We start from the raw sequence: 124041 nt of genomic DNA on the forward strand, positions 1-124041 counted from the left end.
CCCAGATGGGATACATATATGAAACATGGAACATAAGAGGGGAAGAGAGAATGTTTAAATGTGTTTAAGAAGAAATGTCTGAGAAGTATGGTAAAGTTTACTAGGCTGGATAGAGTGAGAAATGAGGACATAAGGAGGAGAGTGGGGAAGGAAAAGGAATTGGGAGATAGGGTTGATGAAAGAGTATTGGGGTGGTTTGGACACATGGAAAGAATGAGTAAAGAAAGATTAGTAAAAGAAGTGTGGAAGGCAGAGGTAAATGGAGTGAAGATGAGTGGGGCAACCTAGGATGAGAATGATGAATTGGGTAAAAGGGGCATTGGGAAAGAGGGGGATGTCTGTTGAGGAAGGGAGGAGACTGGAGATAGGGGTGAGTGGAGAATGGATGTGTGTAAATTATGCTCTGGTGCATAGAAGGGGATTGTTGGGGCTAGGGAGTGTGTGTGAATGATATTGTAAATCAGCCTGAAGGGATTTTTTCCCCATCTTCTCTTTTTCTGCATGAGGGGATGGAGAGGGCATCACTGATTAAATGAAGTGGCCTTGCTGTGGGTGTGTTGTATCTTGCTGCTTTGCTTTTTACACAGGGCAATGGGCAAGATGTAGGATGACCCATCATCCAGGAGGAGCCAAGAAAAGAGGGAGGGAGGGGTGGTGAATGGCAGTGGAGCATTTGGGGATGAAATGGGTGGGATTGATATATGCCATTGACTTTGGCTACCTCCCTTGTAAGGGGAAAAGGCCATAGGTATTTGTATGTGTGTATACAATATAGAAAGAGATTCCTCAGTTCAATATAAAGTTAGAGTCCTGCTATTGTCTTTGCTGTATGGCTAGTTGTCAATTATATTTTCATTATTGTGTTCGCCCTCATGTGACACCACTTTGATATGTTTTACCTCATTGTGTTCCTCATCACTGTAATTTTCACTTTCTTGTGTGACCTGCTTTCACCTGCTTCTACCGTACATAGACTCCAGTCATGCTGCATGTTGCCCCCACACAAAGCCTCACTTTAGTCCTTCATGTACTGATGGATCTAGGCAATACATAGCTTGAATGGATGGCGAAAGAGGACAACAACTGTTTGGGTCAGTGAAACAGTGAAAGTAAATGTTAAGTTTTTAATCACTTGTATAGCACATTCCAGATTGTGCAATGGAACATCACATTCATAATGCAAATTGTTATGATAATAGATTCTAAGAATTATATTAATGGTTTAAAATATATGACTAGATGGAATAATTTGATAGCTTCCTAGATTTTAAGGATTAGACAACATTTAGAATGAAATAACCTCATATATTTTTAGAGTTCCTGATAATAATATGAAAAATGTATAGTGGGTTTCGTTAATAATAGAATTTACTAAATTTTCTTGTGACAAAAGATAATACCCAGATTTAGTTCTCCTCTCTCTCTCTCTCTCTCTCTCTCTCTATATATATATATATATATATATATATATATATATATAAATATATATATATATATATATATATGTATATATATATATATTTATGAAGGTGGAAAAAGAAGTTACGGGTCTAGTTCCGAGTTCCTGAGTTTATTCCTGACCGGTTTCGCTCCGAAGAAGCATAGAGCGAAACCGGTCAGGAATAAACTCAGGAACTCGGAACTAGACCCGTGACTTCTTTTTCCACCTTCATCAACTTGGCACAATGTACCAACATATATATGTATATATACATATATATATGTATATATATATATATATATATATATATATATATATATATATATTTATATATATATATATATATATGTAAAGTAATACAAAGATGTTTTGGAAAGTAATTAAGAGAGGAAGAGGAGGCAAATCAAGTAGATAAGAAAAGGTAAAAGGTGCAGAGATGATAATGGAAGAGAAAACAGTAAGAGGAAGATGGGCAGAGTATTTTAGGGAATTGCTAAATGTGAAGGAGGATAGGGAGGGTAGTGCTAAGAAAATGACAGTGAAGAGTGTGGACAATGGAGGAAAAATAAGAAAAGGTGAGGTGAAGTCAGTTGTAAAGATGATGAGAGCAGGTAAGGCACCTGGGCTGGATGGGTGTCATGCAGAATGTCTAAAAAAAAAAGGAGGTACAGTGATGGTGGACTGGCTGGTGAGGTTAATGTTTGTTCAAGAGTAGGTAGATTGCCTGTATAGTTCATCTTTATAAGGTAAAAGGGGAGAAGTGTGAGTGTAGTATTTTTAGGGGTATCAGTTTGTTGAGTGAAGTTGGGAAGGCTTATGGGAGGGTTTTGATTGAGAGGATTAGGAGAGGAACAGAGGGAGTAATTGATGAGGAACAGTGTAGGTTTAGGACAGGTAGCCATTTCATAGATCAGATTTTTGTGGTAAGGCAGATATGTGAGAAAGCTGTAGGAAAAGGCAAGGATGTTTTTTTTGGCTTTTATGGATCTGGAAATGGCTTATAACAGGGTAGACAGGAAGTCACTGTGGGAGGTATTGCAGATGTATGAGATAGGAGGAAAGCTGTTAAGAGCATTCAAGAGTTTTTTCAAGAGTAGTAGAGCTTGTGTTAGAATTGGAAATAGAGAGAGTGAGCATTTTGAGGTAAAGGTGGGACTTTGTCAGGGATGTATGTTGCCTTGGATGTTCAATTTATACATGGATGGGGTGGTGTGAGAGGTAAATGCAAGGGTAGTGGGTCATGGATTGGAAATGGTTAAAGGAAATGTAGAAAAGTGGGAGATAAACTAGATGTCAAACTGTGCATGTGGCAAGATCAGAGGAGGGATAGAGGAAGTTAGTGACAGATTTTGGGAAGGTGTGCGAAAGAAGGAAGTTGAAGATAGATATGGATAAAAGTAAGGTGATGAGATGTACAAGGGGAGAAAGTGGTAGCAAACTGAAAGTGAGTATCAAGTGAGAGAGGCTAGAGGAAGTGAATAGTTTTAGATACTTGGGTGCAAATGTGGTGGGAAAGGGAGGAGTGGGGTTGGAGGTAGAATGTAGATTGAGAAAATCAAGTAAATGCTTTGGTGGATTAAAAAGTATAATGAGAATAGACAATTGGGATTGGATGCTAAAACAAGATTGCATGAAGGAGTGGTTGTGCTGACAGCACTGTACAGGGCAGAAACATGGAACATAAGAGGAGGAGTTTAAATGTGTTTGAGATGAGATGCCTGAGAAGTATGAAAAGGGTTATCGTTCTATGAAAAGGGTTACTAGGCTGGATAGAATGAGAAACAAGGAGTTGAGGGGGAGGATGGGGTTGGAAAGGGAGTTGGGAGATAGGGTTGATGAAAGAGTATTGGGATGGGTTGGATACATGGGAAGAATGAGTGAAGAAAGATTAGTAAAAGAGGTGTGGAAAGCAGAGGTAGAAGGAGTAAACATGAGGGGGCAACCAAGGATGAGATGGATGGATGGGGTAAAAGGGGCATTGGGAAAGAGGGGATTGTCTGTTGAAGAAGGATGGGAGAAAGCAGAAGATGAATGTGAATGAAGAATTGTTGTGTATGGATGATGCTGTGATGCATGAGGGGTAGTGGGTGGGGGATGGGGATGAAGGAGTATGTGTGAAAAAATAATTTGACACAACTCAAAGGGATATCTCCCTGTCTTCTTTTTCTGCATGAATGGATTTTGGGGGGGGGTCCTTCGATTTAATGAAGCGGCCTTACTGTGGATATGCTGTGTCTTGCGACACTGCCTTTGACCCAGGGCAGTGGGCGAGATGCAGGGATGACCCATTATCCAGGAGGTGCCAAGATAAGAGAGAGGGAGTGGGGTGAATGGGGCTGGAGTCTGTGGGGATGGAGTAGGTGGGAGTGGATTTTAAACCTCTAATTTTTAGCTATCTCCCTTGTTAAGGGGAAAGAGCCTTTGGTGTATGTATGTGTGTGTGTATATATATATATATATATATATATATATATATATATATATATATATATATATATATATATATATATATTCTTTTCCTCTTCTCAAAGAAGAATGCAGATCACTATTCTGTTGTTCTTGTTAATAGCAGCATTACCACTTCTTTAATTCAGCCTCTTGGTAGAAGTGCTACTTATTAGTGACCAACACAATACAGTTGTATCTGTCTCTTTTTCTTTCTGTTTGTGGCAAAGATCGAGGTGAGGGCGGTTCAAATCCTGTCACCAGCGAAGTTGAACCAAGGGCGTGATTCATTAAATTACACACTACAAAGGCCTCTGTGAGGGGCACTGTCCTAGCCTCCTGATAGGGGGGAGTGTGTGATGTTAAACCATATCATCATCATTATCATGAAATATGTTTGTGTGTCCTGTATGTCTCTCTTGTTCTTATAGTTATATACATCTTTTAGCTGTACTCTTTCATTAATACATGAATTTGTAAAGGATTAGCCATGACATTATTCTGGAAAAGGCAGTAAAATAAAAACATGTCCATTAGGAAGCACATTACTTTTGCCAGTGTTGTTGGTGTTGCTTGTGAGAGCTTTGATTTTAAACAGCACTTCTTCACTGAATATAAGTCAGAGACTGAGCTCTGATTCCAATCACCCTAAGTTTGCCACATTGGTGGAGCTGGCCTGTTTTGTGCCTTGAGCTAATATTTTGTCAGACCCCCTCATGACCAAATGAAAATGCATTTTACACTGAATGAACTTTGTGATCTTAAAAACGTGACATTGTTTGAGTCATTGCAAATGCGTATTAGTAAGCAGATACAGTCAGGTAGCACATGTGGGTCAGTGGTGACACTGTGCTGTTCAAGCATTGATTTTGTTACTTTTTGCTTGGTTTCCTATTCTAAGTTAAAAGTTCATTGAGTTTCATGCTTAGTACCCAGGTTCATTTTTGTTTGAAAGCATATTGCTGTATAGCCTCTATTTCAGTATAGCTATGATTCAGTTACCTAGTAGTTCATTGAAATGAACAATTTCACTACAGTGGTACTTGACTAATTTTACGAAATTAGTTTTGAGACCTCCTTACTGATTATGCATGTCCTGCCATTTGCTTGATGAAATGAACGATGTCTTGCAAATGTTGCTAGTTTGAATTTTTGTGTGGGTGCCTTGTGCTACCCTGGCTGATTGTCTTCTTTGTCCATGCTGGTCCCTGCCACTGGTTTGCCTCTTGATATAAAAAGAATGAGTGATAAATTCTTTAATCAATTTAACAATGTCAATCAGTTGCTGCCTTGTGCTTCACGAAGTTGAAAGCTTGCAACCCCACAGTGGCTGGCAATGTTCCTTGGAACCTCCCACAGATCTATCCTGTCTCCTGCCCACTGCCTGGGTCAGAAGCAATGCAGCAAAACACAGATTATCCACAGTAGGACTATCTGCTTCATTTACAAGGTGATCCCCATCTTCAACCCTCATGCAAAAAATAGAGATGATGATGAAAAATCCCTTCCACCTGTATCAAATTATCACCCATACATAGCCATTCTCTACTCACACCTATCCCCTACCTTCTTCCTTCCCTGCTGAACAGATATTCCTCTTTTATTCAAAGCCCTTTTCACCCTATCAGTCCATCTCATTTTTGGCCTTCCCTACAAGTTCACTCAATCCATCTTTGCATTGCACTCCTGTTTTACTTATCTTTCCTCACTCTTTCTTTTGGTGTGCCCAAGCCATCCCAATAATCTTTCACCAGCCCTATCCAGATAGATACATACATGCACCAAGGGCCTTTTCCTCCTTACAAGGGAGGTAGCCGAAGTTAAAGGCATAAAACCACTCCCACCCATTTCATCCCCACATACTCCACTCCCATTCACCATCCTTCCCTTTCTCTTTTCTTGGCTCCAACCCCACTACCCTGGGTCAGAAGTAATGCAGTAAGACCCTCCCCCCCCCTCCATCCCTTCATACAGAAAAAGAGAATATGCGGAGAAATCCCTTCAGGCTGAATCAAATACAACTAAGTAAATATAGCTTGGTAAAATACAACATACTCCTTCATCCCTCCCATCCATACCCACCCCTTTCCATGCATCACAGCATCATCCATACACAGCCATTCTCCACTCACCCCATCCATCCATCTCATCCTCAGTCACCCCCCTGGCCTATATTCATATCCTCCACCCCCACCCCCCACATTCTACACCTCTTTCACTAATCTTTCATCACTCGTTCTTTCCATTTGTCCAAACCATCCCAATACTCTTTCATCAATGCTATCTCCCAACTTCCTTTTCAACCCCACTCCCCTCTTCACCTCCCTGCTTCTCACTCCATCCAGCCTTGTAACCCCTACCATACTTCTCAGGCATTTCATCTCAAACACATTTAAATTCTTCCTTTCTTATGTTCCATGTTTCTGCCCCATCCAGATAGTAACAAATTATCTTCTCTGAATGGCTTCATGGGCTGAACAGGTAGCTGTGACTAGTTTCCTTGGCCATTGTAGAAGCCCTACAAGAGAGAACTAGGGCAAATGATTGATTTATTTTAATGCTAATGGTGTACACAGCACAGTCTTTCTCAATGTACAGACAGAGGCACTTCATGATATGTGACAAAATGTAAATGTTAAAGAAAAAAATTAGGCCTTTAGTTTTTCTTGGTTTTTGGTAATATACCATCTTGTTATGAACAATATTCACATGCATTTGTTTTACCAATTCTATTTTCCTTGTCTCTTCATCTTCTTTGTATCATATAAATTCTTTAAAGTTCATGTTTACTCTTCTATTCTTGTTTCCCCATAATGACTTAAGTACTTAAGTTAGACTTAAACCCTCAAGGAAGACATCTGATGGTTAATATAAAATTACCTGAAATCTTTTAGTTATGACACAAGTATAACTTTTTTACTTTTTATTCTATTTGTTTTACATTGAGTGACAGTATATGTAAGCTATGATTTTTTTTTTAATTTTACTGATATGTTCAACATTGTTTCATGTATAATTGATAGTTTTATGTTTGTTTTTTTGAGTTGGATTTTGAGGAAAGTAGAAAAGAACTTAGTACAAATATATCCTCTTTTGATTTATGTTTGGTGTGTCTTCTTTGTTTGGCCACTCATGGAGACCTGTTTTGAAAGAATAAGGGCATGGTTTACAGAAGTGAGTCTCTTTTTACAGAGCATAGTTGTATGTTGGACCAGTGTAGAAAATTAGATACAGTTATGCCCTGTTACTTTTATGAGATTGATAACATGTAGATGAATAATATGTACCTGCATAATGATTTCCTGCTTTTTGTTTGTATAATCTCTTAACAAAAATGTGTGATTTATTTATGAAATACATCCATATGGCAGTAGTATTTGCAGTTCCATAGGTATAATACTACAGTAAATAGAACTGAACTGCTTTTCATCATAGGAGTGGTTAATTAAATATTTTTATAAGATTAGAAGCATGGCTACAATATACCTCATAATTTTGCTTAGTATAGGGCAATGAAGAGTTTATGATTTTTAATATCACATTGCACAGCAAAGCTAGACACCCTTAAAACTTAATATGTATTTCATGACTTGAAGTATTATTTATTGTGCAGGTATATATGAATATGAGTTTATATAAAAGTAATGATAAATGATATTTTATGAGAAATAGTTGATGCAAAAGTGTTTCAGTGACATTTCATGATTTAGAGTTTTACCTTACATTGTATGATTTCAGCTGGGGGTAAGAAGAGTGGTAGCAAATCCCAAGGCAAGTCCTCCAACAGACCACAGTCTTCCCTGGCTCGATCCAGTTCCATAGGAGTCCTTAATCATGTATGTATTTTATATTTGGAATCCCAGATTTTATCATTGAATAAAAATAGTCCTTGTACATAGCTCAGTGGTAGGGAAAGTGGATATGAATGGAGAAAGAGGGAGAGGGATGCCCCTTCTTACACAAGGTACTGAGATGGGTTTTAGTTGGGTATGAATTGAGAGGATGGAGATGGGGGTCGCCAAATTAATGAAATGGCTTTACTGTGGATGTGCTGTGTCTTGCGACACTGCCTCTGACCCAGGGCAGTGGAGAAGATACAGGGATGACCTATCATCTAGGAGGAGCCAAGAAAAGAGGGAGGGAGGGATGGTGAGAGGGAGTGGAGTGTGTGGGGATGAAATGGGTGTGAGTGGATTTATGGCTTTGGCTACCTCCCTTATAAGGGGGGGAAAAGCCCTGGGTATATGTGTACTTGAAGTGAGCATGTGCTTTGATTCACTTTACAGGGGAAAGGGTCTCTTTCTATATATGTGTGTTTGTGCAATTATGTGAACATGTGAGGATGTCAAGCAAAAATGCATATAGCTGATAAGGGGAGTTGGAGAAGAATGAAAACTGTTAAGGCAGTGACTCATAAGGGTGCACTACAGATGACTGGTACTAATGCTATGAAATTGATGAGATACTGCCTTCACACAATTTGAGCAGGAAGGAGTGAAAGGGCTGTATGTGTTGGGAACAGAACAGGGGGATGTTACAGGTGTAGCCACCCTATTTTTTGGGTAGTGGCTGATTTGGATGAATACATTGAATCCTTTAGAATGGGTGGGACTTATGTACATATGGGATATGAATGCAGAAGTGGGAGATAAGTACATGAGAAAGGTGACAGGTTCTTTTAAGGTTCCTGGGGTGGATGAGAATTGATATGCTACTAGAGTGGTGTTTGTTGGCAATGTTTCAGGTAGAAAGGATACTCTAAGTATACATGGCAGCTTGATAGTAGAGATGCAAGAAATTATGACTTGTGTGGTGGGTGGATCAAGATCTGATGAAATAGACAATAGATGTGATAATATTGAGAAGGACAGGAGGTAGTATATAGTATCATTATCTTTTACTGATGGAAATGATGAAGAGGAAAGAGCATAGGTGTAAATGAGAAGAAAAAATTAAGAAATTTTCGGAAACTGAGGAACAGTGAAGTAGTGAGGAAAGTCTGTAATTCACGTTTATTATTACAGTTATCTGCCACTTTGTATTCATGTGTGTACATATATTTTATTTTCATTATAATTCTTAGAAAATATGTATTTTAAAAGATATATTCATTGCCTCTAGATGGCTGAAGATGGAACAAGAAACAATTCTTCAGTAAGTGAACGCTCTCCCATGAGACCAACCATATCATCCATCAACAAAATGACCCCAAGAGCTCTCAAACGCAAGTCATCCCTCTCACAGGCGGTGTCTATTGGTGAGCAACCTTGCATTGTTTTTAACTTCTTTTAATGTAGTGACTTAAGAATTGGATTTAGTTCTAGTTGATGTCATTTGATTTTATGCAGTTGAAAAAGCCCCACATGTTGGAAGGGTGTGGGATGGGTGAGGGGCAGATGTATGCCTTAGCTGGGTCACCCCCTCATGAAAAGATAGTTCTCTCTGATGTTCATCTTGCAAGCCTGCCACTTTCTGGTACCCATCACTGCTCATTGGCCCCAAAGTGGAAGACACAGTCCAGAGGGATTATCCCTGGATCTGCTCTGTAGATGAATGTATTTACCTAGTTGTATTATACGGGAAGGTAGCTATGCTCGTGGTGACCCGTCTTTGTATCTCTCGGCATCAAATTTTTTCTTAAAATCTTGAATAGTGTTTGCACACACTGTTTCTTTGTCTAATTTGTTCCAAGTATCTATCACTCTGTGTGGGAAGCTGTTCCTTTTCAGATCTCTTCTGTAACTATCCTCTATTAGTTTCTTTTCATGTCCTCTTGTTTTACCATTATCCCATATTAACAAGTCATTCTTAACTAAGACTTCCATTCCGTTCATTATTCTATAGATAGTCAGCAAGTCTCCTCTTTCCCTTCTTTGTTCCAAAGTTGGTAATTCTAGTTTGGACAGTCTTTGCTCATATGTCAGTTCAGAATGAGTTGGTGCTAGTTTGGTTGTTTCTCTTTGTATTCTTTCTAATTTTTTTATATTCTTTTTAGTACTGGGTGTCCATAGTGTTGCTGCGTACTCAAGTTTTGGTCTTATTAGTGTAGTTAGAATTTTTTTTTTTCATTTTCTTGTCCAAATAAGCAAACGCCACTTTAATTGACCTCAATAAATTGTAGGTTTCTCCGAATATTTTATTAATATGCTTATCCGGTGTCAGGTCCTTGCTGATCATCACTCCGAGATCTTTCTCCGAGTTTACTTTTTTCACCTCTTCTTCACCAATTTTGTAATCTTTCAATATAGAAAGGGAGCTATGCTCGTGGTGACCCATCTTCATATCTTTCAGCATCAAGTTTTTTCTTAAAATCTTGAATAGTGTTTGCACACACTGTTTCTTTGCCTAATTTGTTCCAGGTATCTATCACTATGGGATTGTTTTTTTTTTTTTTTTTTTTTCTTCTTCTTCTTCTTCTTCCAGATCTCTTCTGTAATTATCTTTTTTGAGTTTCTTTTTGAGTGAATGAGTGAAGAAAGACTAGTAAAAGAGGTATGGAATGCAGATGTGGAGGGAGTGAACATGAAGGGACATCCTAGGATGAGGTGGATGGATGGGGTGAAGGTGGCTTTGGGGAAGAGGGGAATGTCTGTTGAGGAAGGACGGGAGAGGACAGAAGACAGGGGTGAATGGAAAATGGTTGTATATGGATGATGTTGTGATGCATGAGGTGGAATGGGTGGGGGGATGGGGGGTGAGGTAGTATGTGTGAGCAATTTTTGACGCAGCCCGAAGGGATTTCTCCCCGTCTTCTCCTTTTATGCATGGGGGGGACAGAGAGGGGGGGTCGCCGATTTAATGAAGCGGCTTTTCTGTGGATGTGCCGTGTCTTGCGACACTGCTTCTGACCCAGGGCAGTGGACAAGGTACAGAGATGACCCGTCATCCAGGAGGCTAAGATGAGAGGGAGGGTGGAGGGGTGTGGAGTGTATTTAGGGATGGAATGTGTGGGAATGATTGTATGCCTTTTCCTTTTTGGCGACCTCCCTTGTAAGGGGGAAAAAGCCTTGGTATATGTATGTATTTATGAGTTTCTTATTGTGTCCTCTTGTTTTTCCATTGTCCCATTTCAATAAATCAGTCTTATCTAAGATTTCCATTCCTTTCATAATTCTATAGATAGTAGGTCTCCTCTTTCCCTTATTTGTTCCAGAGCTCATAATTCTAATTTGGGCAGTCTTTGTTCATATGTTATTTTGGAAAGAGTTGGTGCCAGTTTTGTTGTTGGTCTTTGTATTCTTTCTAATTTTTTTTGTATTCTGTTTGGCACTGGGTGTCCATAATGTTGCTGTGTACTCGAGTTTTGGTCTTATTAGTGTAGTTTTTTTTTTTTTTTTCTGACTATTCTATTAATATGTTTGTCCGGTGTCATGTTTTTGCTGATCATCACTCCAAGGTCTTTTTCCTAGTTTACTTTTTTGACCTCACCAATTTTAAAATCTCTCGATATTCTGTTTTTACTTTTTCCAAATTCCATTATACTACATTTCCTGATACTGAATTTCACTTTCCACCTTTGAGCCCATTTCCAGATCTTGTCCAAGTCTTGTTGTAATGAGTTGCAGTCCTCCTCCAGTTTTACTTTCCTTAGCATTTTTGCGTTGTCTGCAAGAAGTTCATATAACACTCAACTTCTTCATCCATGTCATTTATGTATATGGCAAACATGATCGGGGCCAGTACTGATCCCTGCGGGACACCACTTATCATTTCTTCCCAGTTTGAGAATTTGTCTCTAATTACTACTCTCATTTTCCTCCCATTCAGGAAGTCTTTCATCCATTCCAATAATTTTCCTCTGATGCCACCTGTTGACTCCATTTTCCTTATTAGTTTATTGTGTGGTACCTTATCAAATGTCTTTTGTAGGTCCAGAAGGCACAGTCTGCCCAACCATCTCTCTCTTGTATTATATCTATTAATCTTGAGTAGAATCAGATCAAGTTTGTTGTACATGATCTTCCTTGTCTGAATCCAAATTGATTTGGATTCGGTATATTTTTTTTTCTTCCAAATGTTAACCCATCTATTTTTGAGGACCTTTTCACAAATTTTTGCTACTGTGCTTGTCAGGGAGATTGGTCTGTAATTTAATGGATCTTCCTTGTTTCCTCCCTTATAAATCTGTACAATGTTTGCATTCTTCCAGTCCTGTGGCACCTTTCCTTCTTGAAGTGAGAATTTGATTATATTGTATATTTTATCTGTTAATTCCTCCATGCACTCTTTCAGTATCCAATTTGCAATTCCATCTGGACCATGTGATTTTCTGATGTCAAGGGTTTTGATTTGGTCGCTAATTTCCTTCTGTGTTACAATTATTTCTTTCATTGAGAGGGATATCTCTTTATTTCCTCACAGTTAGGTGAGTTTTCTATTGTGAATACTGATTTGAAGTGGTTCATAATTTCAGCCATTTCCAGTTCTTCTGTATATTCGTATTTACCTTGGCATAGCTTTTCTATTTCTTGTTTATTCTTCAGTTTGCCATTTACATACCTGTAAAATAATTTGGGTTCTTCCCTGCATTTTTCCATAATTTTTTTTCGTAGTTTCTCATTTCATCTGTGTATTTTTACATAATAATTTCTTAGTTTGATGTACATTAGCCATTTGCTTGTTTTTTTTTGTCTTCCATTTCTTCCAAGCTTTGTCTCTTTTATCCTTAGCCTCACTACACCTTTTGTTACACCAGCTTTTTATGTATGTTCTTTCCTTTTTTGTTGTATGTATTTATTCACTCCCTCATTACAAATTTCTTTTAGTATATTCCATTTCTCTTCCATCCCTGTTTCTTCATTTAGGAATTTTTCCTAGTTGTTGGACATTAGTCTTCCTATTCTTTGTTTATCATTTCTGTTTTGATCCATTTGCTCTTTCAACTCAAATTCTATTAGTACATGGTCACTCTTTCCTATCAGTCTTTTGGAATAAATTTTGTCGACAATTTCAGGCTCTGTCGTAAGTATTAAATCCAGCCATGATGGTTCTTCACTACCTCTGTATCTGGTATTATCCTTTATCCACTGTGTCATTGTGTATTCAATGGTCATGTCGAGCAGGACATTGCCCCAGAGTTTCTCTCCACTCTTCACTGTCATTTCCTCCCAACATATTTCTTTTTAATTAAAGCCACCCATAATTACTATATTTCCTCTGTCCTTCAGTATATTAGTTAATTCCTATTTTGTATCTTCTAATATTTTGGAATGATCACTTTCTGTCCAGGACTGTGTTATAGGGGGCACATACACCACTACAAATTTTCTCCTCTTCATTTATTTGCTTTGAATTTGTATCGTAATTGATTCTACATTATTTTTTCCTCCAGTGATTTTTGTTACATTTAAATCTTTATTAGTCAAAATTAATACTCCGCCACCCTGTCTATCCTTTCTATTCTTTGTCCAACAGTTGTATAAACCTTGTCCCACAGTGTTGGGTGGTAGAGTACACTTTAATTTAGTTTCCACTATTCCTATTATGTCTGGTTTTTCAAAGGTCAGGTAATCATTTAATTCATTCATTCCTGAAGTTATTCCATCTATATTGGTATAAGCTATTTTTAATTTCCTTTCTCCTCGTCTTTTTCTGTCTGCTTTGTTTCCTTTTTCCTTATATACCATTTTCTCAGCCTCAGGTCCACCACTCTCCAAAAAAAAATAATTCTTTTCATTTTCAGTTCCTTTTTTTTTTCTTCTTCCTTCTTCACTCATTTCTTTTTTTATCCATATATTTTTGCATTGTTCACTATTTGCTAATTTCGTTGTTCTGGATAGTACTTCCTCTGCAATTGTTTGAGATCTAAGCTTAACTTTCAGTGGCCTGTATTGTTTTTCCATAGAGATCAAGGCTACCCATTCTATAGGTCTTGATTTCCCTATCTAAATCTTGCCCTTCCGCTTGTAATTCTTTCAGAATTTCCTTAGCGATCTCTTTCTCCTCCTTTTCCCTCTGATATCTAGAAACATCATGCTTCTATTTAATGTCATAGATTACAATGCATCTTTCTTTATCCAGTGTGTCCCTAAATAAGTTGCCTTTCTCTTTAATCACTTGGTTTGAGGTAAAGGTGGGACTTTGTCACGGGTGTGTTATGTCGCCTTGTATGTTCAATTTATACATGGATTGGGTGATACATACATACTTATACCAAAGGTTTTTTCGCCCTTACACAGGGGGTAGCCAAAAAGAAAAAGGCATAGAATCCACTCCCACCCATTACATTCCCTACATATTCCACTCCTCTCCACCCTCCTCCCTCCCTCATATCTTGGCACCTCCTGGATGATGGTCATCCCTGCATCCTGTCCACTGCCCTGGGTCAGAAGCAGTGTCGCAAGACACAGCACATCCACAGCAAGGCCGCTTCATTAATTCAGCAACCCCTACTCTCCATCCCCTTATGCAGAAAAGAAGACGGGGAGAAATCCCTTTGGGCTGCGTCAAATTTTTTCTCATACATACTTCCTCACCCCCCATCCCCCACCCACTCCCCCTCATACATCACAGCATCATCTATATACAACCCTTCTCCATTCACCCCTGTCTTCTGTCCTCTCCCATCCTTCCTCAACAGACATTCCTACATACACATACCAAAGGCGTTTTCACCCTTACACAGGGGGTAGCCAAAAAGAAAAATGCATAGAATCCACTCCCACTCATTCCATTCCCTACATATTCCACTCCCCTCCATCCTCCTCCCTCCCTCTTATCTTGGCACCTCCTGGATGATGGGTCATCCCTGCATCCTGTCCACTGCCCTGGGTCAGAAGCAGTGTCGCAAGACACAGCACATCCACAGCAAAGCCGCTTCATTAATTCGGCAACCCCTACTCTCCGTCCCCTCATGCAGAAAAGGAGATGGGGAGAAATCTCTTTGGGCTGCATCAAATTTTTTCTCATACATACTTCCTCACCCCCATCCCCCACCCACTCCCCCTCATGCATCACATCATCATCCATTCACCCGTCTTCTGTCCTCTCCCATCCTTCCTCAACAGACATTCTTCTCTTTTGTAATGCCCCTTTCACCCCATCCATCCATCTCATCCTAGGACGCTCCCTCATATTCACTCCTTCCACTGCTGCCTTTCACACCTCTTTTGCTAATCTTTCTTCACTCATTCTTTCCATGTGTACAAACAATCCTCTTTCATCAACCCTATCTCCCAGCTCCCTTTCCACCCCTGTTCTCCTCCTCACCTCCTCATTTCTCACTCTATCTAGCCTAGTAACCCCTATCATACTTCTCAGACATTTCATCTCAAACACATTCAAACTCCTTCTCTCTTCCTCTCTTATGTTCCATGTTTGTGCCCCGTACAGTGCTGTTGGCGCAATCACTCCTTCAACCTCCTCTTAGCATCCATTCCCAGATGTCTATTTCTCATTACACTTTTCAATCCACCAAGGCATTTACTTGCTTCTCTCAATATACATTCTATCTTCACCCCCACTCCTCCCTTTCCTGCCACATTCGCACCCAAGTATCTAAAACTATCCACTTCCTCCAGTCTCTCAGGGATGATTCATCATCCAGTAGGAGCCAAGAGGGAGGGAAGGGGGTGGATAGGAGTGGAGTATGTTGGGGATGGAATGGGTGGGAGTGGTTTTTATGCCTTTGTTTTTTGGCTACCTCCCTTGTAAGGGGGAAAAAGCCTTTGGTATTATATATATATATATATATATATATATATATATATATATGTATGTATGTATATATGTAACATGCAACAGTCTGTTTAGTGATCATCCCAGGTAATATTTGAAAATAACAACTACCAATAGTTTGGCAGAGTAAACAACATTTTAGGATAAAACTTTTCTTGAATGTACAATGTTTCACTCATTGCTGCCTTTTCAAGTACAGAGGAAAAATGTAAACTATACATGTGACCCCAAATACTTAAATCTCTCCACTTCCTCGAACCTCATCTCCAACCCAGTGCCACCTTCTCCAGTTGTATATCTCACTACCTTACTTTTTCTCACATTTACTTTCACCTTCCTTCTTTCAAATATCCTTCCAACCTCCGCCACAAACTGGTGCAATTTATCTTTCCGCTGAGCTACAAATATAACGTCATCTATAAACATCATATGTCAGTTTATTTTATGTAATTTTTATGAAATAATGTATATTAACATGGATAATTTGGTTATTTTTCAAGGTGATATCAGGCATATCCATGAAGACTCCAGTTCAGAGGACATGTCGCCTTCAGACCAAAGGAATTTAAGAAACAGAGGTTTGACATCAGATAGGTAAGTCTTAAGTGAAAGAGAGACCACAACAGAAATAATGGGTGGAATATTTCAGAAAGTTGCCGAATGTAGAGGAGGATAGGGAGGCTTTGATTGTAGTAATGGAGAATAACTGATGAGCAAGGAGAGGGATTAGGATTTTGCACCAGAGGAGGGAAAGTAACATTGAAAGAAATTAAAAGCTTGAAAGGCACCTGGAACTGATAGATGTCATGTGGCTTAGTAATAGTGGAGTGACTAGTGGGATTGTTTAATGTGTCTGGGGGAGCTATCCTGGTAGATATGATGCTTCGATGATTCAAGTGGAATGGAAATGAATGTGAATGGAGTAGATACTGAGGGAATAGTGTTGAAATCATTTAGTGTATGGTTGTGCTTGGTTGATAAGCCTGCCTTGGGATGGATCCCTACATACATATACCAAAGGCTTTTTCCCTCTACACAGGGGGTAGCCAAAAAGAAAAAGGCATAGAAACCACTCCCACCCATTCCATTTCCTATATATTCCACTCCCCTCTACCCTCCTCCCTCCCTCTTATCTTGGCACCTCCTGGATCCCTACACTCAAGAAAACAAAAAATTTTCTTTCATCAACCCTATCTCCCAGCTCCCTTTCCACCCCTGTTCTCCTCCTCACCTCCTCATTTCTCACTCTATCTAGCCTAGTAACCCCCATCATACTTCTCAGACATTTCATCTCAAACACATTCAAACTCCTTCTCTCTTCCTCTCTCATGTTCCATGTTTCTGCCCCGTACAATGCTGTTGGCACAATCACTCCTTCATATAACCTCCTCTTAGCATCCATTCCCAGATGTCTATTTCTCATTACACTTTTTAATCCACCAAGGCATTTACTCGCTTCTCTCAATCAACATTCTACCTCCACCCCCACTCCTCCCTTTCCTGCCACATTTGCACCCAAGTATCTAAAACTATCCACTTCCTCCAGTCTTTCACCCTTAATGTTCACCTCCATCCTGCTGTCACTCTCTCCCCTTGTACATCTCATCACCTTACTTTTATCCACATTTATCTTCAGCTTCCTTCTTTCACATACCTTCTCAAACTCTGTCACTAACTTCCTCAATCCCTCCTCTGATCCTGCTACAAGCGCAGTGTCGTCAGCAAACAACAACTGACTCACATCCCACTTTTCTCCAATTTCTTTAATCATCTCCAACCCCTGACCCACTACCCTTGCATTCACCTCTCGCACCACCCTATCCATGTAAAGATTGAACAGCCAGGGCGACATAACACATCCCTGACGAAGTCCCACCTTTACCTCAAACCATTCACTCTCTCCATTTCTAATCCTAACACAAGCTCTACTACTCTCGTAAAAACTCTTGACTGCTCTTAACAGACAAACATATAAACAAAATAGTTGGAGAAACCTTCAACCTATTAAGGTAATGACAGTGGCATTTGATTACTTGGATGAAGAAATCATTTTAAAAATATTAGTTACATTGATTAGACCAAAACTGGAATATGCAGCGACACTATGGACACCCAGTACTAAAAAGAATATAAGGAAACTAGAAAGAATACAGAGAGCAACGACAAAGTTGGCACCAGCTCTTTCCAAATTAACATACAGTAACGGACTAAAAGGGGGGTAACGAAGTCCGTTGATGTGAATAATCCGTTGATTTGGAGTGGTTTTCGGGTGACATTGTGATTGCACAGCCCTAAACAACAGCACCAAAACCACAGCAAAAACACCACAAACACAGCTAATTAATGTCCGTTAATGAGAGGTAATACTGTACGAACAAATATGATCAAAATTGGAACTACCAACACTGGAGCAGAGAAGAGAAAGAGGTGATCGACTATATTTAGAATCATGAAAAGAATGGAAATCCTTGATAGGAATGATTTACTAAAAAATGGCAATGGAAAAACAAGAGGTCATGAAAAGAAAATCAAAAAGGATAACTATAGAAGAGATCAGAAAAAGAATAGCTTCCCACACAGAGTGCTGGATATCAGGAATAACTTAGATAAAGAAATAGTGTGTGCAAATACTATTCAAGATTTTAAGAAAAAACTTGATGCTGAAAGATACAAAGACGGATTACCACGAGCATACCATAGCTCCCTTCCCATGTAATACAACTAGTTGAATAAGTGAATACATAACAAAACATTGAGAATAATAATGTGGTGCACTGAAACCACTCTAATAGAATATCAAAACACAGAAACCAGAGGCAATGCAAAATTATGTTCTGTGCAAGAGCTGTCAATCCTATCCATCCATCCCATTACGTGATACAAGCACAGCCTACCACCTGCACCATGCAAGATGTACATACATATACCAAAGGCTTTTTCCTCCTTACATGGGAGGTAGCTAAAAAACAAAGGCATAGAAACCACTCCCACCCATTCCATCTCCTACATACTCCACTTCTGCATACATACAAAAAATACATAATACTCAGATTACAAAAAGCACTATGACCGGCCACTAAGCTCCCTACCCCAGACTCATTCAGACATCTCTACAGAGAAATTCATCCCAAACAAGCAAGAACCACACTAGCACAACTGCATTCTGATTCACAATTCAGTTTTAAAACAGTAACAACACACAATTAGCCTGGCCACAGAAGCAAGTTGCCCCAGATGCAATCACCTCACAGAAGACACTGAACATCTTATTGTACATTGCCCCATTGTAGTCTAATACAGACAATAACACAATATTTCTACCTTGAGTGACTTTTAGGCCAGTCTGGCGGTTGTTGCTGGTTGCCTGAGAGCCATAGGTCTCCTGCAAGAGAGATCTGGGTAACAGATAGATTAATTGAATTGTTGCCACTGTTCTCCCTTGCAGGAGGCTCATGGCATCCATGAAACTGATCACAGCAACTGGTTCAACCTATAAGTCACTCAATGAAGGGAATTTTTGTTGCTAGTCAGCTAGCCAAGAGGTCTGTTAACTATATTTTGATATAGCATCACTACTTGCCGCAGAGGTTGAGGAGATGGCAGTTTGAACTGCCACCAGCAAATTGGACATATGGCAGGCTCACTAAATTCAATGCTACAGATTCCTTTGTAAGGGGCATTGTCCTAGCTTCCTGATAGTGGGAGTTTCATGATGTTAAACTGAATCATTGTAGAAAGCTGTTAGAAACAATGAGTGAGTAAAGACTAACAAAAAGAGTGTGGAAAGCAATAGTTGGAGGGAACTTGAGAGGAAGACCAAGAATGAGGTAGATGGATTGGGTGAGGGGTATTGGATATAAGAGGAATTGTGTTAAGCAAGGAAGAGAAAGTACAAAAGATTGGAGTGAATGGAGAATAGTTGTAAATGGATGAAGAAATTATTTGACCTAAAGGTATGTTCATTTAGTCTGTTTCGTAAATTTTTCATGTGGATAAGGGGAGGGGGGTTGCCACAAAGTGAAGCAGTTGGGTAATACCAGCTGTATAAGTCCCTACAGAAGGTAGGGAGGGGCTTAAAATAAACTGCTTAAATGAGAAAGAAAAGTACTATAAGAAGCTGAGGGAAGAGTGGGAGCGAGTGAAGGATAGAGTAGAACTGTGATTGGAGGAGGAATGGGGATGTTTCAAGAGGGGAGTCACAAGGTGTGCAAAGATAGTGGGTGGAACAAGGAGGATGGGAGGAAATAGAAGGAAGGGTAGCGAGTGGTGGGATGATGAAGCAAAGAAGTTTGTAGAAGAGAAGAAATGAGCATTCACAGATTGGTTGCAAAATAGGATGAGAGAATCATATGAGAGGTACAAAGAAAAGAAGAAGCAAAGTAAAGCATAAGGAGAGCAGATGTGAAATGGGGGAAGTGGATGACAGAAAATTTTGAAAGTAATAAAAAGATGTTTTGGAAAGAAATTAAGAGAGGAAGAGGAGGCGAATCAAGTAGAGAAGAAAAGGTAAAGGATGCAGATGGAGAGATGATAATGGAAGAGACAGCAGCAAGAGGAAGATGGGCAGAGTATTTTAGGGAGTCGCTAAATGTGAAGGATAGGGAAGGAAAGGTAGTTGCAATAGGAAGTGCCAAGAAAATGACAGTGATGAATGAGGAAAATGGAGGAGAAATGAAAAGATGAAAGTAGGTATTAAAATGATGAGAGCAGGTAAGGCACCTGGGTTGGACTGGCTGGTGAGGTTGTTTAATATTTGTCTAGAAGAGGGTAGAGTGCATAGGACTTGAGGAGTGCTTGTATAGTTCCGCTTTACAAGAGTAAAGGGGACAAGTGTGAATGTAGTTGAGAAAGCTTATGGGAGGGTTTTGATTGAGAGAATTAGGAGAGGAATAGTATGGGTTTAGGACAGGTGTTGTGTGGATCAGATTTTTGTGATAAAGTGAGAAAGTTTTAGGAAATGGTAAGGATGTTTTTTGGGCCTTAATGGATTTGGAAAAGGATAATGACAGGGTAGACAGGAAGGCACTGTGGCAGGTATTACAGATATACAGGGTGTTCGGGCTAAATTTGACACTTTTTCGGAAAGGAAAGAAAAATGTCATATCTCGGCCAAAAATTGATATATTCTCAAAATTCAAATTGCATCTCTTAGAGGATCCTTTGCCAAATACAGCTTACTCAAAGAAGCCACCCTGAGCCTCCACCACAGCCTTCAGGCAGGACCTGAACCTGCAGCACGCAGCCTTCATGGTGTCCTTCAAGAAACGCCTGAACCCCAGTTTGATCCTGGCAATCAACTCATCTTTGGTGTTGCAGATGGTGCAATTGGTGTCTTTTTCAACTTCACCCCACACATAATAGTTCATGGGGCAATCAGGTGAGCTGGGGGCCAGATGTTGGGACTGGTGAAGTAATAGGAGTTCTCAAACAGCCACTTCTGGGTTTTCCCAGAGGTGTGACACAGAGCTGAGTCTTGCTGCCACATGTATGGTCTTCCCACAGCCACCTTCTCCACCCAACACTTGACAGTAATGGACAGCAACTCAATATAGCCATCTGAAGTGAGTCTGGGTCCCTCTTCCAAGATGTGGGGTGGCATGATGTGGCCTTCACTGGAAACACACCCAAAGACCATCACAGTTTGAGGGAACTTGGTCTTCATGAAGTGCAGGACTTCATGCAGACTGTAGGCTAGCCACCTGTTGTTCTGTGTATTGTGCAACTGGTCCTGGCAGAAATTCTTGTCTGAGAAGAACCAGAGCATCCCTGGCTCAGCTGGGTATTTGATCTTGTTGAGGAGTTTCTTGGCTTTCATAAGACAGTTCTCTTGGGCCTTGGCAGTGAGTAGTTGGCCCTTGTACCTCTTGTATGAGGAGTAGCAAAGATCCTTGTTCAGCACTTTCTTCATAGTTGTCACTGACGCCCATCTCTCTCGCCAAGGTCAGCTTTGCCTTGCCTGAATCTTGCTGCACCTTTTTTTGCAGCTTCTTGATGAATTTCGTTGTGTGGACAGAGTCAGAACACCTGCTATGATCCTTCCTGCAAGCCACTGCTTCCACATCTCTGTCGTAATTCTCCAGCTCACATCTTGTGGCCTTCATGGTATTCAAGGAGCACTGAGCTGCAGCTAAGATATCAGAATTTTTTAATCCAGCACAAATCATCATGATGCAGGTCACTCTCTTCCAATATTTTGGTACTTTCCAGTCGTCCATGCTCTCTAGCTCTCATACCCACCAATAGTACACAGAATCAGCTATCTGTTGGACTCTACTGCTATTAAATCCTTCAGATGGTTCTGAAATGGCAGAAGATAAAATATCAAATTTATCCCAAACACCCTATATGAGATAGGAGGAAAGCTGTTAAGAACAGTTAAGAGATTTTACAAGAGTAGTAGAGCCTGTGTTAGAATTAGATATAGAGTGGTTTGAGGTAAAGTTGGGACTTCACCAGGTATGTTTCATGTTGCTATGGCTGTTCAATTTATACATGGATGGGGTGGTGCAAGAAGTAAATGCAAGGGTAATGGGCTTGGGATTGGAGATGGCTAAAGAAAATAGAGAAAAATGGGAGGTAAGCCAGTTGTTTGCTTACAACACTGCTTGTAGCAGGATCAGAGGAGGGATTAAGGAAGATATTGTTGGAGTTTGGGAAGGTGTGTGAAAGGAGATTGAAGATAAATGTGGGTAAAAGTAAGGTGATAAGATGCTTGGGGGTAAATGTGGCGGGAATGGGAGAAGTGATGGAGGTAGAATGTAGGTTGAGAGAAGCAAGTAAATGCCTTTGGAGATTAAAAAGTGTAATAAGAAATAGACATTTGGGATTGGATGCTAAGAGGAGATTGTATGGAGGGGTGATTGTGCCAACAGCACTATGTGTGGCAGAAACATTAGGTAGGAAGAGAGGAATAGTTTAAATGTGTTTGAGATGAAATGTCAGAGAAATATGATTGGGGTTACTAAGCAGGATAGAGTCAGAAACAAGGAGGTGAAGAGGAAAGCAGGGGTGGAAATGGAGTTGGGAGATAGGGCTGTTGAAAGAGTATTGGGATGGTTTGGACACATGGGAAAAATGAGTGAATTAATTATTATTAAAAGAAGTGTGGAAGGCAGAGGTGGAGGAAGTGAACATGAGGGGGCGACCAAGGAAAAGATGGATGGATGGGGTAAAAGGGGCATTGGGAAAAAAGGGAATGTTTGTTGAGGAGGGAAGGGAGAAGACAGAAGATAGGGGTGAGTGGAGAACGGTTGTTTATGGATGATGCTGTGATGCATGGAAGGGAGTGGGTGGGGGGTGGGGGGTGAGTGAGCATGTGAATGATATTTTGATGCAGCCTGAAGGGATTTCTCAACTGCTCTTTTACTGCATGAGGGGACAGAGAGGGGGAGTTACTGATTAAGTGAAACAGCCATGCTGTGGATGTGCTGTCTTGCTACATTGGTTCTGACCCAGGACAGTGGGCAAAATGCAGGGATGAACCATCATCCAGGAGGAGCCAAGAAAAGAGGGAGGGAGGGATGGTGAATGGGATTGGAGTATGTTGGGATGAAATGGGTGGGAGTGGATTTATGGCTTTGACTACCTCCCTTGTATGGGAGAAAAAGCCATTGGTATATGTTTGTATGTAGTTTTATCATAATTGATTACTTTTATGGTGATAGTAATTACATTGCTTGAACTTTTTAACAGGCGTAGTAACCTAACTGGGCGAGCAGCAAGTGAACGAGACTTAACTCGAAGCAATAGCATGAACAGCAAAACACGTGGTGACAATTCTCGCAGCAGAATGTCTCCTGCTGCTGCCATGCGAAGACAGCAGTTATTGGCACATTCTGACATGAGCCGCCCATCATCAGCTGCATCAACTGTTGACTTTAGTCCTGAGGAATACCCACAGTGCAATGACTTAGCACAGCTGGACTTTGACAATGTCCCTTGTAAGTGTTGTAACTTTTAAGAGTAGTGTAATGCACACAGTCAAAAATTGTCATGAACTAGGCCTCTTGTTTGTTCTTTACACTTGACAGGCTTTCAGAATAACTGTTCATTAAGTGTTAATATATGCAATGAATTAATGGCAGATGACTTATTTTTTACAGTGAATGTAGGTTTGGTTGAGAGTGTATGTGAGTGGGTAGTTGAGGGATGTGAAAGGTTGGGTCAGTTGTGGTGGCGTGCGTGCAGTGAAGGGGATGACCCCAACCATAGTGAAGACCATCACAGAGCTCTAAGGTCACTGCTCCTTGGCGCAGCAGCAAGAGCAACTCATGCACTCACTCCGCTCACAGCACCCAACCTTGGCCCTCCTCCTCCTCCCACCACCACCACTGCAGCACCTCTACAAGCAACCACCCCTTCCATGCCAGACAGCAAAGATCCACGGGTTGTGGCAATGATGCAGCAGTATAGTGATATGCTCTTCAACATGGTCCAACAAAAGATGGCACAACAGCAGCCACCTGGACCATCATAGCTCTGTTAGTTTTCACAAGCATGGCTTTTTAAGTTTGATTGTATCACCCATGTATAGAGCCAACATTTACTGGGACTTACTCAGATTAGGTTCAGTCATTCGCATTGTATAGTGTCAACATGCTATGGCGCACATACATCTCATACTTGGTCGTCTCATGAGCATGGTTGGGAACCCTTACTGGTTTAGGGTTCCTGTAGTCAAGAGGTGTCCATGTTTGTACACAGTATAGAAAGGTGTATTTTTATATACCTGTTATACCCCCCTGATGGTGTAGACATTATTGTGCTCTCAATATTATTCTTATTATCTGCTTTCAAGAGGAATATCCTATTTTCTTCTTGTAAGGAGAAATGTTACTTCACCAAAAAATGATCAGGTTTTTTTTGAGAGGAAGATAGGTGATATAAATGACCAGGTTTCATTGATTCAGAAAATGTAGATGTTCATGTAGTTCTTCATTTACATTCCCTCATTGTTTTCAGTTCTCAATACATCTCCCATAATTTAATTGACCATGGTCTACATTTTGCCATCAAGGTTAACATGTAGTCACTAAGTTTTTGTTCAATTTATGCACAAGAACATTCCTGAAGTCTGTGAAGATCTCAAGTCTGTGGAGATCTTGCATCTAGAAAGATCTTGTTATTTGGAACTGAATTTGTTAAAAATAGTACATATTTTTGCTTCTTGTATAGTTGTGGATGACTGTTTTCTGTATACAAACTTGAATTAGTTTGTCCTCTTTAGCACAACTGTGAGTATGTCATTCTTATGTACAGGTGTCAGTAAGTCATTCTTCCTGTATGCATATATGGATAAGTCATCTTGAATATAGACATGGATGAGTCAGCCATCCTGTATAATGATGGAGAATTGGTCTTCCTGGATGTAGATGTGGTTGAAAATGCCTCACTTGAAACAGCTCTAGATTGTTCAGTTCACTCCCATGTTCAGGAATGGAGTTAGTCTCCCCCCATCAGTGGGTGGCGCAAGTCATCATCCATCAATAAAATGCAGATTTTGCCTCTATGGATGCAGCTGTGACTTATCCATTGTTCCTGTATGCAGATATAGATGATTCGGCCAACCTATATGCAGTTGTAGATTATTTTTTCTCCATATACATAAGTCTGGAAGATCTTATTTTCCTGTGAGTCTGATGTGGATGAGTCAATCTTCCTGCCAAAGTCATTTTAGGTAAATCTAATTTTATGAATGATGTCATTGTTAAGATTGCACCATGCATCCATATGGTTGGAACCTGGCTGCATGTGAGCTGGGGCATATACAGTGAATCTCAGCAGGATTGCAATTCTAGGAAATTTAGGGTAATGCCTATTCAGTGACAAGCAGAAAGGGAGTTTTCATTCTCACAAAATAATAGATACATGGTATATTGTAGCATGTTACATTGACTTCCCCTGTTGATATTTATTGGCACTGCCTCAAATGCAACTTGACTTGATGATGTTATTAGTTGCAAGTGAAAGCAATGATATAAACAGCCCACAGGACCCAACTCCTGTCTGCCTCCCAAGCAAGCAATCCTGGATTTGTCTGCCATAAAGAAATGCATTGATGAGATGATATTACAGTGATTAATGATAATGATGATCTGGAAAGAAATCTTGATTTAGATAAAAGGCACAGCCATATAATGTTGATTTTTTTAGAGTGGTTTGGATAAGTTTTAAGATAATCCTCTAACAAATGGGTCATTTTTTGTACCCGTACATAACATCTTAGTATAACATTTTGCAAACAATGTAGTCCATTTAGTAATCTAATGCTTAAAAGACACTAATGCAATTCTTACTTGCCAAAGTACTTTTGATAAATGTAAATGGTAAATGATAAAGGAAGTGAAAGGTTGCTATGGTGAAGCAGAGAAAAGGTTCTGTGCCGGTTGGTCACTTGCTGAAGCTTTGCACCTCTGATACCAAATACTGTGTCGCCTTACCAACACTGCTTTTTCATCCCTGCTGCCATCCCTTCCAGTTTTGCACTCACTGCTTTCTTTTGGGATTAGGCTGATTGGTGATGTTGGCATCATCTCAGTCAATTATAATGGCATACTTGTATGTATTTGTTTCATACCTGCAATGCAACATTTAGACACACACAAACACACACATGCACCTCTGTACCTGTGCACTTCAATCTTACCATATTGGGAGACATAATGTGCCATTTACCCTTTCCATCCACATTGTAGTCATTTCATTCATTTTCCATCAGGTCAAACTCTTCATAATATTGATCTTATCCCACCTAGTGTGCCATAAATCTGCTTCCCTCCATCCTTTCATCTCATTTTCTGCCCTGTCCATATGTTCTTATTTACATTCATTGTATAACTTTTACACTGACCATATTCAAATCCAGTAAGCACTGATGACTTTTGCCTACACTGGAAGCCTGAACACATTGGGTGATGGCAATGAATTCAGTTGCAGATAAGCATTTCACTTTTTTCAGAGTTGAGATGGATCAGATCTGCTTAGCAGGAAGCGAGTTCATAAATTCCTTGCTTCAAAAAGTCCTCTGTAAGAAGACACCATCCTAGCTCTCTCTCAGAAGGGAATTTGTGATGTTAAACTGAATCAAGTGTACATACATATACCAAAAGGCCTTTTCCCCCTTAGAAGAGGAGTGGTCATGCCATACACCACCCTACACCTATCCTACACCTTATGGTGAATCCATTTGTTGTCCCTCCCATCATACACCTACCATTCTTCATAAACACTTTATCTCAAACACATATTGGCTCTTAATTTCTGCCAACTTCATATTTCACATCTCAGTTCCACACAGAGCTATGGACACAAGCACTCCCCCATATTATCCACACCTTCATCAGTGGGTAATGAAATTAGCCAGAAACTTGAAGGTACAAGACTTGCCTTCCCATTATCACACACAAGTTGATTTAATGTAATGCACTTCCCTTTTCAGAGTGGGCTAAGATGGTGGATCTTTATGGGGGATATTTTGAAACGGGGAATTGCAATTGTATGCCCTTACTATGAACTCATTTACTGCCAGGCAGGACTTGAACTGCCTCTGCTCATGACCTCTGCCACAGGTAGCTCTAACTTGTGCATAAGGTGAAGGGAGGAGTTCACACCAGGAAATGCTCGGCTGAAACTAAACCTGTTACTTTTGCCATATGTGTTTGGACTGCTAGAGAAAAAACAGTTGCTGGTAGCTGTTGGGCTTGTTATGAATTATATTCTTATAATATGCACATTCATACTAGTGCTCTTCTGTTCTAGTTCAATTTCCACATGCAGTCATAGGATCTTCCACCATGTGCCGTTAACCCCTTTATTATGGTTACATAGATGGGTTCCAGCCAAGACCAGATGATTGTATTGAGGAGTGAAGTCAACAAAAGGGGGTCATGATTGACCTAGATTCCCTATGATCCCTGTGATCCTTAATTCAGACCTCAGCTGAATAAAATGATTTGGTCTTGGTATAAAAAAAAAATCTTTAAAGTAGGTCAGTGTATTGAAGGTGTTGACAAATATCAGCCTCACCTCTTTTAAACTACTATCCTTTCTTGCCAGATGTTTTGTAACACTGTCCCTCTTGAACCTCTGTTAACACCCAAATCATCTCCATCTTTCTAAAATTGATTTGTACTATGGGTGTTGGGTAGGTGTGGCATGGGTGGAGGGTGGGTGCATGCCTTGGCTGGCTCTCTTCCTTATAAGGGGAAGAAACTTTTTGGTGCATAGATAGGTTTGTACTAGCTGTTCTTCACTCGCTCTCCCAATTCTTATTTCACCATTTTTACCATGTATCTATACAGTATCAATTACCAGTAAAATATTATATTGGCCTCTCTTTTTACTGTCTTGGTCCATAGTTATTCTTCAATCAATCTCTTATGAGTTAGTCTTTCTTCTTTTCTCCACCCTAATGCCCATGTTTCACACCCAAAGAACAGTCATGACTACTGTTCCACTTCCCCATTTTCTCACAACTTTCTATGCATCTACCACTTTTAAGTTTGTTTCATCTTTGTTTCATTTCATACTGTTCCACTTCCCCATTTTCTCACAACTTTCTATGCATCTACCACTTTTAAGTTTGTTTCATCTTTGTTTCATTTCATTACCCACTGACACACCCACTGTTAAGTAATTAGACAGTTTGGCCAACTCTTGAAACCCTTGATCATGTGTCATATCCTTACTTCACTCCCCATTGTATATGCCACTTCTTTATGATTTTCTATGCCATGAGTCTGTACATATCCACAGACACCAGATGATTTGATTTACATTTGCAGCCTCCTCTGCTGTTGTTCTTTTATATCCTCATTATCTTTACAACCATCCCTCTGAACTCCAGGTACACGTTGAACAACCATGAAAACATCACACATTTTTTGTTGGTCCCATTTGCCCACTGAGCCAACCCATTTCTTCTCAGCATTCCAACCTATAAATCTCGAGTTTCCTGCAAACTTCCACCCCTACATTGGTGACACTTGCAATAAAGCTTTTCTGAACTTGACATCCAGAAATTGAGAACTACAAATACTGTAAATTCTGTATGCATTGTATATAGTTTATGTTGCACAATAGCATGGTTGCTCATATAGCCAGTGTGGTCTATATTGCACCAAATTCTTCACTCTTGGTGATATGTTTCACCCTGGTTCAGAATGCCAGATGAAGCCATGAAGACAGCACCAGTTTGAACATTTCCAGCTGCCTCATCTATGGTTAGAAGGTGATTCACACATTCATTCCTATATAGAAGGCAGCTGTTCTCACAGTGTGAGGGAACATACATGTATGTGTAATGATTGAGGTCCCCTATCATGGCAAGATGATTTCTTTCTTCACTTTATTACACTTAAAATACATCCACTGTAAAAATGTAGAAAAAAGAATTAGTTGATTAATGTATACATTTTTATGACAATTGATATGCAGCAGTAGTAAGTAAATTCACGTGGAGAACCAGTGGTTGCTGAATCTGCCCTAGACATCAGATATTGCACTTTTGAATAATTGGTCTTTATTTACTATGTCCTTGAAGACCCTTCCTCAGAACCCTTAGGTTAATTAGTCAATATGAAATGCTTAGAAATTATTGTCTATGGCCTCAGTTTGGGTAGTCTTTGCATAGATCAAAAGGAAAATGGAAAGATGGATTTCTTTTCCCATATAGTGGTGACATGGAAAGATTTCAAAGAGCTTCCTTCTAACAACAACATTGTGAATCAGAATGTAAACCAGACACCATAGAAAGAATATGATGCACCTTGCACTTCACTGGTGGAATGACCAACCAATCTGGCATGTAGGAGATAGTATCCAGTATTTATACAGATCAGTAGTGTATCTCCTTTGAAAAAATGGGGCAAATCTTCAAGTGCACTCAGAGGAAAGGAGTGGAACTCTTTTTTATTACATGCATAAACACATGCATTCAGATATTTATGTACACACAGACACACACATTTGTGTATATATATATATATATATATATATATATATATGTGTGTGTGTATTCACTTGGTCTTTGGATCACGTGTTGGACTCGTGTGTGTGTGTGTGTGTGTGTGTGTGTGTATATATATATATATATATATATATATATATATATATATGTACATGGTGTATATTTGTGTATATATATATATATATATATGAACTCTGAAACCCACTTTTAGAGGAATAAAGGAATACTGTTCAATGGTGATATGTGTAGTATTACCATAATCAATGGCCCTCTTTCCCAGAAGCATATGGATATATATATATATATATATATATATATATATATATAGACATATATATACATATATATATATGTATATATATATATATATATATATATATATATACACAGTATATATATATATTGTGTGTGTGTACTTACCTTACCTAGTTGTATCTTACGGGAAAGGGAGCTATGCTCATGGTGTCGCATTTGTATCTCACAGTGTCTTGTTTGCTCTTAAATTTGTGTATGGTTTTTGCACACACTATTGTTCCATTCAGTTTGTTCCAAGTGTCCACCACTCTGTGAGGAGAACTGTCGGAACAATGTTTTTCTTTAGATCTCTTCTATAACTATCCTTTTTGAATTTCTTTCCATGTCCTCTTGTGTTTCTCTTATCCCAATTTAACAAGTCCTCTCTATCAAGTATTTCTGTGCCTTTCATGATTCTATAGATGGTCAGTATGTTACCTCTCTTTGCTCTATAGTCAGTAACTGCAATTTAGCCACTCTTTTCATATGACAAGTTTGTGGTTGTTGTCTGGATTTATTTTAATTTTCTTTGTATTCTTTTTGGTACTGGGTGACCATAATGTCACTGTATACTCCAGTCTAGGCCTTATTAGTGAGATTCGTTTTTTTTTTTTTTTTTTTTTTTTTTTTTTTAAGAATTTCTTCATCCAAATAGATAAATGCCACTTTTTATTGATCTTAACAGGTTATAGGATTCTCTGACAATTTTGTTTATTTGTTTATCAGAGGACAAGTTGTTTGAGATAATTGCAAAAACCATACAAGAATTTAAGAACAAACTATATGCATAAAGATGCAAAGACTATGAGCATAGCTCCCTTCCCATATAATACAACTAGGTAAATACACACACAAATTGGATGAAACAATAGTCTGCAAACATCATACATAAATTTAAAAGCAAACTAGATACTGCGAGATACAAAGATGGGACACCACGAGTGTAGCTCCCCTTCCCATAAGATATGACTAGGTAAACACACACACACACACACACACACACACACACACACACACACACACACACACACACACACACACACACACACACACACACACACACACACACACACACACACACACACACATATATATATATACATACATACATACATACATCAATGTATTGTCTATATTTAGGCCAAAACCAATATAGATTTTAAACTTGTAATGTTATTTTCTGTAGGATAACTGCCAACATTCCAGACCTTTGGTTGGTTACATCAGTCTTTCTTTATACATTCATTATTGTAGTGCCATCATATCACAATCATTATAGTGGGTTCATTTTGTGAAGTGTCTATTACTTTAGCAATGAGTACTGCTGGTTGTGCAGTGGAAACAACTAGGACAGTGGTGATGTGGTAAGCAGCGATGTAACTCAAAAGCCCTGTCATGATGATAGTGCACCAAGGTGGGGCTCAAGAATCAACCATTTATCCACCTGGCAACCCCCTCACTCTGTATTTCAAGTCTGTTCTTGCAGTACAGGTAGTTAAAAAATTCCATGAATGCTCACTGTAAAGATAGTCTGCACAAATGAAACCTAGGTACTGTTTTTTTTTTATGATATATATATATATATATATATATATATATATATATATATATATATATATATATATATATATATATATATATATATATATATATATATATATATGATGAAAAGAAGTGTCATTTCAGGAGCAGATAGTGAGCAAGTGAGGGGGCAGGAGGTGAGGCAGATGGTAACAACATGGCTAGCTTGTGGGTGTTTGGTCCCTCAAACACTGCACTAAGCAAATGCCAGCAGTAAGGATGTTCTAGTTTAGTTGATGCATTGGCCAATAAGTTATTTTAAATCGGTTTGAATGTTGCCATTATAGAGTAGTGCCAAATGTATGTGGGGAATTTGGTTCAAGTCTCCACAACTTCCATGTATAGTTGTAATATAGTGTATCATAATCATTGCTAATCATCCCAGACGTCATTCCAGCAGAGGTGTGAAGAGTAGTCCATAGCTCGGGCATGAGTGATGTCATGAGAAGCCATAATCAGAAGAACAAAACTTATGATGAAAAACTGAAGTAGTAATGCATGTGAAGTGACTGAGGATATGTGAGTTGTAGTTATGAAATGTTGAAACTAAAGTGAGGATACCCTTGTGACATTGTCTCTTCCCTGAGATGGACCACAGCTTTGTCTCTCCCCCTGCAACTTTCACCCAGCATCCTTCAACTTGGCCTCATGGGCCAAAGTATAGCCTTCCAATACAAAGTTTGTAAGTATTTGAGGTGTGAAAGCTCAAAGCTTCCTCCAGGTGTCACCTTTAGGCTTCCTAATGATCTTGTAGTGATGGGAAAGACGGAGGAGTTATTATTGTTATATATTTTTATTTTCTAATTTTTGAGCTGTATCGTGTTGTATTTGTTTTCTGAACTATAAGAAGGTGCCTTGTGAATTGAAGTTGCTGTGTAACAAGGAAACAGAAAAAGAAATAGTGAACATTAAGGAGAGGGCTAAAGAAAGAAGAAAAAAAGGCAAGGAGAACTGAAGAGGAGACAAGGAAGTTTTACTGCTCATATAATAATTCGGGTAATTTTGCACAGTACTGATATATCACCTTTAAACCATCAAAATTCATACATTTATTTTTCTTCTTAAATGATGTCTTCAGTTCATTCTAATAAAAATAATGTCTGCCACTGTAAATCCACTTTTATTTACTTCCATTGATTTTGAAAAATGGGTGCAAATTTGTGATCATCAATTGTTTTTGCAATAAATGTGTATATACAATATATAAGATTGTATGACAGTCCTTTCCCAAGAAGTCATGTTTCCACTTGCACTATTGAATCTCTTCACAAGAGATCTCCCCACACCAAATCCAGAGCGTAAAACCAAGTGCTCATCTCTGCTAATGATGCAGTGATAATATCCCAGCACAGCAACTACAGAATAGCTGCTAAGAATACGTAGACATACTTTGACAGACTGGAACAGTGGCCAAGACAAAATAGAATGGAAGCCTCCCCTCAGAAATTACCAGTGATATTGTTCACCCTAGACAGTTATGAATAAAAAATATCCAACAGTAAAACTGAATGGCCATCTCCCATTGAACAAGAGCCTGTCTTGTGTCTCACTTTTGACCCATATTCAATCAACACCTCAAGAACCTAACGGTGAAACTCAATAAGAAAAGCATAATAAGATTATTAGCAAGTACACGTTTTGGTCAGTAGAGTTAAACTAATCACAGTTTACAAATAGTTCTTAAGAACCACATTTGACTGGCTTAACAGAATGGTTCCCTACAGTCAAGAGAAGAAGCAGACACCCTACATACTGCTAAAAACAAGCATTAAGAATAATAGGATGCACTAAAACCACTCCATAGAACATCTACAAACTAAAACTGAAATCATCCTTATAGAATAGCACATGGAAATGATAGGTTTACAGTTCTATGGAAGACCCCTCAGCCCAATCTTTATTTGTATGTCTATTTGGAGAGTGTTGGTACCATCTTTGTCATTGCTCTTTGAATTCTAAGAACATAAAGACAGAAAGAATTCAAAGAGCAATGACAAAGATGGCACCAACACTCTCCAAATTGGCATACGAACAAAGATTGGACAATCTCGAACTACCAACCCTGGAACAAAGAAGAGAAAGAGATCTACTAACCGTCTACAGAATTATGAAAGGGATGGAAGTCCTTGATAGAGATGATCTACTAAAGTGGGATAGGAGAAAAACAAGAGAACATGTAAATAAATTTGAAAAGGATAGTTACAGAAGAGATCTGAAAAAGAATAGCTTCCCACATAGAGTGATAGATATCTGGAACAAACTGAATGAAGAAACGGTGCAAAAACTATACAAGAATTTAAGATCAAACTGGATGCTGAAAGAAACGAAAACGGGTCACTACAAGCATAGCTCTCTTTCTGTAAAATACAACTAGGTAAATACATAACACAAGCCCAACCAACTGACCATAATGAGAAATCACACCATCATCATGCCTCTGAAATATCTACAATCTTCCACCACTACCACTATGGAACACATCAATATGAAAACACATTAACAACCATTGTGGGACATGGTCTATATAACATATGGGCAAAAAACAGAAACGAAAAGAAAGGAGGAGGTGTCATGATACTAACCAAAAAAGGATTAAATGTAACCAAGGTTATTGAAGGAAAAGGAAACACAGAAATAATCATGATTAAAATTGATTATAAAAAGACAAAAATCAGAAAGTTTGCAGTAGTGTATGTAACACCAAAGACCCATGCATGGTCAGAGGGTGATCATTCCAACTTATTGGAAGAAACAATGGAGGTGCTTAATGAATTACTAAAAGGTGGAAACTTAGTAATCATGGGCGATTGTAACGCAAAAGAAATAATTTGGGAAGAAATGACTGTCAGAGGAGGAGAGGAACTTTGGAGCAACACCATACTGGATATGACAATCGAGTACACACTAACACAATGGGTTAAGGAAAACACTAGATATAGAAATAATGAAGAACCATCAAAACTAGATCTAATATTAACTTGTTCCGAAGAATACAAACTCTTCGGTACTCCTTACACTAGGATACTCTCGTGTAGCGCGAATATTTCTACTGCGAAATTAAAATCCTCACTCTGTGGGTCTGGGCAACGCTTATCCTCAGTAAGGGGCCCCTTGCCCTCCACCACAAGTCTCGCACACTATATCCATTTCTCTTTGCAGTAGTGACCGCGTTAACATCTCTCTACTATACATGTTTAGTTTTTATCGGTTTCCCCCTTAATGGGCCGATTCTCAGTCAAACTCCATTATTAGCGCGGCAGCAAACCGTTAATTACTCAGCGGTTCTATGTTTACGTCGGTGCCGAAAATCAAGCAATCCGCTTCGATTGTCGCCAGCTCACTCTAAGGACGCTAAGGAGTTCGTCGTCCTTCAATTTCATCGGGGTTTTCCCTACGCCATCCTGTGTCCTGGAATTATTAAGTGCTTCTCCATTTCCTGTATTATTCCCTTAACCGCCACCGGGTATCCTACCCTTCACTGTAAGTATGGAATCTGGTTCCAGTATTGTTGTGGTTTCGCCGAAGGGAGATAAGGGGAAAGGTGCGCAAGCATAGAAAATGGCTTCCCTCTTCACCCCCCAAAAACAAGAGAAGGCGGCCTACGGCTTCAGAGGAGACGAGCAATTCTCTCCCTCCTCCACGGCGTAGTAGACAGGAAGCCAAGTTGTCCTTTATTCCTTTAACCAGGACGGTTAGCGTAGACGGACATGCGCCTCAGGCCACCTCTAGCTACCGTTCCTGTACGAGATTTTTCCCGGATGAGGTCGCTTGCGGCTTGCCCTCGACCCATCCCAGAAACTCGACAGTCGCCAGGAAGGTGGTACAACGTCCACTTCGAGTCATTCTCAGGCCAAGTTGTCCTCTTCCTTCAACCAGGACGGTTAGCGTAGACGGACATGCGCCTCAGGCCACCGCTAGCTACCGTTCCTGTATGACATTTTTCCCGGATGTGGTCGCTTGCGGCTGCCCCCGAAACTCGACGCCGGCACGGACAAAGGGGGGGGGGGCAAAGAGCCCCTTAGTCTCTTCTACTCAGGAATCCCGCAGTACGCACAACACCCACCGTAGGAAGAGCCGGGTGATCAACGGTGACCTTTCCATGCCCTTTGCTCACAGGGACAGAGATCAGGGACGAGGTTGCAGACGCGGTGTTTCTCGCTGACCGGACAGGCGCCAGCTACGACGGCGACGACGTCCACAGTACGAGGGCAGGGAAGATGGCTTCCCCCCTCACCCGACACAAAGAGAAGGCATGCTACGTCGGCGGAGGACGCGGGCAGTTGTCTCCCCCCTCCTAAGCGTAGTAAACGGAAAGGTTGTACAATAGCCGCCCCGAGTCAGTCTCAGGCCAATTGTCTCCTGTTCCTTCCCACAGGGTGGTTAGCTTCGACGGGCACGCGCCTCTGGCCCCCGCGAACCCCCCCGGGTACGAGATTTTTCCCGGATGCGTCCGCCGGCCCCGCGACGCTGCCGGCGGCTCCGCCCCCCCACGGACAAAGGAGCCGAGTTCGGAGATTCGGAGCGCGTCGGCCTCTTCTCCTCCTCGGGTGGCCCCCACATCCACCTTCCACCCGTCGTCAGACGAGCCGGGTCATCGCCGGAACCCTTTCTATGCCCGGTGGGCAGGAAGCCCGAGATGTGCCCACGCGCGCGTTCGTCGTGGGTGACTCAGCTTCGTCCAGAGGAGGCAGTCTCCCCTTGGCGTCTCCCGGACCATCCGCACCCAGGCGGGACTCATCAAGCGGACATTCCCCGGACCTCCTCCCCACTCTCTGTTCACTCGTCACTACGTTGAAGGAACAGATGGAGGCCCAACGGGAATTTTTCCGCGCTTCTCAAGCGCGGTTCGTGCACCGCACGGAAGCTCGTGAGGAGTCACCGCCCCCAAGGGCCCCCCTCGACCATCTTCCACTTGCTCGGCCCCCCTCTGTACCCATCAGTGACAGGGATGGTAGCGTGAGGTTACTCGCTGCCCGTGCCGACCCCTCATACGCCGATGACGATGTCCACAGCTCCGTAGGGGGGGGGGGCACGCTCCCTTTCCCCTCCCGTTTCCCAGTCGGAATCCTCGATGGTGGACCCACCTTCCTTCTCGGACGTCCTCGCGTGGGTTCGGAGGGAGAATCGACTAGGCCCCCCGAAAGAAGAGGAAGCCACATTCGAGTCTGACATCTTCATGACGGCCAACTCTCAGAAAGCCCAGCCTCCTCCCCTCCACCTTCCATGGAGTACGCAGACGGCGAGAGCCATGGCCCAGGCCTCCGACGCTCTCGCAACAAGGACGACCGAGAAGATTTGTTGGCTTCCGGTCCCATTGGAACACCAGAAGCGCTTCTACACCCCATCGGGGTCAACCCTCAGAGCAGCCTCGATCCCGTCGAGGTTACCAGAGCTGGTTAGGCGGACGCCGAGTCGCTGCGCAGACGAAACGTCCTCCTCTCTGGCAGGGAAGTCAGCGACCACCTTCAATCACTGGCTCTGTCCCTGGCGGTGAACTCCTGGCTAGAACGCCTCCTTGCCTCGGCGTGGGAGTTCTTACCCGCACTACAACCCCAGGAAGAATGCGACCTCCAGGCTTTTTGGCAAGCGCGAGCAGAGCCCTGAAGCATCAGGTTTCCTGTCTCTCAACGTCCTGGGCCAACTTCGAGTCCCGCAGGAGAGACACCATCCTCGGGGACCCCAGTGACCCCCTCCTCAGGGAGATTTATGCTCACCCACACGCTGATTCCCCCGGATATGGTGGACTCCGAGATCCTAGACGCAAACATTATAGAGGCTCCGGACTCCCCCACAGGACTCCTAGGAATTCGCCAGCCCCTCCGCACAAGATAGGGGGTTGCCTCTCCCTCTACTGGAGAGCATGGGAAGAGGCCGGGGCGGAAGACTGGACCTACTAAGTCATTAAGACGGGCTATTGTCTTCCCTTTTCCACTGTCCCAAACCTCTCCCTCTATCCCATCCAAGTCAGCAGCTTCCACCCGGACTCGGCTCGCGGGCGGGCCCTAGCGGAGGAATCCTCCGTTCTGCTCCAGACAGGAACTTTAGAGGAAGTCTCGACTCCGGACCCAGGGTTCTTCTCAAGGCTATTCCTAGTAGAAAAGACAACAGGGGTGTGGAGACCAGTCATCTATTTGTCTCCACTCAACAAGTTCCTTTCCCTGACGAAGTTCCGAATGGCCACCCCAGAGTCCGTAAGGGCGTCTATCAGGGAAGGGAACTTCATGGTGTCGCTGGACCTCCAAGATGCATTCCGCCCAGCTATGCCAAGAACACCTGAGAATGGTCCTAACCTTTGTCCTGAAATTGGGCACAGTAGTCAACCCGGAAAAGTCAGATTTCTTACCAGAACAGAGAGTCACGTACCTGGGTATGGTCCTGGACTCCTCCCTAATGGAATCCTTCCCAGTAGGAAAGGGGATCCCGAATCTCGCTTCTCTAGTTGCACAGGCACTATCGACCAGGTTCCTGACGGCTACACAATGCCAAATCCTCCTGGGCCATATGGCCTCCATAGAGAAATTAATCCCCAGGAGTAGACAAAGAATGCGACCGCTACAGTGGCTCCTCAAGTCTCAGTGGGCCCCGCAAGAGGGAGAACCCCTACAACACATCTCCCTCACCGAAGAAGTCAAGGATTCTCTTCTCTGGTGGAAGGCCCATGCAACCTTCTCATGGGGATGCCCCTCGGCCCATCTCCCCCCGAAGTCCTCCTGTTCTCCGATGCCTCCAAGGAGGGCTGGGGAGCCCACCTCAACGACGATCACATCAGCGGTTCCTGGTCCACAGTCGAGCGGACAGCCCATATCAATTGGCTTGAGTTGAAAGCAGTACTCCTGGCTCTCCGTCACTTCAAGGATCAAGTCTCAGGAAAAGTAGTGGGCATAATGTCGGACAATTCCTCGGTAGTAGCCTACCTGAACGAGCAAGGGGGGCACAGTCTCCCAGTAACTATGCCTTCTGATGATGGACATCCTCAACCTAGCCAAGAATCTCCAGGTGTCACTCAAAGCCCGCTACATCCCGGGGAAGAGGAATGTCTGGGCGGACCACCTCGGCAGGAAGAATCAGATAATCAACACAGAATGGTCCCTCTATCGAGAGGTAGCGAACTTCATCCTCAGCAAATGGGGCTCCCCTCTAGTGGACCTTTTTGCAATGAGATGGAATCACCAACTCCCAATATATTTCAGCCCTTTCCTGGATCCTCTGACAGCAGGAGAAGACGCTCTTCTGCAAAGTTGGGACAACCTGGACTCCTACGCTTTCCCACCATTTCCCTTGCTCCAGAAGGTACTCCTGAGAGCAAGACACGCATCCTACCTTCGGATGACTTTGATCGCTCCTTGGTGGCCCGAAGCCCCATGGTTTCCGGACGCCCTCGAGCTAGCAGTAGAAGAGCCTCTGGCCCTTCAGGGAAGACCAGATCTTCTGTATCCACCCATCAACGGGCCTTGGCACAAGAACCCTTCAGCACTCAATCTTCACACGTTCAGACTATGGTCCAGATCCTCCTAAAGAAGGGTTTTCCCAGAGAAATGGTTGAGGACATGTCCGCTCCTATTCGCTCTTCCTCAGCTAACCTTTATCAAGGGAAATGCGCCTTTGCAAAATGGTGCCACTCCAGGAAGTTAGTCCCAGTTCGAGCCACCATTCCTGAGATCGCCTCCTTCCACTTCCTCAGGAAGTCCAAGAAGATCTCCCTCTTGGCAGTACAAAGCTATAGGGCAGCTCTAAATCAGGTGTTTTCTCTGAAGGGCATGGTCCTAGCCCTTTCACAGGAAATTTCCATGCTCTTCAGGCACTTCAAAGATCATGCCCCCCCCCCCCCCCCAGGGAAATCAGTTCTCCTCCGCGGGATGTGGCATTAGTCCTGAACTCTCTGAGGGGTCCCCCTTACGAACCTCTCCGAGAGGCACATCTGAAGGACCTCTCCTAGAGGACAGTTTTTTCTGCTAGCCCTGGCATCTTCCAAGAGAGTAGGGGAGTTACATGCCATCTCTTATAGAGTCGCCCATTCCAAAGGATGGAAAGAGGTCTCCTTCACTTTCATGCCTCAATTCATTGCCAAAAACCAAGATCCTGCCAAATCCGACCCTAGATTCTGGTCCTTTAGTGTTCCATCCTTAGACGAATTTGCAGGGGGAGAATAGACTGAAACAGTTCTATGCCCGGTACGAGCCATCCGGACCTACCTCAAGAGAACCGAACATCTTCGACCAGAATTAGAGGTTGCTCATCTCTACTAAAGGTAGCCCATCACTAAGAATTCCATTTCTTACTGGACAATGGAAGTCATCCGCAGAGCCTGCGACATGAACCACACAGATTGCCCATGACCTGAGGGCAGTAGGGACCTCCCTAGTCATCAGAAAGAATCTGTCAGTCAACCAGGTTCTTCAAGCAGGTATATGGAAGAGCCAGAATACGTTCACTTCCTTTTACCTCAAAGAAGTTATGCGGGAATCTTTAGGGAACTTATCTTTGGGCCCCATAGTGGCCGCCCAAGAAGTCCTGAAAATGATATACCCCTCCTCAAGAGCACACAGCCGACCCTGACAACTCATCCAGGTTCTGGCTCGGCAACTGCAGGGATAACTTTCTAAAGTCCTTCTCATACTCTTACATTCCCTTACCTCACCCGCGGGCTCTCAAGCATTCCAAGGGAATCAATTCAAGCCCTTCAGTGGTACAAAAGTGATTATAACCTTTCTGTCTCCACTCCAGGGAACAGAAAGGGGTGCACTTCAAAGTGAGGGGAATGTATAGGGGTCTGGTCAACATAGTCTTAGCACACTAGATTTTCCTTACAGCGGTTTCCCAGGCTAGATAACAACTTCCTTCCCTCCTAAGTCCGAGTCTCCTAGTGTAAGGAGTACCGAAGAGTTTGTATTCTTCGGAACAAATGTAATTTTCGCAGGAAAATTAATTTTTCCCTGATACAAACCTGAGGTACTCCTTACCTTTAATGGCCCTCCTCAACCACCCCTCTAAACAGTTCCTTCTCCTTGCCTGACAAACCTTGTGCTTAATTCATACCTGGCTCAGAGAATGGTTATAGTGTGCGAGACTTGTGGTGGAGGGCAAGGGCCCCCCCCTTGCCCCAATGGGGCCCCTTACTGAGGATAAGCGTTGCCCAGACCCACAGAGTGAGGATTTTAATTTCGCAGTAGAAATATTCGCGCTACGCGAGAGTATCCTAGTGTAAGGAGTACCTCAGGTTTGTATCAGGGAAAAATTAATTTTCCTGCGAAAATTACATATTTTAACCGGAAATTATAAACAAAATTGAGTACAACACACCTATTGGAAAGAGTGACCACATACTAATAGTTTAATTAAAAGACCATTATAATATAGACAGAAATGATAAACATAGAGAAGGAAGATTTATGTACAATAAAACGGACTTTGAAAAACTAAGGAAATTTTTCCAAGACGCAAATTGGGATGGGCTCACTAATGACGAAACAAAGATGGATGACAAGTGGAACATGTTTAAAGAGAAGTACAATGAGGGAGTAAACAAATATGTACCAATAAAGAAGCATAATGAGAAATATATAAGATGTTGGTTCAGCAAAAGATTTAGTGAGGCTAAACCTAGGAGAGATAAAGCCTGAAAAAAAATGGAAGAAAAATAGAAAAACATCCAATTGGCAAACATACAAAGTACTTAGATACGAATATGTAAACATACGCAGGAAGGAAAAAAGGGAACATGAAAGGGATACTATAGACAAATGTAAGGACCAACAGAAAATCTTTTACAGATATGTAAATGGCAAAATAAAGGACAAGCATGACATGGTAAAACTATGTGAAGGAGACAAGGAATACTCAGATGATACAGAGATGGCAGTTGTTATGATCAGACATTTCAAATCTGTATTTACAATCGAGAACTCTCAACCCTGGGAGAATGATCAGTTAGAAAGTTCACCCATTATGAAGGAAATAACAATAACACAGAAGGAAATAAGAGTACAAATAAAAAGCCTAGATGTCAGAAAGTCGCATGGACTGGATGAAATCCCAAATTGGATATTAAAAGAGTGCATGGACGAACTATCAAATAAAATACACAAGATAATAGACTTCTCATTAAAAGAGGGAAAAGTACCACAAGATTGGAAAAATGCAAACATAGTGCCAATACACAAAGGAGAAAACAGAGAAGAATCTACAAACTTTAGACTGGTGTCCCTCACAAGTACAGTAGCTAAAATATGCGAAAAGATCATCAGAAGCAGATGGATTAAACATTTGGAGGAGAACAATATGATAAATCCCAAACAATTTGGTTTTAGAAGTGGAAGGTTGTGCACCACAAACCTAATATGCTTTTACTCGAGACTGATTGAAATAATACAAGAAAGAGATGGTTGGGCAGAGTGCGCCTTCCTAGATTTGCAAAAGGTTTTTGACAAGGTACCACATGAAAAATTAATAAACAAGATTGAAAAAAAATAGGAATTCAGGGCAAGCTGTTGGAATGGATGAAGAACTTTTTAATTCGAAGGAAGATGAGAGTGGTTCTTAGGGATAAAATCTCGAAATGGGAAGAAGTAAAAAGTGGCATCCCCCAAGGCTCTGTTTTGGCTCCCTTAATGTTTGCCACATACATTAATGATATGGATGAAGGAGTGAATTGTTACATGAACTTCTTTGCCGATGAGCTAAATTGCTCAAGAGAGTGAAAACAGAAGAATATTGCAGATCATTACAAGATGACTTACATAGAGTATGGGAATGGAGTCAGAAACACGAAATGAATTTCAACATCAAGAAATGTAGCATAATGGAGTTTGGAAAAGGCAAAAATAGAGTCTCAGGAAACTATGTTTGGAGATAAAGAAGTCAAAAAAGTTAACTCAGAGAGGGACCTAGGAGTAATCATCTCAAGTGACTTAACTCCTGACAAACATGTAAACAAGATATTTGGAGAGACTTAAAATCTGTTAAAATCTATGAAAATGGCTTTCGACTACATGGATGAAGAGATGGTTAAGAAATTGATTGTTGCATTGATAAGACCAAAACTAGAATATGCTATATCATTGTGGGGACCAAGCACAAAGAAAAACACAAAGAAATTGGAAAGAATTCAGAGAGTGGCAACCAAGATGGCACCTACACTATCAAATTTGACATATGAACAAAGATTGGAGAAATTACAACTGATAACACTAGAGCAGAGAAGGGAGAGAGGCGATTTGTTGACCATCTTTAGAATTATGAAAGGAATGGAAGTTCTTGATAGAGATGACCTATTAAAATGGGACAAAAGAAAAACAAGAAGACACGAAAAGAAACTAAAGACAGTTACAGAAGAAACCTGAAAAAGAACAGTTTCCCACACAGGGTAATTGACATCTGGAACAAATTGAACAGCGATACAGTTAATGCCAGAAATATACACAAATACAAAAGCAAACTAGATGTAGAGAGATAAAAAAAAACAGGTTAACACGAGCATAGCTCCAGTCCCGTAAAATACAACTAGATAAATAAATATTTACAATGTACACAAATACCAAAGGGAAAAGGAAAAGAAATTGCGAAGGAGATTCTAAAAGTGGTCCAAGAAGAAGGTCAAAGTCTAGATACAGAAATTGATGACGTACACAGAATGGGTACATACTCAAAAGAAAAGAATCACAGACCAATGAAAATCAAAATAAGAATACAAATGATAGCAGAAGTACTATCAAAAGCGGCAAAACTAGCAAACAGTGAAAAATACAAAAATGTTTGGATAAAAAATGAAATGAATCCCAAGGAATTGGAGAAAGATAGCAAACTGAGAAGTGAGGCTTACAAAAAAAAAAAAAAAAAAGAGAGAGAGAGAGAAAAGAACGGAGACTGATTTTTGTGAGAGAGAGAGAGAGAGTGCTAGATCTGAGACTGAGAAAGTGGTACATCAGAAAAATGGAAACTTAAACCAAAAAAGAGAAGACAAGAAAAAATTAAAAGTGGCATACTGTACACAAATATGCACGGTATATCAGGATTAAACGAATTGAATGACTACCTATCAATAGAGAAACCTGACATAATGGGAATTGCAGAGACAAAATTGAAAGGTCCAATACAATCAAGTATGGTGGGACAAGGATTATACAACATTTGGTCGAAAAATAGGGCAGACAAACAGGGGGGAGGAGTCATGATAATGACTAGAAAGAACCTACATATACCAAGGCTTTTTCCCCTTTACAAGGGAGGTAGCCAAAAAGGGAAAGGCATAAAAACACTCCCACCCATTTCATCCCTACACTCCACACCCCTCCCACCCTCCCTCTCATCTGAGCACCTCCTGGATGACGGGTCATCCCTGCACCTTGCCCACCGCCCTGGGTCAGAAGCAGTGTTGCAAGACACAGCACATCCACAGCAAGGCCGCTTCATTTAATCGGCGACCCCCCCTCTCCGTCCCCCCTTGCATATAAGGAGGGGACGGGAAGAAATCCCTTCGGGCTGCGTCAAAATTTGCTCACACATACTACCTCACCCCCCACCCCCGCCCATTCCTCCTCATGCAATCACAACATCATCCATATACAACCATTCTCCACTCACCTCTGTGTCATGGTCATAGTTCATGTTCACGATACCTCGACCATGACAGTATCGTGCTACGTATGTTGCTACGCACCTCCCCGCCATGCCCTACATGCCACAGGCCCATACTTGGAGCGACGCAACCCTGGGACGCAACATAAACAACGAACCCTTGTGCAAGTGTGACCCTCCTACGGTGATTAATGAGCATAAGGGTACTCACGGACCTGTAGCGAAGGAGCCCGGATCCAAAAGAAACAATAGACCCCTTGTGCGCAAAGACGCTAGCAACTAGAAGTGCGCGCGAAGGTGCCAATGGACCTGCAGCGGAAGAATATGAAAACCGGTGCCCCCACCGACCGAGGTTAAGGGGCACGCTCGCCAAAACCAGACGGCAACGTAGAGCCAACATGTATCTGCTCACAGTGTAGTGTAGAATTAAGATATTAGGTTGAAACTTTTTGTGAGCCCTCTCCACACAGAAATATAGAAGATGATGAAAGATGTGAAGTTGGGCAAGTAGAAATAAGATAAGTTAATTAAATACATGTCGGCACCTGTGCCATGGCACCGGTGTCACGCGGCCTGTGTATATAAGTGTTGGTCTTGCAATAAGGCCCAACATAGGAGGGTTCGTTTCAATATGATCTGGTAGCGTGGTGAAGGTTTGGTGGTCTTCGTGGAGGTCGAACGAAACACGTGGAGCCTCTGCTTAGCCTTTGGTCTTTCTCTCTCTTTATTTGTGAGAAGTATGGTGTTTATATACAAGGTGCCGGCTAGGTTGCCGACGAGAACATCAGAACATAGGTGCTGGTTTTTCCGGCAAGGGCGGAAAGATAACATCTTAAAATCTAGCTGACTTTGAGAACAAGGTAAAAATACAGGAGGAGAATTAATATACAATGGAACAGAGGTTTCCCGGAGGGAAACCTGTATATTCATATAAATATCCTTTCATGGCAATATCTTCCTGGCTGATCGTACTGGCACTCGAAGAATAGATGTGCCGTTGGAGTTTCGACGCTAGGCCTGCAACTTAACCGCAAGACTGACCATAGGGCACCTTTTTCGTGGGAACGCGGCGTTAGTGCCAACTTACTCCGTCTGCACTTCCATGCATTTCTGTGGATGCTAGCTAGCATGTGTAGAGGAAATCTAGGAGATTAGTCGTAGATATGCCTTGTAGGGTGTGCAACATAAGAAAGGGAGCAGTGGTCCTTAGGCCCACTCCCGTTCCAGCGCCCGCTCTCTGTACTTGCTCACCATTTGGTAAGAGATATTTTTATATTTTGTACTGTGCTCAAATATCATTCCTTGTTGTTCTTTTACCGTCTTTACTTATCCCCGTGTAGAGAAGGAATATCCAAAACGAGGCTGTGTTTTGAATCTAAAATTCTGGATTGTAGGAACTACTCGAATCCTAAGTCTCGATTCGACGTATCAACTCAAATACGGAGCCTAGATTCGTGACATCTGTCTTCCGTCCTCTCCCTTCCTTCCTCAACAGACATTCCCCTCTTCTCCAAAGCCCCCTTCACCCCATCCATCCACCTCATCCTAGGACGTCCCCTCATGTTCACTCCCTCCACATCTGCCTTCCATACCTCTTTTACTAGTCTTTCTTCACTCATTCTTTCCATGTGTCCAAACCATCCTAATATTCTTTCATCAACCCTATCTCCCAGCTCCTTTTTCACCCCTGTTCTCCTCCTCACCTCCTCATTTCTCACTCTATCTAGCCTAGTAACCCCCACCATACTTCTCAGACACCTCATCTCAAACACATTTAAACTCCTTCTCTCTTCTCTTATGTTCCACGTTTCTGCCCCATACAGTGCTGTTGGCACAATCACTCCTTCATACAGTCTCCTCTTCGCATCCATTCCTAAATGTCTATTCCTCATTACACTCTTTAATCCACCAAGGCATTTACTCGCTTCTCTCAATCTACATTCTACCTCCACCTTCACTCCACCTTTTCCTGCTACACTTGCACCCAAGTATCTAAAACTATCCACTTCCTCCAGTCGCTCTCCCTTAATGTTCACTTCCAGTCTACTGCCACTTTCACCCCTTGTACATCTCATCACCTTACTTTTACCCACATTTAAAGGGAACAGAAGGGAAAGATAATGTAGAATTAATCACAGTTAAGGTCGAAAACAGCAATATGAAAAGTAGAAGGTTTATAGTTGTTTATGTGCCACCAAAAACTAAGACCTGGACTAACAGCGAACACTCAAAATTACTAGAAGATACAAAGAATGTAATAATCGAGACATTGAAATAAGGAGAAAATATAGTAATTCTTGGGTTCCCAGCCACATTGGGATTTCCGGGAACGAGAAAGCGGACACGCCAAATCTGCCTTAGAAAAAAACTCTATAACAAACATACCTCTGGACACGGGAACTTTTAACTCTATCGTAAGAAAACAATTACACGACCACTGGCAACAGCAGTGGGACAATCTTCCCATCTCACACAAACAAAAGGAACACATAACAGACTGTTCGACATCATACCGAAAAAATAGACGGGAGGAAATCGCCATAGCAAAACTGAGGATGAACTCAACCTACCTCACCCATCTAGACCCATATATAAATGGCGTATTTCAAAGAGTTCGGCGATATAAATGCTCGTACGGTCCGGCAATCGGACCATCATCCGGGTTGTGGTGCTATATAACCCTGTTCCCGTTTTATGGCCACACTTGGAGCCATCCGTGTACAGTGCCCTGTGGTCAATGTACCCGTTGATGGCTTCTAGTGTCTTCTGTCGAAGCTCTTCTATGGAAGACGATTTCTTCTGGAGGTCTTCGTTGGTGTTGACCTTCAGCGTGATCTTTTCCCACAGTGGTTTGTAGGTTATCTTCGAGTTTTCTATTGACCACAGTGGCACTGACTACTGCTCGCACAAAGATCGGATCCTGATGGAAAGGGGATTTAGGCTGGAGTTGGTAAGGTGATGAGGGGCGTGTTCACTCGCGTGTTCTTTTCCCTGTCCAGTCGCGTTATAAATTTAACATCTAGGATGCCTTCGGATTCCATTTCTTCGAGGATGTCACACTCGTTAATGGTCATCAAATCTCTGCAGTGGATTACTCCTCTGCAGGAGTTGAGTGACCTAGGGAGGGATGCAACAACATCAAAGGAATGAAACTTTCTGGCCTTGAGTAAGTCGCGTGTAGCTTTCCCAGAGTTGGTGACTTGGAGGTCTCCGCTTCTAAGTTTTTTAACTTGGTTTATATCATCAGTGAATTGAGACAGACATTTCTTTAGAATAAAAGGGTTGAGGTCAGCTAAGCGGGTTTGGTCGGAATGGAGAAAAACGTGTTTAGCCTTGTCCGGGTCGATATTAGGGTCGTCAGGGGAGGTTTTCCTAGTTTGCAGAGATGGAGTTGAAGACTCCATCCTGCTCGTCGGGGTGGGAGGACAAGCCCCCTGGTACACAAAAATATGTGCTCAGCAGAGCTAAAGAATAAAATATTATGGGGGTCACACAGTTCCTTGGCGACTGGTGACAGCCACGTAGTAGGACACTGTGTGCGCAGTGGGTACGGGGTCTACACTACTCTAAACTACGATAGATTTTGCTAGATTTCGCCGGGCCGGACGACAGAGGAGTCTCACGAGCCAACAAGGACTCGTGCGGATCCCGGAGAGCTACGAAGAGACGAAAATGACAATAAGTAAAAGAGCTGGGAAATGCCCAGAAGTGGGTGGCAGTGTTAACTGCCAAAGAGAAAGCTATCCAACGTAAAGTTGGATTAAGAGAACTAGTCAACTCTAGAGAGTAGCCCTAGCGAGTGTGACTGTGCTCGTGCATCGGGGGCTAAACACACCTCTCCCACTAAGGCCAAGAAAGGAAGAAACCGAAGCAAATAAATAAAACAACTTGAAATAAAAGAAAAAATTATAAATAAATAAAAATAAAAATAATCCAGTGGAATTGCCGAGGTGTTAGAAGTAAATTAAATTACCTAGTTATTTTCAACTCCCTAATCAATCCCTCAGTAGTATGTCTACAGGAAACGTTCCTAAAGCCCAGTGTTGAATTCCAACTCAAAAACTTTTCCATCTATAAGAAGGACAGGTTAGCGCCTGGAGGGGGGTCGCAGTTGCAGTCAGCGACTGCCTTCCCCAAGTGGAATTACCACTAACCACAACCTTGGAAGCAGTCGCCATCAAAACCAAACTGCACAACAAACTTACAACCATCTGCTCCATATACTTACCTCCCGACCAACTATTCCCACCAGAGATAAACAACTTAATAAAACAACTGCCCCACCATAAACTCATAGTAGGAGACTTCAACTCTCACCATCACACGTGGGGTAGCGACAGAATATCTGTTCGAGGGGAGCAGATGGAAGAAGTCCTCAACACCAACAACCTGGTCCTCCTAAACATTGGCAGTCCCACTCGTGTAGACGATACTAGGGGTTCCTTTACATGCACTGATTTATCCATATCATCCCTGCGTTGTCTGACATCATACAATGGAATACGCATGACGACACCATGCTCAGCGATCATTTCCCTATAATCCTAAAAATAGGGGGTGACCACGCTACGGCTGCTCCAGCCTACGGAGACAACCCACTCCCTCCCTGTCCCAAATTCAACATGACAAAAGCCAACTGGAAAATGTATCGCAGAACTACCAACGTCAACATCACAGGGAATAATATGGATGACAAAATATTAAATTTAACAATATCAATCTTGAATTCAGCGCATAAGCACATACCAAAAACCTCGGTATTTCACAAGCATAGAGTTCCTTGGTGGACATCAGACTGCAGAAAAGCACTTTGTAAGCGGAATAGGGCTTACCGTACTTTTAGAAATAACCCGATTTCACCCAACTTAATTACTTTTAAAAAAGCGTAAGCAGAGGCCCGTAAAACCATCAAACAGGCCAAGTCCTGGCATGACTACATCTCAACAATAAACAAGAACACCTCTCTAACACAGAATCTGGTCAGCCGTCCGAAGAATTGACGGCAAATATACACCAAACATAAAGACCTTGACCCTAGGAAGTTTGTAGATACGCCCACCGATATCGCAAACACGATAGCAGACACATTTACACAAACAAGCAACACGAATAACTATTCTCCAACCTTCTTACAACATAAACAAAGACGGGAAGCAGAACCACTGATCTTCCATACACAGACACACCACGATTACAACACTCCCTTCCAACTACACGAGCTTGAACAAGCCTTAAGCTCGTGCATACCCACGTCATACTTAATCTCAAAAAGGGGAAGAATCCAAAGAGTCCTTCCTCTTATCGCCCTATAGCGCTTACCAACTGCTTATGCAAAGTATTAGAACGTATGGCCAATAATAGATTAAAATTCACTCTCGAATCACAAAATTTAATAGTTCCTGCCCAATGTGGTTTCAGGAAAAATAGTAGTAGTCTCGACCATTTGGTCAACTTAGAACACGACATCCTCTCAAGTTTCGAGAGGAAAGACTACCTAGTAGGTTGTTTGTTTAGATTTACAAAGAGCCTACGACATGGCATGACAACGTGGTATCCTCGAAAAACTCTATGCGCTTGGCCTTAGAGGGAATCTCCGTTTTTATTCAAAATTTCTTAAAAGAACGAACATTTTCAGTTAAAAATCACGGTCACTTTTCATCAGTACGCACACAAGAAAATGGCGTGCCACAGGGAAGTGTGTTAAGCCCCACAATTTTCATGTTACTTATAAACGATATTCTACCTGCTCCACCTCGGAACCTTAAATACTCATTATACGCTGACGACGTCGGAATCTGGCATTCCTCATCGAACGCTAGTTTTTCCGGCTCTCGCGTGCAACTTGCCCTGGACTCGCTCCAGGAATGGTCTGACAAATGGGGATTTAAGTTTTCGGAAGTAAAGTCAACAGTGGTTGTATTTTCACGCAGAGCCCAGGCAGAAATAAATCTGCAATTACATGGAAATCCCATTCCAGTACAAAACTCAACCTTTTTCCTTGGCCTGAAACTGGACTCCAGGCTAAACTGGAAGGCCCATGTAAAATATCTAGTTGATGCGTGCAACAAGAGAATTAATTTGCTACGGAAACTAACGGGCACAAATTGGGGAGCAGATAGGAAATCCTTGCTAATGATTTATGAGTCCCTAATTAGGTCTAAATTAGACTATGGGTGTCAGATTTATGGTTCGGCAACACCAACCACGTTACAACCCCTGAACATCATTCAAAACAAAGGCCTACGAATTGCACTTGGAGCATTACGCTACACAAGAATCGAGAGGTTGGAAGTTGAAGCAAATGTCCCCCCACCCCCTCCACTACAGGCGCGAACTACTAACACTCCGATACGCCGCCAGAGTACTTCGTAACCCTCGACATCCCTGCAAGCAGGCGATGTCCCAACACGAGCACTTTACCAACTCCAGCCTAAATCACTTTTCCATCAGGATCCGATCCTTGTGCGAGCAGTAGTCAGTGCCACTGTGGTCAATAGAAAACTCGAAGATAACCTACAAATCACTGTGGGAAAAGATCACGCTGAAGGTCAATACCAACGAAGACCTCCAGAAGAAATCGTCTTCCATAGAAGAGCTTCGTCAGAAGACACTAGAAGCCATCAACGGTACACTGGCCACAGGGCACTGTACAGTACACGGATGGCTCCAAGTGTGGCCATAAAACGGGAACAGGGTTATACAGCACCACAACCCGGATGATGGTCCGATTGCATACGAGCATTTATATCGCCGAACTCTTTGGTATATACAAAGCGATAGAAAATGCTCAATCTGACACACACACTAACTTTGTCATATTCTTAGACTCCTTTAGTGCATTGCAGTCAATTAAGTCAGGTAACCATATGGGGAATTTTCTCCTGGGCAAAATCATTAGCACACTGTCGACGACCAATAAGTCCATTACTCTCTCTTGGGTTCCCAGCACGAGAAAGCGGACACTGGCCAAATCTGCCTTAGAAAAAGACTCTATAACAAACATACCCCTGGACACAGGAACTTTTAACTCTATCGTAAGAAAACAATTACACGACCACTGGCAACAGCAGTGGGACAATCTTCACATCACACACAAACAAAAGGAGCACATAATAGACTGTTCGACATCATACCGAAACAATAGACGAGAGGAAATCGTCAAAGCAAGGCTGAGGATGAACTCAACCTACTTCACCCACCTACATCCATATATAAATGGCGTATTTCCTCCACAATGCAACACCTGCAAGACTATACTATCCATAAGACGTATACTCATACACTGCACAAAATATAACACACAACCCCAAGCGCTTATACAACATTGCAAACACAACAAAATTCAGTTAAACAATACAAATCTTTTGATCAATGACCGTTCACTTATTGACAAAGTAGTATTTTATTTGCGCACAACAGGACTATTGTGGAAATTGTAATGGTAGATTAAAAAGGATCGCAGGTTCACACCAGGCTTAATGACCCCATTATGGGCCAATAGCTTAAAAAAAAAAAAAAAAAAAAAAAAAAAAAATATATATATATATATATATATATATATATATATATATATATATATATATATATATATATATTAAACAAGAATGACAAACGATGAAGAGTGGTTAAATGGAGTAAAATTAGAAAAGATGAATTGAACATGTCTTGGTATGTATACATCATTTAGTAATACCAAAAGCCAAATATCACATGTTAAAAACATATGTATGTCTAGACTCAAACCTTTTAAAATTCTAGCTAACAAAGGTATACCTGTAGTGTATGATCAGTCTATCATTGACTATTCTGCCCCTATATTAGTGTCTTATCCTGCATCTTGTATCAAATCATTAGAGCTTGAGGGCATGAGAATAATACTAGGATGTCTAAGAACTACGAGAATAGAAATAATGAAAATGGAACTGAATCTACCAATTGTTTATGATAGAATCAGAGAGTTAAACAAGCACTGCTGTTATAAGATCAATCAGACGTGGAGATGATCATCTTAACAAAATTGTAGACAAGATAAATAATGGTGAAAAAATCGTACTCCAATGAACGCTTATGCCAAAAACATATGTAGAATGATATAGAATGATGATGTAACAGACTATTGTGTGCCCGATTTGACAAAATATCGAGCTCGTCTGCCCTTGGAACAATGAACCTCTTGTTATTGAAATAGAACAGTTAGAGTACAAGAAAGGTGAACACGATAGCTCACAATTACGTCATATATTCCTTTGTAAAATTTCAGTGTAACCAAGATGTAATGTAATAAATATTTCGTGTCATGGGTCTGTTGTCGGTGAAAAAGCTGGATGTGGTATTGTGATAAGGAATTGTATGGTTCGTAGTAATAGTTGAGGCTAGGGAGCTATGGCACATAGGTTGTCTCTTCTCATAAAAACTTTCATGTAGTTGTCATAGTTGTTTTTGAATGCATTTACACTTGAACTGGCAACTACACTTTCAGGAAGGCTATTCCACTGGTTTATCACTCTGGCGTTGAAAAAGTTGTTCCTTTTCGTTGTTCGGTGCTGTGGTTTTATAAGCTTCATGTGATGTCCTCTTGTTTGAACCTGAGTATTAGTTGTAGTTGCTGCCACCTTGAAAAACTGGTCTGCGTCTATGTTTTCATAATGGTTAAGTATTTTGTATACTTCAATCATGTCACCCCTGCTTCTTCTCTCCTCCAGTGTAGTAAGACCCAGCCTCTCTAGTCTCACTTCATAGCTTAGGTCACTCAGTTCGGGGACAAGTTTGGTTGCTCGACGTTGTATTTTTTCAAGCCTCTCAATGTCCCCTCGGCCCTGAGGAGACCAGGCCTGAACTGCATATTCCATCAGTGGTCGTACCAGACCCAGGTATAAGGATTTAAACATTTCAATGTTCATATAGGTAAATGTGCTTCTTATTCTCCCCAGCATCTGGTTGGCCTTAGCAGCAACTTTAGATACATGAGTGCCTGGTTTTAGGTCAATGAATCATCAAAGAGAAAAGAACTGTAACATAGAAAATAAATACATGATTGAGCTAATATATTAATAAATAAAGAAAAAATAAATAAGTGTGTTGATTAATCAAAATAAGGATAAAATATTCACTAAATATGTGAAACCAAAGCCATACGAGAAGAATCAAACGATTAGCGCCCAGCTGATTTTGAAAGTTGTGGAGTTAGGACTGTATACAAAGCTTGAACGTGAGTTGTAGTTATTGAAATTCAAATTTAGGTAACTCACAGATATTATCTTGGTGGGAGGGTGGGAAATAAACATTAGAATTGAAAAAATTATATTCATTGATACAACCCTACAAGGTTGGGCATTTCTCAATATCCTATTTTGAACATAGAATATAGGCTTATTATAGCGGTAAAGTCTAAAGATGAATAAATCGAATGCAATATAACATAAACATTGCATGTAAAAGAAACATTGACATGTCAGACCATTTATCTGAATATAATAATTCTTTGTGTAGCAGTAGGAAAAAAGTATATTATTAATGTAGAAAATAATAAGGAATTAAAGTTAAAATCAATGAATAATTAACAAACGAGTTGACTAAGAGAGTGACTACAAATAACTCATCTGGTTGGCCACCCTGTCCTAGGCTAGCATGCTGCTCGGGGGAGATAAGCTTTGGGTACACAGGGATAGCCCACATCTTGCTGGCACGCCAGCCCTTGTTCAATATACATCAGAATAGAAAAGTACAGGGTAAAGGGCTGAGTTGTGTGCCATGTGCACAGAAAGTAGACAGCTAGGAAGAAATATCTGAATAATGATTAATCAACCTATTCAAAGAGTGTTTGGCCCAACTGTGTGTGAAGGTGTTTTTTGAAAGATGTAATTGAGTCACAGCTAACAGCATCATCAGACAGGGAGTTCCAGAGGTCAATACATCTGACACTAAAAGATCTGCGTCTGCACTCTAGAGATGTATGGGGTTTGGCTAGCTTAAATCTGTGACCCCTGGTGTGTGTCGTTGGAGATAAGGAAAAAAGATCTTGGGGTGAAATAGAAGACTGCTTGTGAAAATTTTTCCAACATTTTATGAGATCTGCCCTGATTAGTCTGCCACGGACTGAATAAAGATCTAAAGTTAGCAGACGGTCTGCATAGCTAAGCTCTACCATTCCAATTATTTGTTTAGTCCACCTGTGTTGCGTAGATTCCAGGAGTGTAAGCTCACCTAGGTATCCAGTGTTCCATACAGTGGATCCAAACTCCAACAGTGGTCTGATGTGGGATTTAAACAGGGTGATCATGAAGTCCTTGTCACGACAGAGTGTTGATTTTAGTAAATTATTTGCCAGACCTGCTGCCTTCTTTACAGTTTTTGAAATATAAGTATGAAATTTCAAGTTACAATCAACTGTGATACCCAAGTCTTTATGTGCAGTCTCAATAAAGAGAGCAGTGGTGTCCATTATATAATGATGCTGGGGACCTGGGTTGATGTCTGTTGAGCCTCTTTGGCAACGTAGTACAGCACACTTGTCCAGGTTGAAGCGCAGGCCCCAGGAGTCAGCAACTCTGTATACTGTATGTCCCTCTGGCATATTCCTATGTCTTTGGCTGAAGGGGAACTGGAGTCTCTTCGTAGCTTAAGGTAGATCTTCATATCATCCGTGAAGACTTTTGCATTTTGAATGGATATATGTTGGCAGGGAGTTAATGTACACTAGGAACAAGAGGGGGCCCAAGACTGAGCCCTAGGGGACCTCCACTGAGGACATTTCTGGAGGAGCTGGTAAACCCTGAAACTGAGACTTGCATTGTGTGACCAAGTAAAAAATCTATGATCCATGACAGCAATGGGCTGTGTACTCTCAATAGTCTCAGTTTGTCTATGAGTATAGAGTGGTTGACTACGTCAAAGGCTTTACTAAAATCGAAGAGCACAACATCGACTATGTATCCAGCATCCAGCCATGCAGTGGCATCATTATATACAAGTAGTAGTTGGTCATTGACTGTTCTGCCTTGACAGAATCCGTATTGGTCATTTGAAAGAATATCATTAGAGTCCAGAAAATTGTACAGTGCTTCAGAAATGAATGGTTCCAGTGTTTTGCAGCAGACAGATGTGAGGCTGATAGGTCTGTAGTTAAGTGGAGTATAGCAGGAGCCCTTCTTGAAAATTGGTATGATGGTGGAATTTTTCCAGTCCATTGGTAGTTTTCCCATGTTGACAGACTTTTTAAATAGTAGGAGCAATGGAAGAGCGATAGCGGGACAGGATCTGAGAAGAGTGGGATGTATACCATCTGGTCCCATGCTGGAGTCTTGAGTTGAGTGCCTTGAGCCTATTCTGGAACTACCATCCTCGAAGGAAATCTACCACAAAGTTAAAGTAGAGGAAAACAGATGATTTAATCCATAGTGGAATGCAGAAGTTAAACTCAGACACTGGTAATGGAAGGTAAAGTGATGTAAATGGCAAGCTTTCTATCCAGTTCTAAGACAGTTATTCTGTGTCTTATTTTCATTTGTATACAGCCGATGTAAACAAATACTAGTTTGTAAAGATTTAATTTCTAAATTTTGCATATATCGACTAGTAGAACAATGTTGTCATGGAATGATCACAGGCATGCAGATTCTTGGAAGCAGTGGTAAACTGTTTTTGGACTCAGCACATAGGATAGGAGATTGAACACATAATATGATATGAGGAACACTGACAACCCGTCAAGACTGGAGCTTATAACTTATGACTTATCTTTACAAAGAAAGATGCAGTGATTCAGGACTTATATTACCTGGCACCAGTGGGGTTAATTAAACATTTTGCATTAATTTTTAACTGTAAGATTGATCAATTATCACAAAGCAGGCACAAATAAAATAAATGAACTTTTCAGAGAAGTGTGCTGGGAAGAATTGTTTGAAGTACAACCAACAGAAAGGTATATGGAAAATATTCTTAGAACAGTATAATAGAGTAGTAAATCTTTGTGTTCCCACTAAAATAGCAGCTACTAGAAAGACATAGTCTATCTAGATGAATTCAAGAAGTCAGATGATGATCCTTTAAAAAGATGTAGAGCAATGGGCAAGTTATAGGGTTGCTAACTAAAAGCACATAAATCACTACAAATGAACATGTATTATATCAAAGTGTGCCAAAGCATCACAATAACAAATGTGTGTGTACAGTAAGGAGGCAGAGTAACAAAGCCTTGAGTTGGTGTGGGAAACATACATGATTTGCTTGATTCTCCTTACAAAAGGCACACAGAATTGTAATTAAATAATACAATGACATTAATAAAGTTAATATACAACAAAATCTATGATAATTATGTAATGGGAAAACACAAACACAAACAATTTGCAAGTATACAACAATAATTGTACAATGTTACATTGCAGCACATAAGTATATAATATACATAATGATATGATGCCATCACAGGCATGATATAGAGGAAAATAAACACCACTGTAGAGACTGCTGGATTTACTGGAGAATTATAAACATTTCAGGTCATATGTCAGCTCCAAGACATGTATTAACCCTCACAGTATGAGTCAAATTCTCGCGGGCAGGATCAACTGCCTGATGTATGATGATTTGATGATGCATCACAATACTTGCTTTATAAAATATAAAGTTACAGTTGTATTGCTCATTCTCTTTCACTCTGAATATTAGTAACCACAGAAAATATGATCAAGCCAGGGGGTCACTCAGCTACAACTACAAAATAAATATAATCAAGATGCCACTGTCAGCATCCTCATATACCCACTCATGCCTCATGGTGCCTATGTAGGCATCATCATATGGAAAGGGTTAAGAAGATCGCTAGGCAAATTAAAAGGGAGGGGAACCTGACAGAAGATGATCCAGAAACAGTAGAAGTTATGAATTCAGCTTTCAATAGTGTTCATCATAGAAGAGGACAGGGAAGAAATGCCTGCAGCAGAAGGGGATATACCTTGTCATATATTTAGGTGACCTCACCATGGCCAGTCTGGGGACCCACTGCTTCCATACCTCTGCTCACACTTCAGGTATTGAAGCTGATCAATGATGGAGTTTGATGCAGCTCCCCGTGAAGTCAGGCTGTGTGGTATGGGAGGCTCATCGGGTAATGATGTCTGGTCCAGCTTCCTCTTGAAAGCCTTGGTGCTGACTCCTTTTAGGTCTCTTATGTCTCTGGGTAGTCAATTGAAGAGACATGGTCCAGCACCAGAAAAGCTCTCTGCCTGGGTTGAACTGGCCAGTCCTTTCCAAGAAATTTACTATGGACTTCTGAACCACCCTCTCAAACACCTTGATGATGTGGGAGGTGAGGCAAACAGGCCTGTAATTGGAGACCATACCCCTTGAACCTCCTTTGAAAATGGGGGTAATTAGGCCTTCTTTAAGTGCTGATGGTATGGCACCTTCCTCTAGTGATTTTCTCCATATTATACTGATCGGAGTAGCTATCACCTTTTTACATTTCTTTAAGAACACTGCAGGTAAGTTGTCTGGGCCTGCTGCTGAGTTTGGTTTGAGTTCATTGATGGCCTCTATAATGTCCTCAGATGTAAATTCTATGTCATTTAAAAAAAATTTGTTCATCCCATCCATTTCAAAGAAATCTGTTGGGTTACCACTTCTTCAGGTACACTAAACACACTTTTGTACTGTTTTTCCAGCATATCTGCAATCATGGTTGGGTCATTCACTAGTTCACCATTGTCCTTTTCAAGTGGATCAATTTTAAGCCATGTCTTCAATTTCTTTTGTGTGTATGCATGAAAGTATTTGGGATTTACTTTAATCGCTCCAATTGTTTTATTTTCTTCATGTATCCTCTGTTTTTCGTTTATTTACCTAGTTGTATTTTTTATGGGACGAGAGCTATGCTCATAATGACCCATTTTCGTATCTCTCCACATCCAGTTTATTCTTAAAATCGTTTATAGTTTTGGCATTCACTGTTTCTCCATTCAGTTTGTTTCAGACATCAATCACTCTGTGTGGGTAGCTATTTTTTTTTCAGGTCTCTTCTGTAACTGTCTTTCTTAGTTTCTTTTCATGTCCTCTTGTTCCTCTTCTGTCCCACTTTAATAAGTCGTCTCTATTGAGAATTTCCATCCCTTTCATAATTCTGAAAATGGTCAACAAATTGCCTTTTTCTCTTTTATGTTCCAGTGTTGACAGATGTAATTTCTCCAATCTTTGTTCGTATGTCAGATTTGACAGTGTAGGTGCCATTTTTGTCGCTACTCTTTGGATTCTTTCTAATTTTCCTATGTTCCTCTTTGTGCTAGGTGCCCATAGAGTTGCAGCATACTCTAATGTAATAACTATTTTTTTTACCATCTCCTCATCTATGTAGTCAAAGGCCACTTTCATTGATCTCAATAAGTTATAAGTCTCTCCGAATAATTTATTGACATGTTTATCAGGTGTCAAGTCGCTTGAGATATTTACTCCTAGGTCCCTTTCTGAATTGACTTTTTTGACTTCGTTGTTTCCAATTTTATACTGTCCTGATACTCTACTTTTACTTTTTCCAAATTCCATTATGCTACATTTTTTAATGTTCAAGTTCATCTCCCACCTCTGACTCCATTCCCATATTTTGTCTAGGTCATCTTGCAGAGTGGAGTGAAGGTGGAGGTAGAATGTAGATTGAGAGAAGCGAGTAAATGCCTTGGTGGATTGAAGAGTGTAATGAGGAATAGACATTTGGGAATGGATGCTAAGAGGAGACTGTATGAAGGAGTGATTGTGCCAACAGCACTGTATGGGGCAGAAACATGGAACATAAGAGAGGAAGAGAGAAGGAGTTTGAATGTGTTTGAGATGAGGTGTCTGAGAAGTATGATAGGAGTTACTAGGCTAGATAGAGTGAGAAATGAGGAGGTGAGGAGAAGAACGGGGATGGAAAGGGAGTTGGGAGATAGGGTCGATGAAAGAGTATTAGGATGGTTTGGACACATGGAAAGAATGAGTGAAGAAAGACTAGTAAAAGAGGTATGGAAGGCAGATGTGGAGGGAGTGAACATGAGGGTACGTCCTAGGATGAGGTGGATGGATGGGGTGAAGGGGGCTTTGGGGAAGAGGGGAATATCTGTTGAGGAAGGACGGGAGAGGACAGAAGACAGGGGTGAATGGAGAATGGTTGTATATGGATGATGTTGTAATGCATGAGTTGGAATGGGCGGGGGGATGGGGGATAAGGTAGTATGTGTGAGCAAAATTTGACGCAGCCCAAAGGGATTTCTCCCCGTCTTCTCCTTTTATGCAATGGGGGGACGGAGAGGGGGGGTCGCCGATTTAATGAAGTGGCCTTGCTGTGGATGTGCTGTGTCTTGTGACACTGCTTCTGACCCAGGGCAGTGGACAAGGTGCTGGGATGACCCGTCATCCAGGAGGTGCTAAGATGAGAGGGAGGGTGGAGGGGTGTGGAGTGTATTCAGGGTGGGAATGATTTTATGCCTTTTCCTTTTTGGCTACCTCCCTTGTAAGGGGGAAAAAGCCTTGGTATATGTATGTATCTTGCAGAGACCCCGAATTTGTGAAGCGGCCTTGCTGTGGATGTGCTGTGTCTTGCGACACTGCTCCTGACCCAGGGCAGTGGACAGGATGCAGGGATGACCCGTTATCCAGGAGGTGCCAAGATGAGAGGGAGGGAGGAGGGTGGAGGGGAGTGGAATGTATAGGAGATGGAATGGGTGGGAGTAGTTTCTATGCCTTTTTCTTTTTGGCTACGCCCCGTGTAGGGGGGGAAAGCCTTTGGTATATGTATGTATGTATCTTGCAGCGATCTGAAATCTTCTTCTGTTCTTACTCTCTTGAGTAATTGGGCATCGTTAGCAAAGAAGTTCATGTAACAATTTACTTCCTCATCCATATCATTTATATATATGGCAAACATTAATGGAGCCAATACAGAGCCCTGTGAGATGCCACTTTTCACATCTTCCCAGTTCGAATTTTTGTCTCTAAGTACCACTCTCATTTTTCTCCCACTTAAGAAATCCTTCATCCATTCCAGCAGTTTACCTTGTATGAAGGTAATTCCTCCTATTATTTCAATTTTTTCTTATTAATTTTTTATGTGGTACTTTGTTGAATGCCTTCTGCAAATCCAAGAAGGCACAATCTGCCCAGCCATCTCTTGTATTATCTCAATTAATCTCGAGTAAAAGCAGATTAGGTTTGTGGTGCACAATCTGCCACTTCTGAAGCCAAATTATTTGGGGTTTATTATTTTATTTTCTTCCAAGTGTTTGGTCCATTTGTTTCTGATGACCTTTTCACATATTTTTGCTACTGTGCTTGTAAGGGATACTGATCTGAAGTTTGTAGGATCCTCCCTATTTCCTCCTTGATATATTGGTACTATGTTTGCATCTTTCCAATCTTGTGACACCTTTCTCTCTTTGAGTGAGAAGTCAATTATCTTGTATAGTTTATCTGTCAGTTTGTCTATACACTCTTTCAGTATCCAATTTGCGATTCCATCTGGTCCATGCGATTTCCTGACATCTAGGTTTTTTTTATCTGGTCTCTTATTTCTTTTTGTGTTACCTTTATTTCTTTTATCATGAGTGATCTTTCTTGTTGTCCATCTTCCCAAGGTTGTGAGCTCTCAATTGTAAAAACAGACCTGAAATGTCTGATCATAACTTCTGCCATCTCTGTGTCATCTATATATTCTTTATCTCCTTCATGCAATTTCACTATTTCATGTTTATCCTTTAGTTTTTCATTTATATATCTGTAAAAGAGTTTAGGTTGATCCTTACATTTGTCTATAATATCTTTTTCATAATTTCTTTTTTCTTTCCTGCGTATATTCACATATTCATAAGTTTTATATATGTTTGCCATTTGGATGATTTTTTTAATCTTTTTTCCATCTTTTCCTCTTTTCCAGGCTTTGTCTCTCCTGTCTCTAGCCTCACTACACCTTTTGTTAAACCAACACTTTATGTAGATCTCTTTTTGTTTCTTTTTTGGTGCATATTTGTTAATTCCTTCCTTGTACTTTTCTTTGAATATGTTCCATTTGTCTTCCATCTTTGTTTCCTCTAGAGAATTTATCCCAGTTTGTGTTTTCCTGGTGGAAGGTAAATTAAGAGTGGAGAATAGGTGGAGAAAGAGGAAAAGGGCAGGAGTTAGGGAGATACTTTGAGTGAACTGCTTAAATGAGGAAAAAAAGGAGAATGAGTATAAGAAGAAGTTGAGAGAGGAGTGGGAGAGAGTAAAGGATAGAGTAGAACTAGGAGTGGAAGAGGAATGGGGATGGTTCAAGGAGGGAGTCATAAGGTGTGCAAAGATGGTGTATGGAACAAGGAGGGTGGGAGGAAATAGAAGTAAGGGCAGTGAGTGGTGGGATGAGGAAGCAAAGAAGGGTGTAGAAAAGAAGAAGCAGGCTTTCATAGATTGGCTACAAATTAGGACGAGGGAATCGTATGAGAGGTACAAAGTAAAGAGAAGGGAAGTTAAGCATAAGAAAAAAGGAAGCAAAGAGGAGAGCAGATGTGAAATGGGGAAAGAGTATGACAGAAGGTTTTGAAAGTAATAAAAAGATGTTTTGGAACGAAATTAAAAGAGGAAGAAGAGGCGAATCAAGTAGAGAAGAAAAGGCAAAAAGTGCAGATGGAGAGATGATAATGGAAGAGAAGGCAGTGAGAGGAAGGTGGGCAGAGTGTTTTAGGGAGTTGCTGAATATGAAGGAGGATAGGGAGGGAAAGTTAGTTGCAGTGGGAAGCGCTAAGAAAATGAGAGTGATGAGTGAGGAAAATGGAGGAGAAATAGGGAAGGATGAAGTGAAAGCAACTGTTAAGATGATGAGAGCAGGTAAGGCACCTGGTCTGGATGGATGCCATGCAGAATGTCTGAAGAAAGGAGGTACAGTTATGGTGGACTGGCTGGTGAGGTTATTTAATGTTTGTTTAAGAGAGGGTAGAGTGTCGGAGGACTGGAGGAGTGCCTGTATAGATCCGCTTTACAAAGGAAAGGGGGACAAGTGTGAGTGTAGTAGTTGCAGAGGGATCAGCTTGTTGAGTGTAGTTGGGAAGGCTTATGGGAGGGTCTTGATTGAGAGGATTAGGAGAGGAACAGAGGGAGTAATTGGTGAGGAACAGTGTGGGTTTAGGACAGGTAGGGGATGTATAGATCAGATTTTTTGTGGTAAGAAAGATATGTGAGAAAGCTATATGAAAAGGTAAGGATGTTTTTTTGGCTTTTATGGATCTGGAAAAGGCTTATGACAGGGTAGACAGGAAGGCACTGTGGGAGGTACTGCAGATATATGGGATAGGAGGATAGCTGTTAAGAGCAGTCGAGTTTTTACAAGAGTAGTAGAGCTTGCATTAGGATTAGAAATGGAGAGAGTGAATGGTTTGAGGCAAAGGTGGGACTTTGTCAGGGGGGTGTTATGTCGCAGTGGCTGTTCAATCTTTACATGGATGGGGTGGTGCGAGAGGTGAATGCAAGGGTAGTGGGTCAAGGGTTGGAGATGATTAAAGAAAATGGAGAAAAGTAGGAGGTGATCCAGCTGTTGTTTGCTGATGACACTGCGCTTGTAGCAGGATCAGAGGAGGGATTGAGGAAGTTAGTGACAGAGTTTGAGAAGATGTGTGAAAGAAGGAAGCTAAAGATAAATGTTGGCAAAAGTAAGGTGATGAGATGTACAAGGGGAGAGAGTGACAGTAGGCTGGAAGTGAGCATTAAGGGTGAGAAACTGGAGGAAGTGGATAATTTCAGATACTTGGGTGCGAATGTGACAGGAAAGGGAGGAGTAGGGGTGGAGGTAGAATGTAGATTAAGAGAAGCAAGTAAATGCCTTGGTGGATTAAAAAGTGTAATGAGAAATAGACATTTGGGAATGGATGCTAAGAGGAGGTTATACAAATTTTCTGCTTTTCATCTTTTTGTTTGCAATTTTGATCATAATTCTACATTGCCTTGGCCTTCAATAATCTTTGTCACATTTAGACCCTTTTTGTTCAATATCATGACACCTCCCTGCTTGTTTGTTCTATTTTTCCCCCAGTGGTTGTATAGACCATGTCCCACTATGCTTGTTGATAGAGGTCCTTTCAATTTTGGCCCCACTATTCCCATGACGTCAGGTTTTTCTTTTTCTAGTCATTTAGTTCATTGATTCCAGAGATCATGCCATTAATATTTGTGTATGCCACTTTTTGTTTCATATTTTCTTTTCTTTTTTGGTTTAAGTTTCCATTTTTTGATGTACCATTTTTTCAGTCTCAAGTCCAGCACTCTCCATAAAACTCATTTTTTTTCTCTGTCTCTGTTCTCTTCTCATTTCTATCATTTGCTTAAATTCTGAGAGCTTTATCTTTCTCTTTTTCCACATCACTCATTTCCTTTTGTATCTGTATATATTTGAATTTCTCGCTGTTTGCCAATTTAACCACTTTTGATAATACCTCCTCGGCTATCATTTTAGTTCTTAGTTTTATTTTCAGAGGTCTGTTGTTTTTCTTTTGAATATTTGCCTATCCTATGGATTTCATCTATTTCTTTATAGAAATTTTGTCCTTCATCCTCTATTTCTTTCAGAATCTACTTAGCTAGTTCCTTCTTCTCCTTTTCTCTCTGGTATCTATACATATCATGTTTTTCCTGGATACCATGGACCACAATGCACTTACCTTTGTTAACTGTATCTCTCACCCAATTTTCCTTTTCTTTAATTACCTTCATAACTGTTTCTTTTGTATTTTCATCCATCTGCTTTTGTAATATTTCTCTAAGAGATTTTTTTTTTTCCCTGTTTTTATTTCCATTGATTTTTTATTTCAATGAGGTCTGTTTCTTTGATTGACTCTTCCACCTTTCCAGTCACTACTTGTGATTGCTCTTTGACCTTTTTCAGTTCATCATTTTTATTTTTGTCCTCATTTTTCATTCTCTCTTTTTCTCTTGTAAGGATTTCAATTTCGCTCTTCAGGTCACTTAATTCTTTAATCATTTGCTCATTACTCTTACGCAAAGTAATCAATTCTCTATGTACAGCTTGGTAATCCAGTTTTAAATCTATAATTTCTTCCATTAAGTCATTTACTTCACAATTTTTTAATGCATTACTATATCTAGTTTCTCTATGTCTAAGCTTTTACCTATTTCACCTGGGTTTCTTTGAAACCCTGAAAAAAGTTACTTTCCCACCTTTGTTTTTTCTCGGAGTGTCTATCAAACAACGGCATTTGGGGATGACACCTCTGGGACATTCCACTATACTTACGTCCAGTCCTTGCTTCGTAGGTTCATTTGTTATTCTTTCCTCTTTATCTTTCTCCATTTTGTCAAAAAACTATACTTATTTTAAGAACTGGAAAGGCTTTTACCGGTCATACGAGTACCATAGCCTACCCATCCTACTCTTTAAGTTTGTAATCCAGTTCTTTGATCTTTGCTTCAATATTTTGATTGTTATTTTCTGGATTTGATTTGTGCATGAGTCTTTTAGTCAACTTACTACAAAAGGAAAAAATAAATTATGTAAATATAAGTGAGGAAAAAGTGCAGGCCAAGCTAAAGGCTCTAGAAATTTATAAAGCACCAGGGTTGGACAGTGTGTCCCCAGTAATACTGCATCCTTGTGCAGGAGTACTTGGCTTTCCTTTGATAGTATTCAGATTATCACTAGAGACAGGTGAAGTCCCAAAGGATTGGAGGAATGTAAATATCACCCCAGTCCGCTCGTGACCTCAGCTCAGTCCGCTCGTGACCTCAGCTCAGTCCGCTCGTGACCTCAGCTTGGAGTCCGCTCGTGACTTCAGCTTGGAGTCCGCTCGTGACTTCAGCTTGGAGTCCGCTCGTGACCTTAGCTTGGAGTCCGCTCGTGACCTCAGCTCAGTCCGCTCGTGACCTCAGCTCAGTCCGCTCGTGACCTCAGCTCAGTCCGCTCGTGACCTCAGCTCAGTCCACTCGTGACCTCAGCTAGAGACCTCGTTTTTCTGCACAGACACCAGCTAGCGAATACCTGTGAATTTTATATCTCCGAATAGTGTTAAGTGATTGTGTTGTGTTTTTGTAATTGTATACGTATAGCGCTATACAGTTACAGATATAATATAAAGTGCAGGGTTCTATTTAATTTCAAAACAGTTTTCTGTTACCGTACTCCAAAGGTAGGAGAAATAGTATAAGGTAAGCAGAGTAAGCTTCGCGTATTTAGTTTATTAGAGACCGCTTTGATTTTTTGTTGTTGTTGATTTGTATTTTCTCTTTGCCGTTTTTATTGCTAAAGGGGGAGCGAAATGGCTTGTGAAGGTTGCGTGAACCTAGAGGTCCGTCTCAGGATGTGTGAGGAGGAAATTCGGCTTCTCAGGAGTGCGCTCCGTGAGAAGAGTGAACCCTCCCCACAACCCAAAGAGCGTTCCACTTCTTCACCTACTGTCACTGCCATGAGCGAGTGGCGCTCCGTGGGGTCCCGTTTGTCGAGCCCGCGTTCGGTAGACGTGTGCCCTGTGGAGCAACCGCTGGCTCTAGTCAATCGTTTTGCTCTACTGGAGGATGAAGTGGCTGAAAACCAGGAGTTCTTGGTGGTGGGGGACTCCATGGTTCGAGGCTATGATGACATCCTGCAGCGAAAGACTAAGCGACGTTGCAAGCTTGTATGTCAACCGGGCCGTGGGATCGTTGATTGTACCCGGTCCATCAGGGAGCAAGGACGGAAGAACACGGTTACGATTGTTCATACGGGAAGTAACGATGTAGGTAGGGTGAGATCAGAGGAGCTTGTTCGGAATTACAAGGTCCTCCTTCAGGAGATGAAGGAACGTGGGAGCCGTCACGTAGTCTGTGGGATCCTCCCGAGGATATACGCAGGTTCGTGTTGGAACAGTAGAGCCATAGGGATCAATGATAGGATATCGCAGTTGTGCACACAATTGGGACACCACTTTCTTGATCCTTGGTATCTCTTTTCTAGGCGCCATGACCTTTACGCTTCTGATGGGATCCACCTTACCCGCAGAGGCAAAGATGTTCTTACAAACCTCATTGTGGGAGTTTGTAATGAACTAGCTCCTTTTTTAGGGTAGAAGGCCAAAGGGAAGGGGAAATAGAATGTACTTGGGAAAACAGTGTAGAGTATAGCATTAATGTAGAACAATGTACCAGTATAGGACAAAATATAATTTTAGGATTTAATGTCGCTAGAGGACGAAATGTCACATTAGGATATAATGTCATAGGACAAAATGTTGCAATGGGATGTAATGACAGTGGAGGACAAAAGATCACGATGGGAAGTAATGATAGTGGAGAACAAAATATCACGATAGGATGTAATGATAATGGAGAAGAAAATATCACGGTAGGATATAATGTCATTGAAGGCCAAAATGTAATTTTAGGAAGGGATACCGGACAGAATGTCAATGAAGGCCAAAATATCATGATAGGATGTAATGTCGCTAGAGGACGATATGACACATTAGGATGTAATGTCATAGGACAAAATGTCACAATGGGATGTAATGACAGTGGAGGACAAAATATCACGATGGGAAATAATGATAGTGGAGAACAAAATATCACGATAGGATGTAATGATAATGGAGGAGAAAATATCACGGTAGGATATAATGTCATTGAAGGACAAAATATAATTTTAGGAAGAGATACCGGACAGAATGTCAATGAAGGCCAAAATATCAAGATAGGATGTAATGACAGTGGAAGACAAAAGATCACGATGGGATGTAATAATAGTGGAGGAAAAAATATCACGGTAGGATATAATGTCACTGGAGGACAAAATATAATTTTAGAAAGGGATGCCGGACATAATGTCACTGAACGATGGGAGGCCGGCGTGAATCACGGTGACGTAGGGGGACAAAATGTACAAAATAGATCGGATGACCGTAATCGACCAGATGTCCGTGATGGGGGAAATTTTAATTTTGATAGGAGAAATGTTAATGAGGCATTGAATGTCAATGAAGGACCAAATAATAATAATCTAGAGCAAGGCATAAATAAAAAACAAAATGATAATATAAGACATGATATTGAAACTCAAAATGTGTCAAAAAGAAATAATCACGAGTTTCTTAAAACTATGTACTTTAATGCTCGTAGTATTAGGAACAAATTTCAAGAAATACAGGCGTATGTCAAAAGCGAAAATCTCGATATGATAGGAATAACTGAGACATGGTTAAATGGTACAGAGTTCGAGGCTGAATTTAATATTGCGGGATTTAAACACTTTCATCAGGATAGAAACCACAAGAAAGGTGGGGGTGTTCTATTGTACGTTAAAAACAATGTTCATGCTTGTGTTTTAGAGAAAGTGAAACAGGATGCATATGACAGTTTGTGGGTTGAGTTAACCCTAACAAATGGACAAAAAATGAATATAGGTGTAATATATAGGCCAAAGACATTATCATTAGCAGACGACAAACTGTTATTTCAAGAACTGTCTAGTTTCTGCAACCGGGATTTATTGATAATGGGTGATTTCAATTTTACTGACATTGATTGGATGACCCTTGAACATGGCCATATAGGTAGTCGCTTGATTGATTTTCATGGTGACAATTACTTAATTCAGCATGTAAAAGAGCCCACAAGATATGGAAACTTGCTCGATTTATTGATCACTAGCCGCGAAAGCATGGTAACTGATGTAGAAGTCGGTGAATCTGTTGCAAATAGCGATCGCAATTTAGTCAGATTCAAACTCCTAAACAATTTTAGAATAGATACTTGTGCTTCTAAAATACCCGATTTCAGTAAAGCTCAGTTCATAGAACTACGTCAGGAGCTTCAGCTTACAGATTGGGAGGCAAAATTAAACGAAAGGCCTGTAGATCAGATGTGGGAAATATTTCAAAATACGCTCACTAAGATGATTCAAACTTACATTCCTTTTAAGGACAGACGTCCCCCAAATCAGGCTCGCCCAAAGTGGCTCGACAAAGAAACTGAAAAAAGTATTGCTAAAAAGAGACAGGCTTATAAGAAATATAAGTGCTCGGGTGCATCAAATGACTATGAAAGTTATGTATCAATACAGAGAGATTTAAAAAAGACAATAAGAAAAAGAAAACGACAATACGAAATGAACATCGCTGATAAATCCAAAGAGAATCCCAAAGAATTCTATAGTTGCATTAGAGATAAAAAGGTTGTTAGGAATCACATTGGTCCACTATTATCTGCTGACGGTCAACTTGAATATTCAAATGAAGGAATGTGTAATATCTTAAACAATTATTTTAGCTCGGTATTCGTAAACGAAACACCTCAAAGTGAATTCCAAACTGAAACCTGTGAAAAGTCTGGGGTAAACTTACTCACTACGGTAAATATAACAAAAGAAAAAATTAAAAGGTGTATAGACAAACTCAAAGTTAATAAAACACCAGGGCCTGACGGTTGGCATCCAAGAATCTTAAAGGAAATGAAAAATGAGATTGTTGTTCCATTAGAAATTATTTTCAAGAAATCCATCATATCCGGAGATGTCCCAAGAGAATGGAAGCTAGCTAACGTTACTCCCATATTCAAAAAAGGTGACAAAAAGAAACCAAATAACTATAGGCCTATAAGTTTGACTTCGATCGTAGGAAAAATAATGGAAACTATCATCAGAGATGATATCGAATATCATTTAGAAAGTAACCATTTGATAAATGATAGCCAGCATGGTTTCAGACGGAAACGTTCTTGCGTGACTAACTTACTCGAATTCTACAACACAGTTATCTCGAATTATGACAAAAGAAACAATATAGATTTAATATATCTAGACTTTGCAAAAGCTTTTGATACCGTCCCACACGAAAGACTACTTACTAAATTAGCTTTGCATGGAATAAGTGGTAGCCTATTAGGTTGGACTAGTAATTGGTTGAAAGGTCGAAAACAGAGAGTTGTTTTAAATGGAAAAACTTCTGGATGGAAAAGTGTTGCAAGTGGAGTTCCTCAGGGTTCCGTTCTTGGGCCACTTCTATTCATAGTATATATAAATGATATAGACCATGGACTAAAATCTACTGTTTCCAAATTTGCTGATGATACAAAACTGTGCGGAGTGGCAAATGATCACTCAAACCAATTAGATATTCAAGAAGATTTAGATCAATTACAGCAATGGTCTGAAAAGTGGCTAATGAAATTTAACACAAGTAAATGCAAGGTAATGCACATAGGTAAAAATAACAGTAAGTACGATTACAAGTTATTTGGAAATTCGTTAACAAAAGTGGATAGTGAAAAAGATCTCGGCGTAATTATCAGTAACGACCTCAAATCATCCAAGCAGTGTATTTCAGCCTCTGAGAAAGCAAATAAGATTCTGGGATTGATTGCGCGATCTTTTGATTTCAAAAGTCCATCACTCATTAACAAGCTATATAAATCGTTAGTTCGTCCACATTTGGAATATGCTGTTTCCGTATGGTCACCGAATCTCATTAAAGACATTGACAGACTGGAAAAAGTACAACGGCGAGCCACAAAACTGATTCCAAATATCAAAAATAAATCATACGAAAATCGACTTAAGCACATGAATCTGTTTTCCCTAAAAAAGCGTAGACTCAGAGGTGACTTGATACAGGTCTTTAAGATTTTAAAGGGAATTGACAACATCAAAAGTGACCAAATTTTCACATTGAATGAGAATCAGACAAGAAACAATGGTCTCAAACTGTCCGGAAATAGATTCAATTTGGAAGTAGGTAGAAACAACTTTGCCAACCGTGTAGTTAATGAATGGAATAAACTTCCTGTACAGGTAGTGCAATGTAGTTCAGTTCGAAGCTTTAAGAATCATTTAGATAAATACCTAAGTAAGATGCTGTAATTATAATTTATGTTATATTATTTGTTTTTGTTTTGTTATAATTTGTCTGTGATTTTCATTTATCATTAGTTATATGTCAATTTATAATCATTTACTATTTACCTTTTTGTTTGTTATTCAACTATACCTATGCATTTATTTATGTATTTTATTTGTTATTTTTACATTATTATAGTTTTAATTTATTATTATTATGTTTTTTTTTTTTTTTTTTTTTTTTTTTTTTTTTTTTTTTTTTTTTTTTTTTTTTTTTTTTTGCATCCGACCTACATATGGATCAAAAGGTCTCCTGTCGGCATGCTCCGCCTTTGTAATCCTTTGTGTATAAGAAAAGTAGCAAAACAAATCCATTAAAATATAGACCTGTCACTCACAAAATGTGGTGGTTAAGGTACTGGAAGCAGTTGTCAGAAGGTAAATTTTATATCAATTTGAGAAATAGAATGTATTAAATGATGCACAACATGGCATCCATAGAGGCAGGAGTTGTTTAACAAATGTATTATTATTATTATTTTTTCTTTAAGAGAACCCACAGAGCGCCACTCATAGGTGGCATGATTTTTAGGTGCTGAGTAGGGGAATTAAGGGTTAGGGACAGGATTTGGACTAGGGTAAGGGTCATGGGCAGGATCAGAATTAAGGACAGGACTGAAATTAGGATCAAGGAGAAGGAGGTTGTGATAGGTTATCCTATTTCTAAAAGTATAAAGAGTGGGATTATTAACTGCATAAGATGGAAGATGATTCTATTCTTGGAAAACAAGTACTTGAATATGTTGGTGCCTGTTTGGTATGTGTGGTATTTTAGGTTGTGACTACCTCTTGTTGTTCACATATTTGTTGGGTGTTAGTAAATTTTTTTGTTTATGTCAACTAAATATATTTATAATTTTATACATCATTTGTTGTATATGTATTTTTCTTCTTGTTTCAAGTGGTTCAAGTTTAATGTCTTGTTTTGACCTAGTATTTACCTAATTGTACCTAGTTGTATTTTACGGGACGAGAGCTATACTCGTAGTGATCCGTTTTTGTATATGCATCCAGTTCATTCTTAAAATCGTGTATAGTTTTGGCACTCACTGTTTCTTCATTTAATTTGTTCCAGACATCAATCACTCTATGTGGGAAGCTATTCTTTTTCAGGTCTCTTTTGTAACTGCCCTTCTTTAGCTTCTTTTCGTGTCCTCATGTTTCTCTTCTGTCCCATTTTGATAAGTCTTCTCTATCAAGAAGTTCCATCTCTTTCATAATTCTGTTAATGGTCAACAAATCACCTATTTCTCTTCTCTGTTCCAGTGTTGATAGATGTAATTTCTCCAATCTTTGTTTGTATGTCAAATTTGATAGTGTAGGTGCCATTTTTGTCGCTGTTCTTTGGAGTCTTTCTAATTTTCTTATGTTCTTCTTTGTGCTAGGTGCTCATAGTGTTGCAGTATACTCTAGTTTAGGTCTTATTAGTGTAACCACTATTTTCTTTACCATTTCTTCATCCATGTAGTTGAAGGCCATTTTCATTGATCTTAATAAGTTAAGTCTCTCCAAATAATTTATTGACATGTTTATCAGGTGTCAAGTCACTTGAGATGATCACTCCCAGGTCCCTCTCTGAATCAGCTTTTTTGACTTCCTTGTGTCCAATTTTATATTGACCCGATATTCTATTTTTGCTTTTTCCAAATTCCATTATTAATGTTGAAGTTCATCTCACATCTCTGACTCCATTCCCATAATTTGTCCAGGTCTTCTTGTAGCGATCTGTAATCTTCTATTCTTACTCTCTTGAGTAATTTAGCATTGTCAGCAAAGAAGTTCATGTAACAATTCACTCCCTCATCCATATCATTTATACATACATACATACATATACCAAGGCTTTTTCCCCCTTACAAGGGAGGTAGCCAAAAAGGGAAAGGCATAAAATCACTCCCACCCATTCCATCCCTGAACACTCTCCATACCCCTCCACCCTCCCTCTCATCTTAGCACCTCCTGGATGACGGGTCATCCCAGCATCTTGTCCACCGCCCTGGGTCAGAAGCAGTGTCACAAGACACAGCACATCCACAGCAAGGCTGCTTCATTAAATCGGCGACCCCCCCTCTCTGTCCCTCCATTGCATAAAAGGAGAAGACGGAGAGAAATCCCTTTGGGCTGCGTCAATTTTCGCTCACACACACCACCTCACCCTCCATCCCCCCACCCATTCCACCTCATGCATCACAACATCATCCATACACAACCATTCTCCATTCACCCCTGTCTTCTGTCCTCTCCCATCCTTCCTCAACAGACATTCCCCTCTTCCTCAAAGCCCCCTTCACCCCATCCATCCATCTCATCCTAGGACGTCCCCTCATGTTCACTCCCTCCACATCTGCCTTCCATACCTCTTTTAGTAGTCTTTCTTCACTCATTCTTTCCATGTGTCCAAACCATCCTAATACTCTTTCATCGACCCTATCTCCCAACTCCCTTTCTACCCATTCTCCTCCTCACCTCCTCATTTCTCACTCTATCTAGCCTAGTAACCCTTATCATACTTCTCAGACACCTCATCTCAAACACATTCAAACTCCTTCTCTCTTCCTCTCTTATATACCATGTTTCTGCCCCATAGAGTGCTGTTGGCACAATCACTCCTTCAAAAAATGGCACCTGCACTTGCAAACCTATCATACGAGGAGAGATTGGCTAAACTGGAGCTACCGACACTGGAGGAAAGAAGAGAGAGAGGAGACCTACTGACCATCTACAGAATCATGAAAGGCACAGAGATACTTGATAGAGAAGAATTACTAAACTGGGACAAGAGAAACACAAGAGAACATGGAAGGAAATTAAGAAAACATAGCTATAGAAGAGAACTGAAGAAAAACAGTTTTCCACATAGAGTTTTAGACACTTGGAACAAACTGGATAATGAAATAGTAAGCGCAAAAACCATTCACGAGTTTAAAAGCAAACTAGACACTGAGAGATACAATGGCGGGACAACACGAGCATAGCTCCCCTTCCCGCAAAATACAACTAGGTAAATACTGTCTCCTCTTAGCATCCATTCCCAAATGTCTATTCCTCATTACACTCTTTAATCCACCAAGGCATTTACTTGCTTCTCTCAATCTACATTCTACCTCCACCTTCACTCCACCTTTTCCTGCCATATTTGCACCCAAGTATCTAAAACTATCCACTTCCTCCAGTCGCTCTCCCTTAATGCTCACCTCCAGTCTACTGCCACTTTCACCCCTTGTACATCTCATCACCTTACTTTTACCCACATTTATCCATAGCTTTCTTCTATCACATACTCTCCCAAACTCTGTCACCAACTTCCTCAATCCTTCCTCCGATCCTGCCACAACCGCAGTGTCGTCCGCAAACAACAGCTGGCTCACCTCCCACTTTTCTCCATTTTCTTTAACCATCTCCAATCCCTGACCCACCACCCTTGCATTTACCTCTCGCATTACCCCATCCATGTATAAGTTGAACAGCCAGGGCGACATAACGCATCCTTGACGAAGTCCCACCTTTACCTCGAACTACTCACTCTCTCCATTTCTAATCCTGACACAAGCTCTACTACTCTCATAAAAACTCTTGACAGCTCCGAGAAGCTTTCCTCCTATCCCATATATCTGCATAACCTCCCACAGTGCCTTTCAGTCTACCCTATTGTAAGCTTTTTCCAGATCCATAAAAGCCCAAAAAACATCCTTCCCCTTTCCTATAGCTTTCTCACATATCTGTCTTACCACAAAGATCTGATCTACACAACCTCTACCCGTCCTAAATCCACATTAAAGGAGCCAATACAGAGCCTTATGGGATGCCACTCTTCACATCTTCCCAGTTCGGAGAAATCCTTCATCCATTCCAGTAGCTTACCTTGTATTCCCCCTATTATTTCAATTTTACAAGTGGTGTTCCTCAGGGTTCTGTTCTAGGGCCACTTCTATTCATAGTATATATAAATGATATAGACCATGGACTAAAATCTACTGTTTCCAAATTTGCTGATGATACAAAACTGTGCAGAATGGCAAATGATCACTTAAACCAATTAGATATTCAAGAAGATTTAGATAAATTACAGCAATGGTCTGAAAAGTGGCTAATGAAATTTAACATAAGTAAATGCAAGGTAATGCACATTGGTAAAAATAACAGTAAGTACGATTACAAGTTAATTGGAAATTTGTTAACAAAAGTGGATAGTGAAAAAAATCTCGGCATAATTATCAGTAATGGTCTCAAATCATCCAAGCAGTGTATTTCAGCCTCTGAGAAAACAAATAAGATTCTAGGACTGATTGTGTGACCTTTTTAATTCAAAAGTCTATCGCTCATTAACAGGCTATATAAATCGTTAGTTCGTCCACATTTGGAATATGCTGTTTCCGTATGGTCACCGAATCTCATTAAAGACATTGACAGATTGGAAAAAGTACAATGGCGAGCCACAAAACTGATTCCAAATATAAAAAATAAATCATACGAAAATCGACTAAAACATATGAATCTGTTTTCCCTAAAAAAATGTAGACTCAGAGGTGACTTAATACATGTCTTTAAGATTCTAAAGGGAATTGACAACATCAAAAGTGACCAAATTTTCACACTGAATGAGAAACAGACAAGAAACAATGTTCTCAAACTGTTGGGAATAGATTTAATTTGGAAGTGGGTAGAAACAGCTTTGCCAACCATGTAGTTAATGAATGGAATAAACTTCCTGCAGAGGCAGTGCAATGTAGTTCAATTTGAAGGTTTAAGAATCATTTAGATAAACACCTAAGCAAGATACTGTAATGATTATCTTTTATTTTATATTATTTGTATATTTTGTTATAATTTGTCTTTATCATTATTTGCTTGATTCTCATTTATTATTAGTTATATATTAATCTATTATTATTTACTATTTACCTGTTTATTATTTAACTATACCTATGCATTTATTTATGTATTTTATTTATTATTTACATTATTATATTCTTTATTTATTCATTGATTTATTTATTATTATTATGATTTTTTTTCACATCCGACTTAGATATGGAACAAAAGGCCTCCTGTCAGCATGCTCCGCCTTTGTAATCCTTTGTAGGTCACTAACAATTGGCAAACAATAACTTGGGTAATAAAATTCATAGTTATATAGATGTATATATATTTAGAATCAGAAAAAAGACAAGGAATGCAAATATCATAGTTTCAGAAGTCTAGGTTGAAAAATAAAAAAGATCCCACTTTAGCAAAAATTTTAGGTCAATATTTGACCCCTGGGGTACCAAAATTGAAAAAGAAAAGAAAAGAAAACAAAAAGTATATATATATATATATATATATATATATATATATATATATATATATATATATATATATATATATATATATATATATATATATATATATATATATATATATAAGGCATAAGTTTTGGCTATTAGAATAAGTAAAAAAGAATTTTTATACTAATATTTTTTATATTAATGTGAAAAATATGCAAAAGTATAAATATGTCACTTATGTGTTAATTATATGAAAAATACTAGCATAAACATACTTTTTTTTTTACTGATTCTAATAGCCAATTCTAATGCAGACAACTAGCTCACCTGCCACTTCTCTCCATTATCTTGAACTATCTCCAACCTTCTGCCCATTACCCTTGCATTTACCTCCTATACCACCTCATCCTTGTACACATTAAATAGCCATGGAGATATAACATAACCCTGATGCAGCCCCACCTTGAATTAAGAAAGACCACATGTCTAAAGGATGAGAAGAAATACAGTTTCCCATATAGATGCATGAATATGTGCAATAGTTTAGAAGGTGATATAGCCCAATCTCAGGCAATACACAAATTCAAATCTTAATTGGAAATCAAGGATATAGATATAGTTGGAACTATACATGAATTTGAGGCTATGTATGATAGAAAATTTGAGATTAGGAAATGAGACCCAAGGAGCATTATTTCTTTCCTGCATACTACAATTAGGTAAATACCTCAAACCACTCTCCATTTCCAATTCTAACACAGGCTCTAATACTCTTTTTAAAAAACTCTTGGCTGTCCTTAACAGGTTTGCCCCAATCCTGTTTACCTGCAAAACCTCCCATAGTGCCTTCCTGTCCACCCTGTCATAAGCCTTCTCCATATCCATAAAGGCCCAAAAAACATCTTTACATTTTGCCAAAACCTTCTCACAAATATGCCTTACCTCAAAAATCTGATCCAAACATCATCTACCTTTTCTAAACCCACACTGCTCCTTACCAATGATTTCTTCCATTCCTATCCTAATTCAGTTAAAACTCTCCCACAAGCCTTCCCAACTACACTCAGCAAACTGATCCCTCTAAAAATACCACAATCACATTTGTCCCCTTTTCCTTTGTAAAGTGGAACTATACAGGCATCCCTCCTGTCCTCTGGCTATTTCCCCTCACTAAGACACAGATTAAACAACCTCACTAGCCAATCCACTATTACCCTCTCTTCTTAAGACAAAATACATTTATCCCCCTGAAGTCAATATGGAAAAATATTAATACAGTCATCCCTCGTTATTCGCGGGGGATACGTTCTCAAAACCCCCGCGAATGGCTAAAACAGCGAATACTATTTGAGAAAATAATTGAAATCTACGGAATACCACCGCCAACATTCTCGTGCTTCATTCTAGCCACACTTTTCTAACAGTTGAAACATACTTTAAATGTCCTCCACTTGTCCTGTTCACTTCTCATATATCAGCGGTTAACAAGTATAATTTAATACTTAATAAACCAAGAATGATACAATATGGCCAGAGACTATACTATTGCATTAATCCAGTGACCGTTAACAGAAACGATCTGGAGCACGACCGGGTCATTCCCCAACGGTCAATGGTGGAGCGTATTCCCTTTTGTCATAAAGACTCAAATTATCGGAAGGATCGCAAGTAAAAGTATTCGATGAAATAAGAATACATACTGTACTACCCAAGCGTCGTTATGAGAAATATGAAACTGGGAATAAATGCCAAGAGATTATATAAATAGTTATTGTGCCAACGGTATAATTATTGTTACTCAGCGAGAGTAAAAAAATAACGGGTGTGCAGGGAGAGAGAGCTATCGAGATGTTAACCTGCGCACTGTCACATCAAATCTGAATTCTGAATTCCTAGGAAAGACCACCCGCTTGCGCGGGATCGGTTTTTGTGGGAGGGGAAGAATGTCTGTAAGAAAATGAAAAGATAGTAGCGTATAAAAGAGGGCTATTGCCACCGGGCAAATTAGCGAGCGATTTGGGGCAGTTGGTGGTCGTGGCTCGGGAGAAATGGACTGGGAGCTTGGACGGCGGCGCCGACGCCGGGATTAGGATCACCAACAAAAGTTTAGAAAATGGTAGGAGGCGTAGTAGTAGAGAAAGGTGGAAAAACGGAAAAATCTTTAGTGGGAGGTAAACTGAAATGAGAAGATGTAATATAAGAGAAAGTTAGAAAGGAAGCGAATTTTAATCGAAGAAAAAGTAAGTGTAGATGTTTGTGCGTGTGTCGTGGCTATGTTCGTGAGAGGTGTGTGTGTGTATCTTACGGGAAGTGAGTAGAGTTCACTTCCCGTGTGTAGAGCGCGTTCCTGATAAGCCACAGGTGGGGCCTGAGTAGCCTGCTTTTCCCCAGGTTGGGTTTGAGATCCTGTAGAGTTGATTCAGTGGCGGTGCGAGGTGGGGGCAGGCGGGCGGTGTAAACCTGCCTGCCGACGTCAACGAAGAGGTCAGCCTGTGCCAGACCGGCAGCAGCAAAGGAGATGTATCTCCTCGCCACCATCGGCGAGCGTGTAGAGCGCGTTCCTGATAAGCCACAGGTGGGGCCTGAGTAGCCTGCTTTTCCCCAGGTTGGGTTTGAGATCCTGTAGAGTTGATTCAGTGGCGGTGCGAGGGGGGGCAGGCGGGCGGGGGTTGTATTATCTCTCTCCTCCAATCACAACTCTGAAAGCAGAGAATTACGTGATTGGGAATTGTGTGTAAAATGTCAGAATGTAAACTCGCTTGCCGGCGTCAGCGAAGAGGCCAGCGTTAGGTTGCGGGCCGGTTGGACAGAGAGGCGTCCCAATTCCTCTCCGTCGACCAGCCTACGAGCAGATGAGGGTTCTGTGTGAGAGTTGGGTTGGGCCTCTGCTAAGCCAGCGAGCAAGTGTGCGTGTGCCTTTTTTCTTCCAAGCACTACTCTGAAAACAGAGAATTACGTGACTTGGGAAATGTGTGTATTTGTCTTGGTGTAAACCCGCCTGCAAATCTACACCCACGCATTGTCGGGGGTGAGTCATTGAGCGAGTCAAATGGCTTGGTTCCGCTATCGGCCGCCAGAGGCAGACTCAATATACGTGTAATAAAACCTCTGGTGAATTTAATATTTTGATTCTAAAGCATCATACACACACAATAGTCAGCATTGACGCCTGGCCCGGCGCGCGCAGTCGAGTCATTTTTTTCAATTTAAATCTAGAGTCAAAGTGAAGAAATACAATCATATTCAACCACTAAATTATGCAGGCAATTAAACGGACTCAATATACGTGTAATAAAACCTCTGGTGAATTTAATATTTTTATTCTAAAGTATCATACACAGAATAGTCAGCAGTGACCCTGGCCCGGCGCGCGCAGTCGACAGTCATTTATTTTTCAATTGAAATCTGGAGCCAAAGTGAATACAATCATATTCAACCACTAAAATATGCAGGCAATGAAACGGACTGGTGAATTTAATATTTTTATTCTAAATTATCATACGCGCGCGCAGTCGACAGTCGTTTTTTTTAATTGAAATCCGCGAATAGTCAAAACCGCGGATAAAAAAAAAAAAAAAAAAACCGCGAATAACGAGGGATGACTGTACTCCCAAATTGTTGACGGACAGATTGAAACATGAGATCGGAATGAAAAGAGGACTTTACGTAAAAATAGAAAAAATGGGAAACACACCTTAGATCAAGATATAACGAAATGGCAAAGCTGGTTAAAAAGAATACACATACAGCGAAACGTAATTATGAAACTAAGGTTGCTAGTCAAGCAAAAGGTTTTTTTCATCTCTATAGAACAAAGAATAAAGAAAGAATAGGACCAATTAAAAACGATGAAAATGTCATGATAGAATCTGAGGAAAAGATGAGAGGAGTTTAACAATTATTTTCTATCGGTGTTTACTAATGAGAGGTTAGATAAAATACCTGACTGCGATCTGATTTTCAGAGGGGATGAAGAAAGTAGTCTATCTAATATTAGCATTAGTAAAGTAGAAGTAGTCAAGCAGCTTGAAAGACTTAAAGTTACAAAAGCCCCGGGTCCAGACGAAATTTTTCCGAGAATGCTAAAGGAGTGTAAATTTGAAATCTGCGACCAGTTAACTGAAATATTTAATAAATCAGTAGACACTGGTTTTGTGCCTACTGCTTGGAGGCAAGCAAACGTTGTTCCTGTTTTTAAGAAGAGAGATCGTCTATATGCAACTACAGGCCAATCAGTTTGACATCGGTTATAGGAAAAATTCCTGAATCAATAATAGTAAATAGACTCGGAGAACACATCGAAAGACATAATTTAATTCGTGATTCACAGCGTGGTTTCTCTAAGGGTAAGTCATGTGTGACTAATCTTCTATCCTTTTACACTAAAGTATATAAGGTGTCAGATAACAGTGATAATTATGATATTATATACCTGGACTTTAGCAAAACATTTGGCAAGGTGCCACACCAGAGACTACTAAATAATATCAAAGCCCATGGCATAGAAGGAAAAGTGTTAGAATGGATTAGAGCTTGGATTAGTAACAGAAAGCAGTGAGTCACCATAAATGGAGTGAAATCTAGGTGGAGCAGTGTTACTAGTGGTGTCCCCCAGGGTTTGGTTTTGGGTCCCTTGTTGTTCATTATGTACATAAACGACTTAGACGATGGGATAGATAGTGATGTTAGTAAGTTTGCGGACGACACTAAAATAGGATGCCTAATTAGGTCAGGAGACGATGCAGAGATTCTGCAGGATGATCTCAACAAATTGTTCACATAGTCGGTGAAATAGCAAATGAACTTCAATGTCTCTAAGTGTAGCGTGTTAAATGTAGGGCTACACAACCCCGAAAATAGATACAGTTTAGATAACATGCTTTTAGAGAAAACTGAGTGCGAGAGAGACTTGGGAGTTCTAGTGAGTCCGGACCTTAAAACTAGGAAACAGTGCATTAGTGCCAGGAATAAAGCTAACAGAGCATTAGGTTTCATTGCTAGGATGGTAACGAATAGAAGTGCAGAGGTAATTATTAAACTCTATCTAGCAATAGACCCATCCTTGACTATACGGTACAGTTTTGGTCTCTGTCCTACAGAATGGATCATCAATTCAGTAGAGTCAGTACAGAGAAGAATGACCAAAATGATACATGGACTCAGAAATTTGCCTTACGAAGAGAGGCTTAGGCACCTTAACTTACACTCTCTGGAAAGATGCAGAGTGCGGGGTGATCTAATAGAGGTGTTCAAGTGGATCAAAGGCTTTAACAAGGGTGATGGAAACAAGGTCATCATATTAAAACAACAGGGTAGGACTTGCAGTAATGGTTATAAACTGGACAAATTTAGATTTAAAAAGGAAATAGGAAAGAATTGGTTTACTAATAGGGTGGTTGACGAAACACTGAAACTATCAGTTGTTTTAAGAAGCGATTAGACAACTTTATGGATGGGGATGACAGGTGGTGATGGATACGGAGCTGCCTAGTATAGGCCTTATGGTGTCTTGCAGTCTACTTCATTCTTATGTTCTTATGTTCAGACACTCCACATGATACCTATCCGACCTAGGTGCCTTACCTCCTCACACAATTTTCAAAACTCCTTGTACCTCATCTTTTCTTATATCTCTTCCATTTTCCTGTCCCATCACCATCATTTTCTTCCCAGACATACTCTTAAAAAATATCAGAGATAGATATCCACAACAATGACAAGAAATGGCTAGCATACTTCTTAACTGGTAGATAGTGCAGAGTAACCCAAAACAATCAAATATTTGAAACTAAAAGACTGTACTATTTATGATATTTATGAGTGATATTTTTTCATACTGTATGCCTAGGAATGTTATGAATTGTTTTGTTTATGTGTGTTATTACCATGAACTTGTGTAACTGAAGATTATTACTGAACAGTATAAAGAAATTGGAAAATACAATTGTATAGCATTTAATTCACATCTCTTTTTCCTATACTAGTTGTTATTCACATTTTTTCTTAATCTAGCACCAGAATAAAGCAAAAGTACAGTTCAATAATTCAACTTATTTTGTCTTTGATTGCAAATGTTAATGCCGCGTCCACACGGTCGAGCTGTGCCTGGCGGACTTTGCCCTTACCGTGCAAAGTCCGCAGACTCTGCCCGCGAAGTGTCCACATGGCTGATGATTGTGGTTGGAGGTTAGTTGGCCGCAAGCAGAGGTTGGGAGGGAGTGGTTCAGTGCGGTATGATAACCATGGTTCCCGCCATACTTGGAAAGAAGGTAGCACTTTACAGCTTTATAATTGCTGCATGCATTAAAAAGAAAAACAAGAAATCACGGAGACATGTCTGATGCCGGGAGTGGTTACAAAGACGTGATTTAATGGGAAGTTCAGTGACAATCCTATGTGAATTGCTGGATGAAAATGAACAATCGTTTTGCAATTATATGAGAATGAACATAAGCAGTTTTTCTGTTCTTCTTTCGAAAGTGGAGCCATATATACAAAGGCAAGAGACAAATATGAGGAAAAGCATAGCACCAATAGCACGTCTTGTCGAGACCAGTACACACTAGCACTAGGTGCGGACATGGTAGCAAGGAAACTTCGGTCTGTACTAAGTGGGTTTGCTAACTTTGCTTGCACCTCACCTCATGCGTTTGGCAGCGATGTCAGCCCTCCATCCACTGCCCGCAAATGGCGCCGGGATCGGACAGTTTGATGGTTTGCCCGATGAAATTGCCTGTTGTCGAGCAAAGCCCTCGTGCCCGGCGGACAGTGCTCGACCGTGTGGACGTGGCATAAGAGATATTTGTATTCAGAAAAGACTAGCTTCATATAGTTTTAAGATTTATACTGCTCATTATACATTTGATGCATACTTCTCAGGTTTTTTGATGAAAGCCTATGATTGGAGAACCCCCACAAAGACTGATTTTGTAACCAAAGATGGTATTCTACTGCCAGAGAAAATGTTTTGACAAAGAGGTTAGTAATTTGCCAAATGACCCATTTCAAATGTACTCTGGTGTAAACTTGTAATTTGCTATGTATTTGGGTTCATTTTGGATGTTTTTCTTACCAAATGGATAGAATAAACTTCTGTCAAATGAAAAAGTAGCTCAAATCATAGCACCACATAAAACAGATGGTGGTAAAAAGGAAATGGCTGATGTTGTTGGGATTTGTTAATGAAGTGTTGTTTGTTGGGTTAAGAAATACAAAGATAGTATCAGTAAGGCATTTGTTAATGAAGTGTTGTGTGTTGGTTTAAGAACCTACCTGAACATGCAGTTCATGGCTATGTAGCCAGGAAAATATCACTTAAATATCTTGATAACAGATGGTTCCAGAAAATCTCATTACTGGTGTACTTATGAGTTGAACTGGTGGCCATGGCTTTGGACTCCAGGGTAGTGGATTGATTGAATAACAACCAAGATTATCCTATTGATTGAATTGTTTAAAATCGGGGGCCACATCTATTTTGTAACACTATAAAGATACCTTTTCTACTTGTTTGAATTAATTTTTAGCTGGGTTATTTTAATGTATTTTTTTTTTTCAGTATAAAACAAAAGTGGTGTCTTGTAAACCAGCCACTTTGGAAGTTTTACAGAATGGCAAGAAGAACAAACGGCAGTGCTTTGAAGTTATTTTTGATGACACTGTGTTATTCCCAGAAGGTGGTGGTCAGGTGAGTTTCAGTACACTGGCTTAAAGTAGATATTATCTGTTCTTAACCCATAGCATACAATAATACCAATGTCAGCATCATGAGGCGCAAGTGGGTATGCCAGGAAAGGCGTCCTGATTATATTTATTTCACAGTTATAAATGAGTGACTCCTTTGTTCTGTAAACAGGCTTGATCATGTTTTCTGTGGTTATCAACATTCAGGGTGAAAGAGAATGAGTATTACAGCTGTAACTTTATATTTTATAAAGTGCATATCGTGATGTATCATTGAATCATTGTATATTAGGCAGCCTAATGTGCACGCATGTATTAGGCTCATATTGAAGAGGTTAAGATTATTGTTTGAGATGTATTTACCTAGTTGTATTTTGTGGGAGGAGAGCTATGCTTGTAGTGACCTGCAGTTATATCGTTCCGCATCCAGTTCTTAAAATCATGTATAGTTTTAGCACTCACTGTTTTCTCTTTCAATTTGTTCCATGTATCTATTACTGTGTGGAAAGCTGTTTTTTTTCAGATCTCTTCTGTAACTGTCTTTCTTAAGTTTATTCTCGTGTCCTCTTGTATTTTTTCTGTCCCATTTAAGTAGGTCATCCCTATCAAGGATTTCCATCCCTTTCATAATTCTGTAGATGGCTATCAAATTGCCTCTTTCTCTTCTTTGTTCCAGAGTTGATAAGTTTAGTTTATCCAATCTTTGTTTGTATGTCAACTTGCCAAGTGTTGGTGCCATCTTTGTCATTGCTCTTTTTTTTTTTTTTTAACAAGGTGTCCATAGTGATGCTGCATATTCTAATTTTGGTTTTACCTGTGTAACAAGTATCTTCTTTACCACTTTCATTGATCTTATCAAATTGTAAGTTTCTCCAACTATTTTGTTTACATGTTTGTCTGGTGTCATGTCGTTTACTTTTGTAACTTCCTTTGTACCAATTTTGTATTGACCTGATATTCTATTTTTGCTTTTTCCAAATTCCATTATACTACATTTCTTAATGTTGAAATTCACTTTGTTCTTTATACTCCATTTCCAGACTTTGTCCAGGTCTTCTTGAAAAGATTTGCAATCTTCTTCTGTACTTACTCTCTTCAATAGTTTTGCATCATCTGCAAAGAAGTTCATATAACATTCGATGCCTTCATCCATGTCATTTATATAAACAGCAAACATTATCGGAGCCAATACAGAGCCTTGGGGGACTCTGCTTATCATATTTACCCAATTTGAGTACTTTTCTCTAAGTACCACTCTCATTTTTCTTCTGTTCAAAAAGTCTTTTATCCATTCTAATAATTTTCCTTGTATTCCACCTATTGTTTAAATTTTTCTTTGTAGCTTTTTGTGTGGTACTTTGTCAAAAGCCTTTTGTAAGTCCAAGAAGGCAGAGTCTGCCCAACCATCTCTTTCTTGTATTATTTCTATTAATCTTGAGTAAAAGCATATTAAGTTTGTAGTACATGATCTTCCACCTCTAAATCCAAATTGGTTGGGGTTTAGTATGTTGTTCTCCTCCAAGTGTTTAGTCCATTTGTTTTTAATAACTCTATCCCATTGCTGTAGGAATTTTGTGGATATGAAAATTATACTTTAGACATTCAGTTGACTGACTTCTGTCAGATCTTTAGTTTCTAGGATCTTGGTATCATCTGCAAGCATGTTAGTGCTTCTGACCCAAGGCATTGGGCAGGATACAGGGATGACACATTATCCATGAGGAGTTAAGATGAGAGGGAGGAAAGGGGAGTGGAGGGGAGTGGAATGGGTGGGAGTAGGTACATGACTTTGATTTGGCTACCTCTTATAAGGGAGAACAAGCTCTTAGTATATAGATGGATGAATAGATAAAAAAAGATTATAGGTAACACTACTAATCTTTGAGGGACTGTTAGTCACTGTCCTCTATCATGACCTCTTATCCTTTTGTATTTACCTAATTGTACATGAAAGGAGCAACACTGGTCAAGTCCTATCTCCTGCTCTCAAATTGACCATACCTAGCCTCAAATTTATGTACAGTTTCAACTTAATCTATTATCTTGATTTCTAATTATATTTAGATTACCCCATTTAGGATATTGGCTGCATGTTATTGTGAGGTTAAAATCTGCTCACTAGCATGCAGCTGATAGTTTAGGGTCTATATGGGGTGCCCCTATGGACCAAAGCCACACATTATTTTGTCTGTGGTAAAGGAAATCTTTATTCATAGAAAAATTATGCTACTTTATTATAATGCAACTGTCCCTCGTTTATGCTGTTCCCAACTCTTAATACTGTCCTGTTCTGCTCTGAATATACATTTCCTTTTTCACTGAGCCCTGTGGTAAGGGAGAAAGAATACTGCTACTGAGTGTTTCCACTTAAGTCATGAAAGGTAACAAAAATGGGATGGGGATAGGATGAGGTATATTACTCTCTATAATCCTAAATGAGACATTCCTTAAAAAAACAAAAACAAAAACAGTGAGAAGAGTTTTCCAACCAAAACCCTAAGGTTTGGGTCTTTTAATGTGTGTGGTACAAATGAGAGTAGAATGGAAGAGATAGGCAGTATGTTTGTGAGAAGAAAGATGGATGTATTGGTGTTGAGTGAAACTAAGATTAAAGGAGAGGTGGGTTTGAGTTTGGGAGTGTAGTTGGGAGGGTGTCAGGAGTGAAGAGAGGACGAGGGAGAGAAGGGTTGGCTATATTATTAAGTGAAGAGATAGGTAAATGTGTGGTGGAATGGAAGGAAGTTTCTTCAAGGTTAATGTGGATGAAGGTGGAACTGGGAAGAGACATATGGGTCTTTGTAAGGGCATATGGGCCTGGTAGTGAGAAGGGTGTTGAGGAAAAGGAGACTTTTTGGATATATTTAAATGAGTGCATAGAGGGTTTCGGGAGAAATGTCAATATAGTGGTATTAGATCTCAATGCTATGGTAGGAGATAAACCAATAGACAGAGTTGTTGGGAAGTGAGGAGTGTCAGGAAAAAATTGTAGTAATAGTAATGTTGGAGATTTGTCTAGAAAGAGAGTTGATAATAGCTAACAGTGTTTAGGAAAAAAGTCAAGCATATATAATCCATGTCCAATGCTTTTTGGTACTAGTGGACCTCTTAATTTTGTGGGCTCTTTTACATGCTGAACTAAGTAATTGTCACCAAGAAAATCTATCAAGCTATATGGCCATGTTCAAGGAATAGTTGGGAAGCGTGTGTTTATTTACCTAGTTTTACCGAGTTGTATCTTGCGGGAGGAGAGCTATGCTCATAGTGACCCGCTGTTGTATCTTTCTGCATCCAGTTTATTCTTAAAGTCATGTATAGTTTTAGTACTTACTGTTTCCTCTTTCAGTTTGTTCCAGATATCTATTACTCTATGTGGAAATCTATTCTTTTTCAGATCTCTTCTGTAACTGTCCTTAAATTTCTTCTTGTGTCCTCTTGTAGCTCCTCTGTCCCATTTAAGTAGGTCATTCCTATCAAGAATTTCCATTCCTTTCATAATTCTGTAAATGGTTATCAAATCACCTCTTTCTCTTCTTTGTTCTAGAGTTGGTAAATTTAGTTTGTCCAATCTTTGTTCGTATGTCAAATTGCAAATTGTTGGTGCCATCCTTGTCGTTGCTCCTTGAATTCTTTTTAGTGTCTTTATGTTTTTTGGTACTAGGTGTCCATGGAGATGCTGCGTATTTCAATTTTGGTCTTATCAGTGTAACTAGTATCTTCTTTACCATCTCTTCATCCATGTAGTCAAAGGCCACTTTCATTGGTCTTAATAAGTGAAAAGTTTCTACGACTAATTTGTTGACATGTTTGGTGTCATGTCATTAGAGATAGTTACTCCTAGGTCCCTTTCTGAGTTTACTTTTTTGTTGTAATTTATGTATTTACCTAATTGTGTTTACTCAATTGTAATATACAGGGGAGGAGGAATGTTTGTTGAGTCCCATCTCCTATTCTCTAATTTTCTAACATACCTAGGCTCAGATTCATGTATGGTTCCAACATAATCTATATCTTTGACTTCCAAATATCCTGTTTAGAGTTGAACTCATGTATTGTTTGAGCTTGGGCTATATCACCTTCAAAGCTGTTCCACATATTTATACATCTATATGGAAAACTGTATTTCTTCACATCCTTTCAACATATGGTCTTTCTTAATTTACTTCCATAACCTCTTAAACCCCTCCCATCTTAAACCAGGCAATCTCTTCTATCAATGCAATCTATCCTCTTTAATGACTTGAACATTGTAATCATGTCACCTCTTTCTTTTGGATCTTTCAAAGTTGATAGACCTAGTACCTTTTGTCTTTCCTCATATGGTTTATCTGCAAGGCTGGGGATCAGTTTGGTTGCTGCCCTTTGTATTCTTTCAGTCTTGCTTATATCCTTCACTCCGTGTGGGGACCATACTACTGATACATATTCCAGTCTTGGACATATCAGAGTTTCAATGAGTTTTTCATCATCTCTTCACCCATATAATGGAATGCCACTTAAATCTTCTGCAGTAGTCCATATGTCTCTCCCACAGTCCTTTTGATATGTCTGTCAGGTGACAGGTTGTCTTTTATCAACACTCCCAAGTCTTTCTACTCTTTCACTTTTGTAATGTGTTTGCTTCCCGAGGGATAGTTTAAGAATGGCCTTTTGCCTCTATTGCCCATTTCCAGTACTGTGTGTGTATGGTGGGGTTCCATACTGTAGCATACTTTAAACATACAGTTATTGAGATGTAGCATTTTCACTATGTGAATGAAATTTTTGATGTAATTTGTTTTTTGACAGCCTGATGATCGTGGTACTGTAAATGATATTGAGGTTGTTCGAGTAATTCGTAAAGGTGGCACAGCCCTTCATTATCTTGTTGCACCTCTTGAAGAAGGAACTGAGGTGCTTCAGAGAGTAGACTGGGCAAGGCGATTTGACCACATGCAGCAACATTCAGGACAACACTTGATAACTGGTAAGTTAGTGCATTTGAGGGATATCACCTTCATATGGGTCACAATTATTAGTCCTAGACAGTATTAGAAGGATGTTCATTCAATCTGTTGCCCCTGGTCTCTCTTGCAGGAAACCCACAGATTTCAGGGAACTGGCTATGGCCACCAGGCAGACCCATAAGTCACTTAGGGAAGAAATATTATGTTGTTGTCTAGGGATTGTTAGTGTGGGGTATTGTAGGTTGTGTTCAGTAGCATGTTAAAGATCTCTTTCAAAGAATTATCTGCTGCCTTACCAAAGTTCATCTGCACTGGGCTTATTTAATCCTTTTGGGGTATTGGCTGCATGTTATTGTGGCAGAGTAGCATGCAGTTGATACTTTAGGGTCTATATGGGGTGCCCTTATGGACCAGAGCCACAAATCATTTTGTCTGTGATAGAGGAAAACTCTGTTCATAGAGAAATGATGACACTTTTATACTACGACTGTCCCTCCGTTATGCTGTCCCCCAACCCTTGTTACTGTTGTTACGGGCGGGCTGGTTAGTGAAATAAGTGCTTAAGAACCAGCTCACTTCTAGAAGCCACTGTAGGACTGAACTATCTGGTCAGGGCCTAGATAATTCGTAAGACTAGAAGTAAAGGTAACAAAGAAGATTCCAGGAAAGGAATATTAAACTAGCGATAAAACTAGTAAACGAAATTATTAATGTGGAAAATATTTACAGGCAATCAACACAAAAGAGAATGGGCAGTAGGGTCAATGGGACCGTTACACGATTATAAGAATATGGAAATTATCGTTCAAATAAGAAACACAAGATACGTATACAATATGGTACTATCTACGTACAAAGAGATCAGGAACATGCATCAGAATAAGTGATAAGTACAAATATAAGTATAAAGTAATGCAATGTATATCAGACACGTAATGTAGGCAAAAAGGGTGATCACTTCACACCAATCGTCTCATGAGTCTAAACTTCCAGTTTTTATCAAGAGATAAGATATGCGAGAAAATGACGAGGAGTGAGCGATTTCCACCGCTTATATACCATTGGACCGGAAGCGGAATACTTCCGGGTGAGTGTTCGGGAGAGCAAAAGGAGGGGAGGAGGGTAAGTTAACACACGTCAACATGGGTAGTTTTAAGACCCTCGACTCGCTTGAACAATCTACTTATTTAGTAACTGTCAAATCTGTGCGCTCCGAACTATTCAGGATTTCGCTTGTCTGTTTGTTCTACAAGAGTGCGCACCTCTCTCCGCACGTAGGCAAGATTACATATAGTGGACGGGCGTTACTGCTTAACATTGTTACAATACATACATAGACAAGAAATATGAACATAGTTATGTAATACAAAGGAACACAATTCTATAACATAATTACACATATGACGTAATATCTAATATTACGTTACACTGTCCTGTACCATTTCTCTGAATATTCATTTCCTTTTTTTGCCTACCCTGTGGTGGGGGAAGAGAATGCTACCACCAAGTCTTTCCACTTGAGTCGTAAGAGGCAACAAAAAACGGGATGGGGGATGGGATTAGGAGTCCTGCTACCTGTAGCCCCAAAGGGGACATTCCTAAAAAAAGTAAAGGCATAAGAGGGTCTGGGAGTTTTCCAACCAGTACCCTAAGGTTTGGGTCTTTTAATGTGAATGGATGTGGTAAAAGGGAAGAGATAGGCAGTATGTTTGCGAGAAGAAAGATGGACGTGCTGGCTTTGAGTGAAACAAAAATGAAAGGGATGGGCTTGTGTGAGTTTAGAGTGTAGCTGGGAGGTACTCAAGAGTGAAGAGGGGACAAGGGAGAGAAGGGGTGGCTATACTAGTAAGTGAAGAGATAAGTAAGCATGTAGTGGAGTGGAAGGAGGTTTCATCAAGGTTGATGTGGATGAAGGTGAAGCTGGGAAGGGAGATGTGGGTTTTTGTAAGTGTGTATGGACCTGGTAGTTAGAAGAGCATATAGGAAAGGGAGGCTTTTTGGGTAGATATAAATGAGTGTATAGAGGGATTAGGGAGAAATGTCAATGTAGTTGTATTGGGAGACCTTAATGCTTGGGTAGGAAATGAGCCAATAGACGGAGTGATTGGGAAGTATGGAGTTCCCGGTAAAAATCGTAGTGGAGAAATGATGGTGGAGATGTGTCTTGAAAGAGAGTTGATGATAGCTAATACAATATTTAAGAAGAAAGTCAAGCATAAGTACACATGGGAGAGAGTGGTGGATGGAAGGGTGGCAGATAGAGTGTTAATGGACTATATAGTGGTGACCAGGAGTATGGTAGGAAGAGTTAAGGATGTACATGTTCTAAGGGAAGAGAGCGGGGAAATATCAGATCATTTTCTGGTGGAAGGTAAAATGAGAGTGGAGAATAGGTGGAGAAAGAGGAAAAGGACAGAAGGTAGGGAGGTACTTAGAGTGAACTGCTTAAATGAGAAAAAAAAGGAGAGTGAGTTTAAGAAGAAAATGAAAGAGGAGTGGGAAGGAGTAAAGGAAAGAGTAGAACTAGGAGTGGAGGGGGAATGGGGATGGTTCAAGGAGGGAGTTATAAAGTGTACAAAGATGGTGTGTGGAACAAGGAGGGCGGGAGGAAAAAGAAGGAAGGGTAGTGAGTGGTGGGATGAGGAAGCAAAGAAGTGTGTAGAAGAAAAGAAGCAGGCATTCATGGATTGGCTGCAAATTAGGACAAGGGAATCGTATGAGAGGTACAAAGTAAAGAGAAAGGAAGCTAAGCATAAGATAAATGAAGCAAAGAGGAGAGCAGATGTGAAATGGGGTAAGAGTATGACAGAAAATTTTGAAAGCCATAAAAAGATGTTTTAGAAGGAAATTAAAAAAGAAAAAGTAGAGAGGAAAAGGTAAAAGGTGCAGATGGAGAGATGATAATGGAAGAGAAGGCAGTGAGAGGAAGGTGGGCAGAGTATTTTAGGCAGTTGCTAAATGTGAAGGAGGATAGGGAGGGAAAGGTAGTTGCAGTGGGAAGCGCTAAGAAAATGAGAGTGATGAATGAGGAAAATGGAGGAGAAATAGGGAAGGATGAAGTGAAAGCAGCTGTTAAGATGATGAGAGCAGGTAAGGCACCTGGTCTGGATGGATGCCATGCAGAATTTCTGAAGAAAGGAGGTACAGTGATGGTGGACTGGCTGGTGAGGTTGTTTAATGTTTGTTTGAGAGAAGGTAGAGTGCCGGAGGACTAGAGGAGTGCCTGTATAGTTCCGCTTTACAAGGGAAAGGGGGACAAGTGTGAATGTAGTAGTTTCAGAGGGATCAGCTTGTTGAGTGTAGTTGGGAAGGTGTATGGGAGGGTCTTGATTGAGAGGATTAGGAGAGGAACAGAGGGAGTAATTGGTGAGGAACAGTGTGGGTTTAGGACAGGTAGGGTTTGTGTAGATCAGATCTTTGTGGTAAGACAGATATGTGAGAAAGCTATAGGAAAAGGTAAGGATGTTTTTTGGGCTTTTATGGATCTGGAAAAGGCTTACGACAGGGTAGATAGGAAGGCACTGTGGGAGGTACTGCAGATATATGGGATAGGAGGAAAGCTGTTGAGAGCAGTCAAGACTTTTTACGAGAGTAGTAGAGCTTGTGTTAGGATTAGAAATGGAGAGAGTGAATGGTTTGAGGTAAAGGTGGGACTTTGTCAGGGATGTGTTATGTCACTCTGGCTGTTCAATCTTTACATGGATGGGGTGGTGCGAGAGGTGAATGCAAGGGTGGTGGGTCAGGGGTTGGAGATGATTAAAGAAAATGGAGAAAAGTGGGAGGTGAGCCAGTTGTTGTTTGCTGACGACACTGTGCTTGTGGCAGGATCAGAGGACAGATTGAGGAAGTTAGTGACAGAGTTTGAGAAGGTGTGTGAAAGAAGGAAGCTGAAGATAAATGTGGGTAAAAGTAAGGTGATGAGATGTACAAGGGGAGAGAGTGACAGCAGGATGGAGGTGAGCATTGAGGGTGAAAGACTGGAGGAAGTGGATAGTTTCAGATACTTGGGTGCGAAAGTGGCAGGAAAGGGAGGAGTGGGGGTGGAGGTAGAATGTAGATTGAGAGAAGCGAGTAAATGCCTTGGTGGATTGAAAAGTGTAATGAGAAATAGACATCTGGGAATGGATGCTAAGAGGAGGTTATATGAAGGAGTGATTGTACCAACAGCATTGTACGGGGCAGAAACATGGAACATGAGAGAGGAAGAGAGAAGGAGTTTGAATGTGTTTGAGATGAAATGTCTGAGAAGTATGATAGGGGTTACTAGGCTAGATAGAGTAAGAAATGAGAAGGTGAGGAGGAGAACAGGGGTGGAAAGGGAACTGGGAGATAGGGTTGATGAAATGGTATTAGGATGGTTTGGACACATGGAAAGAATGAGTGAAGAAAGATTTGTAAAAGAAGTATGGAAGGCAGAGGTGGAAGGAGTGAATATGAGGGGGTGTCCTAGGATGAGATGGATGGATGGGGTGAAAGGGGCATTACAAAAGAGAGGAATGTCTGTGGAGGAAGGACGGGAGAGGACAGAAGATAGGGGTGAATGGAGAGGGGTTGTGTATAGATTATGGTATGATGCATGAGGGGGAGTGGGTGGGGGGTGGGGGGTGGGGAGGTATGTGTGAGAAGAAAATTGATGCAGCTCGAAGGGATTTCTCCCTGTCTTCTCCTTTTCTGCATGAGGGGACGGAGAGGGTGGGTTGCCGAATTTATGAAGTGCCCTTGCTTTGGATGCGCTGTCTTGCGACACTGCTCGTGACCCAGGGCAGTGGACAGGATGCAGGGATGACCCGTCATCCAGGAGGTGCCAAGATAAGAGGGAGGGAGGAGGGTGGAGGGGAGTGGAATATATAAGAAATGGAATGGGTGGGAGTGGTTTCTATGCCTTTTTCTTTGTGGCTACACCCCCCCCCCATGTAGGGGGGAAAAGCCTTTGGTATATGTATGTATGTAAGATAACCTACTAATTTGTTGAATCCAATATTATAGTCATTTTCACTAAGGATGGTAAGTACTATGACCCTTGCTAGGATGTAGCTTATGGTGCCATATCTGTGTCCCTTTGTGTCAGTGACGCATCATGGAACATGACAGTAATCTATTGTATTATGGCCACCCTCACTTTTTCAGTCCTTGTGGCTAGATTTTCATATTGATATTTCTTGAGTAAAACTGACCAACTTTTAATAAACAGCTTATTGGGGTTGCCGTTGTGGTCATGGTTATAGATACATGATTGGGGTCACATGGTTAAAAAAGGTTGGTAACCACTGTGCTATGATCACTACATACTTTATAACATTAATATTGTTAAAACTGTTGCCCTTATCTCCTAATCTATATACAAAGGGATATTTAACCCTTATGAGGAAGGTAATCAAGTCAAAAGGCACATACCCACTTCCACTCACTCACCTCCCACCTATTCCACTCCCATCCATCACCTTTATTACCCTCTCATCTTAGCTTCTCATAAATGAAAGGTCACCCCTGTCTTCTGCCCAATGTCCTGGGTCAGAAGCAATGCAGTAAGACACAGTACATCCACATCAAGGCCGTTTCACTTGATCGGTGACTCCCCTCTCTGTCTGCTCCTTTAGAAGACAGGGAGAAATTTCTTCAGGCTGCATTAGAATATCTACACACAACCACTCTCAAAACCCCTATTCCCTGCCTTCTACCTTCCTTCCATCAAATTATCAAAGTATCAGTTATACACAGCTATTCTCCACTCACCCATATCTCCTGCCTTCTCCCTTTCTTGCTCAAAGCCTTTCTCACCCTATCCATCTCATCTCCTAATACAAAGTGTAGTTCACCCTTTGTTATTGGGACCAGTGACAAGTACTTGCAAATGGTGGTTCTGCATGATGGACATCAGAGAGAATGATTTCCCTGGTATCTGTCTTCAGAATCTGTTGATATCCTTACTTCTTTCAAAAGCCGTGAAAGACAGACACCAGGTATGTGGACTAGGCCGAGAGTGTCTTTCAACTTACATTCATATATATATATATATATATATATATATATATATATATATATATATATATATATACATACAAGCCGCGGGCTTCGCCCTTTCCGGCTTTGCTGGGGGCTTGGCTGTGCAAACAGCGGCCTATGGCCGCAGCTTTCCGCGCTCTAATCCCTCGTTTTCCCCTTCGGCCTCGTGGCGGAACCCCAACACGGGATCCCCAGCACGAAGAAGAATGCGAGGAAGAAGAATGCGAAGAAGAACACGAAATAGAATGTGAAGAACACGAAGAAGAACGGGAAGAAGAATGCGAAGAAGAACGCGAAAAAGAACGCGAAGAAGAAGAAGAGGAACGCGAAGAAGAAGAAGAACGCGAAGAAGAAGAAGAAGAAGAATACCACCTGACCCCGACTTACCCAAGCGCTTTTTCAAGAATATTTTTAGGACAAAGTATCACCGTAATACCACCTGTCCCCGACTTCCACTGCGTTTTTTAGAAGAATATGTTTATTTAGACTTAGATATATATAATATATATATATATATATATACCAAAGGCTTTTCCCCCTTATATGGGAGGTAGCCAAAAAACAAAGGCATAAAAACTACTCCCACCCATTCCATCCCTAACATACTCCTCTCCCCTCCACCCTTTTCCCTCCCTCTTATCTTGGCACCTCCTGGATGAAGGGTCATCCCTGCATCCCGCCCACTGCCCTTGGTCAGAAGTAGTGTCGCAAGACATAGCACATCCACAACAAGGCCGCTTCATTAAATTGGCAACCCCCCTCTCTGTCCCCTCATGCAGAAAAGGAGAAGATGTGGAGAAATCCATTCAAGCTGCATCAATTTATTTCTCTCACATACTCCCTCACCCCTATCCCCCACCCACTCCACCTCATGCATGACAGCATCATCCATACACAACCATTCTCCATTCTCCCCTATCTTCTGTCTTCTCCAGTCCTTCCTCAACCCACACTGTCCCTCACCAATTACTCCCTCTCTTCCTCTCCTAATCCTCTGCCCATCTTCCTCTTACTTCTCTTCCATTATCATCTCTCCATCATCTCTCCATCTGCACCTTTTATCTTTTCTCCTCTACTTGATTTGCCTCCTCCTCCTCTCTTAATTTCTTTCCAAATCATTCTTTTAGTACTTTCAAAATTTTCTGTCATACTCTTACCCCATTTCACATCTGCTCTCCTCATTGCTTCCTTTATCTTATGCTTTCTCTTTTCTTTGTACTGCTCATATGATTCCCTCATCCTATTTTGTAACCAGTCTATTAAAGCTCGCTTCTTTTCTTCAACAACCTTCTTTGCTTCGTCATCACACCACTCACTATCCTTCCTTCTATTTCCTCCTGTCCTCCTTGTTCCACACACCATCTTTGCACACTTTGTGACTCCCTCCTTGAACCATCCCCATTCCTCCTCCACTCCTAGTTCTACTCTATCCCTCACTCCCTCCCTCTCCTCTCTCAGCTTCTTGTACTCTTTCTCCTTTCTTTCTCCTTTAAGCAATTTACTTTAAGCACCTCCCTGCCTTCTGTCCTTTTCCTCTTTCTCCATCTATCCTCCACTCTCAACTTACCTTCCACCAAAAAATGAACTGATATTCCTTCACTCTCTTCCCTTAGAACATGTACATCCTTAACTCTTCCTATTTTACTACTATGTACCACTACATAGTCCATTAATGCTCTATCTAACACCCTTCCATTCACCACCCTCTCCCATATGTACTTATGCTTGACTTTCTTCCTAAACACTGTATTTGCTATCAACTCTATAGACATATCTCCACCATCAACTCTCCACTACATTTGTTTTCCTGGAACTCCACACTTCCCAACCACTCCTTCTATTGGTTAATTTCCTACCCTAGCATTAAGGTCTCCCAATACCACTACATTGACATTTGTTCCTAATCCCTCAATGCACTCATTTAAATATATCCAAAAAGCCTCCCATTCCTCTACACTTTTCACTACCAGGCCCATATGCACTTACAAAAACCCACATCTCCCTTCCCAGTTTCACCTTCATCCGCATTATCCTTGAGGAAACCTCATTCCACTCCACTACATGCTTACCTATCTCTTCACTTACTAGTATAGCCACCCCTTCTCTCCCTCATCCTCTTTTCACTCCTGAGAACCTCCCAACTACACTCCCAAACTGACACTTGCCCCTCCCTCTCAATTTTATTTCACTCTGTGCCACACATCCATCATACTTCTCACAAACATACTGCCTTTATCTTCCCTTTTACTCTCATCTGTACCATATCCACACACATTAAAAGACCTAAACCTTAGGGTACTGGTTGGAAAACTCCTAGACTCTCTATGCCTTTTTTTTTTTTTTTTTTTTTTTTCTAGGAATGTCCCCTGTGGGGCTACAGGGAGAAGGATGCCTAGTCCTAATTCCCGTCCCATTTTCGTTGCCTCTTACAACTCAAGTGGGAAGACTTGGTGGCATTATTCTTTCCCCCCACCATTTAGATTGTATTTTCTCTACTTTTTCACGAAAGGAGAGCTAACAACCAATGACTACTCCCCACATGACGATAATTTTTCCCTTGAGTTTCACTGCCTGGAAACCTGGAGCCCCACGTATACACGCACACACCTTTTGTCCATTAACCACTTCCATACAGTGACGCCTACGTAGGCGGCATGAGGAGCAAGTGGGTACGCGATGATGCCGACGTCGGCATCTTGATTATATTTATTGTAGTCATACCTATGTAACCTCCATTCTCTCTAAACTGGCTTCATCATATTTTCTATGGTTATCAAAATTCACGGGTGAAAGAGAACGAACGATTGAGCACTGACTTTATTTTTTATAATGCGATTATTATGATGCAACATCGCACGCCGGGCAGCTAATGCTGCCAGACGTGCGATGTGCCCCGGAGTGAAGAGGTTAAATCAAGGGATGGGTGTACATACATAGAATAGGCTGGGCTACAGAATCAAACTTCACCAGATGCATCCATCACACAAAGGACACTGGACACTTCGTCTCACACTGCTCTAATCTATTCTCAGACAACAACATATCATTTCTCCCTTGAATGACCTCTTGGCAAATCTGATAGCTATTGCCAGTTAGGAGCTGTGGATCTACTGCAAGAGAGACCTGAGGCAACAAATTGATTATATGTTTCCTTGTTTCTTCTTTGCATCTATATCTCATATGTTTTCTTCTTTTCTGCCACCACCACCCTCAGTTCTTCATCCCATCATTCACTGCCAATCTTTCTTTTCCCTCCAATTCTCCTTATCCCATACTGCCTCTGCACTGCACAATTTAGCCTCTTCAAAACATATCCATTCTTTCTTGAACCCCATTTCTCCTTTTTATCTAGAGTACATTACATACCTCTCTTTCCTGCCTTCACTGGTATTCTTTCCCCCCCAGTTGGACACCTACATGCAAAAACCCTCCCCCCAAAAAAAAATTCTACACCAGAACACTAAACTTCACAAACCCATCACACTACATCTCACAAGCACCACCAACAGAATACATGGTGAGATGGTGGACAAGTCTGACCAAGTGGCCAAAATGGCCCCCTAAAAAATCCTGATGGGACCCATGGATTTTTACCAAAATCATGAGGTCGGCCCCAAACTTGCCCCAGAGAGAGTGTCGTGCACAGGGGACTACAAGGTGCATGTGAGAAACCTGGACCCAAGGGCCTAACCAAATTTGAGGCTGTAGTTGGATTTTTGGATTTCACATTTCTGCCTCTGGTGGGGGAAAAGAATACTGCCACCAAGTATTTCCACTTGGATCGTAAGAGGCGAGAAGAAAGGGATGGGGATTGGGACTAGGCATCCTTCTCCTTGTAGCCCCACAGGGGACATTCCTAAAAGAAAAAGTAAAGGCATAAGAGGGTATGGAAGTTTTCCGACCAGCACCCCAAGGTTTGGGTCTTTTAATGTGCGTGGATGTGGTACAGATGAGAGTAAAAGGGAAGAGATAGGTAGTATGTTTGTGAGAAGAAAGATGGATGTGTTGGCTTTGAGTGAAACTAAGTTGAAAGGGAAGGGTGAGTGCAAGTTTGGGAATGTAAGTGGGAGGTTATCAGGAGTGAAGAGAGGGCGAGGGAGGGAAGGGGTGGCTATACTAGTAAGTGAAGAGATAGGTAAACGTGTAGTGGAGTGAAAAGAGGTTTCCTCAAGGATAATGTGGATGAAGGTGAAACTGGGAAAGGAGATATGGGTCTTTGTAAGTGCATATGGGCCTGGCAGTGAGAAGAGTGTAAAAGAAAGGGAGGCCTTTTGGATAGATTTAAATGAGTGCATAGAGAATTTAGGGAGAAATGTCAATGTAATAGTACTAGGAGACCTTAATGCTAGGGTAGGAAATGGTCCAATTGATGGAGTGGTTGGGAAATATGGAGTTCCAGGAAAGAATCGTAGTGGAGAGTTGATGGTGGAAATGTGTCTAGAAAGAGAGTTGATGATAGAAAATACAGTGTTTCGGAAGAAAGTCAAGCATAAGTACACATGGGAGAGGGTGGTGGTAGATAGAGCGTTAATGGATTATGTAGTGGTAAATAGGATTATGATAGGAAGAGTTAAGGATGTACATGTGCTAAGGGGAGAGGGCGGGGGAATATCAGATAATTTTTTGGTGGAAGGTAAGTTGAGAGTGGAGGATAGATGGAGAAAGAGGAAAGGGGCAAAAGTTAGGGAGGTGCTTAGAGTGAACTCTTTAAATGAAAAGGAAAAGGAGAAGGAGTACAAGAAGAAGCTGAAGGAGGAGTGGTAGGGAGTGAAGGATAGAGTAGAGCTAGGTGTGGAGGAGGAATGGGGATGGTTCAATTAGGGAGTCACAAAGTGTGCAAGAATGGTGTGTGGAACAAGAAGGACAGGAGGAAATAGAAGGAAGGGTAGTGAATGGTGGGATGAGGAAACAAAGAAGGTTGTAGAAGAGAAGAAGCGAGCTTTCACAGTTTGGTTACAAAATAGGATGAGGGAGTCATATGAGAGGTACAAAGAAAAGAAAAGAGAAGTAAAGCAAAAGGTAAAGGAGGCAAAGAGGAGAGCAGATGTGAAATGGGGTAAGAGTATAACAGAAAATTTTGAAAGTAATAAAAAGATGTTTTGGAAAGAAATTAAGAGAGGAAGAGGAGGCGAATCAAGTAGAGCAGAAAAGGTAAAAGGTGCAGATGGAGAGATGATAATGGAAGAGAAGGCAGTAAGGGAAAGATGGGCAGAATATTTTAGGGAGTTGCTAAATGTGAAGGAGGATAGGGAGGGAAAGATAGCTGTAGTGGGAAATGCTAAGAAAATGACCGTGATGAGTGAGGAAAATGGAGGAGAAATAAGGAAGGATGAAGTGAAGACAGTTGTTAAGATAATGAAAGCAGGTAAGGCACCTGGTCTGGATGGATGCCATGCAGAATGTCTAAAAAAAGAGGTACAGTGATGGTGGACTGGCTGGTGAGGTTATTTAATGTTTGCTGGAGAGAGGGTAGAGTGCCGGAGGACTGGAGGAGTGCCTGTATAGTTCCACTTTACAAGGGAAAAGGGGACAAGTGTGAATGTAGTAGTTTCAGAGGGATTAGTTTGTTAAATGTAGTTGGGAAGGCTTATGGGAGGATCTTGATTGAGAGGATTAGGAGATGAACAGAGGGAGTAATTGGTGAGGAACAGTGTGGATTTAGGACGGGTAGAGGTTGTGTAGATCAGATCTTTGTGGTAAGACAGATATGTGAGAAAGCTATAGGAAAGGGGAAGGATGTTTTTTTGGCTTTTATGGATCTGGAAAAGGCTTATGATAGGGTAGACAGAAAGGCACTGTGGAAGGTACTGCAGATATACGGGATAGGAGGAAAGCTTCTCGGAGCTGTCAAGAGTTTTTATGAGAGTAGTAGAGCTTGTGTCAGGATTAGAAATGGAGAGAGTGAGTGGTTTGTGGTAAAGGTAGGACTTCGTCAAGGATGCGTTATGTCGCCCTGGCTGTTCAACTTATACATGGATGGGGTAGTGCGAGAGGTAAATGCAAGGGTAGTGGGTCAGGGATTAGAGATGGTTAAAGAAAATGGAGAAAAGTGGGAGGTGAGCCAGTTGTTGTTTGCAGACGACATTGCGCTTGTGGCAGGATCAGAGGAGTGATTGAGGAAGTTGGTGACAGAGTTTGGGAGAGTATGTGATAGAAGAAAGCTGAAGATAAATGTGGGTAAAAGTAAGGTGATGAGATGTACAAGGGGTGAAAGTGGCAGTAGACTGGAAGTGAGGATAAAGGGAGAGTGACTGGAGGAAGTGGATAGTTTTAGATACTTGGGTGCAAATGTGGCAGGAATAGGTGGAGTGAAGGTGGAGGTAGAATGTAGATTGAGAGAAGCAAGTAAATGCCTTGGTGGATTGAAGAGTGTAATGAGGAATAGACATTTGGGAATGGATGCGAAGAGGAGACTATATGAAGAAGTGATTGTGCCAACAGCACTGTATGGGGCAGAAACATGCAACATGAGAGAGGAAGAGAGTAGGATTTTGAATGTGTTTGAGATGAGGTGTCTGAGAAGTATGATGGGGGTTACTAGGCTAGATAGAGTGAGAAATGAGAAGGTGAGGAGGAGAACAGAGTTGGAAGGGGAGTTGGGAGATAGGGTTGATGAAAGACTATTAGGATGGTTTGGACACATGGAAAGAGTGAGTGAAGAAAGACTAGTAAAAGAGGTATGGAAGGCAGATGTGGAGGGAGTGAACATGAGGGGACGTCCAAGGATAAGGTGGATGTATGGAGTGAAGGGGGCTTTGGGGAAGAGGGGAATGTCTGTTGAGGAAGGACGGGAGAGGACAGAAGACAGGAGTGAATGGAGAATGGTTGTACAGTCAAAGCCCTTGTATCCGGCACCAATGGGGCCGAAGACGTACCGGATACGAGAAAATGCCGGATATGGGAAGGGATATTAAAAAAAATACATTTATTTACATTGTTCTTTTACTTATTAATAGATATTAATTCGCTTTAATAATAAACACATCCACATATCTATATATTGTAAATTCTATCAGTATAGAGTAAATCCAATCAATATACATCAGTTATAATCATCACAGCATTACCAGTTATCTAATTCATCATCTGATAATTTTACGACGGAGTTGTGAATGGCCGCGTTCAGTGTTGGTGGCTGAGAGGGTGCATTCACCTCTACACTCGAGTTTTCTTTCACTAAATTTTGTACCAACTTTCATAAAATATATGATGTCTCTGCTTAGAATTTTTTCCTCTTTGTTTGTGCACTGTTCTGCAAATTTCACAAACACTGCTAGACCCTTCGCTGCATCCTTCCACGACACTTTCATCTCAGGGTCGTCTTCTTCACTATCTGCCTCTGTCGTTTTCGCGTGTTCATCGGGAAGTGATTGTAAAATTTCATCATCACTAAGTGAGAATGTTACTGCTCGGTCACTGTCCATATCTACACAAACTTGTATCGCTTCGTCACTAATGCAAAGTTTAGCGCGACAACCCATCTTTCAATTCTTTCACCACCGATTCTTTCTTGCCGATGGAAAACCCTCAAATTTCTTATTCCCTTCCTGATCTTCAAACATTATTTGCGAATATGATTTTCTCTAACATCGCATTAGAGTTTGTTGTTTTTCATCCTCCCAAGCTAGCGATTCCATAAAAATAGCATCTTTAACATTAAGCCTACGTTGGAATTCGGAAATGCTACCGCCCTCAAAATAAACTAGTTTGCGCATAGAACTTTTCCGATAATTCTTTTTAAAGTTTTGAATCACTCCTTGATCCGTGGGCTGGATCACACTTGTTACGTTCGGCGGTAAATACACAATAGAAATGTTTCCATTGCTCAGTTCCTCAGCTTTACTGTTGTCGAGAAGGAGAATGAATTTGCTGTCCTCTAGAAGTCTTTTCGTTTTTTCATTTTTCTATTTTCGCCTTTCTTCAATCTTCTACATATATCCACCTCCTTCTGCTTAAGTGAAAGCACCACTGAGAAACCCTGGTGGCGGCGAGAGCAACTACAACCACGCGCAGGGATTTTAAACACAGGCGGGATTTATTTTATTTTATTTTTTTTTTATTTTTTTTTTACGTCTATCTTTATCACAATTTTTCAATTTTCGTGAAAAATATGCCGGTTATTTGAAGTGCCGGATACCAGGGCTTTTACTGTATATGGATGATGTGATGCATGAGGTGAAATGGGCGGGGGGATGGGGGATGAGGTAGTATGTGTGAGCAAAATTTGATGCAGCCCAAAGGGATTTCTCCCCATCTCCTTTTATGCATGGGGGGACGGAGAGGGGTGGTTGCCGATTTAATGAAGCGGCCTTGCTGTGGATGTGCTGTGTCTTGCGACACTGCTTCTAACCCAGGGCAGTGGACAAGGTGCAGGGATGACCCATCATCCAGGAGGTGCTAAGATGAGAGGGAGGGTGGAGAGGGTGTGGAGTGTAATCAGGGATGGAATGGGTGGGAATGATTTTATGCCTTTTCCTTTTTGGCTACCTCCCTTGTAAGAGGGAAAAAGCCTTGGTATATGTATGGTATATGTATGCCTCTGGTGCTCACACCTTTGGTCTAAGTGGTGTCCAAGTGAAATCTGCAGGAGACTTCATGACCTTCAGCCCGTGGGTGAGAAGGCAGTCAAGTAAAAAAAAAAAAAAAAAAAAAAAAAAAGATAAATAAATGAATAAATAAACAATAATAAAGGACCCAGGGATTTTGACCAAAATCATGAGGTTGGCTGATTTGGCCCAAACTTGCCTCAGAGGGAGAGAATACTGTCATGTACATGCGATAAACCTGGACCCATAGGCATGTGTCTGGGGCTCAAGCAATTTTGAGGCTGTGGGCAGATTTTTGCATTTCTGCTGGTGTCTGCACCTTTGGCCTGAGTGGTGTCCAAATTAAAGCTGCAGCAGGCTTGGTGGCCCTTGACTTAAAGGATTACAAAGGTGGAGCATGCTAACAGGAGACCTTTTGTTCCATAACTAGGTCAGATGCAAAAAAGAAATACTGTATATAATAACGATAACAAAATGATAATAATATAAATAATAATAAATAAATGCATAGGTATAGTTAAATAATAGACAAACTGGTAAACAGTAAATAATAATAAATTGACAGATAAATAATGATAAATGGAATTCAAGCAAACAATAAACAGAAAAATAATAATAAACAAATAATGTAAAATAAATGACAGTCATTACAGGATCTTGCATAGATGTTTATCTAAACAAATCTTAAAGCTTTGAACTACATTGCACTACCTCTGCAGGAAGCTTATTCCATTCATTAACTACACGGTTAGCGAAGTTGTTTCTACCCACTTCCAAATCTATTTCCTGAAAGTTTGAGACCATTATTTCTTGTTGGATTCTCATTCAATGTAAAAAAAAATTCACTTTTGATATTGTCAATTCCCTTAAAGACCTGTATCAACTCACCTCTGAGTCAATGCTTTTTTAGGGAAACTATATTCATATGTTTTAGTCAATTTTTGTATGGTTTATTTTTGATACTTGGAATCAGTTTTGTGACTCACTGTTGTACTTTTTCCAATCTGTCAATGTCTTTAATGAGATTCGGTGACCATATGGAAACAGCATATTCCAAATGTGGACGAACTAACGATTTATATAGCTTGTTAATGAGAGATAGACTTTTGAAGTCAAAAGATTGTGCAATCAGTCCTGGAATCTTATTTGCTTCCTCATAGGCTGAAATACACTGTTTAGATGATTTGAGATCATTACTGATAATTATGCCGAGATCCTTTTCACCATCCACTTTTGTTAATGAATTTCCAATTAACTTGTAATTGTACTTACTGTTATTTTTACCTATGTGCATAACCTTGCATCTATTTGTGTTAAATTTCATTAGCCACTTTTCAGACCATTGCTTTAATTTATCTAAATCTTCTTGAATATCTAATTGTGGTGTGAATGTAGTGAATGTGGCACGGATGGGGACTGGTGGGGGGGGGGTTGTCAAAGTGTGTGTGCATTGTTAACCTCAGGGGGGGGAATGCCTGTGTGTTGGCGTGGGTCGGCAGTACCGAGCAAAGACCGTGGTTGTGTGGAGGTGCGAATGTGAGTGAAACCCACCAAGGAAGTGGGGGGGTGGGGGTGGGTCAGTATTAGAAGTTAGGAGATAGGGAAATTAGCTTAGGGACTATGCTGTGTGTGTTCCAAGGAGGATTAAAGACTGACCCAGAAGCAAGCGCAGGAACAGGATTCTCATCCAAGAAACAAGTACCACACTGATTGATTTAAGTGATCATTTGCCATTCCGTACAGTTTTGTATCATCAGCAAATTTGGAGCCAGTAGATTTTAGTTTGTGGTCTATATCATTTATATATACTATGAATAGAAGTGGCCCAAGAATGGAACCCTGAGGAACTCCACTCATAAGATTTTTCCATCTAGAAGTTTTGCCATTTAGAACAACTCTGTTTTCGATCATTCAACCAGTTTCTAGTCAAACTTAACAGGTTACCACTTACCCTGTGCAAAGCTAATTTAGTAAGCACCGTATATACTCATGTATAGGTCGCACTTTTTTTAACTAGATATTTTGCCAAAATCAGGGGTGCGACCTATCCACTCAACATTAATGAGGGACAGCACTACTCTGTCACTGAAGTCTCAATAATTGGCGATTTCAATGTGACAATGACACGAAATTTCAGTGGTGTTCACACAATATACATTGGAAAGCTTTTTAAGCATTTTGTATATATAAAATATATATATCAAAGGTTCCTACCGACTTATTGCTTTAAACTGAACTATTGCTGCTAGAAAATCATTTATCAATTACAATAAAACCATAAAATATTCTCTTTCCAACTCTTTCGTATGTTATGCTATGAAAACGTTATGCTATGAAAACATAATCTGTGCACATATCATAGAAACACAGCCATGAGTGAAACAGGTGATGTACAGTAACATACGGTAAACAAAGGGTCAAGGTCACATTGCTTATAAACACTATAAAGTGTTTATAAGCAATGTGACCTTGACCCTTTGTTTACCATATGTGTACTTCACCTGTTTCACTCATGGCTGTGTTTCTATGATATGTGCACAGATTATGTTTTCATAGCATAATGTAATTTAAATAAACTGATTTTCATAATAAAGATTATTATTTTCATAAACTTCCACTAGGCCTACTGTACTGTTAGATCTACAGTAGATTGCACATAATTTTAGGCCTGATAACTACAAACCCTAATCATGAGCACCGTACCAGTAAGAGAAAGAGCTATGAAGTAGGTTTTAAGCTGAAAGTGGTGGATTACGCAGAAAAACATGGAAACAGATCTGCAGAAAGGGAGTTTGGGGTTTCAGAAAAGGTAGTGAGGGGATGGAGAAAGCAGAAAGATCAGCTTAAAGAAATGCTAAAATCCAAGAGAGCAGCAAGATTTTCAGTATCTCCCTACCAAAGTCTTGAAAAAAAATTGTTTGATTGGGATGTACTGTAGACCATAGAAATAATGGCTTTATTGTGAATAGACTTTCAATGAAAACCAAAGCCCTTCAGCTAGCACTGAAATATCATTTTACACAATTTAAATCTTCGGCAGGGTGGTGTACAAGGTTTATGAATAGCTTTGGATTGACACAACAGCGAAAAAAGCTCATATTGCTCAAAAACTGCCAAAAGACAATGAGCAAAGAGTTGTTCTGGAGGAACGTAAAATATTTGACTTTTCCCTAGGAAATATTGGAAACATGGATGAAACTCAGTGTATTTTGATATGCTGGGAAACACTACTATAGACAGAGTGGGAAGTAAAATTGTTACAGTAAAAACTACAGAAGATGAAAAGCATAATTTTTCTGTTTGATAGCCTGCCAAGCTGATGAAAAAAGCTTTGTCCAATGGTTATCTTCAAAAGGAAGAATATGTCAAAGGAGTCTTTTCCACCAGATGTAATTGTGAAAGTACATCCTAGAGATGATAATGGAAGAGAAAGCAGTAAGAGGAAGATGGGCAGAGTATTTTAGGGAGTTAATAAATGTGAAGGAGGATAGGGAGGGAAAGGTAGTTGCAGTGGGAAGTGCTAAGAAAATGACCATGATGAGTGAGGAAACTGGAGGAGAAATAAGGAAGGATGAGGTGAAAGCAGTTGCTAAGATGATAAGAGCAGGTGAGGCACCTGGTCTGGATGGATGTCATGCAGAATGTCTGAAAAAAGGAGGTACAGTGATGATGGACTGGCTGGTGAAGTTATTTAATGTTTGTTTCTTTTTTGGTACATATTTGTCAATTCCTTCCTTGTACTTTTCTTTGAATATGTTCCATTTGTCTTCCAGCTTTGTTTCCTCTTTGGAAAATTTGTCCCAGTTAGTGTTTTGGAAAAATATTAAGTTTTTTAAAATCCATTTTGTTGTACATTAATCTTCTCTATGCTTAATGTTTCTACCTACATTGTTTTGTTCTTTTAATTCAAACTATATTAGTATGTGGTCACTCTTTCCAATTGGTTTTTTGTACTCCATTTTGTTCACAATATCTGGTTCAGAAGTTAATATTAAGTCTAGTTTCAATGGTTCCTCATTATTTCTATATCTAGTATTTTCTTTAACCCATTGAGTTAGGGTGTATTCAATGGTCATATCTAGTAGGATGTTGCTCCAATGATCTTTGTCCCCTTCCCAGATTATATCCTTTGCATTAAAATTGCCCATGATTACTATGTTGCCATCCTCTTTTAGTAACTCATTTAGCACATTCATTGTGTCTTCCAGTAATTTAGAATGTTTGCTACCCAACCAAGCCTGTGTTTTTGATGGTACATACACTACAACAAATTTTCTGCCTTTCATCCTTTTGTTTACAATTTTGATCATAATTAGTTCTACATTGCCTTGGCCTTCATTTATCTTTGTCACATTTAGACCCTTTTTGGTCAATATCATGACACCTCCCTGCTTTTCTGTTCTATTTTTCATCCAGTGGTTGTATAGACCTTGTTGATATATTTCTGTCTCCACAATTCCCATGATGTCAGGTTTTTCCATTTCTAGATAGTCATTTAGTTCATTGATTTCAGAGATCATGCCATCGAGATATGTGTATGCCACCTTTAGTTTCATATTATCCTTCCTTTTTTGGTTTAAGTTTCCATTTTTTTGATGTACCACTTTTTCAGTCTCAAGTCCAGCACTCTCCAATAAAACTCGTTTTTTTCCGTCTCTGTTCTTTTCTAATTTCTGTCATTGTCTTCAATTCTGAGAGCTTTGTCTTTCTCTATTTCCTCATCACTCATTTCCTTTTGTATCCATATGTGTTTGAATTTCTCGCTGTTTGCCAATTTAACCGCTTTTGATAATATCTCCTATGCTATCATTTGAGTTCTTAGTTTTATTTTCAGCGGTCTATGTATGAAGGATTGATTGTGCTGACAGCACTATATGGGGCAGAAACATGGAACATAAGAGAGGAAGAGAGAAGGACTTTGAATATGTTTGAGATGAGGTGTCTGAGAAGTATGATAGGGATTACTAGACTGGATTGAGTGAGAAATGAGGAGGTGAGGAGGAGAATGGGGGTGGAAAGGGAGTTGGGAGATAGGGTGGAAGAAAGAGTATTGGGACGGTTTGGACACATGAAAAGAATGAGGGAAGAAAGACTAGTAAAAGAGGTATGGAAGGCAGATGTGGAAGGAATGAACATGAGGGGGCGACCTAGGATGAGATGGATGGATGGGGGTAAAAGGGGCTTTGGTGAAGAGGGGAATGTCTGTTGAAGAAGGACGGGAGAGGACGGAAGACAGGAGTGAATGGAGAATGGTTGTGTATTGATGATGTTGTGATCCATGAGGTGGAATGGGTGGGGGATGGGGGGTGAGGGAGTATGTGTGAGAAAAATTTGATGCAGCCCGAAAGGATTTCTCCCTGTCTTCTCCTTTTCTGCATGAGGGGATGGAGAGGGGGGGGTTGCCGATTTAATGAAGCAGCCTTGCTGTGGATGTGCTGTGTCTTGTGACACTGCTTCTGATCCAGGGCAGTGGACAAGATGCAGTGATGACCCATCATCCAGGAGGTGCCAAGATAAGAGGGAGGGAAAAGGATGGAGGGGAGTGGAGTGTGATGGGGATGGAATGGGTGGGAGTGGTTTTTATGCCTTTGTTTTTTGGCTACCTCCTATATAAGGGGAAAAAAAGCCTTTGGTATATATATGTATATACATCCTAAGGGATGGATGAAGTGTGGATGAAAACCTAACAAAAGTTTGGTTGGATGAAGTGTGGATGAAAAGGCCAAGGGCCTTCCTTGCTCAAACCCAGAAGTCTTCTAGTCTGGGACATGTTTAAATCACATTGCTGTGAGTGTGTCAAATTTAAGCTGAAGGAATACTACACAAGGCAAGCAGTTATTCTGGGTGGTTGCACTTCTGTTCTGCAGCCACTTGACATTTCAGTAAATAAACCTTTCAAGACTTACATGTGGACATCTTGGATGATATCTGGTGAAAAGGAATTTACTAAAGGTGGTGCACTGAAAAGACCCGGATTGAGTTTAATTGTAGAATGGTTGAAAGAAGCCTGGGGCAGTATTCCTGAAGAACTTATTATCAGGCCCTTCAAAAAAATGTGGATAAAATCCAATACAAGACACTAATTGGAAAGAGTGACCATATACTCATTGAGACTGAACTAATGAAGAAATATACATGGAGAGAAATGAAAAGCATAGGAAAGGGAGGTTGATGTACAACAAAACGGACTTTGCAAAACTAAAGAAATTCTTCCAGAATGCAAACGGGGAAATTTTTTTACATGGAAGAGACAAAAGTGGAAGAGAAATGGGATATCTTGATGGATAATTACAATGAAGGGGTTGAATAGGCATGTACCAAGACAGAAGCTAGAGAGAGTGTACATTAATTGCTGGTTCAACAAAAGATGCAGTGAGGCAAAAGATAGAAGGGACAGAGCTTGGAAAAGATGGAGAAAAGATAAAAAACCTGGAAATGGCAAGTTTATAAACTATAGAAATGAGTATGTTAAAGTCAGAAGAGATGAAAAAAGGAACCATGAAAAGGATATTATAGATAAATGCAAAGAGCAACCCAAGCTATTCTATTGATACGTGAATGGTAAACTTAAAAACAAACAGGAAATGGTGAAACTATGCCAAGGGAATATAGAATACACAGAAGAATTAGAAATGGCCGAAGTCATGAATAATTACTTCAAATCTGTCTTCACTAGAGAGAAAGCACAATATTCGGACGAAGGTAATGATAGGCGATCTCCCCCCATGAGTGAGATAACAATAACACAAAAAAAAAAATATTGGAACATCTATCAAACCTTGACGTCAGGAAATCACATGGCCTGGATGGAATTGCAAATTGGATTCTAAAAGAATGCAAAGAAGAACTAACGGACAAAATACATACAGTAACATAATAAGTTGCTCACTTAAAGAAGGAAAAATACCAAAAGACTGGAAAAATGCTAACATTGTACCAATATATAAAGGAGGAAACAAGGAAGAGCCAACTAACTACAGGCCAGTCTCACTAACAAGCACTATAGCCAAAATTTGTGAGAAAATCATCAAGAATAGATGGGTAAAACACCTGGAAGACAACAATGTAATAAACCCAAGACAATTTGGGTTCAGACAAGGAAGATCATGTACCACAAACTTAATAAGTTTCTACTCAAGATTAATAGACATAGTGCAAGAAAGGAAAGGATGGGCTGATTGTGCCTTCCTGGACTTACAAAAAGCTTTTGACAAAGTACCACTCAAAAAACTATTTAAAACACTGGAACATATAGGAGGGATACAAGGGAACTTACTAAAATGGATGGAAGACATCCTGATTGGTAGAAAGATGAGAGTAGTGCTCAGAGAAAAATATTCAGGTTGGAAAGAGGTGATTAGTAGAGTACTGCAAGGATCTGTATTGGCTCCAATAATGTTTGCTATTCATGTGAATGACATGGATGATGATGTGAAATGTTACATGAGCTTCTTTGCAGACGACGCCAAACTGTTAAGGAAAGTAAAAACTGAAAAGGATTGCGAATCACTGCAGAAAGACCTGAATAAGGTATGGAACTGGAATCAGAAATGGGAAGTGGACTTCAATATCAACAAGTGTAGCATAATGGAGTTTGGAAAAAACAAAAATAGAATATCAGGACAATATACAATTGGAACCAAGGTGGTAAAGAAGGAGAGATCCAAAAAAGATTTGTGTGTAATTATCTCAAACGACTTGTCCTATGATAAACAGATAAACAAAATTGTTGGAGAATCCTACAACTTGCTAAGATCAATAAAAGTGGCATTTACATATTTGGATGAAGAAATGATAAAAGAAATATTGGTCATACTGATAAGGCCTAGACTAGAATATGCGGTGACATTGTGGTCACCCAGTACCAAAAATAATATAAAGAAAATAGAAAGAATCCAGAGAGCAGCCACAAAAATGGCACCTGCACTTGCAAACTTGTCATATGAGGAGAGATTGGCTAAACTGGAGTTACTGACTCTGGAGTAAAGAAGAGAGAGAGGTGACCTACTGACCATCTAAAGAATCATGAAGGGCACAGAAATACTCAATAGAGAGGACTTGTTAAACTGGGACAAGAGGACATGGAAAGAAAATAAAAAAACATAGCTGCAGAAGAGAACTGAAGAAAAACAGTTTTCCACATAGTGTGGTGGACACTTGGAACAAACTGGACAATGAAATAGTGTGCACAAAAACCATTCATGAGTGTAAGAGCAAACTAGACACTGCGAGATACAAAGGCAGGACACCACAAGCGTAGCTCCCCTTCCCGCAAAATACAACTAGGTAAATACAACAAGGTAAACGCAAACATCCTACCACTCTCATCCTTTTTAGTTTAATCCATACCACATTCACACACATTCAGTGACCCAGTTCCTAGGGTTCTGTTTGGAGTCATCCTCCCAGACACTCATATACCATGACTCTTTGCAGGAGAGAAATAGAGAGGAGGACCCTTAGTTCTTTCACTCTATCCTATTTAGTTACTTCCTATGACCTGGTTGGGAATGCTTTGCCAGCATTCTTTCTCTCCCCCCACTATGATCACCACAGGGAGATCAGAAAAGGAAAAGGTAAAGTCTTGGATCAATCAATCCTTTGCCCCAGGTCTCTCTTGCAGAAGACCTACTGCCTCCAAGAATCAGGAAGCATTTGGTAGAGTCTTAGAAGTGGTAAAGATTAAGTTTAAGGGGCTGGCAGAAGGAACTGCAAATGGTAAAGAACTATCTTAATTTTCTTTATGAATAGACCTCTTATTCAAATATAGGTAAATGATATCTGGCTCTGGCCTAAGACAGTCCTGATATTGAATCATGCTGTCAGTACCCCAGTACAGGTAGTGATGATAATAAGAATAATAAGGAAAGCTGATGACAACTGGTGATTTTTCTCCTATTATAAGCCAGAAACAGAGAAACAGTCCTACAGTAAGACAAACAGCTGTCCAATATTTTCTCACAGAAAGGTCTATTGGAAGGGCTTGAGGACCACTGCTAGCTGCTGTGGTGTTGTAGATTTCCTGTTAGTCATAGGCAACAGTTATTATTAAGATGCATCTGAGTTTTTTTGCTTGTAATTCCTTAGTCATGGCTGTTGCCTCAGGTTTCTCTTTCAGAAACCAAAGGCCTCAAGACAACTAGTAGTGGTCACTGAATAACAGATACTCTTTACAAGTTTTGTTGAAAATATCAAAATAGTATAGTATGTACAGTAATATTTATTCATCCCACCTAAAACTTGAATAAATGGTCTATTTATTTTCTTAGTTCTTACAAAAACTCCAAACCTATTTTTACATCAGCTGTTACAGAAACACTGTTTGGGTTTGCTACATGCTCCTGGTATTTGGCTGAGAAAATGTCTTACATAGAATTAGACACTCCAAAGCTGATGCCTGAGCAGATGGAAAAGATTGAGAAGGAAGTCAACTCTAAGATTCGTGAGGGAATACCCATTTCTATAGCAGAATATGATATAGATGATCCAGCAATTAAAGAGGTTTGTGGATTTGTGCATTTATCTTTATTTCCCTCTGAATGAGTAAAGATGACTAATAAACTTATAAAGCTTGTATATTAATCCATTAACCAATGCATTATAATTAGATTGATTACAGATTGTATTTAAGAAAATTTGGGAAACAAATGGATGGAGTGAGATTGAAAGGAAGACCAAGAATAAGGTGGATGGATGCATGTATTTACATACATACATACATAGACCAAAGGCATTTTTCCCCCTTACAAGGGAGGTAATTGTGTATTTAGGGATGAAATGGGTGGGAGTGTTTTTATGCCTTTCCCTTTTTGGCTACCTCCCTTGGAAGGGGGAAAAAGCCTTGGTATATGTATGTATGTATGTACAAGGGAGGTACCCAAAAACCAAAGGCATAAAAACCACTCCCACCTATTCCATCCCTATCACCTTCCACTCCCCTCCACCCTCCTCCCTCCCTCTTATCTTGGCACCTCCTGGATGAGGGGTCATTCCTGCATCTTGTCCACTGCATGTATTTACCTAGTTGTATCTTATGGGAAGGGGAGCTATGCTTGTGGTGTCCCATCTTTGTATCTCGCAGTGTCTAGTTTGCTCTTAAATTTGTGTGAAGTATTTGCACAAACTATTGTTTTGTCCAGTTTGTTCCAGACATCCACCACTCTGTAGAAAGCTTTTTTTTTTTAGGTCTCTTCTATAACTGTCCATTTTGAGTTTCTTTTCCTTTCCCCCTTATCCCAATTTAGTAAGTTTTCTTTATTAAGGACTTCCATGCCTTTCATGATTCTGTAGATCATTAGCAAATTCCCTCTTTCTCTTCTTTGTTCCAGAGTCAGTAATTTCAATTTTGACAATCTCTCTTCGTATGACAGTTTTGAAAATGTTGGGGTTATCTTTGTAGTTGTTCTCTGGATTCTTTCAATTTCCTTTATGTTCATTTTGATACTGGGTGACCATAGTGTCGCAGCATACTCCAATCTAGACCTTATCAGTGTGACTAGTATTTTCTTCACCATTTCTTAATTCAAGTAGATAAAAGCCACCTTTATTGATCTTAGCAAGTCGTAGGATTCTCCAACAATTTTGTTTATCTGTTTATCAGGAGACATGTCATTTGTGATGATTACTCCCAGGTCTTCTTCAGATCCCACTTTCTTTACTTCCTTTGTACCAATTTTATATTGTCCTGATTTTACTTTTTTCCAAATTCCATTATGCTAAATTTCTTAATGTTGAAGTCCACTTCCCACTTCTGACTCCATTTCCAAACCTTGTTCAGATCTCTCTGTAGTGATTCACAATCCTTTTCAGTATTCACTTTCCTCAGCAATTGTGCGTCATCTGCAAAGAAGGTCATGTAACATTCCACATCTTCATCCATGTCATTCACATAAATAGCAAACATTATTGGAGCCAATACTGATCCCTGTGGAACTCCACTAATCACCTCTTACCAAGTTGAACTCTTTTCTCTGAGTACTACCCTCATTTTCCTTCCATGCAAGAAATCCTCCATCGAGTTCAATTGTTTACCTTGTATCCTTCCTATGGTTTCCAGTTTTCTTATTTATTTTTTATGTGGTACTTTCTTGAAGGTTTTCTATAAGTTTAGGAAAGCACAATTAGCACATCCATCCCTTTCTTGTATTATATTAGTCTTTAGTGGAAAAAGATAAAATTTGTGTCACATGATCTTCCCTGTCCAAATCCAAATTGTCTTGGGTTTAGTATATTTTTTTCTTCCAGATGTTTTATCCATATTTTCTTATATTTTTTTTCACTAATTTTGGCTACAGTGCTAGTAAAGGAAACTGGTCTGTAATTTGTTGAGTCTTCCTTGTTTCCTCCTTTGTATATTGGTACAATATTGGCATTTTTCCAGTCCTTTGATATTTTTCCTTATTTGAGCAAGCAGCTTATTATATTTTATGTTTTGTCCATTAGTTCTTCTTTACATTCTTTTAGTATCCAATTTGCAATTCTGTTTGGGCTGTGTGATTTCCTGATGTCAAGGTTCATTAAATGATCCATTCTTTCTTTTTGTGTTATTGTTATTTCCCTCATGGGGGTATCCCACTTCATGCTTGTCATCCCAATGCTGTACATTTTCTCTCGTGAAGACCGACTTGAAGTGATTATTCCTGACTTCAGCCATTTCTAAATCTGTGTATTCTATATTTTCATGATGTAGTTTCACCATTTCCTGTTTGTCTTTGAGTTTACTACCATTCACATCTATAGAATAGCTTAAGTTGGCCTTTATATTTTTCTATTATGTCTTTTTCATGGTTTCTTTTTTCCTCTCTGCACACTTTTACACATTTCATTCCTTTTATTTATATATATTTGCCACTTTCCATTTTTTATTATTATGATTTTTTTAAATCTTTTTTCCATCTTTTCCAAGCGTTATCTCTTGTCTTTTGCCTCACTGCACCTTCTGTTAAACCAGCACTTGAGATACACCTTTTCCTGTTTCTGTCTGTTGAGCAGGGGAGAATTACAAGATAGATAGGAGAGACAGAATGAATAGAAAGTGTTGTGGCAGGGGAGCATCACTGAAAACCTGGCACCACCAAGGGATTGAACCTGGGATGCCCCACTTGCTGGGTAGGTGTGCTTGTTTTCAATTGGTTCATAAATTATATTTAATGCATGAGAATTGGGGAAGGGCTGTCATGATGAAACAATGGGGGGTAAACCAGCTCTGGCTAATGGGGCTTGTTCAGGAAAAACTGTGTTTCTCTATACTACCCTTGATTCAAGTTGTGTGGTGGGAAACAGGGATACCCTTCATCCATGAAGTGGCAAGATGGGAGGGGTGTTGAATGGGTTTTTAACTATGTATGAAGAGGGATGGAAAGAGAGCTGGCACATTGTTTGGTGGTTTGGATGTATGGAAAGAATGAGTGAAGACTAGCAAAAAATGTGGAAATCACAAGCAGATGGAGGAACTTGAGATGGAGACTAAGAATAAGGTGGATAGGTGAAGAATCCAAGAGAAATGTCTAGTGAGCAAGGAATGGGTGAGAAGCATATATCAGGAGACAGTCATTTGTTGCCTTGAATTTTGCTAAGTGGAAAAATTTGGAGTCCCACAGCATTGGTCCTCGGAACCTTCCACAGATCTCTGGAAAAACACTTTAGGCTACTATGTGTTATAGTACTGTATTTACCTAGTTGCATTTTACGGGAAGAGAGCTGTGCTCGTAGTGACCCACTTTTGTATCTTTCAGCATCCAGTTTGATCTTAAATTCTTGTATAGTTTTTGCACTCGGTTTCTTCACTCAGTTTGTTCCAAATATCTGTCACTCTGTATGGGAAGCTATTCTTTTTCAGATCTCTTCTGTAACTACTTTTTTAAGTTTCTTTTCATGTTCTCTTGTTTTTCTCCTATCCCACTTTAGTAAGTTATCTCTATCAAGGACTTCCATCCCTTTCATAATTCTATAGATGGGACTGTTTTCATGTCACCAGCTGAAAGTTGTAGAAAGAGGAGAGTAGTTGCTGGCTGTCAGCTCCCCATGTGTGAAAAAGTGAAAGATATATAGCTGAAGTTGATACAGAAAGATCTTGGGTCCAGGCTGAGGGTCAGTACCTCAGGGTTGCATCTTCCAATGGAGTTGAGGGGGTTTATGGGTTCTGAAAATGGGTAGCTTTGCTGTCTATCTTGCAGGACTCACCACATGCAGGTACCTGTCATTGGTTCCTGCCAGGAGACATGTAGCTGCAGCTGAAGTCATCATCTTTGCTATATGCACTTGGACTTTTGGGGCAGAAAATAATCACTGCTGGAAATGAGAGAGAAGTGCAAGACCTACATACTTCTAATTGCACATAGTCATGAAAGAGAGAGTACAAAAGATAGGAGTGATTAGAGAGTGGTTATAAGTGAATGAAGAAAGACATGGCTAGAAGGAATGTTCATTTTGTCTGCAATGTATATTTCTTTAAGGGATTGTAGGGAGTGATGGAGTCACTGTAATAAGCAATGAGGGTAAACCAGCCAAAGCTGCCAGACTGCTTTATTTACCTAATTGTAGTATACAGGAAAGGAGCAATGCTCATTGGGTCCTGTTTCTTATTCTCTAATTTTCTAACATATCTAGACTCAAACTCATGTACAGTTCCAACTTAATCTATGTCTTTGATTTCCAATTATCATATTTAGATTTGAACTCATGTATTGTTTGAGCTTGGGCTATATCACTTTCTAAGCTATTCCACATATTTATACATCTATATGGAAAACTGTATTTCTTCACATCCTTTTGACATATGGTCTTTCTTAATTTACTTCCATGACCTCTTAAAGCCCTCCCATCTTTAATCAGGAGATCTCTTCTATCAATGCAATCTATCCCCTTTAGTGACCTAAACACTGTAATCATGTCACCTCTTTCTCTTCAGTCTTTCAAAGTTGGCAGACCCAATACCTTTACTCTTCCCTCATATGGTTTATCTGCCAGGCTGGGGACCAGTTTGGTTGCTGCCCTTTGCATTCTCTCAATCTTGCTTATATCCTTCACTCTGTGTAGAGACCATACTACTGATGCTTATTCCAGTGTTGGACATATCAGGGGTTTCAATGAGTTTTTCATCATCTCTTCACCCATATATTGGAATGCCACTTTAATCTTCTGCAGTAGTCCATATGTCTCTCCCACAATCCTTTTGATATGTCTGTCAGGTGACAGTTGCCTTTTATCAACACTCCTAAGTCTTTTGCTTTTGTAATGTGTTTGCTTCCCAAGGAATAGTTTAAGGATGGCATTTTGCCACTATTGCCCATTTCCAGTACTTTGCATTTTTTTATATTGAACTTCATTTCCCATTTTTGGCTCCAATGAAAAAATAGTATCTAGATCTTTTTGAAATATTCTGCCATCCTCCTCATTTTTCACGCTTCTCATGATTTTTACATCTGCAAACATGTTGGCATAGTTTGTTGTTCCTTCCATCATGTCATTAACATAGATAAGAAACATTATTGGTGCAAGCACTGAACCTTGTGGTATTCTGCTCGTTAATGCTCTTCAGCCTGACATATTGTCCTTTACTACTGTCCTCATGTATCTTTCCTTCAAAAAGTCCCTAATCCATTCTAATAGTTTGCCTCTCTGTCCTCCAACATGCTCCAATTTCCACAAAAGTTGACTGTGAGGTACCTTATCAAATGCCTTATGCTCTCCACCCACCCCTCTCTCTCTTGCAGCACATCAATCACTATCCATGTGAACAAGTTGTATAGACACGGTAAAGGAAACATGAACTGGAGGTGAAGCTTTTATTCCTGACGTTTTGTCTATCGACTTTCTCAAAAAGAAAGTCGATAGACGAAACGTCAGGAATAAAAGTTTCACCTCCAGTTCATGTTTCCTTTACTGTGTCTATACAACATCAATCACTCTCAAGTAAAAGCTTAAATGGTTTGACACACATGACCTTCCAGATCTGAAGCCAAACTGACTGTATGTCAGATTGTTCATCTTTTCAAGATATTTGGTCCATTGATCTTTCACAATCCTTTCACATAATTTCACTATTGTATTGGTTAGTGATAGTGGCCTATTGGAAGTGCTTTACTGCTTCTGACCTGAACAGAAGGGCAGGGGACAGGGCTCTTCATCCTCAAGGTACTAAGATGAGAGGGACAACAAATGGGTTTGTAGATGGGTTTGGAGTGGGTTTAGGATAGGTATTTCCCAAATTGCATTTACTTAATTGCAGTATACAGAAGCATTGCTCAGGAGGTCCCATCTCTTACTGTCCAACTTAGGACACCTAGCTTCAAATCCTGACCAAGGGCAGTGGGTGGGACACAGGGATGACCAGTCATCCATGAGGAGCTAAGATGAGAGGGAAGAAAGGGTGGTGGATGGGAGTGGAAAGAGTGGGAGTGGGTACTTGCCTTTAGACTTGGCTGTCTCCCTTGTAAGAGGGAAAAAGCCCTTGGTATATAGATTGATAACTTCAAATCATGTATGGTTCCTTAATTTCCGAGGTGTATGCTTTGATATGATCACCCTCTTTATAAAGGGAAAAAGGCTTTTAGGTGTATGTATGAAGAATGTGTGGGGTTTCACTTGGCCACCCACTTATAAGTGGAAAAAAGCCTCTGATATATCTATGTATTTTTATCAACCCCAGTTGTAGCCACTTGTTTATGAAGGAGTTGCAGGCATAGCAATAGTTTAACCATCTGTTTATATGGGAATAAGGGCTGGGTGATGAATAGAAGAGATGTCATAGGCAGTGATGCTTGAGGGTTATGGATGAAGTCACAAAATATTATAGAGTAGAAAATGGTAGAATTTGTGAAAGGACTAGTATAGGTAGGACTGGGAGAAAGAATAGAATAGGCCGCTGGAGGTGGTTTGGTCACACTATGAGAATGGAGGAGAAAAAAAATCCTTGAAGGATTCATGAGTGAAAGAGGGAGAAGAAATCTCTTCCATATCTAGGTACCTAACTTTGGAGGAAATGGCAAATAGTTGGTGGTGGTAAAAAGTGTGTCATGAATTTGCTTTAATTATTTTTGTATTATACATACTCTTTTGTCCAAGACAGGTGATAGATATATCATGAAATATTCAAGTTGAAACAAGAAATTTTTTATTCACCAGGTTCGAACTCGAGGCTTGCCTGATGATGCAGTTGGGCCTATTCGTGTGGTATGCATTGAGGGTGTAGATACAAATATGTGTTGTGGTACACATGTTTCCAATCTGTCACAGCTTCAGGCTATTAAACTACTGCACACAGAAAAGGGCAAGGCCAACAAAACACTTCTATACTTCGTTGCAGGGGGACGACTTCTTGAGTAAGTTGTTTACTTCATTATGTAGGTTCCGTCTTTCTATATCCATCTAAACTGTACATGGAAATAAGAAAAGAATAATTGTTAGCTGAGGAAAGGGTGGTAGATGGGAGTGGAATGGGTGGGAGTGGGTATATACCTTTTGACATTAGCTACCCCCCAGGTAAGGGGGAAAAGACGTTGGTATGTAATTATTTTTATTTAACTTATTTATTTTTATTTTGTTAGGGGGGCTGTGGTCCTTACTTATAAAGGTGATTCATGTGTATATTTTATGTTTTATGATATAGTAGGCAACCACCCATGGGAATTCCACAAATAAAAAAAGTTGAGTGAAATTGTATGCCTAGCAGTATGTGTAACAAGTTGCTGTTATGCTCAGCATTATTGTGCTCTGTTTTTACAGTTTAATTTATCTTATTTAGAATTTTTTATGACAGATTATTCAGAAATTTTGATAAATTTCTAGCTTTGGCATCCTGGGTGTCTGTCAGTTTTCATGAATATCTTTTAAACCATGTTTATTTAACTTTTTTCCACAAGTTCAGCTATCAGTGTATAGAGTATGAACATATTATATGGTTTTGTTTCACAACAGATATTTTGGCAATTGTTATAATCAAGAAAGGAAACTTAACATTCTCTTGCGAACTGAGCCAAGCAATCATCTCTTCATTGCACAGAAGAATCAAAGTGACCTGAAAGGTAAGCTTGAAAGACATCCTTGAGGAGAGATGAATAACTATGGCTGCCAAACTGAGATGATAATTAATCTTAACATATTGAGAAAAATTGACCTGGCCAGAGTTGAAGATGTGTTAGTGTTAGTATATTATGGGAATTCTTCATTTACAATTTTCTGATTTACCAAATGTTTATCTTTACATATACAGTAAAAGCCCTTGTATTTGGCACCAATAGGACCAAAGACATTCCGGATACGAGAAAATGCTGGATACGAGAAGGGATATTTAAAAAATACATTTATTTACATTGTTCTTTTACTTATTAATAAATTTAATTCATTTTAATAATAATAAACACATCCACATATCTATATATTGTAAATTCAATCAGTATAGAGTAAATCCAATCAATATACATCAGTTATAATCATCACAGCATCACCAGTTGTCTAATTCATCATCTGATAATTTTACGACGGAGTTGTGAATGGCCATGTTCAGTGTTGGTGGTTGAGAGGGTGCATTCATCTCTGCACTCGAGTTTTCTTTCACTAAACTTTTTGTACCAACTTTCATAAAATCTCTGATGTCTCTGTGTAGAATTTTTCCCTCTTTGTTTGTGCACTGTTCTGCAAATTTCACAAACACTGCATCCTTCCTCGACACTTTCAGCTCAGGGTTGTCTTCTTCACTATCTGCCTCTGTCGTTTTTGCGTGGTGTTCATCGGGAACTGATTGTAAGATTTCATCATCACTAAGTGAGAATGTTACTGCTTGGGCACTGTCCATATCCACCCATGCTTGTATCGCTTCGTCACTAATGCAAAGTTTAGTGCGACAACCCATCTCTTTCAATTCTTTCAACACCGATTCTTTCTTGCCAATGGAAAACCCTCAAAATCCTCATCCCCTTCTTGGTCTTCAAACATTATTTTCGGATATAATTTTCTCCAACATCACATTAAAGTTTGTTGTTTTTCATCCTCCCAAGCTAGCGAAGCCATAAAAATAGCGTCTTTAACATGAAACCCACGTTAGAATTAGGAAATGCTACCATCCTCAAAATAAACTAGTTTATGCATAAAACTTTTCTGATAATTCATTTTAATCTTTTGAATCACTCCTTGATCCATGGGCTGGATCACACTCGTTACATTCAGCGGTAAATACACAACAGAAATGTTTCCATTGCTCAGTTCCTCAGCTGGTGGATGTGCTTTACTGTTGTCGAGTAGGAGAATAAATTTGCTGTCCTCTAGAAGTCTTTTCTTTTTCAAATTTTCTTTCACTGATGGGACAAACACATTCTTGAGCCAGTTCATGAATGTTTCTGAGTCCATCCATGCATTATTTTGTGGGCGATAATCCACAGGCAAGTATGTTAGATTTTTAAAACAACGTGGCTTCTGGTATTTTCCAATGACACACAATTTGACTTTATGGGTCCCTGCCATGTTTGTACACAATAACACTGTCAGTCTATCCTTGCTTTGTTTGAATCTTTTGGTGGTTTCCTCTGCTTCACTGGGTAGTGTAGATGTTGGTAGACAGTGGTAGAACAGGCCAGTCTCGTCAGCGTTGTGATCTGTTCCGGTTTCAGATCGTCCTCGGCAACCAATTTTGCAAACCTATGACAGAAAGGGGGAAAGAAAAGTTAAAAAATAAATATATATAAATGGGTTCCAGGACAGTTTTCCCCGGAGGACAATTGCCCCCTAGGACAATTTCCCCCGTTGTCAATTGCCCCCTAAGACATTTACCCCCGGAAGACAATTTCCCCCGTTGACAATTCAACTGAACAAGATACTGTGACTCAACGCAGACTGTGCCCTATTAATTTTACCCAAAACTTTATTTGTAAAGTCAAAGAGTGAAAATAATTTTAGTTGCAATTTTCCTCATGGAATATTGAAATAAATACAAATACAAAGTTAATTTTGTTCAAAACTTTACTTATAAAGTCAAAGAGTAAAAATATATTTAGTTGCAAAGAATGAAAATAAGCTTAGTTTTGTTTAAAAACTTAGATTATACGCAATTCCTCTTAAGTAATCAAAAATCTCTCTGTTGTTGTAATCGTTCACTAAACCGACTATTCGCTGGGAGCAATCTTTATACCTTTTCCGTGATCCTTCATTTGCAATGCTGGCTGCACTCTGACTGATACTAAACTCTTGAAGTGACTGCCCTTTCTGGAGTTTTGAAATAAAAATCCAAATATTGGGATGGCAGCAACCAGTACTGGCAAGAAAACTCCTATGCCATCCCTCGACTGAATTGTTTGTTCTCGGAAGCTCTTCCTTCGCTCTGTTGTACATGCCCCACAGAGCCATGTCGAACATTGGTTCTCGTCGCCCTCTCCTCCTACAAGGTCGTCCAATATCGAAATAATCAAGTATTGGCTGACTGTCCGGAGCCATAATTTCCAGCAGTTTATCAAACGTTTCTTCAATTTCAGCAGTCGGCACAAAAGCTAATGCTGCGAACATCCTCATGCTAAGAGCAAACTCCTGGTCATTTAGATAGGTTTGCTGCATGCTTGAAGTTTGTACCTTTCTGTAAATGTTTTGGCAAAAGTGGAAAAAACAGCCTTTTATTTTTTTATGGTTAAACACAGCATGCAAACTATTGATCATGGCTCTCTCAAAGTCGACCATTATGCTGACTGGAGATAAATTAGGATTTAATTTCTTCAGGTCTTGTAAAAAAGTTGTATATGTAAATTGTAAACATAACCCATTATACATTGCTACAATATATTATAATACATTACTACTATATGTAAACATAACCCATTTTTAATTTATGTTGCTTATAATTTAATTAATTTGACAAAAACCCCACTTTTATCTTTTAATTATATTCTAAATTTTTCCTCAATTATATTTCTTACGTTTTCTTTAATAGGAAATTTAAAGAAAGTTGAAGTATTGCAAACTTAGTTATATTAATTATTTATTCAGCGTTACTTGATAATTAAATTATTATATGTTTAATGGTACAGATACATACTACTACTTTGTGTAGGTTTTATAGTAATTTATTGCATAATGACTACTTTTTGCCTTTGTGTCTGGTCAAAATAGCGTATATAGTAAAGTAGCATTTTTTGCAATAAATGCAAATTCTTATTTGCATTTATAGTCGTAATAGCAATAATAGAATAATGCTAGAAATCCGGGCTCTAGTAATTACGTACAGTTACGTTCAATTATGTACACAACACGACACAATCACTATTCGAAGTAATAAAGATCACTTGAAGTAATAAAGTTCGTAGGAGGTATTCAGTAGGTATGTTTACAAGTTTAGTTGAATTGTCAACGGGGGAAATTGTCTTCCGGGGGTAAATGTCCTAGGGGGCAAAAATAGCGTATATAGTAAAGTAGCATTTTTTGCAATAAATGCAAATTTCTATTTGCATTTATAGTCATAATAGCAATAATAGAATAAACGTACACAACACGACACAATCACTATTCAAAGTAATAGAGATCACTTGAAGTAATAAACTTCGTAGGAGTTATTCAGTAGGTATGTTTACGAGTTTAGTTGAATTGTCAATGGGGGAAATTGTCTTCCGGGGGTAAATGTCTTAGGGGGCAAAAATAGCGTATACAGGTAGTCGTCGACTTACGACCTATGCGACTTACGACTGATCGACTTTACGACCACGAGATAGTGCAACAATATTTAACTTTCAATAGAGTAATAGAATTGCAATGTTATGCCTGGCAGTGCAGTACAATTACTTTGCACGCCGCGAGACCCGAGTACGATAGTTTTGGCAGGCTGCCGGCAGCGTCAGCTTCCCTCTCATTTAGGAGCATGTGGTATTTCTGACTTCATTCATTCTTTTGATTCTTTGTGCTTCATTTTTTGTGCTTCAAACCCCCATCAAGATGTCTAAAAGAAAATTATCTTTCGATATTTCCAAGCCTGCCAAGAAACAAAGAAAGGCTCTTGATCTTGACATGAAAATTAAAGTGATAAAACATTGTGAAGGAGGGAAGAAAGTAAATGTGATAGCACGTGAACTTCAGTTATCACATTCTACAGTGTCGATAATTTTGAAAGACAAAGAGAGGATCCCAATTTTGCCTTGCATTTTATATTTCTATATGTTTTGCAATTAATAAGATGTAACAGTAAAACTTTTTTATGCCTAGTCTGTTGTCGATAACAATATGTTCGGTACAGCATTTTGTATTTCTATGTTTTGCAATATTTTCGGTACAGTACGTAAACGAAAAGAATGTGTTTTGAAATAATTTTTTTCCTAATTTTGCCTTGCATTGTGTATTTTTATGTTTTGCAATTAATAAAATGAAACAGTAAACTTTGTTTATGCCTAGTCTGGTGTCGATAAAAATATTTTCGGTACAGTACGTAAACGAAAAGAATGTGTTTTGAAATAATTTTTTCCTAATTTTGCCTTGCATTGTGTATTTTTAATGTTTTGCAATTAATAAGATGTAAACTATACAGTACAATGATTTTGATTTAACCAACAAAAAAGTATTTGTAGGGCAAAGATGACAGGACTTTATTCAGTATACGTAGGCCTAGGCTACGTTTCCTAAAGACAATTATAAAAATATTAATGAATATTAAACAATGTAGCTCAAAGATAATAGGATTTTATTCAGTATGCATATGTTTCCTAAAGAAAGTCTGATGATAAAATTATGAAAATGTAAAAAAATACAGTACAAAATATCATAGGTGATGATAGGATTTTATTCAGTATG

At 40.0% G+C, this 124041-nt stretch overlaps 2 protein-coding genes across 14 annotated transcripts in view; both read left to right on the plus strand.

Moving 5' to 3' along the window:
- Wdr62 (WD repeat domain 62) overlaps positions 1–29609 on the plus strand; it is a gene marked incomplete in the record, with an annotated part of 218769 nt that extends 189160 nt beyond the window's left edge. The window contains 5 exon segments of the mRNA XM_076183564.1: positions 7625–7722; positions 9008–9143; positions 16063–16156; positions 23255–23502; positions 23665–29609. Coding sequence (XP_076039679.1) covers positions 7625–7722; positions 9008–9143; positions 16063–16156; positions 23255–23502; positions 23665–24038 — 950 coding nt within the window.
- Positions 29610–53113: 23504 nt separating this feature from the next.
- LOC143024647 (alanyl-tRNA editing protein Aarsd1-B) lies at positions 53114–119309 on the plus strand (the record flags this gene model as incomplete). 13 transcript variants are annotated; one of them, XM_076183572.1, is given in 9 exon segments in its annotated part: positions 53621–53704; positions 55199–55412; positions 74873–74956; positions 81990–82088; positions 82669–82797; positions 87579–87756; positions 111590–111786; positions 118411–118607; positions 119203–119309. In XM_076183572.1, coding segments are annotated over 6 exon segments (847 nt in total), but the record flags the coding sequence as incomplete, so codon positions are not given.
- Positions 119310–124041: the final 4732 nt, after the last annotated feature.

This window comes from Oratosquilla oratoria, chromosome 4 (assembly GCF_046742065.1).
Source record: "Oratosquilla oratoria isolate Oo_2021 chromosome 4, ASM4674206v1, whole genome shotgun sequence".
Lineage (NCBI taxonomy): Eukaryota > Metazoa > Arthropoda > Malacostraca > Stomatopoda > Squillidae > Oratosquilla > Oratosquilla oratoria.